Source organism: Cyprinus carpio, chromosome A25, assembly GCF_018340385.1.
Source record: "Cyprinus carpio isolate SPL01 chromosome A25, ASM1834038v1, whole genome shotgun sequence".
NCBI classification, from domain to species: domain Eukaryota; kingdom Metazoa; phylum Chordata; class Actinopteri; order Cypriniformes; family Cyprinidae; genus Cyprinus; species Cyprinus carpio.
Window position 1 is genome coordinate 2,670,933 of NC_056596.1, and position 144,179 is coordinate 2,815,111.

The following is a 144,179-nucleotide window of genomic DNA, read 5'->3' on the forward strand; positions in this document are numbered from 1 at the left end:
ATTGTAGGAAAGAGCCAAGAGGGCTTCCATGGAGCACAGTGGCAAATGGAGAAATCGCATAATGACTGAAGAATAAAACCTGACGTCTGAATGTCTCTAAACACATCTTTAGTGCAGTTGTAATGTTTTGATTAGTTTCTTTTTGTTTGTTGGTTGTGTTGTTGTGTTGTTGTGTAACGTACTAAAACGAACAGCGGTTGATCCTACAGTCAAACTACGAGAGATTTCCTTCACTTCAGTTTGCCTTTGAAACGACAAGTGGAATTTGGTCTGAGGAATTGTGTATTTTTTAAAAATAATGTGCCCATTTTTTAAACATTTGTTTGTAATATTTCCATAAACATCCTCCAGCTGACACACGTTGGGCATATTTTCAGTAAATTATCGATGGAGCATCAACAAAGTGCCTCACTGTTCACCCAACACTACACAAAGTGAGTAAACAGCACTTGTTATGCTGTAAGAGAGATCGTACTCTTCTGATGTTGTGCTAATAAACATTTTCCATTGGCCTGATTCGTGTCTCTGATGCTTGAAAATGTACTCTGAGTTTGTCTCTTCATCAGAACACATTTGAAGAAATTTGTGTGGAAACAGTCCAAACAGCTGATAAAAACATAATCCCGTGATGCTTGTGAAGCGTGCATGTTTGTTAGAAATAAATCCATCATCAAGGCGTTTTATCCGTCGTGTTCAGCTAAAATAGTAATTTATCCATAATAATACTTTCTGCAGTGAAAAAGTCGTCTCATCTGAATCAGGAGAGAAATATTGAGCGCTGGTTACAAGAGAAAACGGTCCAAAACATTTTAAAACAAATATGTGGGTGGATTTTGATGTGAGAGAACAACAAGAGCTGGATTTTATCACTGGAGGAATCGTTATTATGGACACATATTTTGGCCAGAAGCAATGGTTTAAAGTTAAAACATCCCAAAGATGGATTGTATTGTTTACATTATGATATTAACTGATGGACTGGAGTGGTGTGGATTATTGTGATGTTTTTATCAGCTGTTTGGACTCTCATTCTGACGGCACCCATTCACTGCAGAGCATCCACTGCTGAGCAAGTGATGCAATGCTACATTTCTCTAAGTGTGAACTCTTTCTTTCATTCGTCACGGCACATGGCTGTAGTGGCTTTATCTCAGACAGACCGTTCTATTCTGATCAGTCGGATTAAGCTTGGATTGGGGTTTTACGCTCCATAAACAGCCTGCAGGACACAAATAGCGTGCTATGTTTTCAAATACTCACATCGTGTGAGGATGAACATAAGGGACATACTGTTGTTAATTAGGAAACAGAACAAAAGGAATAGTTCACTCAAAAATGAAAATTGTAATATTTACTAATTGATGTTTTTGTGTTTGTTTATTCTCAGGTCATAGAGAAATTCAGCATTATATCACTTATTTACTGATGGATGCTCTGCAGTGAATGGGTGCCGTCAGAATGAGAGTCCAAACAGCTGATAAAAACATCACAATAATCCACACCACTCCAGTCCATCAGTTAATGTCTTGAGAAGTGAAAAGCTGCGTGTTTGTAAGAAACTTAATCAAATCAAGCACTGTTTGTTGGTGAAGCTCTGTTTGAGATAATTCTGTGTCAAGACATAATGACTGAAATATATTGATTGTATTATATTTTTCTATGCTTACTATTAATATAAATATTTTAATTACATAATATTCTATTGTTTAGGTTTAAAAAAGCAAGGAATAATTGAATGTGAACGGAACATACAGTTATTTATTTAGCAGATACTTTTATACAATGTGACTTCAAATGAGGTTAAACATTAAAATGTCTAAATATAGAGATTTAAATAAAGAAAATAATCCTCGAGAATGAAAACGTCTCTAACAGTGGACACATCAAATAAAAACCAAGAATAATTTTTGATTTTTCTAAGAAAAACTATTTTTATTTGTGAAATATTAACCCACAATCCCACCCATCATGCCAGTGCAAACTCCCAGCGCTTCTGTGCTGAAGCCTGACGTCCCAGAAAAACTGTTCGGATCATCTTGGAATGTTTTCCTGTTCATGTCATTCCACAACCTGACAAACACAAATACAACAGAGAGAATAAATATAATTCATGTCCAGTCTGGAAAATTCAGGGACTGTAAATACAGTCATTTCAAGGATAATATAGAAACCGATCAAGACCAGCGTTGTCATAGTAAACTAAAACCATAAAAAACTTGAAATATGTTACTTGGGGAAATGTTTTTTTTTTTTTTTTTTTTTTTAATTAAACAAAATAATACAAAAAACCTTGAACATATCTCATTCCAAAGCAACATTTCTCATTTTCATTTTGGATTTTAAACTGATGCACTAAACTAAAATGGAAATACAAATGAATAAAAATTACATATAAATGAAAAATAATGGCAAAACAACACAACTAGAAAAACTTTACCTAAAATTAAAATTATTAATAAAAACTACTGTATGGAAGCCTGTTTTCACCACAAAATAAAAAATATAAAGGTAATTACAACCTTTTTTCTTGTAGTTTTGAGTTTTTGTCTTAAAACTAAAAACCATTAAAAAACAACTTTTGCTACTTGAAATAAAATATTATTAACTTAAATAATACACACACACACACATACATACATACACACACACATATATATATAAATATATATATATATATAAACTTATTTTATTCCAAGGCAACATTTCTCATTTTTCATTTTGCTTAACTTCATGTACTTAAATAAACAAAAAAAAAAAAGATACTATATAGACATATAGCTTAAAAATAACAACTTTAACTAAAACTGAAAAATAAAAACATTTGAGTTTTTGTCTTAAAACTAAAACTAAAAACCATTAAAAAAAAACAACTTTTGCTACTTGAAATAAAATAATATTAACTCAAAAACTCAAATAATAATAATAATAATAATAATAATAATATAATATATATATATATATATATATATATATATATATATATATATATATATATATATATACACACACACACACATAACTTATTTTATTCCAAGGCAACATTTCTCATTTTCATTATGCTTCATGTACTAAAATAAACAAAACCGAAAAAAAAAAAACCTTTAACTAAAACTGAAAAATAAAAAAATTCAAAAAATGAATAAAAACTGTAATATAATGGAATCCTAAAATAAATAAATACAGCTAATTTTTTCTTGTAGTTTTGAGTGCTTTTCTTAAAATTCTGTTTAAGTCTCACAATTCATTTGTTTGTTTGTTTCTGCCACAAAAAAAAAAATACTGGAATTTTTCAAAGATGGGTTATTTATAGGTGAAATATTAAGTTTTATTTTTTTTTTTTATTTTATTTTTTTGTTTCATAGAGATGATGATTAGAGACTCACTTTCAGACATAAATGCCGACCCACAGTAAGAGGAACAGAACGCCGAAGCCCATGAAGAGCGAAGCCACCAGAGAAATCAGCAGCTCTTTGTACAGATCTCGCGTGTACTTCGTGGACGTCACTTCATATCTGAGAGAGAGTCAAGGATGCAAATATGAGTTTACAATCATATTTCTGATGACAGAGACGCAGGTCTGTGGATAGTGAAGGATACACAAAGAACCAGGCGGTGAAGAACATGCCGATGGCCATCAGCACCACGGTGAGGTGAGGAAACACGGCCGGGTTCACCGGACTGGTGTATCTCGTCATGGCCTCCAGCTCCTGCACAGAGAACCAGTCATTTACACATCAGTGGACATCAGACACCTGGAGATGTCCAGCACTATGCTCAAAAACAAATAACAGCTAGAAAACAACAATAACCATGACATCAAGAGCTGGACAGAACAGCTGTGTAAAAGTGCTGAACTGAAATTGATTTTCCTTTAGAGGAGACATCATTTATAAACAGAAACACTTATTAAATGAATGGTGCAACACTTCTCAATGCATAACATCTATTATATGTTCAGATCAAGCTTATATACATACATATTTACGTCTAAAAACATGCATATTATAAGTGTTTGTAATGCAAAAAAGGCTTTAGCTCACTGTAGCTAACAGCTAAAGCTACCAAACTGCTGCAGTTTAACAAGACAGGAGCGATTAGAGAAAATACTACACGCGTTATTTACAGCTTCGAGTTATTTCTGGACTCTCTGGCGTTTAAGAAATATAATAATTTGCTGTAAAAGCATGCGTTATTTACCATCTTGTGACAGGTAGCAATCTGTGCGACAGAAAGAAGTGCGAGAACAGCCACGTAAGTGAAGAGTGACCGGAAGAGGAGTGACTCACGGCATAATACAAAATAAAAGTCCCAACGCTCTATAGAGCGATGTTTTTCTATTTGTCTTTACATTATGGCTCTCACACAAAGACTAATTTAAATTTAGTATCCAGAATTTTTATTCATTTATGCATCATGCTTGCATGCATTTGTATTATGACATCAGTACACATACATTTTACAAATTATGCAGACGAACTAAAAATAAAGATTATGTCTCAATATACAACAGAGGCTTTCAGAAAGCTCAGATAAAGCAATGGAAATGAGAAAATGCATCTTAAACACAATCAACAGTTTTTAATATTTTAGTTCTTACAGGGCTTAAAGCCATGAAGATAAACATAAGACAGACAACTGAGAAAATATTTTTGTGTTTGTGTGTGTAATTTTTTACCAGTCAGTGATAAACAGGGAATGTTTCACCCCACTTAAAACAAGTTATTTAAAAAAATAAAAAAGTAATGTTTTTAATCAAATATGTTATGATTAAGAGAACAAACGTAGAACAATTATGCTATAAAACTAATCTAATGAAGAGTAAAAAGAAGAGAAATAAAGGATACTGTTGTACATAATGAAATATATGAGTTATAACAAATAAAAAAACCAAACTGAATTCTCACAAGAACATTTAAAAGACGTTTCATATATTACAGAGTTTTAAATGCTACAGAAAACATTAGAAAAACAATATTTACAGTGCATAGTTTGGAAGTGCTTCCACAAGAGGCTGGTTTATTCATGACAGAATATGTGATTTAAAAAAAAATATCCATATATTAGATTTCAGAAGATCATCCCAAATGTTTTAGACTCAGAATCAGTATCATGCTTTAGTACGGCATTATGGAAATTGTAATTTTAGTGCACAAAATTGTCAGTCAACGCTCCTGGTTCTCTTCATGATCCGACCTCGACTAACACGATCACATATCACCCAGCCGTACAAAGACTACATTATGGCTTTCCTTATTGCTTTAAAATATTCAAACAATATCTAGTACATCAAAATGTTACGTGTACAAGGATAAGAGACGAACAAAGACAAAAACACTCTCAATATGGTGTTGAAATGTACACAGTGTTGGATTACATGAAAGACACAAATCTGGTCATTTTCTTCTTGACAAAAAAAAACAGGAGGGGGGATGGGGGGTTTAAAGACAATAGAATTAGAATAAATCTGCTAAGTTTTGATTAGTAACACTGAAGGTTTAGGACATTGTCTGACAAATTCTCTGAGAAACCACCGAGATCCACAATCATTGGTTACGGCTTGAAGTGTAGTATGCAGAGCAGCATACTAAATTCAGAACAATGCATTCAAAAAATGAAAGAATATACATCATAAAAGAAGGAAAAGGAAAGAATAAAATAAAGAAAGTACCGTAGTAAAAACTCAATTTGCAGTGTTTCCTGACAGGTGTTTAATATCCAGTTTAATGATCCAGTGTTTGACCCGCGATTGCTGTTGGTTCCAGTGAGAAGTCGATCCAGTTTAAAAGAAATCCAGTGACTCTAATTTAGACAAATCCAGTAGTTGCTGTTATGGCTCCTGCTTTACTTTCTTAACTGCTTTCTTTATATCGGTATCTTAACTGTTTCTCTCCAGTGAATGCGACAGCAGAACTGAGGCTGTGTTACGTAAAGACTTGCTGCTAAAATCCTTCACAAGCAGTTATGAGAAGTTTAACAAAAAATGAGGTAAATAATCCAGTTTGTGTCTCATTAATAATGAGCTGGTGCAGTTAAAGCCATTTCCAGTGTTTAAATAGTCAGTGAGCAAGAAAAATAAAGACTTGCATGCAGATGGGTCATTATAAAGACTTGCGTTAAGATTGCAAATGAATGCTTCTAGCTAAGCAAAAAGCAGATTTGAGAAATTTAGCAATAACCATCAGAATGAGAGTCTAAACAGCTGATAAAAACATCATAATAATCCACACCACACCACTCCAGTACATCAATTAACAACTTGTGAAGTGAAAAGCTGTGTGTTTGTAAGAAACAAATCTATCATTAAGATGTTTTAACTTTAAACCATTGCTACTGGCCAAAATATGAGTCCATAAAGTCCATCTCCTGTTGTTGTCTCACATCAAAATCCACAGAGATATTTGTTTAGAACTGTTTTCGATTGTAAACGGTACTTGATAGGTGCATATTTCTCTCCTGATTCAGGCGAGATGACTTTTTAACTGAAGAAAGCATTATTATGAATTATGGACTCATATTTTAGCTGGAAGCGACGGTTTGACATTAAAAGGATGTATTTGTTACATTAATTGATGGACTGGAGTGGTGTGTTTTGTTGTGAAAAGTTTTTAAGTGGATTTTTTTGGTGTTTGTTTCTGATGGCACCCATTCACTGCAGAGGATCCATTGGTGAGCAAGTGATGCAATGCTACATTTCTCCAAATCTGTTCTGATGAAGAAAAAACTCATCTGTATTTTGGATACAGGGTGAGTACATTTTCAGCAAATTTAAATTTGGGTGAACTCATTAAAATGTTGACATGTTAACACGTCCAATTTAATGGCATTTAAAGGAAATGTGAATAATGTGCACTGATGCCTTTGGAATAATGTGCACAGATAAATCATGCACAAAAACATGTTTTAAGAGGTTAAATTTGGCTTTTTGATTTCATGTTGACTGCAAGCGCAATTTATGATGTAACAGTCAATTTTATATAAAGACAGAGAAGCAGAGAGAAAAGACTGCAGAGCGTGAGCTCCACCCAACAGTCACTAACTGGTACCTGTTCATATTATATCCTGGCAAATCAAAAGACATTTAATATATAAATGTTTGTGTGTATGTGTGCAAGTGTGTATATAAGCAGTAATATATAATCGAGGTTAAGGCTAAGTGATATTTTTTTTTAAAAAACACTCATTTTCTTTTCATCTTGTACAAATATGCGTAGAACAAACACAGATTAGATCTGTCTGCTCGCCCAGATAAAACAGTCTGTGAATCTCTGGCGGCGATACGAGTGGACACAGGAGAAGTTGAAGCTGAATAGCATGAATCTTGATGCTGCTTAGCATGTGCTTTGAATGAGGAAACTGTAATCAGAACACCGCGAGGACACGTCGTCATCTTCATTGCTACATGCCGCATGACTCTGTGAACAGAGAGGATGAATGGTTAACTTATCCACAACAATGAAACACAGAGTCTTAACCGTGCACAATAAAAATGCATCACAGATTTTTTTTCAGATAAAACTGGGAAGTCTGATTCATTTTTGTGAACTGATTCTTTTGCACAGTTCATGTGAATCAAGCAGTTTAAAAGAATCATTTCTGGTTGTGTCTGGTTAGGACACATTGAAAGAGTAAGAGATGAACCATCATGTTTGAAGTTCACTCACTGAATGTGACACTCGAAAATGGTAGGTGACCTCTTGAAAAGGCATGAAAGGAAGTGACCACAGGTGGCTGGTCCCCTGTTAGAAAAGTGGTTTGCATGTGAAAACCAAAGCATATTTAAGGAGTGACGATCTCAGTTACTACAGGTGCAACACCATAATAAACAGGGACCAGTAATCTCACCGCTGTATAAGTGCTCCGCTCTAGTGAGAAAGAAGCTTCTGGTTGATTTGGACAAAGTCGCCCCCTGGTGGCTCCACACTGCCGCACCCACACCTCCTCAGAGGAGCTTAAAGGACAACAAGAGATCTAGGTGAGTCAGAAGTGCATCAGGGGTGATTCCAGGCTCAGAGGATATTCAGGATTATCCCAGACATCTGTGATGTGTCTGAGGACATCCACTGATAAAATACTGAAATATGACACACTGCAAAACACTTTAATGAACATTTTATCACCCTCAGGCCATCTTAGATGTAGAGGAGTTTGTTTCTTCATCAGAACAGGTTTGGAGAATTTAGCATTACATCACTTGCTCATCAGTGGATCCTCTGCAGTGAATGGGTGCCGTCAGAATTAGGAAGTGGAAGTGAGGAGGAAGCGTTATTATGGAGTCGTATTTTGGCCAGTTAAAATGTCTTGATGGATTTGTTTCTTACAAACAGCTTTTGCTTCACAAGACATTAACTGATGGACTGGAGTGGTGTGGATTATTGTGATGTTTTTATCAGCTGTTTGGACTCTCATTCTGACGGCACCCATTCACTGCAGAGGATCCATCGAGGAGCAAGTGATGTTACATTTCTCCAAATCTGATGTAGAAACAAACTCATTTACATGTGATGTTTTTATCAGCTGTTTGGTTTTTGAACTCTTCCTTTTAGTGAGGCCTCATTTCTTTATTTTATTTTTTTTATTTTAGTGGAGAGAAAGAAAATGTGTGTTTGTTTTTACTTAATTTGTGTGGTGATTTATGTATTAGATGAGTTTCTGTCTCCATTTAGAAACACAGTAAAGCTGCAACGAATAAAACACATCAGATCAGAAGCCTGAAAACATCAGTGTAATATCAGTGAGACAGACAATCTGAACACACACCTGCAGCTCTCAGACGAGGAACAATCAAGCGTTCTGATCTCCTGATCCATCTCGAGAATGTGAAGTTTGCGTAGGCATGCAGGTGGATTTACGCCTGTGTTTAAAACAAACATCAAAAATTCAGTTTATTTGTGCTGATTTTGATGGAAATATAATATTAATCAATGTTATGGTGATATATTATTAAGCTTTTTTTTGATAAGTTTTCTTCTTGAGAAAATTTAAGATTAAAAATGAAGTAATTTCTAGTATTAGAGTTAGTAAATTTAATTTCTTTGAATCTTTTCAATGAATCAAATGATAACTGAATCAATGAGTTGTTTCATATCACTTAAACATATTTAATCCGGTCTATGTGAGGCATGTTTCATATATTAAAATGTTTTTGTAAAAAAAAATCTATGTTGGTAAATATTGCTATTTATTATCATGCATTGTTATGTTGATAAATGTAAATGGCTAGATTCGTACTGTATTTCTCTTATTGATTTTAACAGCTGCTTTGATTAAAAATAAAAAAATCACCAATATTGCAGAGAAAATACACATATTAACTATTGTCAAAGGCAGGTATTATAAATGTTATTAAATATAAAAATTAAACAATTTAAAATACAGTAAATTAATATTTTCAAAATTTAAATAAAATGATAAACATAATGTTTATTTTTAAGAGTAAAATGATTTTAAAAGCTACTCTGAAAAAAAAAAAATCACCCATTTAAAACATTGCAGAGTAAATACATATATAAACTTTATAATTAATTATAAAAAGCAATTAAATATAATTGAAAATTATTTTCAAAAATTAAATTAAATTTAATGTATAGTTTTACTTATTTATACGTGTCTCTACCCTGTGTGTTGATACTGCGCTGTCTCCGGGACGGTGGCTGTTGTCCACCAGGCAAGCGTTTGGTTGCTCCGCTCAGCTCTGGAGGCTGAGGCGGCCGTTTGCTTTTACTGAGGAACAGAGGAGACGACGTGTGACTCAGACGGTTCTTGTTCCGGCTGTCTTTGTCCAGCGGCCGAGACTTTGCCTTCTTGTTAATAGTGGCCTGGGTGGGAACACCAGTGCTGGAGTCTGAGAGAGAGTGAGATACAGTGAGAGAGAAACGATACTGTATATGAAAAGAAGGTCTGAATGAGTCCTTTTTCTATTCAATCCAACAAAAAAAGCAGCACAGAGAAGCTTTGATAAGATAATATGACAAGATATCATTGATGTGTCAGTTCACTGATTCATTAATTCAATCATTCATCAAACTGATTTATTGATTCAGCCTGAATAGAATTCGCAACTCATTTTACTTCCATAATGTGATGCATTTTTCTGAGTCTTTTTGACCAGACAAAAATGTAGAGTAAGACATGTATTAAAAAGTAGATACATTTTAATTTCACGTTAACATTTAAGGGGGCATTGATAACACTTTACTTGAATGCATTATAAAAGTATTCATAATGTGCATGAAAATGCATTGTATATTTTTAGAAATAATAATAACAAGTTATTATATGCATTATAATTTTTGCAGATTTATTGTTACATCGAAATTGGCTGTTTGTCATGTGATTTAATGAATAATACTTTCTAAAGGTGTAGCAATTAATAGATAAATATTATAATGTATAACAATTATTGTTGAGATCATACAGTGCATTATAAGGTGTATTACAAGGCATAATAATGCATTAAAATACTTCTTTAATGCATTACATATAAAAGCTTCAAATAAAGTGTTACCAAGTCATTTGTTTGAAACTGCTCTGATGGCTATCAATTCACAAACTTTCAGTTTGCCAAAAGTTGTCATTTGTCTGGTGACATTGTTGTCATACCAGGAGTGGATTGGTTGTTGCCTGGCAACAGACTGATAGTGGCTGATTGGTTGGTTGTGGCAGGTGTTGAAGGACAGCAGGGCGGATGACTGGACAACGATGGCGAGGTGGAGTCTGTAAACAGATAATGAATGTCTATCAAACTAATAATCAGAATACGCATTTTGGAAAAATACAATGTGCATTGTTTAAGTGTGTTTTCTGGCACCTGGGGAGAGAGTGGATGTGGTCACTTTGACAGAGGAGAAAGAAGCCTGATGAGCTGGACCCACAGCAGAACGAGACCTGCCGAGACAAAGAGAAAAATAATCATATCAGAAAAAAAAAAAAAAAAAAAAAAATTCAAATAAAGTCTCTTAATTATCTCAGTTGTTTCTTCCAGAATGAGATTAAGCTGACAATTAATGGCTCAATTTTTGCTTAGATTTGCCAAGATACCAGTCAGAGATCTCAATATGAACCCAAACATTTCTTATCAATCCTTGTTTGTCTCCTAAAGAATACTTTTGAACATCTTCCAAGCAACACTGCTTTTCAAAAGTTTGCAGCCATTAAACATTTTTTTTTAAAATAAATGTTACAAAGATTAAAAATGCTGTTATAAATAAAATAAATGCTGTTCTTTTGAACTTTCTTTCATCAGAGGATCCTAAAAAAAAATGTCACGGTTTCCAAAATATACTGTTTTCAACATTGATAATAATAATAAACATTCCTTCAGCAGTAAATCAGCATATTAGAATGATTTCTGAAGGATCATGTGACACTAAAGATTGGATTAATTATGCTGAAAATTCAGCTTTGATCGCAGGGATACATTACATTTTTAAATATATTCAAATAGAAAACAGCTCCTTTAAATTGTAATAATATTTCAGAATATTACAGTTTTTACTCTATTCTGATCAAACTAATGCAACCTTGGTGAACATAAGAGATGTCATCTCAAAAAGTAATACAATTTTCCTAAAAAGTTTTTTTTTTTGGAAATGTAGGACTGGAAATCTTTCAGTGCTGTATGGGAAGATGAAGTGATAGAGAAACAGAGAGAAAGGAAGTGGACAGCATACCACAGACAGAAGGATGGACAGAATGTGACGGTTGCAGTGAGGAAGGGCGTCCAAGAGACGAAGAGAAGGCAGCGGGATGCAGAGCTACAAACGACACTGAGAGAAATGAGCAGCAGGAGATCAAACGGGAGCGTACAGAAATAAAGAGAAAGACCTCCGAGCATGACGTGGTGATGTTTACGTGTGTGTGTGTGTGTGAACATGTACATACCCCTCAACATCACTTATGCTTCCACGGCGTTGAAGATTGAGCACATAGAGGATGGACATGGAGATGACACTACAGAACAGATGATAATGAGCATGAAACAGAGACTCAGAATATTCATTTTAATGTTTGGGGTGAATGATTCCCTCCCTCACCTGAAGGCCATTATGATGACCAGCGCCAGGATGGTGCCCTGCATGAATCTGTGACTCAGGCAGCTCTGCTCTGGGTCAGACCGCTGCAAAAACAACAACAATAATCTCATCCCATCCCATCCAATTCTATTCCATCCCAGTCTAAATTATTCTATTCTATTACATCATATACCAATGATTCTGTGCAGTCCTATTCTTTATGTTTGAATCATATCCTATTCTATTAATCTATCCCAATCCATATGATTCTATTTGATCCTATATGATTCGATTCTATTCCATGAAATTCTATCCCATCCAATATGATTCTACTCCATTCCCAATAATTTATATCCTATCCTATATGATTCTATTCTAGTCCATGAAATTCTATCCCATCCAATGTGATTCTACTCCATTCCATAGGATTCTATCCCATTCAATATGATTCTATTCCATTCTATTTGATTATATACCAACTAATATGATTCTACTCCATTCCATAGGATTCTATCCCATTCAGTATGATTCTACTCCATTCTATAGGATTCTATCCCATTCAGTATGATCCTACTCCATTCCATAGAATTCTATCCCATTCGATATTATTCTACTCCATTCCATAGAATTCTATCCCATTGAATATGATTCTTCTCCATTCCATAGGATTCTATCCCATTCAATATGATTCTACTCCATTCCATAGAATTCTATCCCATTCAGTATGATTCTACACCATTACCTGTGATTTATATCCTATCCAATATGATTCTACACCATTACCTGTGATTTATATCCTATCCAATATGATTCTACACCATTACCTGTGATTTATATCCTATCCAATATGATTCTACTCCATTCCATAGAATTCTATCCCATTCAATATGATTCTACTCCATTCCATAGGATTCTATCCCATTCAGTATGATTCTACTCCATTCAATAGGATTCTATTCCATTCAATATGATTCTACTCCATTCCATAGGATTCTATCCTATTCAGTGTGATTTTACTCCATTACCTATGATTTATATCCTATCCTATATGATTCTATTCTATGAGATTCTATCCCATCCAATATGATTCTACTCCATTCCATAGGATTCTATCCCATTCAGTATGATTCTACTACTCCATTCCATATGATTCTATCCCATTCAGTATGATTCTACTCCATTACCTATGATTTATATCCTATCCTATATGATTCCATTCTATGAGATTCTATCCCATCCAATATGATTCTACTCCATTCCATAGAATTCTATCCCATTCAATATGATTCTACTCCATTCCATAGGATTCTATCCCATTCAGTATGATTCTACTCCATTCAATAGGATTCTATTCCATTCAATATGATTCTACTCCATTCCATAGGATTCTATCCTATTCAGTGTGATTCTACTCCATTACCTATGATTTTATATCCTATCCTATATGATTCTATTCTATGAGATTCTATCCCATCCAATATGATTCTACTCCATTCCATAGGATTCTATCCCATTCAGTATGATTCTACTCCATTCCATAGGATTCTATCCCATTCAGTGTGATTCTACTCCATTACCTATGATTTATATCCTATCCTATATGATTCTATTCTATGAGATTCTATCCCACCCAATATGATTTTACTTCATTCCATAGGATTCTATCCCATTCAATATGATTCTACTCCATTCACCATGATTTATATCCTATATGATTCTATTCTATTCCATGAAATTCTATCCCATCCAATATGATTCTACTCCATTACCTATGATTTATATCCTATCCAATATGATTCTACTCCATTCCATAGGATTCTATCTCATCTTACATGATTCAATTGCATTCCATATGATTCTTTCATATCCATTATGATTATATTGCATCACATTTGTGGAATTTAGTCACACAATAAACATCCTATTATTCATTGAAGTATAATGTTATTAACTGTTTTTTTGAAAACCAACAATCTCAACACCGATGTTGTTTTTTCACCTGCAGTGAGACTCTAACATCACATCTCATTCCATTCCATTATTGTTTTTAACATATGAATATTTTTTTAAAGCGGAAGTCTGTTTTAAATCATACCTTGCTTCCTGGCTTAGCTGTTTTTTTCTTGAGTGGTCCACTTCCTGTTCTGCTAAAATAGCTTCCTGATTGGCTAAAAAAAAGAGCATATTTCTTCAGACATCCTCACTTGGAATGTTCTCAAACTGATGCACGTGTGAATGCAGAGCTTCATAAACACACACCTGACGGTGCCCCCGCTGACAGTGCTCTTCATGCTGTCTAGTCGGCGCAGCTTGGCGAGCTTTCGGCTCCAGCGTTCAAGTTCGTCAATGCGAGTCTCCAGATTATCAGTGAGTTTGCAGAGTTCCTTCACTGCTCCCACGTTCTCCATAAAGATCCGCTCCTACAAAATCAAACACACACATGAGAGAGAGGCAGAGAGACTGTGTGGGCATCTGTAAGAATGTGTTTGTGTGCTCATACTTTATTGACCATCAGCAGATTAGGGATGGTCTCTCCGTTAGCACACACCACGTCTCCTCCCTCCTTCACAGCCTCCGGCAGAATCTGCTGGACCTCCTGAGCGATGACCCCTGATAACACACACACACACACAACCTGTTAACTGGACACACTAAGTTTCTGTTAAGCGCTAGTTTTACAGTCCTAACTACTAAATAGTGACTGTAATGGAATGATCCTTAATGAAAAAATCTGTACGGGTCACATTTCACCCCATATTCAAAAGGAGAAAATAAGGAATTATTTTAATCAATTTGATCAATTTGTTTCTTTTAATTTAGGGGTGAAATATGACCCCAGTTGGGAATTTCCACTGGGATTGATCTGTGTGGACAGTACCAGTCTCAGAAGTGGCATCAATGCCCACTGTGGCTGCAAACTCAGGCTTATACTGATAATGCACCAGCCTCATTTGGGAAATCCGCCTCAGGTTATCAGTGGTGTCCACCTGGAGAAAGAGAGAAAAAGTATCAGAGATACCTGTGGACTGTAAATAAATAAATGAAGACAGCTAAATTATTACAATGATGGAAATAGTTCCGGGGCCATTAAAAATGTTTGTATGGTTGTTAAATGTTCTTAATTGTCAAAACGGTAAGACCTTTAGCATGTTTTAGGAGAGATATAAAAATGTACCTCCTTTACATTCTCCTTGGCTCTAATATCAGAAGGGTGCACAAGGGAACCCATGACCTTCACATTGCCGTGGACAACCAGAGCCTCATCCGGCCGGTCCGTATTGATGCCCACCCGGCCGTGATGGTACACCGAGTCCTGCATCTGCCCTCTCTGCCACAACACTTCACTGTCACTCTCAAATTGACCCGGGTTAGACGCCTGAGAGACAGAGAAAGAAAGAAAGATAAAGAAAGAAAGCACTAAGTAACAGAACAACAATTTAAGTAACTGGCTGAGAAAGGAAGGTGTTACTGCAAATTCAATTGACTTTTAAATAGATTTACATATAAAACTTCAAATACATATTTTACACATAATTAGGTTTATGATATTTTCAGAATTTTTATTTCTCAGTAAGAATAAAAAGTCAAAAATGGCATTGCAATAACTAATACTAAGCAAAGAAATCAAAAATAAATGCAAACAAATTCAGCAGCATAATCATTAGACTGTAACAGTAATAGTGATTGGTCAGAGGTGGATCACTGACACACAGAAACAGGTTGTGATTGGAGGAGGTCGATCAGATAGATACGACCAGACTGACAGCGGTTACCCTGACGATGATCCTCTCGGAGACTTGAGCCGCCACTGTGAAGCTCTGACTGTGACAATGAGCTTGAAGAGCAACTACCAGCATGAAGTACCTACACAAAATACAAATTTTAAATGAAAAATCATAAGAGGATTAGAGGAATATTCTGTGCTATTCTGATCTTGTGGAATATTAGTATTGACAATATTTGGAGAAACGTAGCATTGCATCAATTGCTCCCCAGTGGATCCTCTGCAGTGAATGGGTGCCGTCAGAATGAGAGTCCAAACAGCTGATAAAAACATCACAATAATCCACACCACTCCAGTCCATTAGTTAACATCTTGTGAAGCAAGTAGCTGTGTGTTTGTAAGAAACAAATCCATCATTAAGATGTTTTAACATCAAAATACACTGACATATTTGTTTAGATGTCTTTTTTGTTTATTTTTGTTTTTGAATTTTTTTTGATGTGTGCTTTTTTTTGTTGTGTTTATGTTTATATGATTTTTTCACTGGAGAAAGCAATAATATGGATAGAGGATGATATGGATTTCACTTCACAAGTCGTTAATTGATGGACTGGAGTGGTGTGGATTACTTGTGGATTATTGTGATGTTTTTATCAACTGTTTGGACTCTCATTCTGACGGCACCCATTTACTTCTTAAATTTTTCAAAATCTCCAAACTCATTTACATCTTGGATGGCCTGAGGGGGCAGTAAAAAAGTTGTAAATAAGCCTAGTTAGGATTACTTTGTCATGGTTATATTTCATACCTCTGGTCGGGATTCGGCTTGCCTTTCTTTCTCATGTTATTAGCTGTGGTCTCACTGAAATGGAGACGTCCCACCGTTACTTTGGTCACCTGCTCTGGTGGCAATGTCACTCTATAAAACAAATAGTTAACATTTATGTCACAGGCCACCTCAAATCCACACTCTTAACACATAAATGTAGTAAATATGGTGTAAAACTTACAACACTGGTTTAAAGGGTCTTTTGCTCCGGTCAGACTGTGACTGTTCCACATTAATGGACTGATTCATCGCTTCCAACTGGAAGACACACAGATAAAACATGCTAGAACAGGCAAGAGTTCATAGACAGTAGTGAAATGTTTTCTGGTTGTTTGGCTCACCTTGACCCCATTGAGTTTCAGGTAAAAGCATTCAATGGGCTGTAGCCCCTCACTGGTCTTGACATATTTGGGATCTCCTGGCATCCCGATGTACACGGTCACTTGGAAGTGGTTCTTCTTCTGACACACAAATGCATCATCAGCCAAGGAGAAGTTGTTACCATTATCTTTATCTGCATTCTATGTATGTATTGGGCTTGGGAGTGGGGAGGAGGAAAGAGAAACTGCATGAATGAGGGAGGGTGGTTTGTTGTCTTTGTTGAAATTATAAGAGGATTCTAGGGAAAAATACCTAAATTAAAGTAAATTATGATTTTTTTTAAAGTAAATTTATATTATTTAGGTGATTTTTTAGATTATTTTTAGGATTTTTTGTAAGTTACTGTATAAATCTATATATATATTTCTTATTGTCTTTTTTTAAAAGTATTATATGTTATATATTAAATTATATAATAATTATTATAACTAATAATGATTAATTATCTAGTTTATTTTTAGAATTAAATCAATGTATGTGATTAAATTAACTCAATTTACTACAAAATTGTAGTGGTGTACATACATACATACATATTTTTGTGATTAAATTAATTTATTTGATTAAATTTATTTTACATGATCTGTTGACATTAAAAATATTTAATATTTAGGTTTAGTAATGAATATTGATGTCACTGATTTTCTGTTAACTAAAATAAAAAATGTAATCGTATATATATCACTATCAATGTTTTTAAAATAACTTTAAAATGAACTGTTATATTTATATTTATATGTAGACTATTATATATATATATATATATATATATATATATATATATATATATATATACACATACACACACACACACACACATTCAATTATGTAAACTATAATACATAAAATCTGTTATTTAATCAATAATTATTAACAAATTATAATTATTTTAATTATAAGTTTGATAATTTTTAAAAAATCCTTTTTTGTATGTAAATGTATAAAAATATATGTAGAAATGAATTTTCGTATGAAATCATTTCTATTCATCACAACAATTACAGAATAACCCATGTTCTAAGTTACACTAAAAAGTACATCATGGAACAAAACTTAAAGTCATGCCACTTGTGCCTGATCTTTCTCTCTCTGTTCATCCTCATTCCTCTGTCTTGTAAGCCAGATCTCTGCTCTTGCTCTCACTCCTACACGCTGCTCACCTCATAGGAATTCCCTGGCCTCTGCCATCTCTCTCTCTTCTGTCTCTTTTAGTACAGCCTGATACCTCCTCCCTATACCCCATTAAATCCCAAACACACACTCTCGCCCTCAATGCATTTCTCATTGCTCTGTCATAAATCTAAATGCAGAGGTGTGTAAGACCAGAGCAGCACCCACAGTTCTTTTCCACTGGAGTCGTATAATGAAGTCCATTTGTTCTGCTGGTGCGGCTGCCACTTTATGCACTGGTAGTTTGGATCCAGGTATGAGTTTTCTGCATCCTGCATCAAACCTGTGAAAGCACGAACGCACTTACATCATGTAGTGCTGAAAATGCAGTTGTGTTGAGGTACCTGTGTGTGTGTATGTGTACCTGGCTCTTGTTTGATGATGCCTGTGAGGATCTGAGAGTTGATAGTGCTGTTGGGAGAGTCTGAATGTTTTCTCTTCTTTGCTGGATGCACGGGAATCCCACTGGAGAAACACAGAGCATTTATTTGTTGATGTGGAAAATTTTGACCTTTGACACTACTTTATTTAATCTATTTAATAACCTAACTCTAAATAAAAAAAAAAACACAAAATAAATACTGAAATCATATTTCTTCACATGGAATTCACAAAACGCCGGGGGTTTTTAAGATTGTAAAAGTACTGCTGAACATTAAAACAAAACAAAACAAAATAAAACAAAATAAAAACAGGTGCCTGGGGACCACTAAGGGTACTCAGCAAATTCGCAAGCAGGCAGCAGGACGAATTAGAGGTAAAAAATAAAATAAAAATAAATAAACGATTAATATATTTCAATAATCTAAACTAAAATTCTAAAACTAAACTAAAATAAAATAAATGAATAATAAATAATGTTTTATTTGTTTTAATTATTTGGAATAACATCACACAAAAAATGTTGTATATAATATATATATAAAATGTGTTAAAAGATTCACCTTACTTAAAATTTCAAAGGGTCCTTCAGATAAATGATTTAGGTCATATTCTTATAAGTCTCCTGAGCTATGAAACAGCAACCTCTAAGCAAAAAAATGTTCCTCTGGTTTCTCTCTTACTCTGGTCCTTGTGGATGTTGCAGGAGTTGATGTAGCATCTGACTCTGTTGCATGTCTCCGCCCCCGCCGCTGGCTGGACCAATCGGATACTGTGAGATCATGGGCTCTGGCTTAAGGTACATGTCCCGGTGCATGCTGGGATAGTGGGGGTGTGTAGGGAGAGGAGGAGGACTGGTCATGTGACACATGTTCTCAGGCGTCATTGTCCTGAGCATGTGTGGATCTAATGTGGGAAATTAATAAGCAGGCATTCAGTTACATTTAATATGTCCTTCAATTTTGATTTCTACATTTATGCATAATAAGTTTTAATTCTTCACCTTCTGCCCGTGAATCATTTTTCATGTACATATTTATTGAAAATTCTGAAAAAGTAACTAAACAACTTTCTGTGTATGTTCTTGGTTGGTGGACTGAACTAACCGTTGGCTTGCTGGGGTGAATATGGCTCTGAGCTGGAGTCAGGAGGGGACTCGGGTAGCGTTCTGCAACAACAAAAACATTAAATACATTTTATATACTTTAAACACATGACAACACGATTGATTGTCAGGGTTGCTCTGGTTGCCCTGCAACTGCAAGGTACTCTGAGTGGGTTTTAATGTAATGCTTTGTTTATTTGATCACAGTTCTCCTCAACAAGACTCATGTTTTAATTAGAAACCAATCAGAAAGCTCACTAACAACATATCTGCTGCCTCCTTTTGGGCAACTTTATATAACAGCATTAGAGATTGCTAGGGGTGTAAAGGTGAATTTGGTACGGTTCTTTCTGTTCGGATCCACATGTGTACTGAACAAATACAGTGTAGTTTTAACCACTGCATGTGCTTAACTTCATTGGAAACTTCCAGTTTTACATATTGTTACTTTTGATTCAAATTGATTTTCAGAAAATTCAAACAATGAATGCCGCTTTGATGCTCTTTTCACCAACAAATAGAAATTTTATAATTTAGAAGTTAATTTAAAACTGCATTATGTGCAATTTACATGTTTGCATCTTTTTTTTTTAAGTCGAGTGTTGATTATTTTGTTTAAAAATAAATAGTAATTAAATTTAAATTTGGGCTCTGTTGTTAATTGTAACCTTATAGTAATGTAAAAGAGCTCCCTAGTTTAGATCAGAATCTGAGGTCATATCATTATAATTATAATAGTTTAGATCAGAATCTGAGGTCATATCATTATAATTATAAATATAAAAAAGCAATTTTATGTTTAGTTTTTCCCCCTGCTGTACCGAAACCATACCGAACCATGATGTCAAAACCGAGGCACGTACCGAACCATCATGTTTGTGTACCATTACACCCCTAGTGATCGCACAACTCCTCACAGGTTATATGGCGTGACATGTTGTGTATAAGGAGTTATTTCAAGTTTTATCATGCATGTGTCTTTGTGTGTCTTTATCTGAGCTGCGGAGGGTTATCTGAGGTCATACAAAATGAAGAGGCGGGGCATATCAAAAGGGGTGGGGCAAACTATTCAACGTACTATGATTCTAAAATTGTGATGAAACTGTGCTATTGCGTATTTTGAATGTATCAACACAAGCTCAAGATGATTCTTAACTAATTCATATGAATTTGTAGATTTTCGTACAATCTGCTAACGCCCCACAGACAGATAGGTGTAGGGGTGGACTGTCACACTTTTTTTTATTTTTTATAAATAGCATATGTTTAAGTACTGTACAAATCATATCATATGAATTCATACAAAATTACCACCTCGAAAAATAGTTACGTTTCGTATTACGTTTGTGACATGAATTTTGATGTACTATGATTCTGAATTTGCATAGAAACTGCACTATTGTCCTTACAGCAGTTTGCAACTATTTTACGTTATCGAGAATTGGTAGCCAATTTGTATGAATTTGTATCTCTTCACATGATCTGTTTATGTCCCACTGAGGGTTAGATTTAAGGGTGGATATTTTTTCTAAATATCATACACTTTAAGTACAAATCAAATTCATAGGAAATCAAAAAAAGTTGTTTTCTCATGATAAGTTTGAATCTATTCTACTCAAATTTGAAGTACTATGATTCTTGTTGTGATGAAACTGTGCTTTTGTGCCCAAGACAATTTATAACTATTTTATGTTATCGTGAATTGGTTTCTAATACATATAAATTTGTATGTTTCTGTATGACTCTGCGACCACTTTCTCTTAGAGCCTTCAGCAAACTTTCTAAGCCAGTTGAAGGATATCTTAAAATTATATAAATGAATAAATTATTATTAATATATCTAAACAATCTAATGCTAATCTAAATTGAAATGCTAAATTTAAATATATATATATAATAAATGAATAATAATAATTATTATTATTATTATAAATGTTTTACTTGTTTTAATCTTCTAAATTTGTTGTAAAATAATATATATATATAAAATTATTCTATGAATTTGTACAGTTTCGTACGTCCTGCTTATGACCCACTGACAGTTAAGTTTAGGGGTGGACCTATATGCTTGTTTTTTTTTTTCTTAAAAATCTCTGTTTCTGTACAAATAACACTGTATAAATTCATACTGAATTTTCTCATTAGAAAAATGTGGCCATAAGAGCAAAAATACAGGAAAAGGCAAAAAACAAAAAAACAGAAAATAATTTTTTTAGAAGGTGAAAAAATCCAGCTGTTGACACATTTCGCCACATTTGCTCCCTTCTGCGGTCTCTTTCTCTTACCCCGGTGCGTACTGTCCGCGGTGGTCTGGTTTGACGTGTGGCTGTTGGTGTTGGGGTGTTTGGCTCTGCTGTTGCCCCAGACAGGGGTAGTTGTGTCTGAGGTGGCCCAGCGGCGGTGGAGGTGGGTAAGGGTTTTGGCAGGGCTGGGGCAGAGACAGGACAGCGCCCTGGCGCAGGGGAATGGGGGGGCTCACGCCACACCCTACCCCCCCTGAAGAGGATGCCCCGGCCTGGGGCGAGGGATACTGGGGTCCTGGGGTGCTGTGGACCTCTGTGAAACAACTAGAGAAGAAAAAACAAATCACCAGCTGATAGCCAATATGATTTATTATCATCAAAATAAGCACATCATCAGAACAAATTTGGTTTTCTGAGTGGTACAAGCTGTTTCCAGATTCTTACATATCAGTGCTGTCGTCCTCTTTGCTGATGTATTCCTCCAAGATACTCGTGTCAATGTTTGTTGGCTCCAAAGAGCTGTTAATATCATGACCTGCAAGGAAAACAGAGGGAGAGAGAGAAACAGAAAGGTAGGAGAAGAGAGTGAGAGAGGAGGATGAGTATCGTGTTCCTACGCACTGTTTCTACAGTGATAAAATAAGTTTCACAACACCTCTTATTCAGACTCCAACAAAAAAAAGCAGACCGTTTCATGTGGCTTGCAACACTTCTGATCATTTGTTTGCTTGTTTAATAGCCAGATTGATGAGGGATCACAGATGAGGTCAATGGAAATGTCTTGGAGGTTATAGACACAATACAATTTGTAAACAACCCAAAAGGAAGTTCACTTGCGAAAAAAAAAAGTTTTCTGTTATTCTGCATTAAAGTACAGCTTTTCACTCTCCTCCCATCCATACCTCTCTATGTTTCTGCCCCCCTTCTCTACCTCTTTACCAAATCTCTCCAAATCTCCACCACATGACCCATCGCTGTAATCACTCAATTGCAACACCTGCCACAGGTCACTCTCACCCAGGCCGACTGACCCTGCACACTCAACCCAAATAAAGCACCTTTTCTTGCATAATCTCTTGCATAATCGTTCTCTTTATGCATTGTATAATAGGCTATATTTAAAAAGAGGTATGTGCATGTTTTGGGTTAAAGAATTAAAATACAACAAATATATTAGGGATGCAATGATACCATTTTTTCTGAACCGATCTGATACCACCGCAGTTTTTTTTTAAATCAATGTAGAATTTCTATACTGCTGTGGGCTGATCTGATCATCACTCTTGTGTGTGTTAAACACAATCTGCTAAATACAGACAACTTCATTTTAATGAAAAATAACAAATGAAAAAATATATAATCATAATCTATGACAAAAAAAATACTATTATAAACTAGATTATCATTCAGCAGCAGAAGTTATTCTAGAAAAATCATGGGTGCACAATAATTTTATAAAAACATTAAACTAAAATATATATATTAGGGCTTGGTATCGATTCAGATGTCCCGATTCGATTCAATTTCGATTCACAAGCTCTCGATTCGATTCGGTTCTTGGTTCGATTCTCGATTTTTTTAATTTTATTTTTTATTAATTACATTCAGTGAATATAGTTTTAATACAAATGCTATTGATATTTCTAGAAAATGAACAGTAAACATCAGTTTACAAATGGTGAATTTGTAAAAAGAAATTAAGTGCCACAGGCCTGTATTTTAAACCTTTTCTTTCTTTGTATAGGGTCCTTTTTTAAACAATAATAGGGCCATATAAAATGTTCTTCTTAATTTTTCTGGTAATTAGATTTGATCTGATTATAAATTTACTTAATTTATCATAATCAAATGAAAAACCCTTTTATTTTTTTTGGCAAACAAAGTGCTGCACAACAGAGTTTTACTGTTAAAATTTAAAAGAAACGAAATGTGATTATTCCTTTAAAAATAAAGATTTATTAATATTTATTATTAGTATTAGAAGTAGTAGTAGCATTGTTGTTACATTGAGTCCTAAGACTGCTAAATAGTAATATATTTTTAACAATTTCTTCCCGTTAAACTAAACTTTTATTTTGACATATTGCTTTGTTCTTGGTTTTTGTCAACAGTATCTCCGCCATGATAAGCACTGAATGACTGACAGGCTTTCTGTTGTAACATTAAGGCTATATTTAACACAAGGTAAATAAGAGGGTGACATCTAATGGAGATTAATTCTCATTAATCAGATCTTCTTTTAAATGTTTGCTGAAATAAATACCGGAAAAGATCGATTCGCGGCTTTTGAGAATCGATATCAACGTCATTTAAAAAAACAATTAATCGAAAAATGTATTTTTTTTTGCCCAGCCCTAATATATATATTACATTTACACCTAAGGAAAATAATACATTTTTAATTATATTTTCAGATTATATATATAAAATGTAAATGTAAATAAAATGCTATATATTTTGCAATATAATCAATGTATAATACAAATAATAAAATAATAAAAACAAACATTAAAAAAATAAATAGTAATGCATAAAGATAGACAGATATATAGATAGATATAGGGCTGCAACTAATGACTATTTTGATAATCGATTAGTTGGCCGATTATTTTTCTGTGAAAGCGACAGACAGGGCAAACCATTACGCTAATGCATCAGCTTGAAGCTTTAAATAAAGATTTCTCATGTTTTGGGCAGCCTGGATCACATTCTTGCAGGAGCTCATTCTGTTTCCTCCACTATTTTTAGATGCATTTTTGTCCATAGAAATGCGTTATTCAGTGCTGTAATTTGATGCGACCGGCTGAAGTTGGACGTGCACTGTGGACAGACCCGACTAATCGATAATGAGAATCGTTGTCGATGATTTTCATTATCGATAATAATCGATTTTATTGAAAAATTAAGATTAAAAACATAAAAACAAGATACACCACATAATATATACATATACACTTTTCCTTATACAATCATACCATTATAACCTAAAATCTTGATATTGAAATGACAAAGTGGTTTTGTTCCTCTTTTATGTTCCTCAGTTGCTTTAGATAAATTGCCCGCTAAATGCATAAATGTAAATGAGGAATGTATGCGGTCACTAAAGTGCAAGTTTCAACAAAAGGTACAGATTTACACAAAGAAAGAAAGGCAAGGCAGCAAAGGATGGAGAGAATGAGGGGAATCAGCTTCAAGGTCAGGTGGAGGTGTAGTCGAGTATGTAGAGACCCCCACTAAACCCCTCTCTTTCGCTCTCTCTCTCTTTGATAGATTAGGCCACTAATGAAGACGGAATGTGAAGAATTCCAGTGTTAGTGTTGGGAAAACTCTCTGGTCCATCATCCTCCCACAGCCGGAGAGGGTTCACATCCCGCCCCAGTGGATATCCCGACCTAGACGGCACCATTTAATCTCACAATCCTGACTCACAAAATATCCCAAAACAGTTTCCAACAACTTGTCATTGTGGCCAATTAACAGTTTTGACACCTGATCCACCCGTGAAATGTCATGGATCATTTCTGTGGATGTGAGTTTACTCGGACTGATCCATTTATAAGCCAGTATAAGCTTGTCAGTGTTTATTTACACCAGGTATAAACCAAGAGTCAAACCAATCACTTCCCATAAGCTATTTGAGTGATCACAACTGTGCTTTTTCATGAGTATAAAAATATATATTTCTGTAAAAAATGAGTGCTGAAACCTCTGCGTTGCGGGGGAAAAACAGCACTGTTTGGAGGTGCAGAGGTTGGGCTCTCTGCTCGGACAGTTTTATGAGTGTGCCAGTAGGGCAGAGAGAAACAGAGAAGGATGATTTTACTAAATAAGATCCAGATGTTTCCATCCTCCTGCGTTAAATCTGCCAGGCCATCACTGATAACGGCTTCAAGATTGACTGACGGGAACGAGAGTGAGAGAGCAATGTTGTTGGACAGAAAAAGAGAAGGAGGTGATTTTAACAAACAGAAGAGAAACTCATGCTTTTGTAAATATTTTGGTTGTTTTTTTAACACTTATGTACTCATGCTCTGTGACGCTCATATGCACGTGTAGTCACCTGCAACACCGTGAAATAATTGTTTTATCTGATCACATTTAGTTAAATCTGCAAGCTCAGAACCATTTTTCCCTGTTCAGTATTGTCAAATGTGTGTCGACAAGAGTTGATATTTGTTCAACGTAGAGAGATTAATATGCTTGTTTAAAACTTTTAAGCACCACTAAATCAACTCCTAATGCCACAGCTAAACTCATCTAAACAGAACTCAGTCAAAATGCACAATCAAAAGTGTATGAAGCTGATAGATCTAGCTCTACAATCAACTGATGTTAATATTAATGGATATTAGTATCCATATTGTTCAGAAACGTTTACACTACTGCTCAACACTTGAGGACGTTTTTACAGTAATTTTATCACAGTTAAACGGTTTACTGTTCGTCACTGACTATCAAGAAGGTTTTGTATGAAGAACTGATGATTCTGAACTAAAAGCATTTGGCATCACCGAGGGGCCAAACTAAAACCACTCCCTCGAGAGCTCATTAATCACAGTCAACAATATACCACACATCCCGTCCTCCGTCTCCATTTATCTCTCTCTCTCTATCTCTTTTTACCTCCCTGTGTACTCTACACGTACATATATGCCCTGTTTTCTACATCTTTGCCTGTGAAACTGATCATTGTATGTGAGATCTTATGCATGTTAATCATTAAGCTCTAATTCACACCAGAGTAAAGTATGATAGAGCGAAGTCCATTATATTATCAAACTGTAAACACTACCCAGAATGCCCTGGGTTCCTTAGAAAGACCAAAACACACAACATCATCACTGTGATCAATACAGCATTCATTTGAGTATCCACACAGTTACGGAGGAACACATTCACACAATCATTGACCTGATGTGAGAACTGTGAAATCAGACCAAACTTTGATAGATATTGTCACAAGGCTCAAGAGAATCTAAAAATGGAAATAAGTTTCTACTGGACATTTTACTGATTTTCTAATGACATTCTAATAGTTTTAGTTTAGTTTATTTGTTTGATTTTGTCACTTTTATCATTGTTTTTATTTTTAAATGTCTGTAAACTTTTTATTTCTTTTTATTTCAGTTTTTGTAAAGTAAAAACTAAATAAAAATAAGAAAAATTAAACTGAAAATTAGCCCAAATGAAAATAAGTTGAAGTTATTTTATATTTAATTTAATTTTAGTTAGTTTATTTCAAGTAATGACTTTTTTCTAGTTTTAGTTTTTAAAACTGTAATAAACCTGCTTTTAACTGTTCAATCATGATTTCAATGTGTTATGCCAAAACCAGTGGTGTAATGTAACGAAGTAATAATACTTTGTTACAGTACTTAAGCATTTTTTGGGAGAATCTTTACTTTACATTTCTGTCAACTTTCATTTTTGATCCACTACATTTCCTAATTAAAATGTATACTTTTACTCTGATACATTTCCATGAAGAATATCCATTACTTACTACTAAATAAAGTCAGAAGAACACCGAATGCAAGAAAGCAGATTTGACAAATCAGTGGTCTCGTTAGTGGTGGTCGTTTAGTTGGACTGCTAATGCAAGAAAGTTGATTTTTTGTATAAGTGTTCTAGTTAGTGGTGTTTGTGTGATAAACTTATACTTAGCCTCCAACTCACAAACTGGCGAGTAAAATCTGAGAATTTATTAGCCACTGGCTAATTTAAGACATAATTTAGTCACCCAGAATGAAGATTTAGTAGCATATGCAACTAAATTATTTTTCATGTTTTAAATCATTTCGAATATCAGTATTCAACGTTTTGTTTAAAACAAAGCATTATCTATGCATTTGTAACTGCAGGTTAAATGCATCCATGTCTCCTCTGAGCTACATTAAATTGTGTAAATACATCTAAATGCCATTTCAGATGGAGATTACAGAAATGTTTACTTGTGTTGGAATAAAAGAGACATGTGCCGAATGAAGTGCCTCTTATGCTAACCCAAAGATACAAAATGGAAGAAACACAACACAACCTTGGTACTCAAACGGTGTATAAACCTTTTTCCATTTTGCATTTGCTTGTACTTTTACTTTCAATACTTAAGTATGTTTAATATTTAAACATATTATTTTAAATTTTATTATTTTGATATTTATTTTACATACTTAAGTACAATAAATATCACATACTTTAAAATTTGCACTTAAGCAATATTCTAAATGCTGGCAAAGTCATTTTCTGGAAAGATATCTTTACTTTTACTTAAGTGTGGCTTTCAGGTACTTCATGCACCACTAGCCAAAACCCAACATGATATTGCTATCGAGCTGCTAAGGAGTTCTGAGTGTTTTTAACATTGATATGCTGTTGCTAGGGTGTTGTGAGTGGTTGCTAGGTGGCTGCTTACTACCTTAAAAGATCCCACCCCCAAGTCTCTATGATATAAAATGGTTTGGGTTCCTCCTTTAATCTTTCGTTGCATTTGCAAGTCAAATCAGTTAGAATAGTAACAGCAATTTTGAGAATCATTCATGCTTTTAGTGCAAGTAATGCCAGATGAGTTTTGCTAAAGCTTAACAATTAACGTTAGGAGTTTATTTTTTTAGCAAACACCACTAATAATCTTGTCCATATCAATACACCATATTATGAAAATATTACATTGGTTTCCATGTGTTCACTTAGAAATATACACAATCATTAACTACCATGCACATGTATATATTGAACAAATTCATGAGGTCTGGCAATGTGAAAGGTAAATAGCAATAATCAATAAGAAAAGGCAATAAAAATTATTCTTTACAAGAAAAACAGTGTGAGACAGAGAGACAGTACCTGCTCGAAGCCACAGCATTTTGTTTTAGGATGGAAACAAAACTGAAGATGTGTGTCTATGACCCAGTATGTCTCTCATATCCTTCTAAACAACATACACTTTTCCGTCTCGGACCTGAGTTGGTGGGTCCAGGGTTACGCGAATGTGTGTGTGTGTTGTAATGCAGGATTAGGTCTCAGTCATGAGACAGAGCTGTACCAGGCCACCACACACAGTTCTAGTCGCCCACCAGCACTGAACGCACCGGCCAACCTGAGCAGCTTACCTACCCTTCACGAACATGAGAGAGGGAATGATAGAGCGCTAAAGAGCAATGAATACTCTCATACTGTCAGCAGAGGAAGGAAAAAAGTAGAAGTCGGGTAAAAATGACGAATTCAAGGAATGACGCATTTTCAGAGGAGTGTAATATAGTAACAGTCCCACATGCTTCTCCAATGCCAATATCTCTGCCCAATTTTAACCCCAGCACCCCAGATTAATCCCTACTAACATGCCGATTCACTAGCCAGATAATCTGGTGTGGTCTGATCAACCACATGAGTTTACATGTCCTATTTTCAAAAAATGAAAAGATTGGCATATGTAACTAGCATTGTTTTAAGTGACAGAATCTATGCAGGTGAATCTCCATCGCCATGGAAAAAGAAATGAGATTTTATCCAGTCTGAATCAATACGTGAGAAAAGTAATGACAAGAAGATATTTTTTTCTGTTGAGATGTCATTGAGAACTGCATGCAAAACCAAAAAACACGACCAGTGTCATCTGGTTAACAAGCAAATGATTCTTAGAAATTGATTTTTTAAAATAATAATTTAAAAAGATTCACATAGGCACCCTAATTCTAATAAGCAGTCTGAAAAATCATTTTAAACTCAATCAATCAGTCAGGCTACTGAATCAACATTTGATTGACTTAGACTTTCAGTAATGAAACATGTTACGGGAGATAAAGTTTGTGAAACCTAAATCAGTATCATCAGTGACTAATTGTTATTTTTAATGAAGATATTTTCAATGTTTGTTTAATAAATTAAATTTATAAATGATAAAATATAATATAATAAAAAAAAACATTTTGAAGTACTGCTTACATATTCTTTGTGTATAAAACTATTAAAATAATTTTAATTAATTTAAATAAAACTAAAATCAAATAAAATATAAACATTAGATAAAAAAGATAAACAAATGAAAATTTTACTAACTGAAATTACTAAAATTAGTTTAAGTTACTAAAACTAAACTGAAATAAATCTAAATTAAAACTCAGGGTTTCCCACACATTGATTTATTTGTGGCGGGCCGCCACAATATCAAAACTGACCGCCACAAATAGATTTTCCAAAAGCCTTTGACTTCATTGAATAAACATGAGCACTGCACGTTATAAAATCAAAAACCGATGCGGGTGTTTTTATATCAATGTATTTCAGAAGGAAACCGACTGTATTTAGAAAATTTTCGATTTCATTTTCATTTCATTTTGCATGTAATACTTGATAAGGCAGCGTTTGTGAGCTCAACGCTGCTTTGCAGCCGTTACCGGAGATTCCTGTATCTCTCCCGCTCTTAAAGCGCCTCCTGCTGGCAGAAAATGAATTTGCATATATGTGTATATATGGGGGCGGGGGAGTGCCGCCACAAATAGAGTGTAAGGCTGTGGGAAACACTGAAACTAAATATTAATATAAAAAAAAAGAAGACAAAAATCAGTCAATCATGAAACAAATATCACTGCACACAAATCATAGAGTTCCAATAAAAGGAATGATGTCGGAATCGGATCATGGTCACCTGAAATGTGTAAAGTGCGTAATTTTTGATTTGTTGTAATAGAACTGGCATGTGAATGTTACAGGCCTGGCTGCTCAAACACAATGCATTCCAGTGACAGCAATACACCGTTACATAAAAGAGACCATACGCAGCGGCCAAACTATTCCCTTCATCAAACAGCAGCCCCAGGAACCGTCTGTACCTGCACACACTGTACCTGAGTGATCCATGATTTACTGACATCAGGCTAAATGTGACCTAACCTGCCCAAATCCTCTCACAAATGTCACCAAGTGCAGTAGTGTGTTTTAGGCATCATGCAAACCACTCAACTGCGTGGGGCTCTGCAGTATGGCACATGATTTCTACTGAGGGGGAAGCCCTATGATAAGCCCATTAACTGTAAATGTAAAAATTTATATAATTTCCCAAATAATCTTACACGCTTTTGAGTAGAAAAAAAACTCCTGTAAAGTAAAACGAGAGCTGGCAGGCGTCGGGGAGGGTGGTGTAGGGATGAGTTTCGATGTTATGGAGCTCACAGATGGGTTGCGGTCCAAAACATCAACTCCTACACTCACGTTTTGACCAATCAGCTCCTTAAAACACAATGCTTGTGTGCTTAATGTGTGCTGCCGTACAAAAACCCATACGTGTGTGCCTGTGCATGTTGCCGTGTGTGTGTTGTATGACCTGTGCCCTACCCTTATCTCACCCCACCCACAGCATGTATGAGAGTGTGTGTGCATCCATCTGTGTGCGTCTGTCTGTTATCTCTCTTCCTTGCCCTGTCTGCACACTGTCACACTAATGGAGTCGGAATGAGGCAGCGATAGTGAAAAAGAGACACGAGAGAGAAAGAAACATTACTCGCACCTCATTCTGATTTTTAATAGTCTTGTAGGTATGCCAGGAATGATGCGGTGCATTAGAGAGAGGGGCATGCGGACCCTCTATAAGCAGCTTATGGCTAGACTCAATCGGGCTAAAACGCTTTCTGAGCACTCTTATGTCACAGGGGGTTTCTGTGCTAGTTATCTTTAAGTAAATAGCTGAAAAATATCCACTCTATGCCTCCAGAACCGAAGGAATAGAAGCCAGTTACCGTTTCCCAGAATTCCTTTCAACACCCTCAATCACTGAGCCTTCCTTGCGAATAAAGAAAACACAGAAAGCGTTCATCAAGGCTGTTTGTTTACTCTGAGAATGTGTATCCATTCCTCTCAAATGTATTCACCAGATTGACACAAGCGAGGTGACGCAATTTATTACTAATCATTGATTATTGCTTTTTATTAATATTTTGAAGTTGTTTTTGTTTTTATATTTTCCATATTAATTTCAGTTTCAGATAAAAGTTTTAGTAAGATTATGTTTTTTTGACATTTAATTTTTTTAAATGTCTATATTTTATTCTATATATTAATTTTTATTTCCGTTTTAGTTTGTTATTTTAGTACTTCAAGTTAAACTAAAAGAAATGAGAAATTTTGCCAACTACCTGCAATAAGTTTTCCCCCTAAATATTCTTTTGTTTTAGTTAACGTTTATTGTATTTCAAGTAAAATGTACAAAACTGTAATGGTTAAAATCAGCTCCAAAGATGAAAACAACTACTTTTCATTTGGAATAAATACATAAATAAATTTTTTCTACAAGACATCAATGAAATTAAATGGAGAGCAAAAGGAGAATTTTGCTTAAGTCTCCTGCTTCTCAGATATTTCTTCTGGAGAAAAAGTCCCCAGTAACCTCCTATGTGTCTCCTCTGGATGAACAGAAGAGATCTACACAGAGTATTGAACTGTGCTCAGATTTGCTAAAACACCAGAGTCTAAAGTCAGAGATCTCAACATAAACTCAAACATTTCTCATCAGATTCTTTAATTGCATGACAACCAATATGTGTCTTTTTCTATTCCTTTCTTGTCGAAGAAACACCCAAGTTGATTTTTAAATGAAACAAGTTTTGATAGATCGACCTCTGAGCAATGAAATCTTCCTCTAAGGGTGAAATGAGTCCTACAGACAAACAGCTCAATCTGCCTCTGCTTTTGTGCTTTGTGTTGCTGTACTCCACAATGGATGTTCATTTAAGATACCCTCCCCGCACAACACACACACAAACAAACAAACAGAGCACAAACACACAGAGCATTCATTGGGAATTGTGGATGCGGAGCACAATTAAAAACTGCAACCAGCCATTAATTCAACTGCACAAATACACATAGAGAGAGTCAAAAATTAGAAAACGACAACAGAATCTGAATTTTTCCAGATTTCACATCACATGCTAACTGATTCTGGCGTATGAGAACATTTCTAGCGTGTCTCTGTGGAGAAGGCTGTCAGATCATCTCTAGGGCAGAGGCAGCAGGGTTTCGGCCGGGACCAGAGGTGCGCCGTCTGCCTCACTCCCCAACTGAAGAATGTAAACATGTGAAATTCTCATAAAAGAGCATCGCTTGGCGGCCGTGAACTCCAGAGCCCAATGAAGTCAACAGTGTTTACAGTGAAAGCCTGTCATATATACAAACAGTTACACCTGCTCTGAGAAAACACACTCATGCCTAATGATGTGCCACAAATTATGGTTGGGAAATCCCTCCAAAATAAACAGTTTGTCTTAGAATCTGCCATAAACAACTATAACTGACAGAAAGACTGACAGAAACAAATATGACCACTGAGAGAGGACAGTAAAGTTAAAACAATGGGGTGGGCCAAATCTTTCCTACGAAAAGAAAGATGAGAAAAGAGTAAAGAAAAGAAGCAGAAGACAATAAATCAACATTTTGCAGTGATTTAACCACAAGTAATACTTAAAATGATGAATCACACATGTCCAGGTCACATTTAACCCCCAAAATCAAAAGAAAAAGTAATTAAAGACATTTTCTCTTCAAATTGTCATTACCACAATGCATCTATATTCTTCTCAAAAGCAATTCTCGTTACTGTAGTTTTTTAAATTGTAAAATTGTCATCACCGCAATGTATTTAGATATTTTTTGCAATTATCATTACTCTCAATAGTGATTCTCATTACTGAAATAAAAAAAAAAATGTCATTACTGCATTATATATTTTTTGTACTCATTCTCAATAGTGATTCTAATTACTGTAATTTCTTTTAAAGAAATAAGCAAATTGTCATTACCGCAATGTAACTAGATATTTGTGTAATTCTCATTATTCTCAATAGTGATTCTCATTACTGAAATAAAAAAAAAATTAATGCATTATATATATATTTTTTGTACTCATTATTCTCAATAGCGATTCTAATTACTGTAATTACTTTAAAATAAATTGACAAATTGTCATTATCGCAATGTAACTAAATCTTTATGTAATCCTCATTATTCTTGAAAGTTATTCTCATTACCGTAATTTTTTTTAAATTGATAAATCGTCTTTACTGCAATGCATCTAGACATTTTTTGTAATCCTCATTATTCTCAGTATTTATTCTTATTACTGTAGTTTAAAAAGGGTCAAATTGTATTTTTCTTGTCCTTGCCCAACACTCCCAGCTATCTTTTCATTAATCCATCTCTCTCTTTAATTCTCCTATTCTCAGTGTCTCTGTCTTAACCATTACAAACACACCATTTATCACATTCCTCCGTACTTCCCAGTGTTTCTTCTCAAACCCCTCCTCCTCCCTCCTCTGGATTCCATCCTTCGCTCCCCGCATCCGTACATCATCATCTCTCTCTATGCGATCCCCTCCACCTTTCTGCCCTTCCCCAACATTCCTACACTGATTTCTGCCCATCTGACCCCTGCGATGCCCTGATGTGGCCTCTTGTGTCTCTCTCTCCCAAAAAATCCAGCAAGACACATGTAATCCTGCTAAATCGTGCACCAATAATGTTTGAGACATAAACATGGTGGTAAAATACATACCAACGCATATCAGCAAACAACGGACGTTGGCAAGTTAAAGGAGTTACTTCCGCAATTAAATTCTGTCATCATTTACTCGCCCTCCACTCGTTCCAAACCTGTATATGTTTCTTTCTTCTGTTGAACACAAAAGAAGATATTTTGGAAAATGTTAGTAACCGAACAGGTTGATGGGCAACGTTGACTTCCACAGTTTTTTGTTTTTTCCTACTATGGAAGTCAATGGTTCCCATCAACTGTTTGGATACCAATATCTTAATTTGTGTTCAACTGAAGAAAGAACTCATACAGGTTTGGAGCAAGTGGAGGATGAGTAAATTTGAGAAAGAAGGTGCTAAATTTTAATTCTGTAAGTGAACTACTCCTTTAACTGGAATATGTGTTGATATTGAGTTGTAGGAGAGTAGGTTATTGAGAAATAAGCGTAGAACATCATCAGTAACGAGGGTTTTTTTCTGTATGTTTTCAAGTGAAAATGTTTTGATATTGTGTATGTAATGCATACGTGAAAATACAGATTAGCCTATATAATCAAATTTTAATTTCATGCCAGACAAAAAGCAACAAAAAGTACCAAAACAATACCAATTTTTTTAACGCATGTTTTTGGACGTACACCATGGTATTTTTTTAAGTAGTGTGACCCTCGCATGCTTTTATTAGTGTAACCTAATGTATTCAAGTTGACTCAGACATATAAAATCAGCTTTTTAGATCACCTAAAAACTTGAATATGGAATATGTACCGTGTTATTACCATCTGATGCATCACTGTAACGTCATTAGGGAAGAATCCAGCAAACTATTCTTGAACTGTCACATCAACAGGTGATCAATGCACTGTCTTACCTTCGAAGAATCTCTGTAAGGCCTCCGTTTCATCAATCACGGTTTCCATTCTAGTGGCTCCCGTTTATAAACTCCATGAACATGAACGGACGGATCCTCCGCGGCGCGCGGGAGCGGCGGGAGTCGCGTGCGCTTTAAACTCTCATCATCCCGACGCACAATTATCTTATAAGTTACTAAACAAGCTACTGAGTTCCCCGGAGCGAGTTTGGTATCAATATCTCCTCTGGATTATTAATATATATAATAATAAAAAAATAACAGTTTAGTTGTTACGGTTTCTTGCGTAAAACACAAATTCCTTTTCTGAGGAGATTTTACCTTTGAATGTCAGGTGGAGGCATATTCCAAGTTTCCTCTGATGATTTCGTTTATTTATAAGCACGATGCATAACTACAGCTTTATTTCATGCGAAATAGTCATTTGAAGTTAGATAACATATTTTATTCGGTTAAAATGAGCCTGTGAGCGGGTTTTGCGCACGGAGCTGCGCTCGAGTCACTTTCAGTCAAGCGCGCTCACCGTCCTTCTCTGCGCGCTCTCACTCTACTCGCGCCGTGCGCGCGCGCTCACTTGCTAGGAAAGATAAATGTCCCCCCAAAAAACCAAAAACTAGTTAGGCAATTTATTACGTACGAAAGTGATTTTTCAGGCCAACTAAAGAGACATGTCTCAAATTTCCTGTTCAATTTAAACTGCAAAACGCGACCCACAAGCACAGAAACAACAACTAAACACCAGTGTTGGGTGTAATGCATTAATTAGTAGTTATTTTTTTTGTTAATTTTTGATACTTTAATTTTTTAATTGTTGGGGATTTATATTATTTAATATTGAAAATTTAAAAGTATAGATGTATAGATGTTATAACATTTAAATATAAAGCAATAGTGGATTTAGCATCCAAGTTTAATATATAATGTTAAAATGCGTTTTGAATGTCTTATTGAATTACTTTGGTTAACAATTTACTCAATTTTATTTGTATTTGAAAGAATTAAAAGAGCAATTCATGCCTATCTTTGTAAATTAAGGCTGGTATAAGGTTTAGAAACTAATTATTAGTTTTAGAGAAAGTAATCGAATTGCACTGTTAAATTTCACAAACAATAGCAAAGAAATGTAAATACCATGGTATTTGTATTTTTTAAGTGCATGTAATCATTTAGTGTGGTATATATCAAACTATTAGGTATATATACCACACTACTGATATTACTGATAATACAGCTATTATTTTATTTATGAAACTTTTTCTTATAAAACTACATGGTATTATTGCGATTTTGTGTCATCTTGTACCTTTTTTTAATACAGTTTTTCATGATTCAGTTTTAAAAGAATTGTAGCATCACATTGGTCGTGTTATTGGTTGAGGGACTGTGAATGAATGAGGTGTAACGCCATCATTTATCACTGCATGAGCTGAGGGATCTGTTTCTCTCGTCTCTTTATCCGCGACCTCTTTACAAACAATGACCCTGTGTCCATCCAACCCCCCTCCCAATCAAATGCAGTTTTGTTGTTTTTACTCACAGCTGGAGCATCTTTCTCTCTCTCTCTCTCTTTCTCTCGCTCTCCTTTTTCCTCTGTTTGACCTGAACAACACGCCCGTTCTTCCCACGACACACTGTGTGGATTGTTTGGGAGGACGCAGGCGAGAAAAAGAGAGCTTGAGGCTGCAGAGACAAAGAAACATCTGGCTGCGTTAATGTACTTCATCTAAATGTGAGCGTAGCTGTGTGGCCGCACACATGTGACCATCCACAATGAATGTGTGTGTGTGTGTGTGTGTTTACATGTGAGTGTGTGTATGTGAAGTTACAGCATGTCTTACTCCGGCTGTGTATGGCTATTGTTGACTAAAGTCATTGAGACCATGTCATTCAGTAAAGCTAATCTATCCAAATGATGACAGACACTGTGGTTTGTAGAAATTTTGACCTTGCGCTGTGCTTTTTTACTGCTAAAATAAGTTGTTAGCAAAATAAAACCCCAAACCATTACCCTCTAAAACATTATCAGATAATATTTCACACAAAAACCTTCGAATTTCATCTCTCTCTCTCTCAGCAGGTGTGTTTACATTCTGACTAATGTGTCTTATCATCCATTCCAGTAAATTATGAAGTGTGTGTGTGTTACATACAGTAAATGTGCATGTGTTTATATGTGTGTGTGATTACCTTTTGCAGGTATTTTTAAAACCAAATGTCTCCATATGTACATTGAATTGTATTTTTTAGTTGCATGTATCAAACAATGCAAATCTGAGAATTAATTTAGGAAAAATTTCAATTCAATTGAAAATCAAAACCCAGTCACAGAATCATTTGTACTGATTAGCAAGTTTTAAAACTTTCAAACAAAAAGTTTTTGTCATGCCAATATTCGAAGTTTGTCTTTACAAACTTTGTTTTTCTATTTAGAAATTACGAAAAAAAAAAAAAAAATTATTTCAGTTAATATTGATTTTATATCCTCACACTGAAATTTGATTTGCAATTCTGCATCCTGTTTGCTACCTCAATTCATTTTCATAATAATTGATTTATAATTTACATTATACCATATGAGCCTGATTAACTGGCATATTCATATACACATAAGGTATTAGAGCACTTGTACTGATTAAAAACATTCTCCGACCTCGAGCCAGTGCTTTCTGAAATAATTTTAAAAACACAAATAAACAAAACTGTGGAAAATGACATTCATTTTAAGAAAAACTGTATTTATTTTTTCTTTTCTATTTGGCAGTGTAACAATAATAAATATAAAGAGTACAAAAAAGAAAGAGAAACTTTTACGGTTGCTGAGCAAATTTACACCAAAATCCAAATTGTTTGATCGTCAAGCAGTAGCCTTCAAAACCTTTTAAAATTCTTACACTTTAATAGCTTGCTTTCTTATAATTTTTAAGTATTGGTATTATTATGTATAATATATTATTAATGCATTTTGTGTAATTGCCTACCAATGATTTAGAAACGTCTATTTAAATATTGTATTGCATTCTCGTCACTCCCGTTCACTAGGGGGCGCGAGAGTCCATCGCCCGGTTTTCCCGCGGAAACGCGACTCAGCCAGTTTTGTTTTGAAAACCTGTCAACCCTTCTCGAGCAGATGGCAGTTGGACAGACAGGTAACCCGCGTCGTTGCCATATATACTGAATTTATCAGCAATAATAAACTTAGTTTTAATAATATTATACTGAAATCTTTGTTTCTCTATTATTTATTCAACGCTTTGAACTATTTCACCGTTGTTTACGCGGTTTAATAGCGTTATTTGCCTTTCGACGTTCTTATGCTGTATGGAAAAGCGGAGCGTTAAATTATATTTTAACACGAAACTCTATGAAAGATCGATATATATTTGTTATTTCATTCACGTCGCAACATATTTCATTCATATGCCTGCACTCCGCTTGAAAAGTTTTTGTCAGGTCAGTATTCAAAGCCTGTTTTGGCTAATTTAGTTTTACTAGTTGTATATAATTATTTCTAAATTACAGTTATATTATATATCACAGAATATATAAATTCTTTTCTACATTCAAATTTAAATTGCATTTCTGCATCCTGTTTGTCAACTCAGTTAAAATCCGTAATAAATAATTAAATGTACCATAATTATCCTAACGTCTAATTACAGTATTCATAAGGTATTTATAAGATACCCCAAATAATGTTTTAAGCCTTAATTGACAGCAGCTCTCATCCAGATCCTGCTGTATCTCTCAGCAGCTTAACTGTTGTTGTAGTGTTTTTCGAGGTCATTATTGGTATTTGGTTAGTCGGTCATCACTAGTACTATTGCTCATGCATGCATATGGTTAGGGATTTGAACTAACTTTATGATGTTTTTGTGACAGCTTATGTGTTGATACTGTTTCTTATGGCCAGTCTTGAGGTCCTGAGGATGTACTGGGGTAAGTTTGGCAAGATCCTGTTTTTGTTTAGGCAATCCATGAGCAGAAAAAACTACCATTGGGCTCTCTTCCTCAGGGGTCAGGGGGAACCTACAGGAGAGCGAGAGCTACACAGCTTCAGATCTGATTGCAACAGGTGCCACAGTGCTGCTGGCGCTCTATTGGCAGTCATACGTGCTGTGAGCTGACGTCATCATCGGCTCCATCCTGATCTGCTTGTATGGCCTAACTGGAATTGTGGGGCTCGGGATGCTCGCGCACTTCACCAGGTCAGAGTTCACATTGTACACTCTATATAAGCACTGATGGTTCCATGAAGAACGCTTAACTTCCAAAGAACCTTTCCATTCCACAAGACATTCAAAAATGGTTCTTTTAAGAACTGTTCGCTGAAAGGAAACAGAAAAGCCGCCTTGCTTTGTAAAGGCCCGTTCACACCAAGCACAATAACTATAAAGATAACGATATTAGCCTCCACACCAGCAAACGATATCTTCTGTTTTTTCTAAGCACATGCTCGTCTGGCACTTTAAATTCTCGAGCTCGTTACAGCAGGATGGATTCTGATTGGCTGTCAATTTTTTTATCGTTCATCAGCTGGAAAAAAATCGTTTTGAAAGTGATTCCAACAATATAGTTTTTCTTTATCGTTATAGTTGTGGTGTGGACTCTGCTGTTCTTTAATACTGAAAACGATTTTTAGAACTATATCTTTATCGTTATCTTTATAGTTATCGTCCTTGGTGTGAACGGGCCTTTGTCCTGTGTATGGAGTGAGAAGAGTTGCGTTGCTTTTCTGAGGATGATTCAAAAGTGAATTTCTTTTGGAAGAAATTATGGGAATGTCGGATTTGCAATTGATTTCACTTGAGTTTGTTTGTTAGTAAATGTTGGTGAACTAACAACAGATAATAAGCATAAAAATATGTAACACATTTATTGAAATCCAATTCTTCGTTCTTACTAATATTGAGGTGCTGGTTACAAAAATAGTGTTTTGCTTGAGCACGTTTTCTCACAAAATGTGATGTGCAGTTTCAAAACTTTTGACATTCAACCGCTTTTGTTATTTTAACAAGAGATTTAAAGCTAATACACATAAATCATTTGAAAAACTCTTCATATGTTGTGTTTTTATTTATGTTTTGGTTTTGCAAATAAGTTTTTATTCATATTTTTGAACTCCGCTTCATCAAATTAGGTAATATTACACCTTTTTTTTTTGCAGTTTTTTTTTTTCAAGATGCAGATCTGTGTTATAGCTATTATGTTAAATTATTTCCATTTCTAATACATTTTCATATATCTATAATTATTTATAAATATCACATTGATCAACACTCCATATCACATAAAGACAAAGCAAAAACCAGATTTGTGACAACTGCAATTTTATACAAAATAAAACTGAAATAATCACATGGCATAAGTATTTAAACCCTTTGCCATGACATTTGAAATTTAGTTCAGGTGTATCCTATTTCTCCGAAATATTATCTCAGAGATATTTCTACACTTTGACTGGAGTAAATTTGTGGAAAATTCAAGTCAACAGGAGAAACTATTTTAACTGGAGCTGAAGTAATTTGATTCTTTCACTCTCTGTGAAGGGTTTGAATTAGCTGAGCTTGATTAAAGCACACTGGCCTGTAGATGCCAGCATTGTGTTCACGCTGCTCAGATGACACTGACTGACTGCCAGGTTAACAATAGTGATATTGCAGCACAGACATGGAGAGTATAATTATTCTACCTTGTAAGATACACCAGATACACATATCTTTCTCATATTAATGCATTGTAACTTTTGACTATTAAATGCATATTATACTAACATTAAAAATCATTCATTAAATACTTGTCTATTACACAATATTTAATGTGAAATATTTTTATATTTGTACTTGTAGAGCATCATGTGTTTATCTCAGCAACATGCTAACAGCAAAGTCTGTGTTCATGGCTTGGCTATCCATCAGCACAATGCAGCGGCTGTAACCCAGACTGTAACGACACTGTCAGAACAAAAGATTCGTAAAATGAGCGTGGGGACAAAGCAAGATATGCAGTCAATCTGTTGGCCCACGCCGAGCCACAGATACAGTGTTCGGCCTCCTGAATGAACCACACTTTAATAATGCAAGCTTTAGACTGGCCTTAAGAAAATGAGCTGATTTTCATTCATGGCAAAAACACGGGAAACAAAAGAGACGGACAATTAGTAACATAAGGCTCTTAAAAGTCAGATGGTGTAATCTCACACCTGTATCCTGTATATCTGAGTTTCTGAAGAAATCCCAACTGTCTCAAACTGTCAGTGACAATCTAGTTTTATATTTTTTTTATTTTACTGAGAAACATTTGGTTCTGAAGTTAAACATTACCATTAAGTCTCATAACCATTATGTCTTATGGCTTGCTTTAACCTGGTTTCTTGGTGTGCTTTATACTGAGTAAGTGTAGATTGTGTCTTGTTTTCTTTTCTAGTTCTTATTCCTGACTCATTACATCTCTGTGGCTCTTTTATTGCGATGCAATCAAGTACTCTTTTCTTATCTGTAAATCAAAGTTTGATTACAATTCGTACTCTGCCATATATAATAATATTTTTTATAAATAATACTTGACAACTGGTGTTTGTAAACATTTCCCTAATGCAGAATTATGCAGCTTTTTCTAGATCACTTACATGTATAAGACTGGGATCTGCCTGTCATCATCAAAAATATTAATTTTCTCTTTTTGAAGTAGACAATGTGTATGATCCCTGTTTCTTTAATAAAAAATATTTTTATTAACTGAACACTTTTGAAACTCATTTTTAATTTTGTCCAAATTAAGAATGCATTGCATTTGTGTTCTGTTGCAGGAATCTCTGAGGCAGGGAGCTCTGGAACTGAGCTAACATTGCAAGGAGTTTGGAGACCATGGACCAGGACCGTCTTTGGCAGCTGTAACATGAACTTCTGTTACGTGCAGGGGGCAGTAACTGGCACTTCTGGGACCAGGAGGCCATGACAGATGAAGGGACCTTGGAGACCTGAGTGGTTGAGATGGGAGCTTATAAACTGAGATGCGTTGGTTTCTGGCTGTGGCTGAACCTTATCACAGGAACCTCTGAAGAAGTGACTGGAATATCTGGAACCAGGTGGCCATGACAGAAACCTCTGGGCATATGTGGGGATCGCTTGGAGCCCAGGGTGCCTGTGGACTAAGACGGCCTTTGGAGCTGGCTCTGGCCTTTACAGGAACCTCTTGAGGAGGCAACGACACCACTGGGGTGCTTATGACAGGTGTGGAGCAGCCATAGCAGGAACCTCTTTAGTAGCTGTGGCTTGCATGGTGGCAGAGAATGTGAGCGCTATCATAGTGGAGGTAGAGACAGAGAGCTCTGGTATTTGGACAGCTGTGGCAGGAACCTCAGGAATGGAGTGGCCATGATGGGAAAAACAAAAAGGGGCAACCAAAAGAATTATGGACATATATATAATATGTACTAGGGTTGTGCCGATAGACTCATTCTCCTATTAATGTATTAATTTATAATAATAATAATTCTTTTTATTTTTATTAGGCGGCCTATTATAATTCGGCTATCAAACTGCCCAGCACCGAATTTCACATACGCGCGCGCAAATGAGTTTTAGAGTCTGTAGCCGGTGAAGAAGTCTCCATCCACAAACAGACGTACATCGTCTGCAGATATAAGGTATTTCATTGCACTTTAACAAGTAATCTGAACAGCCTATATATGTGCAATATTTTAAACGAGCCCTCACTAACTGAGTTTAATGCCACAGTTATGTTAGAATGCATCTCATTCTTGTTTCTGTGGCGGTGCGTCGGGCTCGTCATGACTGATCCGGAGCACTGTATGACTGATGCATCAGTTCAGTTCAACTTTACTCCAAATATATATACTTACCTGTTTTGAATACTTTATATTTAACTTGTTCGTTTATGTCCAATATTAGTGTTAAACTGTTGGACTTTAAATTAAATCTACTATTGATTTTCACCGTTGACTGATTTTGCAGAACATTTAGACTGATAACTTCCGTGCGCAAATGTGGCAAATTTGTCACAGGACACGCGATATAATAGTTGCGTCCAACTATATATGATTATATATTATCTGTTTTAAATACAGTATTTTTATATTTAACGTTAGTTTATTAGTATGTTTGAAAGTATATTTTTTTTGATTATTGGTGATTCCATAGGCTCTCTCTCTTGCGCACCTGCACGGATTAATATTGTGTATCATCGATCTCACGGGCTGACGATATGACGATTTGAAAAATGACCATATCGCCCAACACTAATATGTACACATCCCTCCGGAAGCAGTACCGCCAGACGCAAATACTGCTTCCTCAAGCCAAGGCGCAAGACTCTACACAAGGCTTGCTCGCCCTGCAAGACGCCAACTGAAGTGGTCTTATGTTTTTAAATCTTTTTAGCTGGTCTCAGGTCCACTACCTTAATCCAGTTGTGGGACATGATTTGCCCCAGACCAAGTCACCGGCTTGGCTTTTCATGCAGGAGAGCCCTGAGGAGGTGACAGCATTCTGACGGGAAGGACATTTAAACTTAAACTTTACACCTCAAATTTTCTTAAAAATGATCTGTTTGATTATGTTATTCAAAACTAAATATATATAAGATTATGTTTTGTTTTTTTTTTGTGATGAAGATCTCACCTTTTGCCAGGCCGGGTTCAGACCAGTGCTTGTAATGCAGCAGGATCAGGTCACAGTCACTAGGGAAGTGTCCACATAACATTGTGAACATCAGAACCCCTAGTGACCAGACTGTCTCCGGCCTGCAGTAGTACTTCCCCCTGCTGTGGTACTCTGTGCCTGCAGGAGAGAGCAGTTTGTATGATGTGCAGCATGATTGTTCTGTATCTATTAGGAAGAAATGAATTATATCATACATATCATGGTATGACTTGTATTGGTCACCTCCTCAGAATGTCCCCACATCCGAAGTCAGTCAGCTGGACTTCAGATGTCTCTCTGTTTATCAGTAGGTTCTCCAGTTTGATGTCACGGTGGAGCACTCCACGGAGGCAGCACATGTTTGCAGCGGGAGCCGCCTGCCACATGATTTGTCGCTCTGTTTCTTCATCAAGGCTTCCACCGTGACGCCTCATGAACTCTACCAGATTCTCACAGAGAGAGGGACATTCGAGGACCATGATGAAGTGGTCAGGGTGGTCCTGATGATTTCTGGCACGCTGGGACCTTTATTCACCAGGATGGTGAGGGCGATTTCTTTTGGAGGAGGGTTTGGATGATGGGGCTAGAAGAGTTGAGTTATTATGATGGTTACATGGAGGTGGTTTCTCAAATAGTGATTTAGCTGAGTCTTGGACTAGTTTGTTAATTTAATTTGTTTGTGATTTATATTAATATTGTTTTTATAGTGCTTACAACGAATATACATTTTGTGTGCTGGGTCTTTGTGACATATTTCAAAGCCACCTGATGAACAAACAAAAAAATATTAAATAAGATGCACCAAGAGGGTTTTTAGAGGATAAAACATTTGTTGGCTTGGTAATGTGTTATATATTTTACTTACTTTAAGATCATCCGCCAAACGTTTCCCTTCATACACCACACCAAATCCACCTTTGCCTTGTGATGAGAGATGCTATATTTAATCTAAAAATAATTGAAACTATTTTTCATACATTATTAATTTTAATGACAATATTTTAATTAATTAATAGTGACTATATTGAATATTTATAGTTTTAACATGTATTAGTTCATAAAGATATAACAACAATGTTTTTAACTTGGAATAAGATGGGATAAGATCTAGTTATGCCTATATGTACTGTTGTGTATTTTTGATATTGTGTGTGAAGGGACTGATAGTTTAACATGATCAAAGTAGAGTTGTATTAACATGAAACATATACTTACTCATAATATGGTTGTGTACCATCACTACTTCTTCCTGCCCAGGCCACCTTCCTCTTCTCTCTCTGACCTGAGCTGCTCTCTGGAGCAACACTTCTTGCTCTTTCTTTTCTCCTTCACTCTCCCTCCTCCTCCTCCAGCACCAGCAGGGGATGAGGATGTTGAACCGCCGTGTTGGTGCTGGGTTTTGGGGGTGTAACAGGATGTTGATCGTACACCTCGCCACCCGTCATCCGACTCACTTTAGTAACTCTCTGTCCCATCGCTGTGAAAACTCACTGACCACTACAACAAACCCACAAAGAGTGTAAGAATGTCCGCGCTTCATAAAGCCCGCGAGTTCTGTTCGAACGCGCTCTATGGCGTCATAAAGCTTTGAACCTCTCAGAATAGATATTTATATAGAGTATAAAACAAACAAAAAAACACTACAAGACCAAAATCTGTCAGAATATTGTGATAAAGCAAATATGCGTCATACATTACATTAATTAAATGCTGTATCCAAATATGTTAACACATTTTTTTTTTAAATATTCAACATGTAAAACATATTTTAAACAAAACATATTAAAATATATTTTTTTGTGCTTATACGAAACCTTGTATTATTATTATTATTACAAGCTGCCATTAGTGTTTTTAACTGGATTAAAATTAAAATTGTGTGCGTGTGTGTAATATACGTATTACACACACACACACACACACATTCATTTAAACCAGTTAAAAATACTAATTTATCATATATATATTAGTCATATTTACTGTGAATATATATATATATATATATATATATATATATATATATATATATATATATATATATATATATTCTGTAAAAATATATATACAGTAAATATGACTAACATATATGATAGTTTGTCCAGTAGAGGGCGTTTATTTAACATGTAATATGTTCAGAATCATATTTGATCTAATCATTAGCAGTCTGTTGTTTTACTGTGCGAGGTTTATTGGTACATGGGTATGTATCTCTTCTCTAGCATATGAAATTATGTTTTTTACTGTATATAATCACTACTGTGTCCTACAGTCAGCTCTGTTTGGAAACTGTAAACCTCAAACAAATTTGCCTCTGAATTTATCACCAAGTCATTCTTTTGAGCAGTTTTATGAATAATGTTTAACAGAACTTGCTTCTTTCAGCAGTCAGTGTAATCCTGAGAAAGTGAGCATTTCATGTGTCATAGTTCTGTCCTCTGATGTTAATTATAAACCAAAACTCAAGGTTCCTATAAAGTCAAACACTCCATTGGTCTGTGTGCATGTACTGCAGTTCACCAACCTGTCTGCATACCAGTGGACTCAAACTTTGTGTGTGTGAAGTTTTTCTGTTTTATGTCATATGTGTATTTTCATTTTAAAGGAATAGTTCACTCAAAAATTTAAATTTGCCCTCAGGCCTTCCAAGATGTATGAGTTTGTTTCTTCATCAGAACAGATTTGTAGAAATGTAACATTGTATCACTTGCTCACCAATGGATCCCCTGCAGCGAATGGGTGCCGTCAGAATGAGAGTCCAAGCAGCTGATAAAACATCACAATAATCCACAAGTAACCGCTGACTGTTTTTGCTTGTAAACAGTGCTTGATTTGTGCATATTTCTCTCCTGACTCAGATGAGACAACTTTTTCACTGGAGAAAGCAATATCAGAGACTATGGACTGGTAGTTTGGCCAATAGCGACTTTTTAATGGTAAAACACCTTAAAGATGGATTTGTTTCTTACAAACACGCAGCGTTTCGTTTCACAAGATGTTAACTGATGGACTGAAGTGGAGTGGATAACTTGTGGATTGTTGTGATGTTTTTAACAACTTTGGTCTGTTTCTAAACTTAGATGACTTGGAATATAGAATATGAGATGCATAGACTGTGTTTAAGATGCTTTTTTGATGCTATTTGTGTCATTTTTGGAGCTTGATGGTCCACTTTTATTCCACAGAATAAAGAAAGTTATTGGAGTTTGGAGCGATGTGAGGGTGAGTAAATGGTTACATTTTTATTCTTAAATAATCAGGTAAAAAACCAATCCATCCTGATTTTATACTGATCAGGAAGAGTAAAGTGTGTTTGTAGGCCGGAGTCATGCTCCATATCCAGTGACATCCAAACCTGTCCAATGTTCCACCCCGTTGCTCTTCTTTCACTCTGTTCTTTAAAGATGCTTCTCCTTGATCATACAGGGTTACAGAACTGGATCAGGAACAGGAATTTGCTTACATCACTAAACAAACCTCACAATATGCCATACATGTTCTGATATAAATGCAGAGGTTATATTGATTTACACCAGGAATGTCCCATTTTCTGCTTTGCCAGTACATGGTGCATAAAGAATGGCAATAAAATGGTTGATAACGAAGGGATGGCTTTCAATAAACCAATAAACCAAATGTTTTCGTTCTCCAGGTATTGTAAAATCTAGAGTAGTACTGGTATTGAAATTTTTCTGGTATAGTGCACCAGGTGGAGGATACATGTGTTAGCTCTGGAGAAAAGAAAAAAAAGATTTATATTTGTTAGTGAAGATTTACATTTAAATGGTTTGCATTCATGTGCAGTGAATTACTTGTATGTTGAGGAAATGCATAAATGCATTGTGTGAAAGTGAAATTGATATAAATATGCTATAGTAGCTATACAGGAGCAGCACCTTAAAATAATATTTGAGTTTTTTTGAGTTTTTAATTGTTTTTTAATTATTTTTTACATTTTTTTTAGTTTTTTATTTGTTTCATTTTTTTTTTTTTTTTTTTGTTTTTATTTTTTTTTTTGCTTTTATATCTAAATAATGGATAGTCATTCAGTCTTAACGTAAAATGAATAAATTGCTTAAATGCATTGTGTGACATTGAAATAGCTATGAATAAAGTGGTTACGGATGCAGCACCTTTAGAAAATATTGCAATTATTCAATGTTAGTTTAATTCAGTTTAAGTATTAGCAATATTATATTCAATATTAAATATTTTTAATTCCGTGTTTAATATTTTGAACCTTTTTTCTTAATGTTTACTTTTACTTAATATTGTTTTGTTTATGTATTTTGACATTTTTTTCATTTTAATATCAGTAAATAATGTGGCATGCGATTGCAATGCAATAAATGAATAAATAGCATTTTTTTTTTTTTTTTGGAAGAGAAGTCAGTTAATTTTATTTAAACATTCCTTTCATAAAACAATAAGAAGTTATTAAAAGTTATTCATGTTCTTCTTTTAAGCTACATGGCGAAGCCCTTTAAATATTCCATTGACTAAAATGTTTTGTATATGTTCCAGAAACACTGCATTAAAAGTGCATGCGTTCATATGCAGGCTCCGCCCCCTCTCGCGCGGCAGGTAGAGTTACGAGCGCGAATCACCTGTCACTCTCGCTCAAGCGCACCTGTTGCATCGTTCTAGACTTTTTGTCCTCAGCTTTACTTTTTGGTTTGACATTAGTCTGTATCAAGCAAACTCGCCTTGGCTACCCGAAACCCTCCGTGTTTGGATCAAAGTTCATCTCTGTGAGAAAACATATTGAGATGGAGCCTTGAAGAAGAGTTTACCGCAAGAATTTCTGTAAACGGGAGGAATTATCGGCGAACTGAAGAACGGGATTCTCTCTGCTGAGGGTAAGAGCGCGTTTCTATACGCTATCAACACAAGGTCACGCGTCAGAACGAGAACGCGTCCGTTATAAGGCTCGCTTGCTTGCGATGTTTTCCTTCTGAAGCGTGACGTCCGCTCTTATTTGCGTTTCTGTGCAAATAAGAACGGAACGCAAATTCTTGAAAATTTGTTTTGGTCAGTCGTGCGATTGCAGCATCTGTGAGACTCAACGTATCTAGCCTATAAATAGATAAATAGAATAAAATGATTTTGAAGTTATAAACAAACATTACTGGAGTATGTTTTACAAGAAAATAGTATTGCAGTCTTTAGTTAAAAGGTTCATGTTTAATTAAGCTTTATTTGCTTTCTTTATAATTAATTATAACAATTTCTTTGGTGAAAATGTTTTTCCCCCCGACTTTTTTCAGACTACTGTATGACATTTACAAATGTCATTTCATTTTATTTTATGTCTGGCGTGGTTTATTAAAACATTCTATGATGTATGAATAGCTAGAACCGCCTTTACAAGTTTATAGTGACGTTTTAAACTTTCAGTACTAATTTATTAGCAAACATAATATCGCTGGTTCTTGAGACATGCAGCTAAAAATGTAAAAATTTCACCTGCCAATATATAAACAAGTCTGACTTAGGTAACATTCTATAGATGGAGCTAAAAATCAATCTCAATTAATTAATTTATTGAACAAGTATATCGCATGCAAACTTAAGCGAATATCTCTAAACAACACAAAATAATAAATAATGTTTCTTGAGAACTTAATGTCCTGGAACTCAAAAATCAGTGATGCATTGCTTAACAAATCTAGTTTTGCAACTTATGTTTGACTGGCAGTATTTGGAATGATAATCAGATATTTGTGTACCATTCATATTCCCAGTTGTTATCTTTTGAAAAGCAATATTTGTTTGGAAAACATTTGACGTTCAGGATCCGTTCCAGGTGGACACGACCACATTTTCAGACAACAGCAATGACAACTTGACCGATTGCTTCTTCTGACATCAGACTGGCAAACAAGCACATAAACGTCCCTCTTGATCACAATACAAGACAAACACTGTCATTCACAGAAACCATCATCATCATCATCATTACGGATGGGGAATAAAAGCCTTTAGCTGACACAAGCTTTTTGCTCATGTTTATGTTCGATTCACATTATAAAGCTAATTCACCCCTGCAGGGCAAAGGTCCAGCGGACATTATCTCCGTTTGTCCATCTGTTTGAGGAGACATTACTTCATTTACTGAAGTCAATAACGGTGAGCTTAATGGTCATGGGGGCTTGACGTTTTTGTTTATAGCTTTTAAAGCTCGCACAGATCAGAGGTTTGATTCAAACTAGGTTTTGTGGTTTTATTCGGGCCTGGGATCTGATTGGCTGAGGTCACCAGGAATTGTTAATTGATTGGTCACTGTAATTCCTCCCAACTTGATGAATCAATCTACTGTGCTGATGATGCCTAAAAATGAGCACAATAGAGCAGGTGAAGTGGAGATGGCCATCAGAGGCTGATTGTTTTTGCTCGGTCACTTAAGTGAAAGCAAATTAAATTACATATCATGTTCCTCGTCAAAAGACGGCGTTGGCTCTTTCTGTGGCTTGTTGTTGCACGTTTGCTTGGAAACCGAGGCGGTCATTAACATATATGACTTCTCAGGTTTAGATATGATAGATATGTGTTATTGTGCATGTTTGATCTTGATTGGCCACTTCATGCATGTTTAAGTGACTGTCAGTTGAACTGATTTGCTTTGAATTAATACAGTAATTAGCTCACAGGATGTTAATTGTAATTACAGGAAGAGGAATTGTAGTGAATAGCACCCAGTCATACAACAGCAATTTTCTTAGTCCAAAAAACAAAAAGACAATTGCATCATTAATTGTGACTAATTTTGCTAATTTATTTCCTTATATGCATTTACAGTAAATACTATCAAAACAATTAAGTCATTTTATTTTTGTAATACAGCACCACAGAATGACAACTACATTGTTTTCAAATAACTGCTTCACATTATATTTTTAATCCACTGATTATATGCCGATTTTGAGGTAAATAAAGCATTCTAATATAGCATAAAATCACTAAAATATTATTATATGCACATTTTGCATGCACATTAATGAGTTTTGAAGTTAAAACAGCAATTTCCTGAACACAGAGCAGTACATCTGGAGAAATGCAGATCAACAAACGCAAACTCTGGCCATTAAACAAAACAGCTTGGACAAACAAAGTTAAAACCCAAATGAAAGGTGGAGTGGGTGGAACCAACAATGAGTGCTTAAGGTTAAAAACAAATCCAGGAGTGGTGGAGGCATGTGACGTGGCCTTAAATAGGCACATTGTGAGAGGACATTTTGAATCAGCCCCGAAATGCCAGTCCATTCAACCGCTCAGGTGTGTCAAATACCACAGGACGTGAGTCAATGAACCTGCAGTCTGTATAAACCTGGTATAAAGAGAGCAGCCATGATAAAACATGAGCTATGGGAAATGCCTTTGAACAGATGACACAATATACAACCAGTGCATTACATCTAATAAAATAAACAATAGCGTTACATCAATCATTTTTATGCAAAGTAATGCTAACCTGGGCAAGATTTATGTATGATGCAAGGATGAAGCAGCACAACTGTTTTCAGTGTTGATAAGAAGAATTTTTTTTGGAGCAGCAAATCAGCATATTAGAATGATTTCTGGAGGATCATGTGACACTGAAGACTGGAGTAGTGATGCTGAAAATACAGCTTTGATTGCAGGAATAAATTACGTTTTACAATATATTCAAATAGAAAACAATTATTTCAAAATGTAATAATATTTCACAATATTCCTGTTTTTACTGTGTTTCTGATCTTACTTACTCCCAAAATATACCCAAACATACAGAACCTTCACAGATTTGCATAATAAAAGAGCTAATCTTGTCTGATAATATTGTGGAAGTGAACAGTTGGTAAGGCAGGACCAGTCAGAAAGGTGATGTTTTTAGATTGGGGTCAATCACTGCTGTTTTACCTCACTGCCAGACACCCAGGTGACCTGCAGGTGTTTTTTTATTCAAAGTGGGATTGTCTTTTGCTGTGAATAAGTGTTGTAGTTTGCCTGCGGTGACTAATCATACTTCATGCAGAGTAGACAGTTTCGTTCTTCATTCAACAGTGACAATCTCTTTAGAACAGTTCTCTTTTTTTTCTTAGCCATTTTAGATTTAGGATTTTTAATGTCAGTGGTTTAATGGATGAATCAATGTGAAAAGCAATTTCTTGTAGTGGTTTAGGAAACAAATACTCAGAAGTAAATGGGTGTAGAAACTATTTTAACTCAGAAATTGCTAGTAAATATCACAAATAATTACAAATAAAAAGCAAGTTACATAGTATTTTACATACAGTAAAACATTAAGTAGAAACACTGAAATTGTATTATCTTGTAAAACATGCTCCAATAATCTTTATTGAAAACTTAAAAAAAAAAATTCTCCTTTTTTTTTTTTTGTGTCTTAACAGAATCTTCCCAGCAATTTCCTAATTTCTCCAGTTTTTAAAAGTTATGTAAATGTTATGACAACAAAAAAAAAGATTAAAATAATGTTTATGGAATGTTCTTATAACATTATTAATATTTGATATATGTTCTCAATGTTGAGAGGAAACATTCTTAAAATATAAAAAATGGGTGTTTCAAACATTCTAATGTAACATTCTCATAACGTTTTCAAAATGATGAAATGGAATGTTTCTCTAATGTTTGAATAACTAAGAAGAAATTTACTTTATACTGTACTGTAAATAAAATGGGTGTTTTATATGTTGAGAGAACCTTCAAATGTAACATTCTCAAATGATAGAATAGAATGTTCCTATAATCTTCACATAATCAAGAAGAAACGTCTTAATACAGAAAAAAAAAACCTGGACGTTTTTAATGTTTAAAAACATTTTCATATCTTAATGGGAATGTTATCAAAACATTCTCAGAACATATTTTTTGTTAGTTCATACAGTTGAATAACAAGCTATTCTGGTCGATGGATGTAGGTGTGAAACTCTTCCGTGTGGTATCAGCGCTTTGTGTTTGTATGATACTGATAAAACTTTACATAGTCAAATGCTTATGTGCAGAGCTTTCATATTGTTCTGAGAACAGCCTTTGTTTTTCACTTTGCTTAAGGTTCAGGATTTCACTGATTTAACAGCTTTCAGATCATCGCATAGTGTCCCATAGTTCTTGTGTGGCTCTAAATGGCCTGTTATGTATAGTTTTATATGTAAGTCTCTGATTGGTCAAAGCGGGTGGGTTATTGTCCAGCTAAAATGGTCCGTTGTTGTGTGTGTTTGTCTAGTTTTTTCTCTTTGAGCTGAATGGACAGGTAATGGACAGATTGCTTTCAATCATAAAGCAACAATCAACAGTAGCTGACGTTTATTGACACAAGATGATTGAAAAGTAAATCAAAGTTTATATTTGCAGTAAACCGTTGTTCTTTTTTTTCTTTTCGTGTATCTTTTGTGTGGACGACAGTGAGAACATTTGATGAGGCTCTTATCTATGTTTTACACACAGACATCTCTGCATATCGACCAGATGGCAGTGTTACCATCAATTTCACAGCAAGTTTGACATTTCTGTGCAGTTCATTATGTAAAAACAGAGGACATTTGCTTTAATGTGGTTTTAAGTAGGAACTAAAGCATTGAAAAGTGAAGCTAAAATGTATATAGCTTTACTGAGACACATCTCATTTTATTACTGTTCAAGTAAATGTTTGAAGTGAACTCATAATAGATCTTATGATTTTTTTTTTTTTTTTTTTTTTTGATTGAATGGACAGTTCATGTTACTTTTTAAGGGTTCAGTCTCAGCATCAGTTTTGTTTTCTCCAAACAGTCTCAGTGATACTGGATATCATCCAGATTAAGGCCAATGAATAAAACACCGTGATAAGAGATACACCACAGATTACAAGTTCTGGATGCACAACTATGTAATTGAGAGGCACTGCAATAAAACCAGAGCGTTGCAATCTGTCTCACAAACTCATTTACACACACGTTTGACTAGGTATCTAAATAAGGGCATACCATAGACTTTTATTGTTTTTATACTGTATAAAGTTATTTACTACAGACTAACTCAAACCCTTGACTGCAAAGAAAGCCGAGTTATCGTTAAAATGAAAGCTTCCAGCTGCAAAGCATTTTTGAGTTTTCTCAACTTCAGTAATTGTGGCAACTAATTTTTTGAAAGTTTGTTCACTCTAAACAACATTTTAAGTTACATCAACTTTCCTCAGCAAGTTTACGCATTTGTTTAAACTTAAATAAAAGATTAAAGAAAATTCTGTTTTAACTTATAAAATTAGGAAATATTCATTTTAGCAAACCAAATCAAAAGGAACACTAATCACAGTAATGACTTTTGAAAAATAGAACTATCAAAAACACTAAATAGGCATTTTATAAATGCTTTAATTCAGACACATCCTTACAATTAAGTGTAACCTACACATCCTTACAATTCTCCATGTTTTGACCAAACAAGCAAAATTAAATAATTCAAGTTTCAAAACACTTTTTGTCAAGAAAAAGTCTTTAACAGAAATAAATGTGGTGTCACATGACAGAATTAGTCTATATGCAGTGCCCGTAGTTTTGCTCCCATTAAAGCGCAGTTTCTCTGTAATTATAAGCAGCTCATACTTAATTACCTAAAAGTTGTCTTTATTTACTTTCTTGTAATTTCAACATTTTCTACATCAGATAGTTCATTCAAATTTTGAAATAGTTTGTTTTTAAAGTATATATATATATATATGTATATATATATATATAAATATATATATATATATATATATATATATATATATATTTTTTTTTTTTTTTTTTTTTTTTTTTTTTTTATAATTTAATATTTTAGTGACTTTATGGACCAAAATTTGAAAACAGAATGGTTTAATTGACATAAAAATCAGCATACAATCAATGGATTACTTAATTTTTTTTTTTTAACAGTGTTCCTTAAAAAGAGAATTTTGCATTTTAGACATTACTTATACAATACATTGTTAATTGCTTTTCCGCAGATTTAGCTCACATTTAGGGGCAATTTTAAGCATGGACATTCAATCTGACCAAAAATATGTATATCTGTTTTTCAAAACAGTATGCAAAACAGTATGCACAGTAAACATTACAAACGAGTAGCATACCGCATTTGTCACATGACCTCACTACATGTTTAATTCAGCAAGTGTAAAACAAATAAGTAAATAAAGTCATTGTATAACACACACATACTGTAAATACAGTAGATATTTATTTTGCATTTTAGTAATTTTTATGACATTTTTTGTCAGTTTAATTAATAGAGTCAAGGTATTTATGTTGAAATTTGCAGTTGATTTTGCTTTTGGTTTATTCATTGCACTGGAAATGGAAGGTTGAGCACATTGCATTGTGGGTTACATGACCTTAGGCAGTGTGCTCTGATTATATACTACACATTTTGGCAAATGTAGAAGGTCTTCTAGATGTGACATGCATTCAGAAAATTAGCATATTTTACACAGCATCCTTACTGCATACTGTAGAAATAAATAGTAGTGTAGTATGACTTGAATGATTGTTGAGATTCTGAAACCAGTGAATGTGGATTTGAGGAGGAAACATTACTGAAATGTGTCATGATCACTTCATTCATTGATTCCAGTAATGGGAAAGACAGCCCTTGGTCTCCTGTACCTCTGACACACCTTCCTCGAGGTGGACATCACAAACATGAGCTCAAAGTCCTTTTATGTTGATCCTCATCTCATTCTGGAAGTGACTTTAATATTTTATGGTTATACTGTTATGACAGCCATACTGTTATGATTGAGTGTACGTGTCTTTCGTATAATGTCCGTGTTTAGTCTATAGTCCACATCCACTCAGCTGATCATGTTGTGTTAATTATACAATGACTTTTCAGGGCCTCTGACCTTTTGTTTAGGGTGGATTAAAGCCTAATTATATATATTAGAAATACAGATTTATTTATATAGGCATCCCTCATATAAGTATTTCACATTATTGAAATATTAACACATTATTGCCACTAACATGCAAATTAAATTAAAAAGAATGTTTTTTTTTCTAGGGGTTTTAAGTGCATATTGTTTTATTAGCGAGTCTAGGTATAAACACACACACACACACACACATGCAGAGGTTCTCCGGTGATCCAGAAACACACATGCCCTCTCATCAGTTAATTGCCGAGCCGGAGAGTTTATTTTTGTGTAAAGCCTCAGAGTGTGTAATTAATTAAGCGTCTGGAAAATGTCCGCGTCCCGGGCAAAGGCAGGTCTTGTTTCAGGCTGGGCTGCCAGCCTGCTGTTGTCTGCTCCAGCATCTTTACGGGACAGCGGACAGCAGAGCATGCACTGTACAACCAAAGCAACACTGCGGTTCATCACACCCTGGTACCGTGGTAAAGTGAGGCATCTGATACACTTCATAAACTCAGATAGTGATATACAACACACGAAGACTGTCTGTGTAACAGGAAATGTTCCAAAACCTTGGGCTAACATTGTGTAAATGCTGCGTATGTGTTTTTAATTGTTCCTAAAATGTTAATGGAATGCTCGTAATGCAAGTTTTCACAATGAAATGAGAAAACATTCTTGGTACAAGTGTTTTAACTGTTAAAATTTGCTCCCAATTATTTTTTTCAGAATTTTTTGTGGATGGCATGATTTTGAAACAGTAGTTTTGGTTGTTCCAACTCTAAATTCTAAGGGTATGTAGCTGATGTAAAATGCGGGTAAATGTTATGCTAAAGTTTAAATAATGTTATTTTCTTAAATTACTTTGTTACTATGATCAACATGGAGTGATTAGAAAATGTTGTGTACCTGTAAATGTTGTGTATATGCTTTTAAATATTCCTAATGTTAATTAAATATGCTTTTGTTATTATTATTTGTTGCAAACAAATATTATTTGAGAAAACATTTGAACTGTTAAAGTTTTTTTCCCACTCACATAAAATGATCAATAATCCCTAAATTCATCATTTTTAGTTAAAAGCTGATAAATGTTATGCTGATGTTTAAATAATGTTCTACTAATATTAAGAAAACCATGGGTTAATGTTGTATAAATGTTGTGTATATGTTTTTATCATTTTGATGTTAGCATTTAATGCAAGTTCTCACTATGAAATGAGAAAACATTACTTGAAATGTTGAAGATTTTTCCTTCCCTACAAAAATGACAAATAATTCCTTAATGTATCAGTTTTTAGTTTTGAATAAGTCAAATAATGTGGATGGCATGATGCTAACGCTTAAATAGCATTCTTCTCAAATGATGAAAATTTAATGTTACTTTAATAGACATTGAGTGATTAGAAAATGTTTTTTGAACTTAAATTTGACTGTTTGAAAAATAGAATACATGCACATTGATTATTCAAGAGCTGAGCTAATTGCAGATAGGATGCAGACAGTCAGTTCATGCTCTGTTTGATGCTTTTACAGTTCTTTAAAGGAGTCATATGCCTCAAGAGTCACACAGAGATCAATTATTCACAGCGGCCAGGACTGAGCAAGAAAGAAACAATGGAAAGACCTTTGAAAGAGAGAAGGGTGGAGGCGTGGAAAACAAAAATAGCACAGTGTTTAGCGAGAGATTAAGATGAAGTAAACTGAAAGTTTGTGACTGAAATTAAAGAGGCAGTTAAAGAGTCATTAGTGCATTACTGCTGAATTCAGTCTTCAGACACACCCTGTGGGAAGTTTAGGGACATATAGTACAGAATGATGTTTAGTTTTATTGTAATTGCTGTGCTGTGTTTCATATCCTGTGGTGCAGTTTGGTGTAAATGACTTATTCTGCCTCTCTCTTTGTTGCAGGTGGATGTCGTAGAACATGAATGCTTTGGGGACCCCAACAAAACCAAGCAAGTAAGTCTCAGAGTCGAAACATACTCTTATACACAGTTGAACTTGCTCGCTTTTAACCATGCAAGCTCAACTTTTTCATAATGTGTTTATAATGCAGTGTGAGTACACCATTTTGAATAGCATCTCACTGAGTAAGCTTATTAAAGGAACAGTTCACCCAAAAATGAAAAGTGGCTGAAAATGTGCACGACCTCAGGCCATCCAAGATGTAGATGCGTTTGTTTCTTCATTAGATTTGGAGAAATGTAGCACTGCATCACTTGCTCAGCAATGGATGCTCTGCAGTGAATGGGTGCCGTCAGAACGAGAGTCCAAACAGCTGATAAAAACATCACAATAATCCACACCTCTCCAGTCCATCAGTTAAGGACTTCTCAAGTGAAAAGCTTTGTGTTTTTACTTCAAACCGTCGTTTCCAGCTCTATCTATACTATGGCTTTCTCCAGTGAAAAAGTTGTCTCGTCTGAATCAGTAGAGAAATATGCACAGATCAAACACTATTTATAGGCAAAAACAGACCAAACGTTTGCAGATTTTAATGTAAGACGACATCAGTAGATGGACTTGTTAATTGGAGGAAGCATTATTATGGATTTTGGACTCATATTTTGGCCAGCAGTGATGGTTTTGTAGTGAAAACACTGCAACTTTTCACTTCACAACACATTAACTGATGGACTGGAGTGGTGTGGATTATGATGTTTTTATCAGCTGTTTGGACTCTCATTCTGACGGTACCCATTCACTGCAGAGGATCCATTGCTGAGACAGTGATGGAATGTTAATTTTGGATTAAAAATATATATATATATATTATCTTGAATGGACAGAGGGTGAGTACAATAAATTTTAAACAGTAAATTTTCATTTTTGTGAAATTTTTCAAACTATAATTACCTTCGTAGTGAGGTGTATTACGAAACATAAGAGGACAGCGTGCTTACAGTGCAGTAGCTCAATGCATTTGTGTACTTTCAGATAGCATGTTTCTGGCATTATATGCATGTAAAAAGAATGTAGCTTTTACTAATGTTTTTTTAGTACCTTCACACGCCTAACCAAACATCCCGTAGTTAGTGATTTTTTTTTTTTTTGTGAGATTGTGTGTGTGTGTGTGTGTGTGTGTATTACAGTTAACAGAGCAGCACTGTTTTGGTTTGTTTGTGTTTGTTTTTCTTGTTGTGTTGAACCTCTCTTTCTCTCTCTCTCTCATACCCCCTTCCCTCACTCCCATATGCTCTCACAACCTGAAGGTCTTTCTAATCAGTCTTGCTCAGTCTGTGTCCAGTGTTCACATTAGACCAGGACACAGAGTGTGTACCATTTGAGTATTTTAATCAAAACTAAAGACTGTAAAGTAATGAAGAGCAGACATCGTCCTCCACCCTCCTCATCCTCCTTTGCTCTTCTTTGCAGTGGGGTGGCCAGATCGGACAGCAAGATCAGTGCCAAAACCCTGTTCGGTAAGTAAACATCACATTTATTTCAAAATTAAAGGTGCTGTGAGCAATTTCTTCCTTTTTTGCTTTGTCCATAAGTAAACAAATACAATTGTACTTTCAATACAAGTTGTACTTTCAATATATATATTGGTTTTTTGATAAATTTATTAATTTTTTTTTTGTTTATATATAAGTTGTTACATATGATATATATATTGAATATAATGTGCTAAAAGCACATTTAAAATGTTTTGTACACTTTATTTAGCAGTTGTTACAATTCGCTAAAAAATAGCATAATAAAATGAGCCTTATTAAACAAACATACAAATTTTTCAGTAAATTCTATAAAAAAATCAATAAATTCAATAAAAAATTCAATAAAATTATTTAATTTTTACTTTAAGTAGAATAAAATAAATTATTAGTTTACTTTAAATATATGAAATAAAATAGCTAAAAGCACCTTTAACATGTTATACACACTTTATTAAGATGTTAGGGAGAGAAGTTATGTGCTAAAACAAATATGATGAGCTTTATTTATGGAAAATATAACAAATACTAATTTTTAAATAAAAATAAAATTAAATATTCTACTTTAATAATATTCTAACTAATATTAATATTCTTCTACAAATAATTAAAATAAATAATTTTATTTTACTTTACATGTATAAAATTGAATAGCTACTTGAACATGCGTTTTATATACTTTATTAAATTGCTATGTTAAAACATGATCTTCTAAAGCAAATGTAATGGGCCTTTAAGAAACAAATAAAATGCTTGTTTTTAAATTCAGTCTTTCGCTAATTTTTCCACTTAAATAGGTGTAACATTTCACACAAGAAAAGTTTTATGAATAATTTACACAAATTCATTCAGCTTGTTTTTCATCAATAAGGCTCGATGTTTACCTGTGATGTAGCTGTGTATAGGATGTAGTTTATTGTGTGTATTTTTCTATGGCTCTAACCTCCTCTATGACGTCACATCCTGTTTCCTTTGAACTGACAGTCAGCACGTCACTGTACGATATGTAAACACGCTGGTCGTACAGTAGGACATTTGCATGAGCATCACACACACTCATAGACCTCGCTGCGATTCAGCTAAACCATAACAATCAGACATTTCCCTATCAAATGAGTGTGCCAGGATATTTCAGACTGACTTCACACTATTGAGACAGAGAAATCACTTATAACCATTTACTTTAGTTGCTCATATCTGGTGTATTTTACTTTAGGAAATATTATTGATATGTAGACTTATATGCTTCAGTTCATGTCTGATCACATATGACCATACGTCCTGACCGGGATTTCTGAATTGCCTAAAATGTCTGGGTTTTGGCTTCAGTCCATACCTTCAGCAAGTATGAAAACAATAGGAAGACAAGGCTAAAACCCAGACATTATGGACTTATGGTCATCCTGCAAGTTTATATCAAGCAAATGAGTTTATATCTCAAAATTCTGACTTTTCTTCTCTCACAATTCTGTGTTTTTATCTAGCAATTCTGACTTTGAAGAAGAACATCCGAACTGTGAGATAATAAGTTGCAATTATCGTTTTTATTTTATCCCGTGTTGGAAACAAGCTCCCATACTGAATAACTTTCTTCCACTATAAAGAATCTTTTGTGCAATAAAAGGGTTCTATGAATGTTAAAGGTTCTTCATGGAACCATCGATGCAAAGAACCTTTATTTTTTAGTTCATGGAGCAGATATATGCTTATATAGTCATAAACGGACTTTCTTACTGCGAATAGTGGAGACATGAGTGCTGAATTTGAATAATGCCCGCTTTAAGTAAATGCATGGAGCATGATGTTTATCATGCGGCTGTCGTCATAACGACTAGGTGTGTGTGTCTCCGGGGGTGTGCGTCTCATCCTAAATATACACACTGCCTGCTTCTGTGCCCAGCCGGGTGTGTCTGGAAAAAGGGGGCGTATGCTCAACCCGGTCTGACATGTACATAAAAGAGGCTTTTTTGATCTTTAGAGAAAACAAGAATGAAAGCAAGAGAGGGCAACATGCAGAAGACGAGAGTGATCCTTCCTGCTCTTAATCTCTGAATCATTTCTTGTTTCCCAGAAGCTCAAACACTTAAAGGGCCGTTGGTTAACGGTTTATTGTAATGAGGTTGAGAGTGAAACAGTGACAGTGTTTTGACAGTTGACTGATGGGCTTTGGAAGGTGTTCACCTACTGTACAGTAATACTGGCTGAAGCTAGAATGTCCAGTTCATATTTCACCCCAAACTCATGGAAAAATAATAAATAGTTATATTTTGCTTAAAGAAAACAAAGCCTATTCTTAAGATTTTAAAAACTATTTTCATGACACAAGCACATTTGCAGCCAAATGTTCAAAATCTCGTAACTGTAATGCAATTGGATGATTTTATTTTTGAACAATTCTCATGATTGCTCTAGGATTCTCAGACAGATTCTCAAATTATTATTATTATTTTTTTTTTACATGGAATTAACGTTAAACGTTTATTATATCAAGATGATTTGAGATTTGAGTGAATAAATAATATAGGGTAAATAATGCAAATTATTTACATAAATTATATTTTTGCATTAGAGTAATGAGAATAAAAATATTTTGCATTGATAAAAAAAGTAGCATTAAAAGTCACAAAGCAAAATATTTTAATAAACCTAATTTTCTTTATGCAAATTATAATTTCTTATGTTTTTAGAGATTGAAATGAAATATGACCAGGGCATGTTCTTTACAGGATTTGTGCAATTCACCCGTGTGTTTATGTGTGTGTGCATTTATGCACCTGAGTCTTACATCACAGACACAACATGTTTTTGTGTTCTGCACTCTGGCAATGACCCATGGGACGGTACACAGTCCTGCCAAGGGAACACAAATGCACACATGCACAGTCAAACCTGATGCTCTTGCAAAGGTTCGCATTTCTGTTTGCTCTTACGCACTGAGCCGTGCCTTAAAATCTGTTCCTGTGGTTTGGTTTTATTGTGTCATGTACTCGGTTTAAACCTTACTTCCCATCAGCCCTCTGCAAACCAATCCATGCAACAAAAAAAATCAGCAGCATCATGTTCGCAAAAAGTCCATGCAAATGATCTGGAACGCTTCAAACCCCATACACTTACTGTATCACGCAATCACAGATAAATGAGTGAAACACATTGTCTGATTGACTGGCTCAGGACAGCATTACAACTGCTGGACTTCCGTAAACAGTAATGTAGAATGTTAAATCTATGGAAGCCTGTTTCTCTAATGGGATTTTAAAAAGGGAATGAACTGCCTTTTTATTATTGTGTACTGTTCTCTATGGTCCACTTATAATGTTATCGAAATTCTTAAAATTTAGGAGTAATAGGCTATTTTCTGTTCTGTTTTGACCCTTCATCAGAACGCTCTGTTTGAATAGGTGTGGTGGATTGTAGACTCAGAAGTAAACGCCCACTGCTGTGATTGGCTAACAGTTGTGTATGTTTGACAGCCTACAGCCTTCACAGATGGACGCTGCTGTGATTTAGTTCAAAATCGCATTAATACTCAGCACATATCAAATGATCTGTAATAACAGACAAAGCAGTCTGTGACCACGTAATAAAAACAGTTCCTCACACTTGTGTGTTGTGACATTACTATTGATCCAATATATTCAGCACGGCATCGTCTTTTAGTTTCAATCTTTCTGAAAATCCTGCGTCTAATTGTGCCTTGTTTGTAAACGAATCCACGGTAAAATGAAGTGAACAAAAGAACAAAAGTTCAAGTCTTGTTGTTTTCGGAGCATCTTTATCGTTTGGTTTCAGTGTAGACCTGCGTTTGCCTCTCTCGTTATTTGCAATACATGTGTGAATCAGTGGGTGGAGCTAAACAGACAGTGATGTAGCAGCAGACATTGATCTTCTTCTGCAGAGGTGGGCTTTAGCCACACCATTACATCATAAAGTGTCAAATTCCACAACCTGTCATTTTGGCAGATTGGCTTCAACATAAGCTGTTTTTAGACCAACAAGAAAGTGTTTTGAAACTTACAGGATGTTTTTATAGTACAATGACCTCTTATATGTCAAAAGATCAAGGGAATTTTGATTTCTCAGTTCATGATCCTTTTAAATAAATGAAAAAACTTACATTACAATTTGGATGCTTTATCTCGTAATTCTGGAAAAAATGTACAATGTTAAATCACAAATAGGAGATGCAAACTTGAAATTCTGAGAAGAACAGTTGGAATTCTGAGATTTTAAAAAAGTAATTTCCTTTATTTTTGTTCTGTGGTGGAAACAAAGAAAACAGAATTGCGAGATGTAAATTTAGAATTGAATTATTTTAAATTTGGAATTGCGAGATGTAACCTCAGAATTGTGTAAATTGCGTACACTCTTAAAAATAAAGGTGCTTCACGGTGCCATAGAAGAACCTTTAACATCTCAAGAACCTTTCTGTTTCATAAAAGGTTCTTTGTGGCGAAAAAAGGTTCTTCAGATTACAAAAAAGTAAGAAAGAGATGGTTTCTTTAAAGAACCTTTGACTGAATAGTTCTTTGTGGAACCAGAAATGGTTCTTCTATGGCATCGCTGTGAAGAACCTTTAAAGCACCTTATTTTTAAAAATGTTAAAGTTTCAATGGTGAGATATAAATTAAGAGTTGTGAGATGTAAACTTTTAAATGTGAGCTGCAAACTTACAATTGTGAGACGTAAACTTAGAATTGCAAAATGCAAATTCAGAATTTTGAGTTTATATCTCACAGTTCTGACTTTTTTTTTTTTATCAGAATTGCAAGATAAAAAAAAAGTCAATCACTTTTCACAATTTTTTATCCTGTGGCAGAAAAGGACTTCCATAGCCTTCTGCTGCTTCTCTCATTGCTTTCAACTTCTGTGCATTTTCCTTTCTATTGGAGTTTCTGATTGGTCAGGATCTGTGCTTATGATGGTAAGAGGTCACTCACCCCATACGACAAAAATTTCCATACTGCCTAAATTATTTTCCATACCAAGGCAAGGCATAGCAACCACACAATAATGCAACGCCCATGTGGTTTAATATATAAACTGTTGACTCTGCAAGTAAGAATGGTGCTTTGAAACTGTGAGCACAGAGGATGCTGTGTGTGTTTGTAGGTGTGGTTGTTGTGGCCCATGTGTAACAGATGGCGTTCCCTGAATTGTTTCCAGATGGGACACTCTAGCCGTTTGGCATGGCAGCATCTCGACAGGTGATGCTTGTACCTGCTGAGGGGATTGAGAGTGAGACAGGTTTTGTCTTGATGGCAACTGTTTATTTAGATTGTTGCGGTGTGTGACATGAGACCATATTCACAACCTATTTTACCTCCGAGATGTAATTATGAAGGAAAAAGAATATGAAAATATTAAAAAATGTCAACCGGGACCATCAGTAAAAGGTGAAAACTGTTTTTAGTTGACAGCTGGTTGAAAAAATAGGTTGACGTTTGGAAAACTTTAAATACACACTATAGTCCGTAAGATTTTTTAAAATAAATGAATGCTTTTATTCAGCAAGAAGGCATTACACAGATCAAAAGTGACAGTAAAGACTAAAAAATATCATGATTTCCATAAAAACATTAAGCAGCATAACCCTTTTCAATATTTACAATGATAATAAATGTTTCTTGAGCAGCAAATTGTCATATCAGAATAATTTCTGAAGGATTGTGCGACACTGAAGACTGAAGTATTGATGCTGAAAATTCAGCTTTACGTCACAGGAAGAAATTACCTTTTTAAAGTATATTGAAATATAAAAGTTATTTTAAATAAATGCAACCTTTGTGAGTAAAGAGTCTTCTTTCAAAAACATTTTAAAATCTTACTGACCCCATTTAAATTAAATTAAATTAATTTTTTTTTTTGGAGTTTTAAACAGTAATTACAATAATTATTGCAATGAAAATGAAGGGGGGAAAGACCCCTTACATTTTGAACAGTATTGTAATATAAAACAAATTAGTGTTTCAAACTTCTGTTGAAGAAAGTTCACATATCTTTTATTGACCTTCATGTCATACCAAACTTTTTTTGCAGAATAAACGAAGATATTTCAAAACGTCTCTGTGTGTAATTTTGTCTATAAAATAAAATTTAAGTAGTTTGGACCCCAACATTCTTCAAAATTATTATTAAATTTTAGTTGTTTTGGACCCAAACATTCTTCAAAACGTCATCTTTTGTGTTCCACAGAAGAAAGAAAGGCTGAGTGACAGAGAGGTGAGACAGATTGTGTTACTGGACCTCCAGCAGTCACGTTAGGACAGCGCTTGCCTGACGCTGTGTGTGCAAATATGCATGTGTTTGAGGGTCAAAGGTTTCTGGCAGAGAGATTTTCTACCAAAGGCCATCTTTTATTCTTGTTTAAATTGAAGTTCATGTGCGATAAAGTGCCATCAGGTTGCAAACTGAAGCTGGAAAGCATAAATATTGTGAGGAGAAGAAATGTGCTTGTGTCATACTAAAATCTAAAGGAAACAGCAACACTGAAAGAAAAATAAAATCTGGTGTCTACTCAGTATTTTTGTTTTTCAGTAAAACATCCAAACCTTCTTAAATCAAGATATATTTCCTAAAATGATTTTTTTTTTCAGAAAACAAGACATTAAAATGAAGTGACTTTGTGCTTAAAACAAGAATGAATATCTGCCAGAAAATTTAACTTGAGAGAAGCAATGTGCTCAGTACTTATTTATTTTTATTTATTTTTTTCCATTGAAACATCTAAATATTCTTAAATCAAGGTACATTTACTTGAGAAGCAACAATGTTTCAGAAAACAAGAATTTATATTTGATCAAAATTACAAGACTTAAAAACGCTTAAAACCCTTTCAGTTACGGTTATTTTTCTGACCTCATTGGAGGTTATTTTTTTCTTGTTTCAAGTGTAAACTCACTTATTTTTTTTAAGTGACCAGAAATACTTGACATCCTTTTGCAAGTAAAACTATCTTGATTTAAGAATGTTTAGATATTTTTACTGGAAAACAAGACAAAAATACTAAAAAGTGTTTTTAAAAATATTTTTTGCATTGAATTACCTAGTGAAAATATTCCTTTTAATGCTAAGATGCTGATCTTTCATAGCTTGGTTTTTTGTTATCATTATTTTTTTTTAAATTACATTTCATTTAAGTAACTTTGTCTCAAATGTTTCTTTTATATCTCCTTAAGAGAAATAAAACAAACAAACAAACAAACAAAAAAGTCACAAATTAATTGATTTATTTTTACAGAAAGAGTAAAGCTATAAAATGAATGTGAATAATTTCATGAGAAATATTTGAGTTCACTTTGAGACACTTTTGAGATCTTTTCTAAACTGCTGGGATCTTTTCCTCACGTTATAAATGAGAATACTAAACCTCCATTTACACTCATTGCTATCTAGGAGAAACAAATGAGATAATAAAGAGATGAAATTGGTGGAGCTCCAGTTACTAGAAAAGCAGGTTGAGGTTCTTCTGAGTGTGAGTTTAATTGCTAGCGTTGAATTGGCATTACAATTATTGTCAACCCAGAATTGTGAGAAGCTGGAGTTCGTCCCGTGCGATGTCTAAATCTCCCTCGTTGCGAGCTGTCGACAAGCTGCGAAGCGTTTGGAGTAAATGTCAGACATGAATAACTCATGCACGCAGCTCGACTTTCACAAAGACTCTCTCCATCCAGCAGGAAGAGAGAAAAGAGTGTGACGAAGACTTCCTGGAGAGATGGAGAGAGAGATAAAGGGAGGATGTGCTGGAGGAGGGGTGTGAAAGAATGTAGCTCTGAAATGTGATCCCGTAAAGCAGCTGATAAGAACGCGTGCTCATTTAGAGGTAATGATTAGCTCTGGTCACTTAACCCCAGAGATCCACACGGGCCGATGACCCCTCTCCTGCTATCTCTCTCTCTCAATTCAGTTTAATGTACTTTATTCAGTTTAATGTACTTAAATGTGACATTAAAGACATCTACAATACAATTACAAAAAAAAATCTATTTCAAATAATTGCTGTTCTTTTGAACTTTCTATTAAAACATACTGTTTTCAACATTGATAAAAATAAGAAATATTTGTTGAGCAGCAAATCAGCATATTACAATGATTTCTGAAGGATAATGTGACACTGAAGACTGGAGTAATGATGCTGAAAATTCAACTTTGCGTCACAGGAATAAATTACAATTTAAAGCATATTAGAATAGAAAACAGTTATTTTAAATTGTAATAATATTTCACAATTTTACTGTATTTTTGATCAAATAAATGCAGCCTTGCTAAGCAGGTAACTCATTAAAACATTAAAGAAATATCAATACCCCCAAACTAAATTAAATTAAATTAACTAAATTAAATTAAATTTAAAATAAAATAAAATAAAATAAAATAAAAAATATTAAATATTAAATTATTATTGTTAAATATTACATTTAATAAATATTATTCATGATTAAATAATAATTTAATTAGGTCACACACACACACACACACACACACACACACACACACACACACACATAGTGATTCATGTATCACATTCAGTCACCATGACAACATGCCACCGGTCCATACCTGGTTTATGTAACTATTTAAAACATAACCTTGTTATCAGCAGTCTTACGGTGAGCCGTAATCTGACCTCAAAAGAACACCATAAACATACTGTAGTTCAATGCTAAAACAAGTTTTCAAGAGAGAATCACCTTTGATTCTGCTCTTTAACCTTGAACTAAACTTAAAACGTCTGTTAAATGGCTTTTAAACCTTAAATGAGCCATTGGCTGTAGTCCTGCAGTGTTTGCCTAAGAGAGACTTCTCATGTTTTTCCTCACAAAAAGACTCATTTCTTTTCTAGAGATCAGATGAGCTCTCAAGAATGGCTCAGACTTGCTCAGAATTGCTGAAGTTTGCAATTAAAACTCTCCTGAGAATAAATGAGCAACATATGAACACTCCAACTGGTTTGAGTTGATCCGTCTTACCGAGCTAAAAACGTGATGTTGAGTGTTTTGTAAAACACACTGCCCTGAGCTGATTTATAGGACCGCTGATAAACAAACAACGATATGATATTGAAGTCGTAGATTGGGGGGGGGGGTTACATGTGTTACACAGTTTGACCTTTGACCTCGAATAAAAGAGGCAGGTGAAACACGATTCCCAGCCTGTCAGAACGTTTCCTCTCCGTAAGTCCATCAGTTCATAGCATTACCGGTGGAAGGCAACAAATTTTTACGCAAGTGAAACCATGCAGATTTTTAACACAGATTTGTAGACAGGAAGTTGAATTTTAATTAATTGGTTTGAAAGGTAGGACTGAGAATTTTTATTCTTGTTATGAGTTGAAGGTTTTTTAATAATCTTCTCGTTTTGTTGATAAACAACAGTGAACAAGCATTGTATCGCTAACTGTATTGATGTGTGTTGGTGTTTCATGTTCATAATGCAAATGTTGACTGGTGTTTTATCAGTTTCTCTGTTCGTGTACATGAAACATCTCTTTTAAGTGGTCTAGACGGTCTTCTTACGCCAAAATGTGGCACTATTCAGGTTAGTTTGTGTGTTGTCTGGACATTCAACTTGAGTATTTATATCCGTTGCATGAATCTCTCTCTCTCAAAAAAAAGGACTTTACATAAGAGGAAACAGTCAAAACACAGATAGTGTCTTTTTCCTCTAGCAAGTCTGTGAATAGTGTCTCATATGTCTGTGTTCGTGTCTCAATTTCTTTCAGAGCAACGCAAGAAGTACTCAAACTCGAACGTCATCATGCAAGAGACGTCGCAATATCATGTGCAGGTGAGCGAGACTCTAAACTTTCTTTGTCTTGAGCCTTTTACTTCTGTTTCTTAATTCTCTCTAAGCTTGTTGTTTAGCTGAACCTCACCACAGTGTTTGGTTTAATATTTAACACGATCCAACCGATGACTTGATATTGTAAAAAAGCAGTCAGGTCACTTGATAACTGCAGAGATTTGTCAGGGCAGAGTTAACCTCCATCTGAACTGATTAAGCAATCTGTGTTCTGAAAACTGCATTATACAACGGATAGTCACAGTCCTCAGATTTGATTGGCGGAAATATAGCAATGCATTTTATGCAATGCAACCTGAAAGAACCCAGCAGAACGAGTGAATTAGCCATGCACAAGTACGTTATCATCGTGCTAATCAGCCGACACTTTGATCCAGGCCTGACTCTGTTGAACTTTGTTCTGATCTGGATTCATCATTTTGCTCGGTCTATTTTTCCACACTTTCACCCTTCACTTATTGTAAAGACTATATCGTCTCTCTTATCTCCTTTTCTCGCCCTCAAACACAGATAAAGTTGATAAACGCCCTTGCCAGCAGCAGTCATATCAGGTCTTGAATGCTTATACACTTGAGATATCAGAAGCATCATGCCACAGAAATCTAATAGTCTAATATTTTTGGCTTAATAATTAATGTGAATATTATTCTGAGAACTGGCCAAAGGAGCATAAAGATCTGTAGAAGGTCTTAAAGTTGTGTTCATTATTCGATTTTTACATTTTCCGTAGAAAATATCTTGTAGAACTCACTGCAAAGAGGCTGAGGTCGCTTGGGTTGTTTTTAAGGGTATTTCTAGGAGGTTGCTACACTTTCAGAAAAAAAGGTACGAAATCTGTCACTGGGGTGGTACCTTTTCAAAAGGCACACCTTTGTACCTAAACAGTCCATATTGGTACCTTAAAGGTACATATTAATACCTAAAAGGTACAAAAGTGTACCTTTTGAAAAGGTACTGCCCCAGTGACAGCTTTTGTATCTTTTTTCTGAGAGTGTAGGGTGTTGATAGATGGTTTGATAAGGTATTTGAGTGGTTTTAGGCCATTGCTAGGCTGTTTGAGTGGTTTTAGGGCAATACTAGGTGTTTTCTAGGATGTTAGGGTGGTTTTAGGACAATTTCCAGTGTTTGGGTGGTTTTAGTGAAGTGAGTGAGTGAAGTGACGTGTGGCCAAGTATGGTAACCCATACTCTGAATTTGTGCTCTGTATTTAACCCAACCAAGTGAACACACCCGGAGCAGTGGGCAACTGGGGGTTCTGTGCCTTGCTCAAGGGTCTCGACCTCAGTCTGGTATTGAGGGCGGAAGAGAGCGCTGTACATTCACTCCCCCCACCGACAATCCCTCCTGGACCTGAGACTCGAACCCAACCTTTGGGTTACAAGTCAGACTCTCTAACCATTAAGCCACAACTGCCCCAATTTAGGGCATTGCTAGGTGTTTGCTAGGGTGTTTGGGTGGTTTAAGGCCAATTCTAGGTGGTTTCTGGGGGGTTTGAGTGGTTTTAGAGCAATTTTGAGTAGTTGCTAGGGTGTTTGAGTGGTTTTAGGGCATTGCTAGCGTGTTTGGGTGCTAAATCTAAAACCCACTGAAGAACCTTGTATATATTGTTTATACTGGTGTGTTTTGAAATCCATCACCTCAGACCAACGATCTGAAGTGATTCCCATTAGCTTGAGTATAAACAGCTCCATGGAAACCACTGACCTACTCTCTCGCAAACGTATTGTACTGTATGTGTGCAAACATTGATGACCATCCCAACACAAGCAAAGTTTAACTTTCTTTTTGTGCTGTTGAAAGTTGGTTGACTACATCCTGTTGAAGTCTTTCCACCTTCCGGGTAGAGTCTGATCAAGACGTGTCAAACGTGTTTGTGGTTGTATTGTCTGGTTAATCCACGGCAGCCATGCTGAGATCTCCATCCCTTACATAACTAGTAACAAAACTTAATCTGCTTGTAGTTAATGATTGATGATTTTTTTAATTTTTTGTTTTTTTTGGGGTGATTTTTTTTTGTATAGTTTTTTTTGTTTTAATCATGCATGATGCTTTGAATAATTTGCACACACACACACACACACACACACACACACACACACACACACACACACACACACACACACACAGGTGTGGTTAAAGTGCTGAAGTGGATATAAAAATATTATAAGGAGGCTTATGCTAACATTACTCACTCAAAATGTCAACTCTCTCAATTGTCAAAATGACAATTAATTCCTTTAAGAGCAACACCCAATGACTTTCAGAAAGAGAAAATATGTAGGTTTATTTTAGACCATAGGGATATTTACCTGATTATCTACTACTGAGAAATCACAAGTAATATCTCTTTAATATTTCAGCCTTTTCTCCTAGAATGCAATGATATTAAATGGAGAGAAACTCAAATCTGTTTAGTTTTTGTAGTCGGCACAGAAAAAAAAACAACAAAAAAAAAAACACATCGTTTACACAAGCCCAATCCAAACAAACCACAATTAAAATCCGATGTTTTGGAATGAGCCTAAATGGTCGTTTGGGATGGAAAACATATTTAAAAGAGTCCCATATTATCTGGAACTGTCTAAATGCACTCATTTTTGCTTTATCTTTCCACATAGTGAATTGTGAGACATTTACTGTATAGAGAATATTGAATAACTGAGCAAGTCAACAGTTTTGCACATTTTATGCAGGTATATGCATGAATGCTTAAAAAAAAAAAAAGTTTACTTATGTTCCCTCAAGTTCCTCAAAATTTCCATTTTCCTTTATTTTTCAGTTGTTGTACATGAAACTCTCTGAAATCATTATTATAGGACTAATAAATATTATTTAATGCACATGCAAATGACTGAAGATGTGAAAACCGAATCGTATTTATTTGCATTGCTCTAGCAATGACCTTACGCACTTGTTTGTGTGTTTGCAGCACCTGTCTACGTTCATCATGGATAAATCTGAGTCCATTGCTACAGTAGAAGACGCAATTAAGAAGCTGAAGCTGCTGGACTCCAAAGACAAAATCTGGACACAGGAAATGCTGCTGCAGGTGACGGACAAATCCATCAAACTCCTGGACTCCGAAACCAAGGTGAGCAGGATCTTTCCTTGTGTACACACAGGGAAAAAAAATCAATAGTCAATTCAAAATTGACATTGTTTACTTTCTTAATCCATGGTCCTTGTGTTTTTGTGAATGATTCATTGGTGTTTGTTATTGCAAAGAAAATATATTTTGTCTTTGTTATCATTCATCATAGGCCACGTTCACACAGAAGCAGAAAACAGGTCATCAGTCATGCATTTGAGTATTTAATAAAGTTGCATTCACACACAGTATAGTAATTTATAGGCGTTACAACCGCATTCTCGGAAAACACACGCTGTGTGAAAGGAACAGGACTGGACATCATAGTGCGAGAGAGAGCCGCTCGAGAGTCTCGGTAACTTACAGTGACTGAGAAATGAGCTGTGTGTCATCTGAAAGTTTTCAATCCATTTAGCGCACGACTCAAATGTTTGTGTCATCTGAAAGTTTTCGATCTAGTCAGTTTTTTTAAGATTTGGCAGGTGTAGTCACGGCTCGATTGCTCTCTTGTAGTGTCAGAAAGTGATAAGACTTTCAGTTTTAAGGACGTTGCCATCTTTGATATTACTTTGGTCACTGTTGCTATGATTACTGGTAAGGAATACTGACTCCTGTTGCACGTTCATACAGACAGTATCTGAGAAGCTACTGTAAGCTGCTGTGTGAATGGGACATTTCGAGACCTGCTTACACCTGTAAGTAAAATGCGGTTGTCAGTCCCAAAAACTGACAGTGTGAACATAACCACTTTTTCCACTGATGTCATCAAGGCCATGTCTCTTCAAGCAATTTCTGGCCCATTTGTTTTACATTGAAAATCCTGTGTGATACTGGATTTGCATGTTTTTACTAATTCAAAACTAGTTTGCATCTTAAATGTTCAGTAAAAAAAAATAAACACACTTGAGATCATGGAAATGAGAACCGATTGAATACATTAGCATGCTCCACACCTGTTCGTTTAACAAAGCCTCCTCTAACCCTATGGCCTAGTGAAATCTGATCTGATCTGGAATAACTGGATAGGGAGCGTTTCGTCCGTGCGAATCGTGATTGTGCTGCCATTACTCTGGTAATATGTGACCATAAATGCCAACATTACTAGATCTTTGACCTCATTAATGATTATGATCATAGTTTTCAGGGTCGAAGGTTGTGAGCGTCTTTTGTTTTTTCATATTTACAGAAATTATTACATTTTAAAATGATTTAATTTTATTTTATTTGTTGAGTTTCATTCAAATAAAATAAAAAAAAAATAAAAATAAAAACCTTTCTGAGAAACATTAACATTTCCAAGTAAATTCATTTATGGTTTGGAAATCAGGTTTATGTACTTCATGTGTTTATATACTATATTAATCTCTTTTTTTTACATTTAAAATTTCACATTTAATATACTGTATACATTTACTTGAACTACATTTTGATCTTTTTTTGTTTATTTTTAAACAAGCATTTTAGGGTGAGGTGATACTGAAGTTCAGTCTAATTCTCCTTTCTTTATCTCAGGAAGAGCTTGAAAACTTTCCTCTGGCCACAGTCCATCACTGTCAGACGCTGTTGAACCAGACCAGATATCCTTCCATCCTTCTGCTCGTCTGTCAGGACAATGAACAACACAAACCAGACATTCACTTCTTCTACTGCGACGAAGTGGAGGTTAGACCACTTCATCAACCTGTGTAAACTTCATCTCTATAATCTCCCAGAAATAGCTGAATGATGAACAAAAAGGTTAAAAAATGGACCTTTACACCCCTGCAGGATAAACACTATCGAGAGCGGCTTTCACTGGAACTGTGTGTGGTTGTGTTTTAGGCCGAGATGGTGCACGCTGACATTGATAGCGCTCTGGGAGACAACGCACGCGGCAAGAAGATGCGACCGCAGACACTAAAGTGAGTCCCAGCTCTCATAGACACCAACAAATGCTACCGGAGTGGTTTTTAAATAACTAATTACTAGCCAGAATGACTGACACTTCTATCCACTGAACAGACTGTATGTCTACTGACATCCGTAACAGGATCAGCAGAGCCACATTTACTTTAAGGCTGCTGTGTGTAATAGTTGTTCATTTATTTAGGGATGCTACAGTGTCAGCACTGGGCTTTGGTCACATGCACACTTGTGTTTTGGAACCGGTGTGATTTTCTTCCTGAAAAGATGGTTTCAGGGTCATCAGAGATAGTAGACTGTACAGCTATTCACACACACACACACACACACACACACACACACACACACACTTGCTCCATTCCATTTCAACCCCTAGTCATCTGCCTTGCTCTCTACTTAGGCAGCTTAACTGAAAACCAATGCAACCTTGTGACTAATGAGAAGCGCACAGGAGAGGTTATTCACAATTTCACAATTGATTTCAATAGTTTGAGTTAGAATGTTGCTAAGCCAACAAAGCAATTCACATAAAATAGGCAAATATTGAGAATTAAAATAGTACATTTTTAATTAGATCAAACAATTTTGATACATTTCAGCATTGATTTAGCTCTATATAATCAACATTGCCCACATTCTCCACCACCTGAGCTCATCACAATGCATTAAGGGTTTGTTTCTGTTTCAAATTATACGTGCTGGAAAGACAAAGCCTATAATTTGGCCAAAATGAGCTATCATTAAAGGTTGGGGTGTTTAGGTAGTTTAAGGCCATTGCTAAGTGGTTCCTCTGATGTTTAACCCCATAAGCCTACTGTATCATATTTGATACACACATTTCTAACGCCTCTAAATTATCAATATGGCCAAAACCTTGCTGAAAAACCTATTTTACACAAACACTACATGCCTTCTATTGTCTGATTGATAGTTTATACTTTTCTAGCAAGTAAATTGCCTTTTAGTATAATTGTGAAAACATCCTCCTTAAGGTTGTAATACACGTGTCTTTTTACTGATTTTTATTAAGCAAGCTTGAGAATAACTTTAATATTGATACTGAACAGTTACTGGACTGAAGTAACCTGATGAGTTACTTTGATCATCCATACCTTATCTTTTAGAAAAATACAATCCATCAGGCTTTTGATGAATGTTCATCTCTCAATTGTCATTGCATTGCATTGTTTTACACATATAAACAAAAACTACAGAGTTTTGAGCATTGAACTAAGCATTTAACTATCATCTTACCAAGACATTTTTGGGAGATCTAGTGTGACAACTGATATTTATAAGCATTTTATATAAGTAGTCTGCTATACTCTTATAAAAATTGAATTGATTTACATTACAAGCTCTTAGAATTTGATCTTTTTGGGCATAAAAATAAAAACTGCACCAAATTCCATATTTTTGCTCAGTTTGAGTCTCTGAATAAAATCAGTGTCTTAGTTTTTTTTCTTTTATGAGTTTGATATTGTAACTGTATGTTGTGTTTTTGATGTATGAGTTTGCATATACAGTCTTCTTTTCGATTATTTTATATTTGGTCTAAAGATTCAATAAACTGTTCCATTTCTAAAACGTGGACTATTATTTCAAATGTCAGGCTTTACAGGGTTAAGGGCACTTCTAGGGGGTTGCTGGGGTGTTTGAGTGGTTTTAGGGTGTTGCTAATCAGTTTTTAGTTAGATTAAACCAACTTGGATGCTTTTTAGTGTTGAATGAACTCTGATTTTAATCAAAATTGCCCGCATTCTCTGCCATCTGAGCTCATTACAATTTTCATTACAAAAAGATTGTGGCCAAAACTACCCATCTTTAAAGTTGCTGACTGATATAAGTAGACTGCTAATTAGGTTTTGGAGCACATGAATTCTCTCTTTCTCATTTCTCCATCAGAATGAACCAAGAAAAGATGAAACACCACCGGGAGAGCATCATCCCGGCCTCTGAGCCTAGGAGTCCTGGCCCTGGGGTCAAAGGTCGCGTTGCAGCTACAGACATGAAAGGTGCCAAACACACAAATACAAAACACTTCTGTACTTACATTTACAATAAATGCATTGATCTTAAATGCTCTGCTTGCTTGTCTCAGATGAATTGTCGATGCAGGACCCCGAGTCCAATATGAAACTGGCCCAGCGGATCGAGAAGGACGTGGTGAGTGCCTGAATAACACTGGATATCTGCACACACACACACACACACACACACACACACACACACTCTCAAGCACTGAGTGCATCAGATTTGTGGTTACATCAGACCAGGCGTAACGCTGTAACTCAGGCCGTGTGTTTTCACTCTGTTTTTGTCATTCAGCAAATCCTGAACTGCGCTCTAGACGACATCGAGATCTTCGTTGCACGTCTTCATAAAGTGGCAGAGGCTTTTGCGCAACTTAGCCAGCGCAACAGGAGCAAAAAAAACAAGAAGAGAGGCCCTGCAGGTACATATGCATTTGATTTAACACATCATTCATTTACTCCTTTGATAAATCACTTATTAGCTAATTCATACTTAGGAAAACAAACATGCTTCGCTAAAAACAAACATGATTTTCGTGTGTGTTTCAGAGGGAATGCTAACGCTACGAGCTAAACCTCCATTAGAAGGCGAGTTTATCGACTGTCTTCAGAAGCTGAAACTCTCTTTCAATCTGTTGGTGGGTTTCACTCTCTCGTTGTTTCTAAACTGAAAACACCCTTAAACATAAATACACACTGCTTTAACTCATGCAGACCTGCTGTGGTTTAAGATCAGCTGGTATGTGTGCACTCGAATTCAAAATGTTGTTTTTAGTTCAAATTAACATTTATTTAAGAATTGGTTTTATGAATAGAATACACAAATTAATTCTGCTCCCTTTCATGAGAGAGACTGTGAGTGAGTGAAGTGTTGATGGTCTGTGTGCGCCCTCCACAGGCCAAACTGAAGAAACACATTCAGAACCCCAGCGCTGCAGAGCTCGTGCACTTCCTGTTCGGACCTCTGGAACTGGTGAGGAACTGAACACGTGCACAAAGGAAAAAAACACGCCATAAATCTCTGTTGGTTAATTACAGGACAGAAATAAAGGAATAGAGTTTCAGCAGACTAAATAAATGCTAATATCACCACTAAAAGACAGCTTTTTGGATTTAATAAAAAAGTAAAAGGTAATTTAAAATGCAAATAGATGTATAAATAACCCTAAATTTTTTTTTTGATTGGTTTGTTTAATAAAGTAAGATTTGAGGTATTAGATTAAGTTTTTTTTTTTTTTTTTTGACTGGAATGAATAGAAAAAAAAGAAAAAAGGAATTAAATCACATAAAAAATCTATTTAACTGAGAACTCAGTTTAAAATGCTTTCAATTAAATTTTTTATTTTTTTTTTTTACAGAAAACGGAAGCTATGAAAAATATTCAAATAAAATAAAAAGAATGTATTTACTGAGAATACATCAAGCATTCTAAACTATAAAGATTTATTAAAATAAAAAAATATATATTTTTACTTAGAACTCATTAAGCCTTAACTATGTAAAATGCAATTTTACTGAAAACTCATTAAGGCTTCTAAACTATGAAAAAAAATGTATTTTTACTGAAAACTCAATCCTAAATGATAAAAAAAAAAACATTAAAAACATTTAGCATTTATTTATAATGAGAACTCAAAGTCTTTTAAAATATAAAGAAATTATTTAATTAAAATTAATTCTAAATAAGTAAAATAAATATAAATAATATGAAACTATGAAAAATTTACTAAAATTTTATTAGTAATTGTTTTTTAATATATTAAAATAATTAAAAAATATTTATTTTTTTTTTTTGTTTTTTCTTTGAGCTTTTTAAGCTTTGTAAAATATTATTAAAATTATTTGTTTATAATTACTAAGAGCTCATTAAAGCTTCTAAACTTAGAAACTTAAACGATAATAAACAAAACGGAATAATCAAAAAAAGACCCCATGATGCGCATCAGGTGCAGCTTTTTTAATTTCTCATTTCTGATTGAAATCAGAAGTTGCATTGGTACATATTGACTATAAATAACCCTAAAAGATAAATAAATAAACATTGGCAACAAAATGCACGTTTAAATTATAGTAGCACAATCATTTGTTCCACCAAGAAATAAATTAGTAGTAGAAGTAATAATAATAATAATGTTAATAATCATCATCATCATCAGTATGCTGTTTGGTATAATAACAGAATGCAATGGTGTAAAACAGTTATTTTCAATGGCTCATTCAGGCCTCATCCAGTCATAATGTGTACACTGTACACAGCTCTCGATTATAAAAACACTTGTGTGTGTGAATTCAGATTCTGCAGAGTTGTGGCAGTCCTGAGCTGCCGCGTGTGGTCATCTCTCCTCACCTGTCCCGGGACACAGTGGACTTCCTGAAAGGACACCTGACTCCCAAAGAGATGACCATCTTTGAGCTGCTGGGAGACGGCTGGACACGGCCCAGGTGATGACTCAACCGCTGTGGATGTGTTACAGGATACACTGATACATCGAGCTAAACCAGCCAATGTTTGCTTATTTTATTTATTTTTTATTTTTTTTGAGATGGTCAGTATCAGATGATGGTAGTTCCCTCTCGTGAATCCCAAAATTCTCTTTTCAATGGTATCATAAACAGGATTACATGTGTTATTAGAAAGGTTTTTATTTTAACAGTTTTGACTAATGAACAACCAATGTGAGTCTTTTAATGGCTGATATTATCATTATTACTATTATATGAAGTATTATGGGATATATTTAATGTTATCTCTGTAGAATGAATGAATGAATAAATAAATTCTCTTAATTAGCATCAGTCATGGACAAATGCATGCATGTTTTACCATGTTGTTTAATTCGGTGCATGTCTTTGTGTATCTTAGAGCTGATTGGCCGAAAGATCAGTGCGCTCCTCTGTACGTCCCAAAGTTCCGGAACGGCTGGGAGCCTCCGGTGGAACTGTTCCGCTCGTCACCGTGGGAGACGGAGAGCGCCGGTGCACCGGTGCAGACAGAATACAGACCCAAAGAGGTGAGAGAGATGAGTCTCGATCTCCTGCGTGTGAAAATCTCTTCTCTGTATTAAATGCATTTCATATTTTCCATCTCAGTTCTTTGGATCCCAGTCATCGCTCTCTTCAAACGGGTGAGTGAGCTGTCAGATCTGTATCTCAGTAACTTTGAGGTTTTGAATTATAGTAAACATTAGAAAAAAGGCACTTCTTGTGTTCAAAAGGTTAAAATCCTTTATTTTTTGGCTGATCATGTTTTTTTCAGGTCTTTCTCGACAACTCCTGCTTCTCGCAAGTATGCAAAGATCCGATACCACTTTGTGGCACGTAATGCAAACGAGCTGTCGGTGCTTCAGGATGAAGTTCTGGAGGTATGAAAAAAAAAAAAAAAATAATCACATTAAACATCTCAAGTGCTTCTCAAAGACAGCAATGAGATTAAATTGAGCTCTCATGGAGTTTTCACTCAAGTCTTCTGTGAAAATAGTAATTTCATGCCTCCTCTAGAGTTTCTCAAACTGTGCCAACAAACCAAAGTCTCAAAAGTCAGCGATCTCATTTTGAACATTTCTCATCAAATTCCCAAAAGATAAACTGATCTGAGCTGCCACACACATTCATTTTATAGCTTTATACTCTTACTTTGACAAAAAGCACTTGCAAAATTTAGTGCAATACAAGTTGTGTTGAGTTGTTATGAAAGAAAGAACTAACCACTGTGTGTTTTAGTGTTGGAGGATGATAAGCAGTGGTGGAAGTTGAGGAACCGAAGTGGACAGGCGGGATATGTGCCCTATAATATCCTGGATGTGGTAAAACTGGAGGATCCTCATGCTTCTATTGACCCGTCATACAGTCCAGGAGCACCTTATAGTCCGGTAAACACATGTACACACTAAAGCAGCAGAAAAACAAGATTTTTGATCATTAAAAATACTAATTCTTCATGATTTTGTCTTGCTCTCACTCTCATGCAGTCATACCGAGGACAGTCGCCCTCCGGCTCACTGGGCAGTGACAAAGACGGTGAGTTTTGAGACAAATATGAGCAGAAGGTTCTGGATCAGAAAACACCTGGAAGTGTGTATTTGATGTGTTTCTCCATCACTGTTCTCAGGTCACTCTCAACAGATGGACAAAGTGAACGATGAGCTGCTCATGTTGATCACCAGTAATAAGGTTCAACAGCCTGCGAGGAACTTTAAAGTGGTGCGTCAGTCTGCTGTCCCGCTGACCTTTAACTCCAACCCGGCTGAGGTCACCAACTGGCTCAATGCCAAGGGCTTCTCCAAACCGTGAGTCAAATAAATTGCTTTTACAGAGAACTCCTTGAGTCTTCTAAATTGTGTGTAAAAAAAAATAATATATTTTTTTTTTATATATATATATAGATATATATATATAAAAAAAATTTATATAAATATTATATTATTAAAATATAATATTTATAAATATAAATATTTTTATATATTTTTATATCTATTTCTGCGAACTCAATCCTAAACTATGAATAAATATTAAAATAAGAAATGTATTTTAGTTAAAATGCTTTCAAATTAAGAGATTTTTTTTTGTTTTACTGAAAACGTAAGCTATGGAAAATTCAAATAAAAAAAAAAATATATATACTGGGAACTCAAGCCTTCTAAACTATAAAGAATTTATTAAAATAAAAATATGTATATTTTTACTTAGAGCTATGACTATGAAAAAATGCAATTTTACTGAAAGCTCATTAAGGCTTCTGAACTATGAAAAAAAATGTGTTTTTTTTGTGAAATCTATATTATATGTTATAAAAAACATTTAGCATTTATTCATACTGAGAACTCAAAGCCTTTTAAAATATAAAGAAATTATTCAATTAAAAATAATTCTAAACTGATATATATACTGTATATAAAATAAATATACAAAACATGAAACTAAAAACTATAAAACTATTTACTAAAAATATAATATTTTTACTGGAATTCATTAATCCTAAACTGAAAACATTAATATAAAATAAAAAAAAAAATTCTGAGAAGTCATTAAGCCTTCTAAACTATGAAAAAAATATTAAAATAAAATGTTCATATTTACTAAGAGTTCATTAAAGCTTCTAAACTTAGCAACTTAAACGATAGTAAACAAAACGGAATAATCAAAAAAAGACCCCATGATGCACATCAGGTTGCACATTTTAACATTTCTCATTGAAATCAGAAGTTGCATCGGGACATATTGACATTTTTTTTTTTTTATTGTAGCCAATAGCCTTTAGTTTGTCACAACCTGGAAAAAACACATTCGACAGCTTTACTTTGCTGTTGCTAGGTGAAGGCAGTTTGATTTCATGGGGTCTTTAAAAAAGTAACATAATTAAGAAGTATAAAGTTGAGAAATAATGTGTCTGTCTGTCTGTCAGGACGGTGGAGCGTCTGGGAATCCTGACCGGCTCTCAGCTCTTCTCTCTGAATAAAGAGAACCTGAAGGCCGTGTGTGGAGACGAGGGATCTCGCGTCTACAGCCAGATCACCGTCCAGAAAGCACAACTAGAGGTCAGAAACACTTCATCCACAATATGATACATGTAGAGAGATAGATGTACTGCTAAACACCTTCTCATTTGTCTCTTTTCCCTCCATCAGAAGAGTCGAGGAGATACAGAACTGCAGGAGATTCTGAATAAACAGCAAGAGAAAATTGCATCTGCCTAAATGCTCACATGGACTGTCAATCAAACGGTCACCTGGCAACAGTAACCATCAACCAAACCCACCGATGAAGTTAGAAGACGTAGATTCTGCCACATCGTCAACCAAATGTCTAATCCAATATGTTTTCTAATTGTATATTTATTGTCGGTGCTTTTTATTATTAGTGTATGTACGGAGCTTATTGTAATTTATCTACACACATTATCTTGTTCATGCTGGAAAATAGTTGTAAGCTTATACGGCTCTCTATTGCATGGAAACAATATATCGGTGGGTCTTATGAAAACATGTACAGGTCATGCTTCAAAATTCTAAGATAAATTTAACTATGTTAAAAATAGACTATTTTAGGACCTTTAACATTTTTTGTTGTTTTTGAATATCATTTTAACCACCATTGCTCAAAGTAATATTTTTACGTAATTTTCAATGATGATTAATAAAAAAAATAAATAAAAAACAAGTAGGAAAAAAATAAAATCAGCATAAATGAAAATCAGTACAATGGCTTTTCACCGCAAAAACAAAAGGTTTATTATAGAAATAGACTATTTTAGGGTCAATTTCTCAAAGTACTGCAGACATTTTGAGTTTTTGTAATTCTCGATTCATTTAAAAATACATAATATCAGTATAAGTTAAAAGCAATAAAACAATTTCTATCCTGTATTTATATTTTGCAATTCAAAAATCATATTACAGTAATTCAAAAATGTTTTAAAATTACGGTGAAATTCAAAATACGTAATTTGAGCAAAATATACATATTTCTTGTGATCCTGTGGTTAAATGTGACCCGTACATGTTGACAGGCGAGATTCACCCGTGTCCATAAGATTGAGCGGAGCGAATGTTTTCTGGGGTTTGATGTATGATTGCATCTGTGACGTTGGTTCTTGAAAGAAACGAAAATGTAAATGTGCTAAATTCAGTCTCGTCACACGTTCTGATGCTGATCGTTATGACGAATGAATGACGCGAGAACAGTAGATTTATCAGCTGGATTTCATGCACTCTTTCCTTTGTCAACACGCAACAAGTGTTTTCATTTGTATAAAGGGCATTTAGAGATTTTGATCCTTCAATATGTGGTTCAATCATAATAGAGACACTTTAAAAAGACACACAGATGAGGTTTAATCAGTTTAATTGGTTACCAGTAGTAGGAAATCATGTCATATAAAACCAGAAGTACAGCCTCTTAGTATTATCCAGCTAGTTTCTCCAAATGTTATTTATAAAAACAAAATTACTGTATTGTAAATTTAAGAAATAAAGTGACTGCTAAAAGATTGTGCCTCAGAAATTATCCTCAAAATATTCAATGCCTCTAGCAACTATGCAAATCTAAATTTCAGCGATTGTAATCCAGCAATCACACGACTTTCAGGCACGATCATGCACATTCATGTACCTTCAGATACTTTTTTTTTTTATTAGGAGAAAGACCCACATCTCTCTGATCAGTCTCTTTCAAACACATTCAAAGTGCCACAATTACCCTTTAAATATCAAAAACAAAAGTGCTACGTGTCATTTTAGCAATCTGATTGACTGGTCTTTTAGTTAAGAGACTTTTTTTAATGTCTAGTCTGCGACATGCTCTCTCTGATTGGTGGATTCTGCTCAGCTTTTTATTTTTTTAAATGCAAACAGTAGAGAGGTTTTATTTGTTGAGGTACGCATCCAGCCAGAGTTCTCCAGATTTTTCCAAAGACCTGAGAGGAGAGTAATGGTACAGTTAGTGCTGAAGCATCTGGCAGTATATGCACACAAAATATGAATAGGTATGAGTCCTTCATATATAGACACTTCACAATCCAATCAATTCCCAAATGGATAAAATCAACTCCCACTCTACATTTTTCCTTGTTTCTCACAGCAAATGTCTTGTTAACCCTCCTGTTGTGTGTAAAAAAAATGTTAACCCTCCTGTTGTGTGTAAAAAAAAAAAACTGAAAAAAAAACTGATTTGTAAATAAAGAAGGGCTGCCACGAGTCCTCGATTAAATTAGAGTACATTATAAAAAAAAAAAAAAGCTTCGATTGCATTTTGCCCGTGTCAATTAACCAGCAAAATACCAAAAGTGGTGCATTCCATGGATGAGAGTCCACGAAAAGCATTATTAGACTGTTTTACAAGGCTGCACAAAATATTAAAACCATTTAAAAATCACAAAGCATAGTCATAATCTGTTCACAGTAAATGCCGCTCCACACAAACAGTTATCATTTACATGCGGAACGTCTAAAACTCCATCTTTGCATCTGCTGTGAGTCTGAGTTGCTTATAATGTTCATCTGTGAAGAATGTGCACATTTCTATCAGAATTATTCGGTAAATCACTTATAAACCTACGCCAACACAGGAGAATACAGAATTATCTTTCTAAATATGCTAAATGTTCATCGAAACTTCAAACCCTCGCTCTGAGTTTGCATGTTTTGATGTCCACGTGTTCTTCAAATATCAAAAAGGCATTTGAATTAAATGTTTAGTCAATATTAAACAAGAATTAGATCGCACTGTAAAAAGGCCACTGGCGCCTTCTGCAAGAATTTCTGTTGATGCAATATGTAGGTTTTTTTTGATTATATTGTTTTATTACGTTATGTATTTTAGCTGTTTTGTTCAATAAAACATATGATTAATTGCTTTTGATATTTTATTTGAACCAGTTATTATTGCTTCAGTGGGGGTCAATGGGGGTGTCAGTAAGACCCAGACACAAAGTCAGAAAAAAATTTGTGCAGCCTTTCCAAAATACGTCTGTTGAAACTTTGCATGCACGTTCATGACCCTAAATTTTCAAGAAAAAAATAAACCTGTTAAGCGGGATTTCAAGCAGTTTGAAAAATCAAGTGTGGGCCAAATTGACCCCAACCACAACAGACGATTAAATTGGTTGTCAATGTTGTTTCATGTTATATAGGAATAGTTCAGAGCAAAAGCTTTTTTTGAAGGTGAAACCGTGAGATTTCAGGTGTGTGTTATACCTAATGATGTCCGCAAAGGCCCCGTACAAGGTCTTCTCTTGGTACTTGACTCCGTATTTGTCACACAACGCTCGCACGTGTGGAGCGGCGCGCCAGTAATTGTGCCGAGGCATTGTGGGAAAGAGACTGGGACAAGAACAAAGCACAGTTGTGAAATGCCGAAGATAAACTGAAGCCATTTTCACACTTTTGTTTTTCTTACTGGTGCTCGATCTGAAAGTTGAGGTGTCCGCTGAACCAGTCGTTGAAGGCGGATTGCTCAATGTTACAGGTTGCAACCAGCTAAATGACAGAAATGCATAGAATTGGTATGGTAGAATGACTTAAACCCAGTGCGGCTGTGACAGCTCAGAATGTACCTGCATGCTCAGCCAGTCTTGGTGTTTCTCGTAGTCGATGTTCATGGGGATGTGGCTCATCTGGGTCACCCACACAAACCAGTGACTCTCCATGAACCTGCGGCCCACAGGAACACCACAATCATGTGACTTTACCCTAACCAGGATCTCACAATTACATTGTGTTACACAGAAATACAATATTAACTATAAATCACCTAAAGCATTTGTTGGTCATTTGGTGGTTAGATATGTTTTAGTTTTGTTTAATTTTATTGTATTGACGTTTGATTGAGGGTTAAATGAGTTTTTGAAGACTTCTTGATAAATCCTAGTTAGATTGAACTGAATGTAAAATGATATGATTTTGAGGGGGGTGTACACCTGTACTAATTCAGTTAACAGGAAAGAACTAAATACTTGAATTTGAATATCTGAATATATATCAGATTCAGAACTACTTGGACACATACTGTACGCAGTTCTGTGATGCGTATGTTTACATATATTTTGTCATATTTTCGTCTTTTGAGCTGGTTAGTGGAGGAGACTGAGATTAACATGGTGTTTTTGTTGGCGATACAAGTAATGCACATGTAAATGAATATGTGACTTGGATTGCAGTGTTAAGGGGTTCATATAAACAACTTTCAGAATCTGAAATCAGATTGAATTCATTCCCATTGACAAAAAAAAATTAGCAGAGCATGTAAACATACCTACTATTTGAAAGCACTTCACATGATACTTCTCTTATACAAATCAATCAACATTCTCTCTCTCTTTTTTATTTTCTGAGCATCTGGTGGTAATACCATGGTACTTTGATATATGGGTAGCTTTTACCCATTGCACGCATTTATTTAAAACAGGAGGAAAACTGCAGAACATTTAAAGAAAATGTAATGTGGAAATTAGTGATGCACCAAAATTTTGGGTTACCAAAATTATTCAGTTGTGGCTGAAAGAGTTTTGGAGAGTGGAGACATTTGATGTTGCATTTGGATAATGTCTATTTCGTGCACGCAAAGTGGATAAACTACAACAGTTAAAGATGTCAACTGTGCAAGCACTGAGGCTGTGCTGACAACATCGATTTCTTATTTTTTAGCAAATCTTTTATTGTGATGAAATTTTGGTAAGTGCTGTTTTCAGTCGATGAGCATTTCAACTGCAAAAAGATGTCAATAAACCAGCTTGTAAACAGTGTGACAGAACCTCAGGAAAGCCTTTCATGTTCAAAGCTCGATAGTCAGCTAGAAAAAAATAACACTAGCGTGGAGCATTTTGATATAGATATGCACTGGATTACACATGCTTTATCAGCTAGTTAGTTTACGTCTCCATTAATGTCTGTTTAAATAAATGTGTCACAGAAACTTTTGGTTTACTGTATGTGTTACAAAAACAAAAAGCCACCACACAGCTTTATGACCTTTTACACACCAGCAGCTGTGAGCAATCAGTGCTCCAGTGTTCTGATTGGTGCAGGAGGAGTGGGCGGAGACTAGAGCAATCAGACAATGAGAGAGCGATCAGTGAAGGACACGCCCACTCACCTCTCTCTCTCTCTGTCTGGCACAAACAAAGCAGTGTGTAAAAATAAAACCGTAGTGCTTTGACTTATATCGTATATTCATATATCAAGGCATTTCCACAAATACTATGGTACTACTGTGGTAAATGTCCAAATAACTAATATATACCAATACCATGGTATTTTTTTATTTTTTTTTATAAGTGATTGTATTTTGCTTCTCAGCCAGTGTGAATGCATTTGGAATATTACATTGAAAAGAAATTTATTTTAAGCAGAAGTTGTAGATGAAATTATTTTTTTACCTTACGAAATTAAAGAGAATCACCGCCCAAAACAAACCGTAGAACTGCGTGTAACACAGGAAGTATCGAACGTAGTAACTTATACACCACACGAGGTCCTAAAAGAGATATGACGAGAAGAGATAAGATAAGGACAGAGAAAGTGCTGTAAAATCACAATCAGCTGCATGAACATGGAAAGAGCCAAAGTGATCATGGGAACCTACCACCCAAAGACCATGTGAGACCATATTGTGAAAGATCTGGAACTGGAAAAAAACTGGAATGAGCAAAGGCGGTCCAACTGAGAAACAACGACAGGAAAAGGTGTTAAACATCAAGCCTGGTTGGTGGTTTATAACATGCCCACAGGATGGAGATATTTTTAGTGAAAATCATAATTGGCACATAAACAGACATTTTGTGCTAATTTAAAGAAGAAATTTGCAAAAAAGACATGATAAAATGTGCTAAATGGGACTCTTAATGATAACACATTGCCAAATTTTTTATATATGGCAAAATATTTAATAAACATTTCAAGTTTGTGAATATGTTTAAAATGATATTATATATATTTTACATTCTTATTGTGTGTGTATATATATATATATATATATATATATATATATAAAATACAGTATATATGTAATAAAATGTTATGTACAGCTCTGTTGGGTCACAGTGAATTATATATATATATATATATATATATATATATATATATGTGGATGTGTGTGTGTGTATCTGATTTAATATTATTATGATATATTAATATTTTTAAATTACATTATAATATATAAATAAAATACCACTTATATAAACATTTATATTATATTATGTGAATTCGACATAAATAAATGAAACTTTCTATTTATAAATGCTACATTTCTATTAATATAAATTATATGAAAATTAAGCACTATTTGTTTAATAGAGGATTAAGCAAACAAGAAATACCTTCAAAACAAACTGTACAAAAGCGTACCGTGTCAGACAAACTTCAGTTTATCAAGTAGGATCTTATTTGATTGTTACTTATTTTCATTACGATCCTTTACAATCCAAATTATGATATAAATTCCAGTAGGAATCTGGTAAACATCCCTGTAGCCACAAACCGACTTACCGAAGAAGAAGTACTTGTGCTGATGGTTGTAAGGCAGATGCTTAACCTTTTTAACGCCGTACTGTAGACAGAAAGAGTCAAGTCAGATCCGATCAAGTATTTTCTTCATGCATGTATCATGCAGATGGTGTGTTTGTACCTCCACAGGCTGCACTTTTCCCACCACAAACATGTTGAGCATGTTGACATCCGGGTCCTTCTTGAACACGTTGGGTTTAGCGTGATGCTGGAAGTGGCGGTGGTTCCACCAGCCCGCAGACGCTCCCTGAGGAACACAAAAACATCAGACACACTAGCAGACCAAAACAGGTTTCCAACTGAAACTCTGACAAATTTAGATGTTTTATCTGTAGCAACTTTCATGACCATACAAACAGCACTCCTCATGCGAAAGCACACTTAGGTTTCTCGTTAGCATGATGCTAAGCTAACAATGTGACAAACTGTATCAAAATGAAGAGCATTTTAATTTTTTTGGTTTTGAGCGAATCATATTTACGTATATTTATATTATTGAACATAATATAGAATATATTTGTTTGCATGTGCAGTTGTAATCAAGCTAATGCGCGGTTTTGCGTAATCAAGCTACAGCATATCTCTGTTGAAAAATACAAGGCACAGTGTGTAATCGAGTGGAATAATACATGTCGCACAACACCTCTTTTATTACAGCTTTCAAACAGGTCAGCTGATTGATGTTTATACATAGTGGACGAAGTCAAGCTACTATGACATTACCTAGGACGACTTCGCAAAAAAAAACAAAAAAAACAAACAAAAAAACAAACTAAAGCCTTAACTGAAACTGCACTTTTAAAGTGGTCCACACAGAATGTGTTTTTGCTTTGTTTTCACTGCGCTGCATTTTTAACTTTTTCAACTTATAAAAACTTAAAAGTGTCTTGAAACGCCACCTTCTTGTCCAGGTGGATACTAATGTTTGGCTTGACGTGTTTCTGCTTTTAAAAACTGGGAAAAGTCGTTATGAACGGATGTGATTGGCTCATCTTTTTCAGTGTCTCCCTTGTGAAATTCGACTTTCATAAACTGCATCTCAAAACCCTGCCTTCTTTTCCAGGTGGATACTAACTGTTCAGCATTTTGCAGTTTTGATTTTACAAATGCGAAACACACCGTAATGACTGGATGTCATTGACATCGTTTAAAAAAAAAACTTGCACCAAGTTTTTAAGTTGCAGTTTTAAGTTAAACTTTTAAAAGGCATCTAAAAATTTTGCCTTCTTTTCCAAGTGGTTAATATTGTTTGATGTTTCGAGATTTTGCTTATAAAAACGGCATTATAATCAAATGTCTTTGTTTCGCGGCTCTTTTAGTGTTTTGTACCAAGGTTTCGAAACATTGTGTGAAGTTCGACTTTTAAAACCATGGCTGAAAACCCTGCATTCTTTTCCAGGTGGACATTATTGTTTGACATTTAGCTTTTTAACTTAACAAAAAAAAAAAAAAAAACACAGCCATTAATGAATATCATTGGTTTTTCAGTGCCTCGCGCTACAGGTTTAAGATGCTGTGGTAAGTTTTGACTTTTAAAACCATGTCTTGAAATCCTGCCTTCTTTTCCAGTTGGATACTATTGATCAACATTTCACGGTTTTGCTTTTAAAAAATGCAAAACATCATTATGAAATGGATGTCTTAGACCCACAGATTTTTCAGTGTCTTGCACCACATTTTTAAGATGCTGTGTGACGTTCAACTTTAAAAGCCGTGTCTCAAAATCCAGCTTTCTTTTTCAGTTGAATACTATTGTTCAGTATTTCACGTTTTTGTGTTTAATAGATGTAAAAGAGTCGTTATGAACAGATGTCTGGTTTCAAAGTCAGTGCTTAGATTAAGCCAGGATTAGGCCATATTTCAATTAGGACATTTAAGTAGTTATATAATCGTGCCTTGGAAAAAAACACTACTGATGTGCATCTTGAGACAAAACAATGGAACTGATATATTTTAAGATCAGTCAATCAAAACAGTTAAAACAGCCAAGACATGCATTTTAGTCTAGGACTAAGCTTAAGTGACTGAGAGATCATTTTTTTAGTGAAGACTGGGCAGGATATGTTAGTACCTTCAGGTGTCCGATGACAAATTTGTGCACTAAGTGATTCCATCGAGAGGATTTACAGACAGACAGATGACCGAAGTCATGCTGCAGCCATCCAGCCTGCGACTATAGACAAAAAACAAACCAAAAACATGATCATTCACACTGTAGATTTTTGCATCAAGATGAAGTTCCCAGTTATGCTCTTTGCAAGAAAACTCCTCTTTGACCAGCTACTGTTACGTTAAGCACACCAGCATCCAAAAAGCAGCAGATTTTGGTTACCAATTCTGCTGCTCTTTTTAAACATTGTCACGATTATATGAAACATGTCCATTATACCTGTGCGGTAGCCATTAAAACAGCAACGATGGCCGTGTTGATCCAGCCGGTTCCAAAGTACCACACCAGCATCAGGGCGATGACCTCCAGGAGCAGGATGTGACCCAGATGCAGGAGGAAAAACAGGGGCTGGGTTTTGAAACACCCCTCAGCTTCCAGACGCTCACGAAGGGCTCGGAAATCCTCCACAAGAGCAGCCTGAGAAAAAACAAAGGTAAAATCATAACAAATACAGTCCTCTATGGTCACATCCACACTGTGAAGGAAGTGATAATCGCATTTAAATGCAGAAGTGACCTGAATTTTTAAAGCGTGAATGTAGTTGAAGAGGAGTGAAAGCTGAATTGGAGTGTGTGACTCGTGTCTTCGGCCAAAGGTTAATCTGAGCGGTGCATTGCTTTTTGTGCTTTAATGTTACACTTTAGTCAACAAGCTGTTATTTGGGTGTCTGGGAAGAGGAATTACAGCCTGACAGTCATTCTGTGATGGGAAGGTCACGATCCAGAGCTCATAAAATACACAGTAGCTGTTTTTGTGCAGCACTTATATGTGAAATAGATGTAGACTTTGAATTAAAAGAAGTATAATTAAAATAGAAAATTAAATACATTAACATTTATTCACTCAGCAGACACTTTTAGAAATGATATATAGAGATTGTTTCTGCCACAAAATGAAAAAAGTAATTAAAAGTTTTTAACTCATAATTCTTATTTTTTTGCTGTAATTCTCAGTTTTATCTCACAATTCTGACATTGTTTTTCTCAATTCTGAGATAAAAAACATCAGAATTCAAGATATAATCTATGAATACATACTGTACAAATATATATATCTGCCATAAATATGTCATTTAACAGCAAAAAAATTAACAGCAAAAAAGAGGCAATTTTAGAAAAGGGAAGTTCATTAGTTGAACTAAGATTGACTGTTTGACAGACTTATTTAAAGGTGTTAAAAGAGCTAAAAATGTCTTGGCATTTGAAGGTTTTTTAAGCCTTCCAGGAACACAGATGCAATCCTTTCCCAGAATCATTTCCCTGATAAGTTTCTTTGAACTTTAATTCAGTAAATTCCTGTCATCCCAATTTGAATTTCAACTCAACTTCCTGTGATTCAATTTCACGCTCGTTAACTGAATTCTGAATTTGATAAGTGCATCCTAACCAGAAGGGCAACAGATTCATGGAAATTCAAATAGCTGTCTGTAGTGACGCACAGAAAACTCAGAACTGCTCTTTAAATTAGATGCACATTATCCAGTTTTGAAAAACTAAATACTATATTTACTATAAATACTATATTTTAAAAATGTTAAATTTTAGATTATTCCTTTTTACTCAAAATTCACTTCATATATCTCTTTGTCTTTTTCTAGTAATTCATCATACTTATTCATATACATCATCCAGATTTATTTAGAGAATCCATATTCAGTTGACTGAAGTGTCAGCAAAATTCTATATCCACAACAAGGTTTTAATCATCTATTCTGTGTAGGTAATGTCTGGAGACTCACGTTTTTCTGGCGGTCTTGACTGGGTTCAGACGCCTCCAGCTCCCCGATTAACAGCGGCTTCATGTATTTCCTCACCAGCGGAAGGTCTGGATGAAACGCAGTAAACGCCTCCTGTCACACCAGATCAAAGAAATTCCACACTGATAATCATTATTTTATTCATATCTGAATCGATCACAACAACGATGAAGCAAACAGCTGCTTTAATAAGCCTCCTACCAAGACAGCATTAGATACACATGCCTAAAATACTCCAGAATACTGCCTAGTTTGTAACATTTGTTATATTTGAATGTCAATGCATATTAATTTTCGCATGATTAATTATTCACATAGCATTTTTTGCATGATGCCTACCAATTTTGGTTTTGACTATGTAAAACTTACTTTCTAAATTAGGTTTGGCCATAATCTACAGAAGCCCATTTCCGCCACAGAATGATTGCTTGGGAATTTCAACTTTTTATCCCATAATTTGGACTTTGTTTCTTGAAATTCAGGAAAATTCTGACTTTTTTCCTCACAGATCTGAGTTTGTATCTCACAATTCTGACTTTTTTCTCTAAATTCTGAGTTTTTCTGTTTGTTTCTATTTTTCTTGCCACAAAACAAAAAATAAAAAAGGTAATCACAACATTTTGTATTTCACAATTCTGACCTTTTTCTCGCAGTTTCAAGTTAATACCTCACAACTGCATATTATACATTCCCACTAGTTAATTAACATTTAATCTCAATTGTGAGTTATTAAGTATATCTCACAATTCAGATTTTTTTCCCCAGAATTGTGAGAAAGAATTCAGAATTGTGAGATAAAAATTCGCAATTACTTTTTTATTTTTTCATTCCATGGCGGAAAAGGGCATTTTATTTAACATTTTAACCAAAGGTCTAGACAGCTCAGTAGGGTATGAGCCTTTGTTTTACAATAATGAAGTGTAAAAATGTATACATTAAATAGCATTTTTGGTCATGATGCACAAAATGTTATCTCAGTCGATTTTAAGCCTGTTTTGCAGTAATATGGTCGATACTTAGATATTATAGAATGAATTTAGCACAATTTTTTTTAACTATAAAGGAAAAAAAGGGTGTCTAGGTAGGTAGCTCACTAGGTTAACAGACACATTGTTTTGCAGTAATGTGATGTACAGTATATAAAATTCTTCTGTGTTAACTGTACAGTAAATGTATTGATGTTGAGTGTTTTACCGTGGCATCTTCTCCAGCATAGTGTCCGATGATCCTTAGTCCTCCGGGGTGTCTCTTCACCCACTGGCTCACATTATACACCTTCCTTTCCACCACGATCCACTGATCTCCAGACTTAGTGTGTTTCTGTACCTCCTCCCAGGTGTAAGTGCTGAACCTCGCGTTGGTCCCGGTGATCCGGTCCGTCTGCTGTCCTCCGCCGCCCATAACTGATCAAACTCTGACTCACTGCTGCTTATTTTGCACTGTAAGACCAAGTAACTCAATTAAATATATCATATTTTTTTTTATGAAAGTGTCTAAGAACAGTTTGACTCACTTGAAAAAACATGCAACAAATTGCATTTGATGTCCACTTCTGCCATTAATTATGCACAATTTAATGTAAAAATCCACACTGTGGAAGTCTACATTGTGAAAAAAAAAAAAAAAAAAATCCCAAACATGATGCCCAAAAAGCTGACTAGTTAGGGAGCTCTCAGAGATTATGAGACACAGCCCAATGTTCAGGCATGATGACAGGTTGATATCCGTAGGTATCCTAAATTGAATTTTGTTCCAGTAAAAATAAAATTAACTAATGTATTACAGAATCAACCTGACACCATTAGGTTACACCAATGAAAGTCGTTTTAGGATCAGGCCAGGCTGAAATAACACAATTTTCACTTTTTATAGGGCACTGAAATACAACCCTTGTCTTTGTTTAGGAATGAGACAATGAATGCTCACATAACCTCATTAATTATGCAAAGAAAACCAGAAGGCTCGTGCTGAAATACACGTTCCGAGAGATTTTGCTTGCTTCCTTATTTTATAGTCACACCTGTTAATCTTTTTTATTTTCTTTTTTTCCAATTTGCATGACAAACCAACATGCAAAACCAAGCAGGAATAAAAGCATCGCAAAAATCAACTCTAAAATCTTCAGAACTGCGTATTTGAACATTTCAAATGAATAAACTGTTAAATATTACATTGAAAATGAAAAAGCATCTTTTCTTTTCATTAAGGAAAACGAAAGTATGATGTCAATGCATGCAAGCATCCATTATGTTACATAACATGAGAAGAAAGAAAGAAAGAAAATGCACTGAGGTTAAACTTTCAGTAATTCACTCACCCTCTCTGCGACACTTTGATCACACACTCTTTTGGTTAGTGTGTGATGAGAAAGAGAAGCGTCACTCTTCATCACTTGTACTTCTGCAGAATTCCGAACAGATCATTCGAGTGCCACCGGCCAATCAGCGCGCGTCTCTGCGCCAGTCTCGCGAACGATCAGCCAATAGGAAGAGAGAGAGAACTTTGGAAGGGAGGGGAGAGCGCGAGATAAAGAGGAGTTACTTGGGTTCGAGTCTCACATCCTGCCTGCAAAGTGCCGTCATACTAAACCAACATCACTGATTTCAACTGAAATATAATGTCAGAATGCTACATTAAAACCTCTTATTGTTTATAAGAAATGTACCTCACCATACTTCATCGTACCTTACTTCATATTGAAAATGAGTAACAATACAGTGACATGAGTTTAATTGAAGGAGACAATGCATGTTACATCTTGCTCTAGAATACTGCCAAATATGTGTTTGGCAATAAAAAGTACGAGTTTCCTTATAATTTTTAGTGAAAATCTATATTCTGCTGTTTTTAAAAACACAGCTTGGATAGGATTTTGACTTTATATTTAAAGAATATTTCATATGTTGGCATCAAGATGATATAATTTATGAACATCAGTTATAAACTGATACATGCAGTCACCGTATGCCATACTGTAATGCCCAAAACGTTGCTACTATACTAAATTTGATCGGTTCCTTCCAATTCAGTTGTTCCAATGAATTCAGAATCAGAATCAGAATGAGAAAGAGTTTTTTGCCGAGTATGTTTGCACATACAAGGTATTTGTTCTGGTGACAGAAGCTACGCAGAGACAGCAACAACAACACAGATAATAAGAAATATAAATTTATAAATATAAACAGAAATTGACAAAATTTGTATGTACAGTTGTGGTGTATAGAATAGAATTTACAAGGGATGGAATTAGATTTAGGGTAGCATTGAGTAAATAAAAGGGGTATTGCACAGAAGGGGAAATATTTAACTATTTATTATGTTGCCTGGGGAAGAAACTTTTGCATACAAGAAAATTCTCAATGCTTATAGGACACGTGATATCGGCACATATTCGTGACTGATCTGACTGTTAAACATTTCAAATGAAAAAAAGAAGAACTTTGGACTTTTCCATGCAAAAGAAAACACTGACTTATTCTGAACCTGTTTATTTTCTACAGCTGCATTTTACCATCCATCACAATTTATATTCACAAGTTATATTAACATCTGTGAATCATTTTTTCTCTGATAAAGCCTATAATAAAATAAGATAAGATGATTAGGCCTACATGCTCATAAATGCTAATTTGCAGGGACAGAGATGCATAAAAGTACATTTTGCGGCTGCAGCATTACTTTCCCTTTAGCTCACAGTTCTTTTACCTAATTTTTAGCAGACGTAATTTTCAGCTAAACTTAAGAATGAAAAATAAAAAAACTCTCTATACTTGTAAAATAATTAAAGGTATATCTGGATAGGCTTACATCTGTAGATTTCAATAGAAATAACATTCTTTTCCCATCAATTCAATAAACCTGTATATCATATGTAAGCAATGCATAAATGTCATATTGACCTAAAATGTTTTAAAAGCACTGCAAAACCGTCAAAGCAGGGACACATTATAAAAATCATCAGCTTGGCTCATTAATTTTAGCTAGGTTAGTAATACTAATCAATTGAGGACTTCTTTCTGATTTCTGAAAGTGATTCAGACATTGCTTTTATTGGTTCTAAATGCATCCATCATAAAACAGTTGTACAACAGCCCTGACCTTCATAAATTCATAAAATCATGCAGGCAGAAGATGGAAGATATTTAGTACAACTGATCACATTTAGGAAGAGTTTATCCACTTCAAACACCACAAAAATCACTTTTTAATATTGAGTCAAAAGTTTTAACTAGTTTAAATCGCAATGTCTGCGAAGAAACCTACTACCAATGGATTGAACTCCCAGTTTTTAGCTCCAGTGAGTGTTCATGGAGATCACTGCTGTCCAAAACTTATATTGCCCTCCAGTGAAAAACCTTTTTGAGCCCTAAAACATGAAATGGTTATAAAATGAATAAACTTTACCAAAACCTCATCGAAACCAACTTTGTGAGTTGCCACTGTTTGATAATGGACGACATCGTAAAACAAGACTTTAAAATATGTTTGTGCATAAGTTAGAAAATTAAAATGACGATTTCAAATGAGAAATATCATCTCCTAATGAATGAAAATCTTAAAGGCATCTGGAGTAGCCTGATTTCTGACCCGAATCTCAGCACTTGCTCACTTAGCATCAGGTTCAGAGGTCTATGAAGTGAGCTGACCACTGGGGGGTTTGTGCTGCTCTGACACCGTGGAACATCAAGGCTGAACTTTGATGCATTACAACAACACTTCAGCAGAAAAACACCTATATAGGGCAGAGTAATTTAGACACTTATCAGTATGTGCAACACCACAAATCATAATAAGAAGACGCATCTCTATATGACATAAATCTATTCTGACTTCATAATAAAAAAAAATCAATAACAAACATTATATAATGCTTCACATAAATAGTTCATAGTATAGTATATTAAATTTTGAACAGGCCATGTATGACTTGGAAGCCTGCCCATGAGTGGACTTCATTCAGATTTAGTTTTGAATGTTATTTTCATAGCAGAACAACTGAGTGTGAATAATCTCACCAAAATTAGTAGTTTGTTCAGCCTTCGTCTGTCTGTCCTCACTGTGCCACCGTTAAAATACTGTACATATTTTTATTTATTTTGTGTAGATATTATGCAATTATGCGCATCCTGAGCAGCACAGAAAGTTGTGTTGCAGTTGATTTGCTGACATGCACCAACATTTTTACTTCGGATTTTGTGCCTACAGTTTATTTATCGCACCAAATAGCTTTTCTTTGTCTCTTATCTGTTTTGCTTTTCATAATAATATATCTCCTTTATATAAAGAATGAAATTTATGCTTTTAATATTAAATATATATATATATATATATATATATATATATATATATATATATATATATATATATATATATATATATATATATATATAATTATGTGTACATGTAAATAAATGTAAACAATACAATGTACATGTAAATAAATAAAAAAACTGTATTTTAATATATTAAAGTAGTTATTTAAAACCCTTATGAATTATAAAAACAAATAAAAATGAAAAGTTCACCATCATGTTTTTAAAGAATGTTTAATGTTGATAAATATAAATAATAAATATTTCATACACCTTATTTAACAATAATATAATTTAACAATAACAAATACGTTTGCATTGCATAACGTGAACTTGGAATAGAGGAATTTGACCGCCTCTCTCCACCCGGGCCACGTGACATTCGTGTGTAACTCTCACGTCCCTGTTTCGGTTGCTAGGGAAGAGAGACGGTCCATGGCAACGCTTTAAGCAAACTCCACACCGAGAGAGAGAGAGAGAGAGAACCGCGAGACGGCTTTAAACGCACAACGTTGGAAAGAAATACAGACATCTAATCGTGCGATTCTGGAACCTTCAACCTGACATCTCAGAGGATTTTTGTCTGATTTAGGACCACGCAACCCGGAGTTACAGTTCGGTATCATCGGCTCGGTTCACATTGCCGCCGGCCAGGTCAAAGCGAGAGCGCGAGACCGGGATCCGCAGACAGGGCGGCCGGGACAAGAGCTGTGTGTGTCGGCAGAGAGACGCTCAGCACCAGCGTTCACACAATCAAACCCGACAGACTACTGAAACGCGCTGTGAAAGTTTGTGACTGTAATGTGAGTCAATTAATGCTTATTATACACTTAAAAATTACTAAATAAATAACTAATGACCTATGAAAACGGTACGTAATTAATATGCAAATATTGGCAGCTACTTTGACAATCATCTGTTAACTGAGTTTACATTACGGAGACAAAATTAAGCATTCTTCCTGTAACAGTTATACTTATTTTTACAACTACTACTATTACTACTACTACTATTACTATTATTATAATCTCTTCTAATGCACATAATTTTATAAAGAGTGCATGAAGCAATCGACACAAACGCCCAGAATGGCTCCTTGCTGGTATTGCTGCCTTGTTTGCTGACGTTGGACCTCGTTGTACTCGGATTGAGGGGAAGGCGCCTGTAGTCAGAGCACCATGTGTCGCTGTGCTGGCTCTGTCACTGACGGGTCAATCCTACTGAGTGAAACTGACACGGGGAGGGGGGGCCAGCCCCACAGACCGCCTCACCCTCTTACCCCGTCCTGAAAGACACTCTTACGACACACACAGATAAGTGCCGGGATAGCCGGCCGAGGGTATGGGCAACTCGTCCCGAAAAGAGGCCCAAGATAAAGCAGGAGAAAAAAAGGAAAAGAAGGGAGATAAAGGAGAGGAGGAGGAGGAGAAAACGGCTGAAAAAGAAGAAGGAGGTCATGGAGGATGTGGAGCTTCCGCTTGGAGTCGACAAGCTCTTGAAGAGCGGAGATCCAGTGTTGGACCTGAGCTACTACAAGTTCCGTCGCCTTCCTCGTCAAGTCCTGAATTTGGAGTACCTGGAGAAGCTCTACGTCTGTGGAAACCGTCTCCGCAATGTCCCTAAGGGTATCGCGCGGCTGCAGGGTTTGCGTACCCTGGCGCTCGACTTCAATAAGCTCGATGACATTCCTCTGTCGGTGTGCCAGCTGACTAATCTCACGTGTCTTTACCTGGGAAGCAACCGGCTGATGAGCCTCCCACCAGAAGTGAGGAACCTGCAGAACTTGCGTTGCCTCTGGGTGGAGAGCAACTTCTTCCAGCGATTCCCCAAGCAGTTGTGCGACCTTCCCAATTTACGCTCACTGCAGATTGGGGACAACCGTCTGCGCATGCTTCCCTCGGACCTATGGCGCATGGAGTCCCTGAGAGGACTCTGGCTGTATGGAAACCGCTTTCAGGAGTTTCCGCGAGTGCTCCTCAAGATGGAGCAGCTGGAGATTCTGGACATGGACCGCAATCGGATATCAGAGTTCCCAAACTTGCATCATCTACCGGCGCTGCGACTCTTCTCCTACGACCACAACCCTGTGAAGGAGCCACCACGTGTAGGGGAGGAGGTGCTTATAGTCGGGGAGGGGGCTGAGGAGGTGTTGCAGGCTAGAGGGAGAAGGAGAGAGGCAAAAGAACATGCAGAAAAGGAAGCAGAGGAGGCGGCAGCCGTGGCGGCAGCGGCAGCCAGTCCGGTCATTCATGGAATACTCAAGAAACTCAGAATAAACTCCGCCCTTAACCTGGCAGCTGCTAAGAAAAAGGTAACAAATGAGTCGGTTCCATCAACAACCCCAACTGGGGATGAGAACGGACCACAAAATAATGACGGAGGTGCTGAGTTTGAGAGACAAGGTGTGGCCTTTTTCGAGGAGGCGGGGCTTGGTTATGACGATGACAGTCTGGAGTATGAAAGGGAGGAGCTAATCTGCGAGGGGGAGGGGTATGAAAGCTACGAGGGGGCGGAGTTAGAGTATGAGAGAGAAGAAATGGACTATGAATATGAAGGGGAAGAGTGAGAACAACCTTGATCCTTGCACCTGTGGGTCATGATATTCTACTTACTTAATCTGAAGTGTGTAGTTTCTGCAAACAGAGTTGCTGTTTGTTTTAATCAATTTTGCAATTCTTTGGTGCGGACGCTACACACTTCCACTTTAAGCATCTGAGGTGTTACTGCAAGGGTTGCAGGTTCAATCCCAAGGATGAACTGGAGAGTAACAATGAATTATTGGGTCCCAAAAAAGGCTCTTAAGTAACCCCAGGATGCTTTATGGGGCAATGAAAATGACTGCAAGTCGCTCTAATAAAAAGCATCTGCTAACATTAATATTAAATTATGTCTGATTGGAAAGTTGAATAAAAGGTCAAGTTTAAAAACAATATCCAGAATGTATACTCTGCTATCATTTGCTCACTCTCATGTTGATATTTTGATAAACAATTTTTTTTTCTCCATATAATGAAAGTCAATGGGGTCCAGAACTATATTGTTCCCTATTTGTTTTCATTTTATAGACAAAAAAAAAAAAAAACACTGCAAGGTTTTTCAAAATATTTTCATTTACACTCTGCATAAAGGAATAGAGGTTTGGAATGACTTTAGGGTGAGTAAATGATGGCTCAGGAAACATGAAAATCTTTAACACAACTTATAAAATACAGCTTAAGTATAAGTGAGTGTTGCTATTATTAGAAGGCATTTATTGTTGGCCAGACCATTACTGCAATCCTCAAACACAGGACTCTCTTCAATAATTACAGGGTTTAATGATTTTAAGACTTGTCATTTGTAACAATCAACTGTGAAGACCTTTTTTATGCGTCAAAACTACGTATTTTTAATTAAGAGCAGGGCTCAGGCATTTTTGTTGGTGAGTGTGTGTAAGTGATGTGTGTCTGGAACTCTACCCTGACACGAGTGTACTGTTTATAAGACACTTGATGCTGCAATTACAGCGATGTGTGTTGGTGAAACCAAATATTATCTTATTAAATAACCAATGAGTTTGCTAAATATGTTTTAATGATTCATGTCTTGTCGGACTCGGAGAATCCTATTTGTCTGGCTGTGGAACAACGCTGACGTGATCTGAGACAGATGGGAAGAGCTAGCCAAGTTAGCACTAATAGAAGTAAATGTTCTCTCTCGTCTGAAGCTTGAAGGACTCAATGTGCGAAAGTCAGAGTGGAGGCGTGCGGACAGAAGAGAAACATCAGAGAAAGAATAGTTGGGGGTACAATCCATAAAAGGCCCGGGTACTTAGTCAGTGATGTTTTGGGAGAAAGACTGAGAGAGAGCAGCGCTTAATGTGTAAATTATTAGGTCCCAGAGCAAAGACTGTAATGGATCCAGCAGGTTTGTGGGTTGGGTGACGGTATAAAAATGAAAATAGTGTTTAACACCCAATTAACACCACAGGCGAGCCATGCGACACAATGCAAAGCAAACTAGATCACACCAACCATAATCAAAGAAGGTGTCTCCACTGCAAGAAGTTTAGACGACTTTATTGATTATGATGGGAAATCTAGGAAAAGTTTTTCAGGGAATAACAATTTGGCTTCAGACTTGCAATATAACAATCATATGGACCACTTTTCTGATAATTTAAAGGTGCTTTTTTATTTTTGTAGCTTGATGAATACAAGTTCTTATTCACATTCTTAAGAAAAAAAAAAGAAAAATCTTGAAAATTCACCATTTGTGTTCTACGGAAGAAAGTCATATTACTTCTCAAAACTCTTTGTTCCCAAATGCATAATTCAAGAATAAAAATAATTGTTTTGAATTATAGAGTTCATCTGGAGAAACCACTGCCATCTAATTCAACTCTCTCATTCTAGTCAAGAAGTGTGTTTTCATTGCCCTTTCCTCCTCCTTCCTCTTTTCTTCCTTCATCCATCATTATGCTGTTTAAACTCTCTCTCCATCTCCTGTCACTTCTCATCTCTCCCCGAAAGAGTGTCAAAACCCATCTGTTAAAATATTTACATAAAGCTATGAGTCTGTCATTAGTGCTGCGAAGAATCTGAAACAAGTGTTTTGGCACAACCTTTGACAGGAAGCATGTCTCCGCCCAGATCTTCACGCCAGAATCAACACAAACCCATCACGCATACGCAAATGTGCACGGATCAGGTGTCTTTAAAAAAGCTAGTTTTCAATTCCTAAATAGATTTTTCATTCACATCTGCAAACAGCCAAATACTTAGACATCTCAGATGGCGTGCATACTTTGAGCAAAGCAAAAGAACTTACGGTCGGCAGATGAGAAAAAATGAACGCTTTGTATAGTGAAACTTTGCTGTTTCAAAGACACCTGAGCCCTGCACATTTGCGTATGGTGGGATGAGTTGTGTTGACTCTGGCAGGTAGAGCTATGATTTCAGCTAAGACATTGAACAGTTGATCAAAAAAGTGGTTTGATGGTTGCTGAAGTGTTGCTATTTTGAGGTAAACAGACTCTCCCTTTTATTAAAACGTACTATTTGTGGTGTTACTAAAACAAGCATTACCATTACAATTGCTCATACTTTGGATTGGGATTCGAACAAACACCTAACAACATATTAAACTTTGGTGCATAACAATGTTTGTGTTATGGACATGAAAAACAATTCAAATTGGCCTGACAGACAATAAAACAATAAAAAAAGGACAAGTAAAAACAGCACAGAACATGTCTAATAATCTCTCTAATAGTCCTTTTCAGAGATTGTGGCATAGCCATTAGCCCTGGATCCTCAGGCAGCAAGTATCTGCGGAGTGGTTGAGCGCTCTGACACAGTCCAGGCCTGAAGAGGAGAACATAGTCTCTGTGCTTAATCATTTAGCAGCTTACTGCTAGTTTATGTTAATGCCATTGTGCCAAGGTCAGCCACATAGCAAGCCGTGAATGAGCACTGGACCGCCTCTGCGGCGCTTGATACTTCATATCCGTGTTACTGGCGCTCACAGTAATATCTCTGTCACTGCCAGATCTCAGCAGAAGTCATCTGGTGTCAGAAATGTAATCCGAGCCATTGTGACAGTGTGTCAGCATGAGAGGAGGGGCCATCATGGTCCAGCGGGTATGATTTTGCTCAGAAGTAGGGCATGTTTGCATGGTGAATATGCCAGTCGGTTGGTTTTACTCTGTAAGCCATTAAAAGTGTAATCGCAAGGCTAGAAAACCGCACTGTGAGAACTAGATTTTCAGATTCACTTAAGAATATGGCATGAATGTCAGAATATGCCTCTCTCTCTCTCTCTCTCTCTCTCTCTATATATATATATATATATATATATATATATATATCAGAATATGCCTACTTCCAAGCTATATACAAGGAGAAAAACAGTGTGCGCCAAGTAGTGTCTGAATTCATAGTATTCATAAAAAAGTAGGTGAAAATTCTCTGGTGAGATTCTTAAGTGTGCACAGAACGGACACAGAATGTCTGAATTTCATATACTATATACTATAAACATACATAATTTAACGGTTGCGAAGCAGGTTTCAACTAAATGTACAATCTACAGTATTGGATTTCTGACACATGCATTTGTGTGCTAAAATGTTGCCAGGGTGTTGCTAAGTGGTTGCTGGTGCATTGCTAGGGTGTTCTAAATGGTTGCTTATTGGCTCTCTGATATTTTGAACACATTTATTTTTAATATTAATGCTTGATTGCTCAATTTACCGTAAAATAGCAACACCTCTGCAGCCATCAAACCACTTAGAGACAAGCTCTTGAGTCACTTTTTCAGTGTTAAGCACTGGCTAAAAAGAACAGTGTTCCTTTATTTAATCAATCCTTATTCTCTTTCTCACAAGGATTATTAAGGATAATGAATGATCTGCTTGTTTGGGAGAGTGAACACTGGCCCTGAGATGAGAGAGAAAAGCTTACACACACCAACCTAAGCAGGCATCATAACTGTGACCATATGCCAGCCAACTGAGCTTTCATTTGGTGCCACTCCTTTCTCGGCATGGCTTGGAACTTGTGTACATAAGTTGTGCATATCTGTGTGTATCGGTTTATGCATTACAATGTGTATACGAGCGTGAATATGTCTTATACACAATGTGTTGTTTAAAGGGGTCATATGATGCGATTTCAAGTTTTCATTTCTCTTTGGAGTGTTACAAGCTGTTCGTGTATAGATAAGATCCCTAAAGTTGCAAAGACTAAAGTCTTAAACCCAAAGAGATATTGTTTATAAAAGTTAAGACTGTTCCACGGCCCCACATGTCTACGTCACGATGTGGGAAGATTTGCATAACTCCAGATAGAAGGCGTAACTTTATTGTTGCTGCCACCACAGCTGCCATGTTGTGAAGATGCTATGTGTTACATTGTGAAAGCGAAAATACTTTGTTTGGCCTTCCAAAAGAGGAGACGACTAGAAATGAGGGGTTAAGTTGTATTTACAACACTGTTCCAGAAGAGTTCAACCCAAATATTTAGATGTGTACAGCACATTTTATGGAGGACTGTTTCCTGATCCTGGGAGAGAAGACTAAAATGCAGACTGTTCTGACTCACGTTTACATATTTAAAGGATTTGCCACTGATGATTCAAACGCTAGTTTTGAGCAGTGTAGAGTAGCGCTTGTTGTTTGTCATTTTTCCAATCACAAATGCAGACATGGTTTTATGTTTATGCGGCGCGATGCAACGCAACGCGTAAAAAGACAGTATAAGTAATTACAATCCGTAATTATGTCCCCACTGGATGCAACAAATGCCTCTTTTATAATGGGTTTTAATGTTTTTGTCTCGTCGCTCCAGCCAGTGTTCTGTCGATTTGTCCTACCCTGTCAGACTTCCCATTAGAACAGTGGGTAGTACAGTTGTACAACGAAAAATACTACATGTAATATTATGGTTTATGAACGTCTACACCTACCACAACTCTAAACCTACCCTTACAGTAATGCAAATATAGTGATTATGTGTTATATTCACGGTTGTAGCTAGAAGGGATACGGCTACAGGATACTAACAATAAATAATTTTTTTCTACCTATTAGATTGTGTTTTATTAAAGTCTACACCTACACCAACCCTAAACCAACCCTTACAGTAATGCAGATATATTAAATATTGTTGTTCAGCATGAGACAAAGGACTCAATGTAGATGTGCGCATGCGCAGTAAATCTGAAGGGTAGGATAAAATGTCAGGACACTGGGACACGGTGTTCTGACGATTTGTGCTACCCTGTCAAATTTTGCTACCTCCCATTAAAACAGATAGTAGCATAATTTGAGAGCAAAAAATGCTACCTATGAAATTTTGTTTCCAGCATGATATTAATTTGGTGTAAGGCTTTATTAACGTGTACACCTACCCCAACCCCAAATCTACCCTTACAGTATTAAAAATACAGTGTTGGTAGCATAATCTGATAGGTAGCATTATTTGTTAGAACAACAGCATCACAGTATGGTAAGGGGTGTAACATTTCTGTCACACGCTTGAGGTATTCGGCCAATCACAACGCACTGGATAGCTGGCCAATCAGAGCACACCTCGCTTTTCAGACCGATTAGCTTTTTAAAAATCAACATTTCATTACACCAAATGCACAAAATATTGTTCTTTTTAGCAACATCATATGACCTCTTTAAACAACCATATTTAAGCAACACTTCCTGATCTTGCATTCAGTCTAACATCAATAATTATGTTGCTCATCAGGTTTTAGACAACCTGCTCAAAAATATTAAAATTATTGCAGATGTTATCAGCTCAATGCATTCTACAACGGTTTGTATCCAATTAGAATTTCTACACTTTTTGAAGAAAATGTGAATGGTGTTTGCCTGAGCTAGCAATAGCAAGCTAGCTTTGAAAGCATAAGATCCCACCCTCCCTGCAAATCTCTCTCCAAAGCCACGCCTCCTCCAAACCACATGAACGCACACAGGCAGACTAGGGGCTAACCAACATTTTATAGTCCTACGACTTCCACAGATGATATAAATACATAAAAATACATGTGGATTGCTTAACTTAGTGATTGCTAAAATCACTTTTAAAAATTTTAAAATCACTAACCCTATAAGATCCATAATATTTTTTTGATGCTTAGCAAACACCTCTAAACACATACAAATTTGTCTGCAAAAGGCCAAGACAGTGATGATCAAGCTAAATTGGACAGTATTAGGTTTAAATGAATATTTCAGATTTATTGTGAAGCCAGGACATTAGATCCACTAAGATTAAACCTGTGTGAAAGAGAGAGACAAACAGTGGATGTTATTAAAAAGTATTCAGGTGTACAAGAATACATGTATATGATGTGTTTATGTGTGTACCCATCCGTGTCTCGTCCACTGTACCCACTCTCTCTGTGTCTCTGTATGCCTCCTCTCACCCACTCTGATCTCTGATGATTTGTCACAAAACCTGCAACAATTATAAGGATGAAAACCTCATTTTAACCAATCAGGATACACTCATCTCTCAAGCAACCAATCAGAACACACTCATCCACCCAGCAACCAATCAGAACACATTCGTCCCTCCAGCAGCCAATCAGAACTCACTGAATCCCCAAGTTCCAAACAATGTAATGCAGTAGTTGCCCATGTCTACAGGGCACAGACAGTCAGATTAAATAAATGAGCAATCAGCTTTGCCAGTCAAGTACCAGGATGAGACACAGAGACAGTCAGACATGACTCACTTGCTTTTGTAGTGTGTGAGGAAGTGTTGCGGGTCGGCTGGTGTATGTGAGAGGCTTGTGATGTTGGGGGCGTTCAGGACGAATCCTGATGAGCCCTGTAGAATACAGAACAGCCACAACACCATTCCAGAAATCCCTCTTAAAGCAGCAGCAGCACAGCAAAATATATCAGATATCCAATCATCTCTTGAGTGGATGACTGTTCAAAGTGTTGTTGAGGTGAGTCGTGTCATCTTTGAGTGCTTTTGTGACATTAAATCGGAACTGGCACAGAACGGATTTTCTTCCAAATGGCTTTTCTGGGAAGGAGAGCACATTTTGCTCATTTTTTATTGCTTAATATATAAAAATAATTGACAGTCTTATATGAAGGATCATATACAGATTTAGTTCACCTTCTTGTCATTCCAAACCTACACTATTAGAATAAAAGGTACAAAAGCTGTCACTGGGACAGTACTCTTTCAAAACCTACTAATATGTACCATTTAGGCAGTAATGTGTGACTTTAAAGGGATGGTTCACCCATTAATATGCACCGTTTAGGGGTAAATAAGGTACAAAAGAAGTAACTTTAGAAAGGGGACAGAGTGTATATGACTTTCTCTCTATTAGCAGCATGCTTAACATTCCCACACTTTTTAACCGATAAATTTCTCCATGATATTTCTAGTAGTTAAACTGAACATATCTAGGAATGTTTATTTGCTATAGAACTTTCCCTGTTATTTCCAGGTTCCGGAGCCCTGGATATTCCAAGTCTTTTGTTTTTGTTTTGTTGATGTGTGTTGTATTTTTGTGTTTTTTTTGATTTTGATTGGATTTGGATGAGATTGTGGAAAAAAGATTGACAGAAAGTCTTATGGGTTTGAAACAAGAGTGAATAAATGATGGTGGAATTTACATTTTTGGGTGAACTATTCCTTTTAATTGTCTAATCTAATCAAAAGGGTCTGGCTGCAGACTTGCACTTGCACTCTCAGACTTGCACTCTCATACTTGCATTCTCAGACTTGCACTCTCAGACACTTGCACTCCCGGTAGTTACATTACTTGCAGTCTTTATTTTATATTTTGTTCTATTATTTTTTGTTTGAATCCTCTCAGCATTTTACAACAGTAGCCAGGTGTTGAAGACAAGAAAAAAGAAAACAAAATTACGAAGTCACTTGCAATCGCCACTTGCACTCTCAGCTACCTGTGACGTCACTTGCAACCAACACAAATCGTGCATGTTGCCAATGGAGACAAGACACTGTGGTGATTAAACGATTAAAACTAAATTAGTAACATCACGTACAGGGGTCCGGCAAGAAAAAAAAAAGACCCGCAAATCCGTGGCCACAAAACAGCAGAATATGAATGCAATGCGCAAAGTCTCTCATTAAGCGTTTTCCTCCCGTAGAAAACATAAACACTTAATATGGCTTAATGTATTAAGATGCTATTCAAATATCAAATTCAATATAGTTTCTTAATATAACGAATAATGTATAAAACATGGCAAAACAGGCGCAAAACATGACATAATGTGGCATAATAATAGACTAAGAAGATAAAGAAGAAACTCAATATGCTCCTCTTCATGATTAAAATATACATAATATGTACAGACAACCAGGTGAGCCCAGAATAAATGCAACATGCAAAGTTTCGCGTTAAGCGTTTTTCCATATAGAATAACTGTCTACAGCTCTTTTATTTCTTTGTCTTTGTCCATTAAGCTATGTGTTTTATTTATAATGATTTTCTACGGGAGGAAATGAAACGCGTAACGAGAGACTTTGTGCTTTGCATTCATATTCTGCTGTTCTGTGGCCGTGGATTTGCGGGTCTTGTCTTTTTCTTGCAGGACCCTGTACGTTACGGTACTAAATTAGTTTTAATCGTTTAATCACCACAGCGTCTTGTCTCCACTGGCAACACATACGATTTGTGTGGATTGCAAGTGACGTCGCAGGTAGCTGAGAGTGCAAGTGACTTCGTCATTTTGTTTATTTTTTCTTGTCTTCACCACCTGGCTGCTGTTGTAAAATGATGAGAGATTCAAATAAAAAGTAATCAATAAATAGAACTAAATAAAAAAGACGGATGTCACTAGCGGAAGCGCAAGTGTCTGAGAGTGCAAGTCTGAGAATGCAAGTCTGAGAATGCAAGTGCAAGTCTGCAGCCAGACCCTTCTCAATCTAATCTTCCATATGTGCAATTCAATGAAATGTATATTGGTTGTTTGTTTCAATCTATTTGAGCAGTCACAGCCAAACAAAAATATTGCAGTTTTCAACTTTCACAAACCTAGGGGGCAAAATATATTGGTTTTATTTACCATCGGCCCAATGGTCGGTCTAGATGGAGCATCTTGCTGGTGTTGTTCTGGTGTTCTGACTAACACCACCCTGTAGTGAGGCCTGTGGGCAGAACATCCAATAAACCAAGATCCCTGGTCAGAAACCTTGTTGTAGTCTTATTTGTAGAATTTATCTAGTGAGAGAGATACTCACTGAACTGTTCGGAGGCCTCTGGGTTTCTCTTGTAAATCCAGTTTCTCGAAGTGCACGGGAGGCAAGTTTTGGTAATGCTTCACTGCCCTGACACACACACACACACACACACACACACACACACACACACACACACACACACACATTAAAAAGTCTACAGACCTCATCCGGCTGACGCACACTATAAAAAAAAGTGTTGAGATGTTGATGGACAGAGCAATAGCAGAGAACGAGAGAGACAGAAGACCACCTGTAGGAAACATCCCGGAAGGAAGTCAGTCCTCATCACACTTTCCTGTTTCCTGCGAGCATCGTCCTGACAACCATCATTACCCAATCAGAGCAGAGAGTCAGCATGACATCAGAAAAAGGATTTCTCATCATGAATACAACATTAATCAATGCTGTTAAAAAACATCTTGACAATGACTTTGCCGACAGATTAAAATGATGGGCTGACCCACACCCACACACCACACACACACACACACACACACACACACCCACACACACACACACACACACACACACACCCACACACACACACACACACACACACACACACACACACACACACCACACACACACACACACACACACACACACACACACACACACACACCATGTTAATATTTTGAGGGAGGAAGGTGTTCAGCTGTAGATTGGCTTCCTTAGTGTATCCACTACCTTCTATGGGTCCAACTAAAACACAAACACACTGATCTGAAACACCTAGAATGCAACATCAAGAACTTTTTAATCTACAAAGAACCATTACTTTAAAACCACACTACTTGCCCAAAACTCTGAGGCGGTGAGGAATGTAAGTGCCTTTATATTCAGTCTGACAGGACGCTGCTCTCTAAGAGACGGAGAGACAGAGAAAGTAAAAGCACAATGAGGCCAGGGTGAAGTGACACGGCACGGTGCCCTTGAAACCTGCTGCGTTTCTATGTGTGTGTCTTTGGCTCTCACATGTCTTGGCTGAGCTTGGAGCTGCAAATATCCGCTCTCTCTGCTTCTGGACCCCGAGCAGGCCAAAGGCTCCGTCCCGTCAGGCAGAACCAGATGCTGGTAATGACGCTTCGATTGAGACTCAAAACTATCTAACAGTGAGAGACTAAGAGAAAAGAAGAAGTATAGCCTATGTGTCTAGAATGATTTAGTGAGGTGCAAAAAGGTTTTGGAGTGTACGTGTGATTTCACACACACACACACACACACACACACACACACACACACACACACACACACACACACACACACACACACACACACACACACACACACACACACACACACACACACACACACACACACACACACACACACACACACACACACACACACACACACACACACAGACACAGACACAGACACACACACACACACAAACACACACACACAGAATTTGGGTCTTACCCAAACTGAGGATTATCATAGCGGTCCAGGCTGGAGCTGTAGTACAGAACAGGACGGTGGTTGGCAGAGTAACCTGTCCCAAAATGATGGCCTAGACATGGTTGGAATAACTCCTTACCTGGATAAAAGAGGACACAACTCATGACAGATTCAACATCCTGTATTCCACAACAGAAATAAATCTTTACAGGACATCTACAGTTGAAATAAGGATGTACCAATATAGACATTTTTGGACAATAATTATATATATATATATATATATATATATATATATATATATATATATATATATATATATATATATATATATATTATGTGTGTGTGTGTGTGTGTGTGTGTGTGTGTGTGTGTGTGTGTGTGCATTTTATTTATTGAGTTGTTACACACACACACACACACACATGTATAGTGCTTTATAGTGACCACCAGTAGTGAAGTACAAATACATTTTATATAGTAAATATTTAATAAAACTTTTTAAAATAATAAAGTATCATATATGCATTATAATACATGAGAGATATATATAGGGTATATTCAATGAAAAAATTATTCATTTAGGCCAGGTTAGATGTTTATTACTTCAATTCATCTAAAAGGAGTTGCATGAAGATTCTTCAAAAAGTCTGTTTCTGTGTTCCACAAAATCAAGTCTGAAACAAGTCAAAAGTAAGGAAAATAATAAAGAAAAAATATGTTTGCTCCGATCTAGAGTTTCAATTGTTTCAAGTAAAATAAAGACTCAAAACATTATAATGTGCAAGGATGGATGATTGTTTACAGTATATTTAAAGTTTTTTTAAAGATGTGGGATGTTGTGTAGTGTGGAATGGTTATGTTTTGAATGGTTTTTTATGGCTACAGTATCAGTCTAATCATGTCCATAATCATAAAAAAAAAAAAAAAAAAAACTAGTTTGATGAAAAGTTAGACTGAATCTGTTACTCACCATAAGATTGTCTGTAGGAGGTGCAGTATTGGTCAAGGCTGATGTTAGTCGGACGCCCCAATGGTCTGGCCGTTCCAACCGAAGGTTTGACTGCACCCAAGGGTCCAACCATCTCTGACTGTGACTAACCTAACAAAATACAGAACCATAACAACTGTACACAAACACACTATGACAAATGAATGGTTGAGGTGATGTTTTATTTCAAGTACAATATACAATGGAAAAATTACAGTTTGATATAAATATAAACAAACAGTTTCCAATACAGTCTCTGACTGAGGTCATATTAACACTAACCCACATTACTGTAACGTCAGTCTTAATCGCACAAATGCATTTTAAAGTATGCCCTAAAGAAGTTTTGGATAGGAGTCTAGTTCACTATACACACACACACACACACACACACACACACACACACACACACACACACACACACACACACACACACACACACACACACACACATATATATATATATAGTGAAGTTTTGGATAGGAGTCTAGTTCTAGTTCACTATATGTATATATATATATATATAAAACAATAAAAATATATTAACAATAATCATCTAATCTCCATCAGAAACTTCATGATGAGTTGATGAGTTGAGTTGAAACATATTAAAAACATGACTCACTTTATACACTCAGCAGATTAAATAACTGCTTGAATCTGTTTCACTCATCTTGAGAATTTACCTGAGATGCTGAACGTCACCAGGTATTATCCAGCGTCACTTTGACGTCACTTTAACAGATATAGGACTTTTAAATTAAAAAAATTCAGTCGCACAGCTCTTGGTGACTGTGGATGAATGTGTCCACGGCGTGGCGCTGTTGTGCTGTTCAATCGAAACACTGGCCTGGTGTCTGCAGCCTTGTCACTTCACGCCCTTTGTTTCACATCATCATCATCTTGTTCAATGTCCTATGATGCACATATGTCTTTATGAAATATTTACAGTGTTGAGAGTGTGCTTATATATTATTATCAGATCCCAGATGTATTTAACACCTCTATACAGTCTGTGTGGCCTTGTCTGTGTCACAGCTGAAGTCTTTTGCATAATCACCATGGCCTCCGCCGTGAGTACAGCAATAACATGTCACGGCATTAACATTATTCTCCGCTCTGGAAAGATAAAGTCAAATCCATCATTACAGCGGCTATCTACCTGTCTCCCACATTAATTCTGTCTCACCTTCAGTGACAGGGCATCGTCGCTCCTATCTACCAGCGAATAAATGTGAAATATTGCTCCTGCAGGGTGGCCTGTTGCTCTCATGGGAGCCGGGTGCGGGCGTTTATTGAGCGGTGCGTGTAGGCTTGACTGCCCTTGCGAATAACGGCACCATTGGGTTTGCTCAAGCGGCACGGTGATATGTCCGTGACCAAAAAACTCTGCCTTTTCTGCAGTCATCTCCTCAGATGGACTAATCTTTGTGGCATGTAAGAGGATATGGAACGGTGCGCTACACTGGGGGCTGGCGCTGGGTTTTATCAGTGCAGGTAAGGTGAGGTAGGTTCAGGTAAGTTATAGAGCTTTTTTACAGTTCCTAGGTAAGTGTTCACCAGCCGGAGCTGTGCTATGGATCTAATCTACACATTTAAACGCTCATAAATTTCTGGGTTGATGGACAAACTTGTGCACCCTCAGGATGGCGACCAGCCTAAACACCTCAAAAACAGCTTTGAAAAACATTTCTGGCTGTTTGTCAGGGTTAAATGTGACTTCCCCTGCAAGCTGAGAGTTGGGTACTTGGCATGAAATGCCGTGAAAAAATGTCAAAACGATGTAAACTTGACATGAAAGGTGTTCCCAACTCATTTTAGGTCCGTAATATGACTTATAAGTAATGTGATATCAAAGTAAAACATGTAGAAAAAAACATGGGCATTCCATACTGGAGTTGCAATTTGTTAAAATTGTAAAATAGCTGTTTGGTTACTGGTTAACATAAAAAAATGAAAATCTGTTTTTGTTTTATTACAGATTGCAAAGTGCACAAGACTAGTATTAGGAAAGCAAATGGGGTACATTTTGATTTCATGTTGAATCCAAACCTTTTCTAATTCTTGCATAATTATTATGCATGAATAATTACTAATGTGATCTAATATCAATTTAGAGACTATATAAATGTACTTTTAAGAATTAATTTATATTATAAATTAATATATTGTAGGACCATTTAGATGCAAAAAAGCTAAAATGTGATCAAAGTGGCAAAAAAAATAAAACCTAAAATAATGTTTTCCCCTTATACATTCACATGACTTTTGACCTAAAAATGCTCCTGGACATGTTATTTGTCATCTGCCCAGCTGTATTTACTGACAAGGCCAGTGGTTTGAATTTGCAGCCTTAAAACTGACTGCAGACACAGTGTCACACTCAGTCCTGGACAGAAACATTGTGTTCCAATCACTGACCCAGAAGCCATTTACCTTTAACTCGACGTGGCTGATCTTTTTAGTAAAGACTGGCACGGGTGATTGACATCTGCCACAAGTGACCATGGCAACAATCTATCTTTGACATTTTCAACAAAGAAGAAAAACTACTTGGGATATAAAAACAGCACCTCAGGTGCAGCAAAATTATTTTCCCTCCTCAGGCACAACACACTCCCTCCGTTCCAAAACCTACTGAGCTGCCTAAGGAGTCAGCATTTTAAGGCGTCATAGGTACGAAAAAGTGCCTAATTTTAGCCAAAGGCAGCATCGCATTTATCCTTCACAGAGAAGACAATCCCAGGATGAACTGTAACTGCATTATATTGCAATTTAATACTGAAAGAAACTGCTAAAAGTTCAGCATAATTTTATCCAATATTTGAATTCAGAATTATTTGCATGTATTTTAATCTTTGCACCATTATCTTAACAACAACTACTGTAATCAATGACGTCAAATCTCCTATGTGGACTACATTTGTGACACACAGAGTTGCTGCATAAGAAGAGCATTCTAAACCAAACACTTCAGTGCTGCACTAGGATTTGGATTACTGCGTCAAAATTTCATCCTCATTTTCCCAGCTGCAACCACAGATGGTGACTAAAGGTTTGGTTTCGTGATTACAGCTGACAGTCGACTCTAAACTTTTACCCAGAAGCTACATCTCTAATGGAACCGTTCCGTCTTTCACAAAATCCCAGAAACTGACACCACTTATCTCACAGCTGGCAGTCTAGAAAAGAGATGCCCTTTCCAACACCACGTCTCTGTCTGCAACCCTTTAGGCAACACCAAATGAGGTCAAGTGTAGCCCCTCTTGAAGGAAAAGAGATCTGCATCTTTTACAAAGGAACACCTGAGTCTGCACCTGTGGAATTACACAGAATGATGAAGAATTGGGATCATTTACATCGCTCAGTCCTTTTGGCTGAATTTGACTATATGCTGTATTTGACTCCAAGGCCCATTTAATGCTTTTTGCTATGTTAAAACCCGTTCCACAGATTTCACCCTTGAATCAGCACAGAAGAAAGTCTGTATATTCCTCCTGAGCTGAACCTTGAGCATGAAATAACACCAATTTTAAGGATGAAAGAAATAATTGATGGCAGCAAATTATCATGAGGACTCAAAAGTAATACTTTCATACCTTTAGCAGTAAATGTGTGCTCTGATCTCTTAATTTCGGATGCATTTTTGTTCTCTGTCGGTGTGTTCCAGTAATCTCTAGCTTATATGCAGCTCTGTCATGGTAGATCAGTCATATTTTGGTGTGTTTTTTGTGCTCAGCGTGCTTCAGAAACAGTTCCTCCGGCTTTATAGCATCTCTCCTTCTCACATATGCTTTGTACCTGCACCAGACCTTTCTTACTGTACAGTATATGTTAAGAACACATTTTCAGCAGTTGACATGAAACATCTAGGAGAGACCTGCAGTGCGACATGCTATACTAATTACGAGTACATTCTATATATAATTTTATGACCTCATATTAAATGAGATGATATATTTGTACTTAACCGCAGGACTACTGTTAAGCTCCAAAAGTGCAACATTAAAAACCATAAAAAGCAGCTATTTCAGAAATTGCACACTTATATTCAGACTTATGGTTTGGTGCTTGATCATGTGACACATGAGAACAAATGACATCACTAAAAATTAGCATGGCATGTCATCATCATTCTGAACTGTTCATTTAAGAAAATATGGCTATTCAAATTAATATATACAGCAGAAAATAATATATAATTAGTATTTTTATGTCCTTGTTTGACAGGAATTCATTTCTTCCTTTGTTTCTCATCCATTTCTTTAATCCTTTCTCTTGTCTGTCAAATGTAGATATTTCAGCACCTCTTTCTCCTCTCAAATGCTTCACATTTTCACATTCACTTCCCATCCCTCTTTTATTTTCTCACCCTGTCTCCCCCTTTTCTTTCTCTGTCAGTTCTCTCTCTCTCCATCTGTCCTGGGGCTGCTGGTACATTCAGTGTGTCTGGATTCCCTTTTTCCAGGAAATATCATGTCAGAGCAGAGAATGCTTGTGTCCTTCCTGGCATATAAGAGAGATGGAGAGAGGAAGCAAGACAGAGAGAAACACTGAGAGGTTTGGCTGTGGCATTCAAAAGATGCCTCCATTCAGAAGCCACATAGCAAAAGATAAAAAGAGGAAAAGGATGCTTAGAGCTACGTTCACACGTGTACAGCAGACAGAGTGGGTTTAACACTCAAAATGCAGACACGTAAACAAAGTCAAGTCCCTGTTCACTTCTTTTAATAGCCCTGATTATTATGCCACTCAATAGAAAACTTGATTCTGATTGGTAAATCACAGCATTCTGCAGCCATATATTTGTGTATAATGACGCTAAACTGTTTTTAACCATCTTAGACATGGCCACAACATTTGGTATAGGTCAAATTGGTATTTTATATCTATTCATATAAGCAGTTGTATATAATTAATGGTATAATGTACAGTCAGCCATTCATTATTGTTAAATAAACACCTTTGGAGCACAGTGTCATCATTAGCTAAAACTATTAAAAAGAATTATATATAGCCGAAATAAAACAAAATATAAATATTTGATGAAAAACTTAACTGAAAATTAGAAACATTGCCTTAGCAAGTAACTGAAATAAAGTAAGTTTAAGTACTAAAATGACTGAAACTAAACCTTAAATAAAAATAAATTGCAGTTAAATAGAAAATTGTAAAAAATTACAAAAGCACATAAAAATGCTAAAACTTTTAGATTTGTTATAAATACCAATGTTACTTATAACTGAACAAGCAAAGTCATGAGTTTACTTTCTTTGTTAGCAAAGCACTTAATGAAATTTAAACAATCAAAAAAATTAATAAATAAAAGTGTTATTTTTTTAAATACAGTATAGATATATAGATATATTTTATATCTTTCAATATAAAATGAAATATATATATTATGATAATTAAAAATTACAGAAATAATGGACAGATTACATTAATAAGTAGGGATGCAATGATTAACTGCGAGCTCGTTGAAAATCGTTTCAAATACGTGACGATTCAAATCAGTTGAGCTATTCATTTAGGGGTAGGAGTTTATATAAATGTATGTCTGAGGGGAACTTACTGTCTTTAGAAAAGTTTAGATGGTATTTTTTCTTTTCATCTTGCCTCTGTATAATGCATATTAAAGTTCATAAGTGCAGTGCTGCTTTGTTTACAGCGGTGTTCATGGGAACGCTGTAAGCTCCACCTGCTGGCAGAGAGTAAATCTGCGTCTCGTTCAGCTCCTCCGTTGTTTCTGTTTCATGCTGATATTTTTTATGTATAGTGTTTCATGCTGATATTTTTTATGTATAGTATTTTTGGTTCAAATTTATAAGTTTTTAGGTCTTTTTTAGATTAAAAAGTTGTTTTGTTGTGTGTGTGTTGAATATTTTTTTGGGTATTGATTAAAAGGCAGTGGTTGCTTCTAATTTTAAATGGAAAGAGCACAGACAAAACCTTATTTTGTTTATATGAAGATCTTTCTTTTATTTGTGTTACTTTTTTATTTGATTTAGGGCTTGTTTTACAATTTCAACTTAGTTTTTTTATTTACATTTACATTATATTAAAATTTGTAATTTAGCAGATGCTTTTAACCAAAGCGACTTACAAATGAGGACAACAGAAGCAATCAAAACAAACAAAAGAGCAATAATATGCAAGTGCTATATTAGTATATTATTATAGTGGTATATTTCAATTTCACAATAATAATACAATGACACATTAAATTAATAATTTGTCTTCAATCTCATTTTGTTAAAAAAATCAAAATCCTGAATCGAATCGTGAGTTGAGTGAATCGTTTCATCCCTATCGTGAATTGAATCGTGAGTTGAGTGAATCGTTTCATCCCTATACGACCATATTTACTGTAGCATGCCAATATACATGGTTTTGTGAACGTGGCCAGAGAAAACAGTCAGTAGAAACAGCAGAGAGGGAACTGTAGAGACAGAAGGAACGAGAGTGAGGTGTGGGATAAAGGTGTAGATGGAGTGTGTCTAATATTAGACCGCAGTGATGTCATAATGGAGCTCCAGCCGTGTCGGGTGGGTTTGGGAGTGTGCTGTGATTTAAAGAGAGTCGAGAGCTCAGCGTCTAGTCCGCAGGATCCCGGAACACTGTGTTTGTGCAGATTCTTTATTCACTCCAGGATGTTTTTTAGCCTCCCGTTCTATTTTTAAACCCTTCTCCGACTCTTCTGTCCCGGTTCTTTATCTTGCAGCCTGCTCTTACTCTGTGCTTTTCCCCACACGGACTATCATTCAGCTGTTTTGACAGGCCTCGGCTTGATAATTACACTACCAACTGTTCAGCTGTGCATCGCCTGACTTCACCCAACTGAACACACCTCAGAATTAAGAACTGGATCTTATTCAAAAGACCGGAACAGAACAGTTTTCATGACATTTGTTTCCATTAACAGTTCTGAAAAGTGTCTGCAACCTTCTGATGCTAAAATCATGCTGACATCAGAATTTAACTGTGATAGTTTGACTTGCTAATACTCTAGATAACAATAAGTTATGCTTGCGTGAATACAATATTGACATCATTAGCCGTGTCACTTTCTGTTGGCTGTTTGAGCTTGTTCTTGAGATTAAAGTCTGTGGAAACCAGTGTTTCCCAACCTCACAACAGCAGCACATTTTCAAACTACTTCTAATCAAACACACCTGATTCAGCTTGTTAGTAGAGATCTAAAACGAATTGGTCAGATAATAAGAGAGACATCTTAAATATGTACTGTTGATGTGGCAAATCCAAATCCGTATGGGTTTAGGAGAGATTACAAACACATTAAGTTTGTATATGCAATAAATGTGAATGACTAAAATGTTATATTTTTCTAAGAACTGTTTACAATTTATATTGCATATGCTATCACTATTCTTCTGAAATTATCATATCTGGCAACATGTTTTCGAGGGCAGTATGGTAAATGCAATGACAATTGTTTTCCCATACATTGTCTATTCATTTCACCATAAAGTAATAATAAAAAAAAAAACATTAAGGATGCCATTAAAGGGGTAGTTCAACCTAAATGAACATTGTCATCATTTACTTACCCACATGTTGTTCCAAACCAGACTTTCTTTCCTCCATGAAACAGAAAAAGTCCATTTCTGGAAAATGTCCAGAGGCTTGTGAAGAATCGTTAAGTGGAATCCAAACTAGAATTTATTATTTCCTTACGATTCCTATTCTTAGTAAAACTACAATTACAGAAATATACGACATGCACTCAGAGTGCAATCAAACTGTGGCAAATGGATATGCCATACCAAAATTAATAACACACTCAGACTCAATATTATTTGAGCATGACAAATGCATTACCTTGTGTGGTGATAAATTCAGTCGTACTGACTTGCAAATGATTCATTGTTGTTTCTATTTATAGACAATTACATTATATTAAGATTACAAAAAAACAAAAACATTATTTACCACCAAACTATGAATGAATAGTTTAATATGCATATTGTCATATGTGATCCTGGACCACAAAACCAGTCTTAAGTCTCTGGGGTATATTTGTAGCAATAGCCAAAAATACATTGTATGGGTCAAAATGATCGATTTTTCTTTTATGCCAAAAATCATTAGGATATTAAGTAAAAATCATGTTTCATGAAGATATTTTGTAAATTTCCTACCGTAAATATATTAAAACTTTATTTTTGATTAGTAATATGCATTGCTAAGAACTTCATTTGGACAACTTTAAAGATGATTTTCTCAATATTTAGATTTTTTTTTCAATATTTGTATCTCAAATATTATCCTAACCTAACAAACCATACATACAAGGAAAGCTTATTTATTCAGCTTTCAGGTGATTTATAAATCTAAATTTTGAATAATTGACACATAAGACTAGTTTTGTGGTCCTGGGTCACGTATTTTCTTGACAAAAAGCTTGAAGCAGTGATAATGTAACGGAATTACCTTGAATAAAGACTCCACGCCAGCTGATGTACAAATGATTTAGTCTATTTTATTATGGAACATAGTAAGAACTGTGCTCCTTAGCTCCGCCCACCCTCACATCCAGTCACATGGAAGGGTTTAGGTGGGACAGGAAAACGAAAAAGAAAAATTCAACCAATAAGATCACAGTCCGCTCGGCCAAAAAAAACAGGAGAGGCTCAAAATTGGGAACGCTTTACTGTCACATTGCTGGACGAATGTCACAGACGCCTCAAGCTCAAGCCACGGCCCCCCAGAAAAGGAACTCTCTACCGCCCACTACAGGAATAAATTCTCAAAAATTCTCCAGCTCTGGGAAAATGCACAATGAGTTACAAACTTCCTTTTATACCCTGGGTGTAGGCAACATCAGGAGCATTTTCAGGAGTAGTGATCATTGTATGATGAATAAACCTGACCTGTGCGCTACACTTTTAAAAATACCGTTTCCAAAACGTTTTTTTTTTTTTTTTTTGCAGTGATGCCATTTTATTTTGATTTTTTTTTATTGGAGAACAATTTTTGTTTCCCCAATATTATTTGAGTATTTTTTCTTAGTGTGAGGAACATTTTAAAAATCTAAGAAGCGTTTTTTTTACCATAAAGAGCCTTTTGTGGAATCATGGAAACATTAACACCAATAAAGAACCTTTATTTTTAAGAGTGTACATTTTTAAAACTTGACTTTCTGTCCAAGCGTTCATGGAATGTTTGAAGTTTTTTGATAAGTATGAGATCAACGAGGCGTCTGAAACACTAGCCCAGCTTCAACACTTCATTGCACAAGCGTATATAGCATCTCATGAATAAACAAACACTGAAGACAAGCACAGATTACACCTAAACACTGTAAAAAACAATAGGACCGATTGCTAGTCAACTTAACGTTATCATTACCTCAGGTCGTGAAGTGTGAAAATTAAGGGGAAGGGGAAGGAAAACTTGAAACATGTAGTCATAAAACAATGTAGAAAAAAAAATGTAGCATTGAACTAGATTAGTGCTTTAACATCTAGACATCATCGTTCGATCCGATGCTAAGTTCTGACACACTAATGTACGACTTGTGATCACACGGAGAAGACGGATGCAAATCCATGGCCAACCGTTCTGCGTTCCCAAGCACTCTCCCGGGCGCCCGAACCTTGCTGTGTTCATCAACAAGCAACATACGAACAAACAAACAACCAATAGAAAGGAAACAACACAGCTGTATGATGCCACTAAGTCATTTTCAAAAACATTGAAAGAAATGAATGACAACGAGGAAAGAAAGCAAGGATATAAATATAAAAACGTGGAATCTCTCTGCATTTACAGAAAGCATATTTAACTGGCTTAGATCGCTTCTATGCTGTTAACCTCTATCGGCACTATTCTGTGAGTCGCTCACAGACAGCTAATCTATACAGTACTGCTATTCTTTATAGATTTATAGGTTGCTTTTTTTACACTGTACAAAGTTGGCAAAAAAATCATGAATAAATACATTGAGTCAGATTGTACACATCAAGCGTGTGTTGAGACTTTAAGCGTTCTTCGCCAGAGAGGTGTATCGGGGGAACGAGAGCGAGCAAGAAGGACGTAAGCCCTCCAGATGGGCTAAAATCATATTCTCAGTCCATTCAGAACAAAGGCTTGTTTTATTGGAGTCTGTGAGAGTTTCATTACTAGAGTCGTCTTTTATCGGTCAGTACTCCTCAATGTAACGTAATCAACATGCGGTTAAACCTCATAATTAAATATGTGTGTTGTGTAACAGAAGTGGCTTGAAGGCTGCGATGCACATTAAACTCAAAGTGCTGAGTGTGAGTGAAACAGATATTATTGGCTGTAGATTATTAGAATGTTGTAACTGGATTTCTCACGCTCGTCGAAAAACTTGGAGATGGCCTGACAGTTTTAACAATTTCTAACATCTCTAGGATATTGTGGTATCAAAATATGGTCACGGACCTTATTTGTGACCCTGGACAACAAAACCAGTCATAAGGGTCAATTTCTCGAAATTGAGAGTTATACATCATTTGGGGTATTTTTTTTTAATTTTTGATTTGATGTATGGTTTGTTAGGACAATATTTGGTCGAGATACAACTATTTGTAAATCTGGAATCTGAGGGTGCAAAAAATTACTTTAAAATTTTTCAAAATAAAGTTCTTATCAATGCATATTACTAATTAAAAATTAGGTTTTGATATATTTCATTTACAAAGTATCTTCATGGAACATGAGCTTTACTTAATATCCTAATTATTTTTGGCATAAAAGAAAAATCTATCATTTTGACCCATACAATGTTTTTTTTGGCTATTGCTACAAATATACCCCAGAGACTTAACACTGCTTTTGTGCTCCATGGTCACATTTGGATTATTTGAAGAAAAAAAAATCAGGAGCACTTAAGTTTTTTGAGTTAAGATTTGAGGATCTACTAATGAAGTTATTTATTTTTTGTTGAGAAGCTCACGACAAGCTAAAATTGCACCATGTGTGCTCTTCCTTTAAATTAGAGGTTTGTTCAAATAACCAACCATAAGTTTGAGCAAAAGTGATGATACTTGCCTTAGCAAGTACCATACGATCAGCTCATCAGGACTTGGATTGGAAGTGTGGCCAGAGGGCTTTGGTTTTTAGGGTTTTGGCTGTAATTTTCTGTGTAGAGAGAGATGGGGTGGAAGATATCGGCAAGCCCTGCCAAACACACCAGGCAGCAGCATATGGGACGCAGACAGGCTGTGTGTGCTTGTTCTACACATGCTGGACCGCAGTGAGCGTGGATCTGTCTCAGCTGGCCGTCGTCATGCCGTTTTGATGCAGCTCTGAGCGCTAGCTGTGCTAATATTGGAAAACAGATGCAACCCGCATCAAACTAAAACAATGTGGTGCCGTTATGAAACTCAACAGAGACTGTATGCATACATTTGTGTGTTATACAAGTTTTTAAAGCTTATTTTTAAAACTAACTTTTTAAACTATGATTTTCACCAGTGTTTGGACAACCAGATCTATATTTCGTCTGTCACTTGGTTTCTATTATTATTGCGTTGCACCATCTATAGTACTTATTTTCTTATTAAACATCAAATATGTTCTGATTGGCTGTGATTTAGCCTGTTTGGAGAGAAAAATCACATCTGATTAGGTCTGGAGGGTGGAATTGTGGGTAAATTATGTGCTGGGTTTGGCGGTGTGATATCATAGATGACTGGCAGTTGCTTTCTTGCTCCTTCGTTCCCCCTAAACCCCAGCAAAAATATGACAGACGTGAAAATCCCTCATTCAAGAAGGGCGATCAGCCTCGTCATCAACACAAGGTTCATCAGGAATATCTGTTTTCAGTACAAGTGATGAACAGAAACATACAATAATTTTCTTCCATTTTTGCTCAGTTATTTACAAAAAAAGTTTTTCAAAACATGAAATCAGGAGACTTCTCCTGTTTATCATCAACATTTATGATCAAGAAATTGGAAAAAACACAGAGCACGCACACACATACAGATGCACAGAGTCGAACAGAAACAGAAAGAGAAGAATTATTACTTGTCGCGTCATTTTTAACGTCATTCAGAAGAAGTCTCACTAAAACCCTGACAGGGAGGAGTCACGCTTCGTGACAGACAGCATTTCAAATCAATCAAGAGATGTGCACGGGGAGCTGGAGCTGGAAAGACAGAACTGAAGTGAGAGAGACAGATAAAAAGAGAGAGATCCAGAAACTGACAGACACAATTTGGACAGCAATCTGTCAGAAGAGCCGGAATATGTCACAATCATCCTATGATTGACCATCACACACCACAGAACCAAACCCGCTTTAGTAAAGCTCTTTAGTCACCAGAGAGAGACACAGAAAGTTTCACAGATCAGAAGAGAGCATTTAGATCTCTACTAAACATCTTTTCTGGAGCTACAATCCAAAAATGGTCAAAAAACAACATGAAGCCTGCTGGACAGAAATGAGCTAACAAATGGTAAAATACTCTTATGTGAAGCCTGATTTGTGTTTATTTTTATCCAAATTAATTTTAAGGAGAAACATACTTAAAAAAAAAAAACATGGCCAACAATTGAGAACTGAGCAATGTGCAACCGCTGAGCAATAAAATGTGCAGTTTAACAGCTGCTCAGTTGAACACCTCCGACAGAGACCTGCATGATGCAACCCACTGCAAACATGCGCTAAACTCATTTTTAATTCTTTTTTCTTTCTCACTCCCATTTCTGAGGAGGAGGAGTGAATGATGTACGGCATCAGCTTGTGAATTTGTCTTTCTGATAAAGTTTGTGTGTGTGTGTGTGTGTGTAGGAGTGAACACAGAAACTGCCGCTGTGTGTGTGTGGGAGACGCATGACGTGTTCAGTCATGTGGAAAAATAGTTTTTAAAATCAGTAATTCAGTAAAATGAAGAACTGAAATGATTGTTGCTGGTTAATGAGCTGTAAAACAATTGCATATGTTTGTGATGCCTTGGACAAGTGTGTGTGTGTGTGTGGGGGGGGGAATGTGAGTGTGTGAGATAGATCGACTTTAGCTCAGTTTTCCCCCAAAAGGTCCAAGCAGAAAATAATTGACATTGGCACTGATGCCAAAACAATCATACTAGTCTATAACACACACACACACACACACACACACACACACACACACACACACACACACACACACTTCAGACTGCTGACTGAGTCTTATGATAACTGTGCCACATAAACATGTTCTTCCCGCAGCATGTACAAGATATATTCTGGAATTATTAAACAAACGGTGAGTTTTAAATTTTAAAACAGATAATGTTTCATTTGTGTACCGCTAACAGCACCAAACAAAACTGCTCGAGTTTTAAATTTTTACATGCACAAAACTTTCTGCCATGATGTCAGGTAGTCCTGGGTGATTGAGTCACTTTGCTTTGGTGTTCTGGATTTGTTAGGTGGATGTTAGACTGTTTTGGGTGATTTTTAGGGTGTTCTGATTGGCTGTTATGACGTTTTGAATGGTTGCTAGGGTGTTAAGGATGGTTGTTAGGGTATTTTGAATGGTTTCAAGGTGGATAGTTGGCTGTTCTGGAAGGTTGTTAGGATGTTCTGAGTGGTTGGTTGCTAGGGTGTTTGTGTATGGTTGTTAGGGTGCTTTGGATGGTTTCTAGGTGGATGCTAGGGTGTTCTGAGTTGTTGCTAGTTGGATTCTAGACTGGCCCTTGTTAGGGTGTTTAGGGTGGTTGTTTCAGCATGTTCTGGGTTGCTTTCTTAGTGGATGTTAGGCTGTTCTGGACAGTTGCTATGGTGTTTTGAGTAGTTGCTAGGGTGATCCGGGTCATTTAAGGTTGATGATAGGCTGTTCTGGGCCATTGTTAAGATGCAGAGGGGTGCTAGGTGGGTGATAGATTGTATTCTTCAGTTCTTAAAGGGATAGTTCACCCAAAAAATTATATTTTGTCACTAATTACTTGCCTTCATGTTGTTCCAAACCAGTAAGACCTTCGTTTGTCTTCGGAACACAAATGGAAATATTTTTGATGAATTCCGAGAGCTTTCTGACCCTGCTCCCACAACAGACTCACAATGTACAGGAAGTCAAACTACTAATGGCTTCCTTAAAAATTGACTCTGAACATTAAACCTCACCTTTAAGTTAACATATGATTGTAAAAGAGTGTGTCTGGACGTGGTTTGTTGTCTGACACACATCACAGAGGTTAAAACTGTCCAGAACTCAAACACTGACCCTGATTCACTGACTCAATATTTATTTTCTTCAGTCAGCAGCGGCGTAAGTGACAGCAACACAGCTATGACACGTGTGCATGCACAAACACACACGTACATCGGTCAACCAGCTTCGATTGGCAAAGCAAAAAACAAGGTGACCCCGACAGCACCTGCTTGCGTGTAACTGCACACGCTGAAAATGTGCTCAAGTTTGGCCCAAACGCGTGCACACTCAGCAGATGTTGCATCACAACGTTTGTGTACACTGAAGGCGAAGGATATGGAGAATGAACACAAACACACACAGTTTAAGCTGTACTATTATCTGATTACATCGAGCACATTAGAGCGCTCTATTAAACGCTCCACTGATCTGAGATGGCTTTTGGCTGAAAGCAGATGTACTGCGGACCCTTAAATACAGTCTGGAAGAAGTGCTGCATCACTGCCTCCGATCTGCCAAAGATCCGCCTCGGCATGGACAGTCTATTAGGACGCCAGGATCGAGTTGCTGAAAATCATTTCAAGGCCTTCTGGTGATTTTATTCAGCTTGCAGTTAATCATTTAACACCAATGATAAAACTTTAACACCTAAAAAAAAGAAAAAGTACACAAATATCATCTGAACATTCTCGTACACCTTTGGTTGGGGAATTAATTATTAATGGGTGACAAATCTGCATGTGATTCGAATATTTTGACAATGGTATCTGAAATGCTACATCCACACCAGTAGGTGTCAATATACAATCAAAGATAACTGTAAAACATTAGATAGCAGTAAAAAGTTCCAGTGAATTTGTTTCTCATGATGCTTTTGGTCCGAAAGCTTCTGCTTATAGGTTTTGTAGACAAATATAAATGGTGCTAAAATACAAATTTATGTACAAAAGTTATAATCGTAATAATGAAAGAAGAAGCTCAAATCCAAGAGTGTTCATTTATGTCATATATTTTGGTAACTACATATTCCTATATTTGTATCTGTGTTATTCAATACTTCGATGACAATAATAAAAAAGACACAATAAAAAATAAATAAAAACAAGTACATGATAGAAAGATAAATAAATACACGTCCAAACTGGTATTGCACATAAAAAAGTAGCATGCAACTACAGATAAGTGTTAGTAAAATACAGTACATCAATATGTTATTATTGAAACTAATATTAGAAATATGTATTCAACAGATTAAATGCATTAAGTATGCTAAATAAATTTAATGTTAAACGTATTCATCTCAAATCCAATTTGGCAGCCATAAATGGAGATATTGCTATTGGCTAGCAAGTATTTTCGGCTGTTCTGGATCATACCTTGCTATTGCTATTGTTACAGAGTGCTAAAAACTTTTTATAGCTCCTGACATTTAGGTGTAAAATAGTCTGTCCTGTTCAAGGTCTCAGCCCAGAATAACTAGTTGTTCTTGAGCAGGAGTGAGAAATCGGACAGCTTGTGTGTCTCTACACAACTGCACACTCACTCCTTCCTCATAGTGACCCCATGGCACCGGCACCCTCCATGGAAACACCACACCTCACGCTAACACATGCCTCGTCATGCCACGAGCAGCCGGTCTGCATAAATGACTCGATCATGACAAGCACGCACACACACCAATCTCATAAACAGAAAAACAAAGCTATTGATAGAGAGACAAAGACAGAGTTCGTCTGTCCAGCCCAGTCCAGCCTCCCCGAATGCATCATTTGCTCTTTAAAATCCTCCTCCCTTAAAATACAAAAACTATTTATTATTGTATTAACAATTACTATTATATTTCTCAGTGTTACATCATTAAAAAGTGCAGCTCACATTTTTCCAACTCTTTTCAGAGGAGAAAAGAGAAAAAGAGTCTCATTATAAGACGGAAGGAAGCCATGAGAAAATAGAGCAGCATATTCACACACTTTGATTATTTTTAACATCAATGAAGATACACATTACTGCTGTAATACACACACAGGTGAATCTCACAAAAATCTGTCAAGAACATGTCTGGGTCATATTTCACATCATAATCAAAAGAAAGAAATGATATATATATATATTGTTTTTTTCCATAAAGAAAATAAAGCCTGTTTTTCAGACCATTAACATTTTATGCAATTGTGACATTATACCTGAACATTTAAACCCCATTACCATTACATATTTAAATTGTAAAATATTTAGACATTGTGTGCAGTAATATTGATTGCACAACTTTAATGTAGGCAGAAAAAAAAGTATTACAGTAATCAGAATCACCATTTAGAATAGTGAGAATTACAGAAAAATTATATAATTTAATGAAAATTTGGGTGAAAATGTGTGTAATACCAATTATTTTATTTAAAAAATTACTGTCATGTTTTATATATATATATAAAATACGTATATGTTTGTATTATACTTATTGTAGCAAATTCAATTTTATTTTTAATTTAATTTAATTTCAATAATTTTAATTAGGGTTGTATATATATATATATATATATATATATATATAAATTAATTATAAAATCATGGTAGCAAGTTACAGCCTTTAACTGATACTTGTTTAAATTTTATATAAATTATTATTTATTTATGGTAATAAGCATTTGGGGGTAAATGTGTTTTTCATGAAAATAATATCACAATAAAAAAATTTAATTGTGCTTAAAACCAGTCTTCATTTTCTTTATTCAAAATATCATTTCGTATTTTTTTCTTTTGATGTTTGTGACCAGGTCATGTTTCGGTGAGATTCATCCCCATCTACCTCCTGAAACAGTGTCATACGCACACATACGCGGGTAAAGGCAGGTTTTTTTCCCGTTAACTGGAGGGTTTCTGTAAAGGATGAGCCCCTATCAGCACACACACACACACACACAAAGAAACACGTCACTAGAGCAAAGTGTGGCGAGAACTATCCGGCGCACGCAACGCAAAATCAACCTTTTGCTTCTATATTCCACAGCAAATCTGGAAGAACAATTCTGATTGGTTTCTTCAAAGGTCCATTTGATGAAAAAAAGCTGACATCAAGTTTTTTTTTTTTTTTTTTGTATGTGTGTACTTTTTTTTTCTTCCATCAGATTCCATCCCAGAAGACCTGGAACGATCCTTTGAGAAAGTCGTTTTCTTTTTCCGGCCTGGTGGTTAATGTTTTTTAACAATATTTCGGTTGGATCTACGACACGTCACTCACAGCACACGGACGACAAGGGATCCCGAGAAAAAGAGGGACTTCACTACTATTGTGCCAGCGATAAAGAGAAACCACAGAGAAAAAAAGCAAAAAGGACGAAGATGAAGTCCATTTGCTGTCTGTAAGTCTCCAGATGGCGTAAGGTTTTCAATGTCTACGGCTTTCAGCAGAACCAATCGGAGCTGTTTACTCAGAAGAAGAAGAAAGATAGAAGAGAGAGAGAAAGAAGGAACAAAGATACGGAAAATCAGGTCAAGTGGGATAGATGTGGAAAAAGGCTTGGAGAGGTCAGGGACTTCGAGAAGAACAACTATAAATGGAGACTAAAAGAAACGAGAGACTGCTAATGGAAAGAGGGCGTCTCTTTCCCCTCATGGCTTTAATTACCGCGGCCCTCCGGGGCTGTAGGACTCGCATGGGACGTCTGAGACCTGGAAAAATACAACTCCCAGAGTTTCAGCAGTGGCCAATTTAAAGGTTGCCAAATGAGCTCCCATGAGCCTCTGGGTCTAGACGCAGGGTTGGTGGAATGAGACGAGGGACGGGGTCGAGGTGAAGCCTTCACACATCCCAAAGATGTCAGACCTCTCCAGCCTGAGGAACACAGGGGGATAGGGCAAGAAAATCTAAACAGGAAGGAAACGACATCCTGGTAACGTTTAGTTGCAGCGCGAATGCTTTCAGAGCATCTTTAAATGGCTTTGTTGGATTCCGCGACTATCCCAGAGTCCAGAACGGATGCTAATGCGCAAAAGAACCGTTGGCGTAATTAGCGAACAAGCAGGCATTTGTACTACATGTTACCAGAGTAAAGACCAAAGTGGAGGAGAGAGACGCTCATAGGTTAAAGGTTACAAGAGTGGATGGCTAAAAGTACCCGTGTTGTGCCGCCTGGCAGCAAGTTAGTCTTGTGCATAAGGACGGGGTTTCGGGTCAAAGGTCAAATGGGGTTCAGGGGGCAAAAATTGGAAATGGAGAGGGCGAATCAGGCTTTGAGGGCGTGCCACTGCGCCACGTTTGTGCGTGGCCTGCTCAGCATGTCCTTCCAGTGTTTGACCTCGGCAGGACCGCTCTTCCATGACAAGTAGATCTAAGAGAGAGAACGAAAGAGAAGAGATGATGGTAAACAAGAAGGACACAGCAGGGTTCCCGCTCTTTTCTAAACCAGGTAGGGAATCATAAGGGAATTAACGACCCGTTTCCAATTCCACTAAATGATTCCGGTTTCTAAACAATTCCATTAACGATTCTTTTAGTACTTTTGAAGAACCCTGTTTTGGGTCTTCGTGCCACTTTTGAATCAGTACGACCGCTGTATCGTGGTGTGAAAACATGGTTGAAGGACTTTAGCGTAACGTTCTGTAACAGTGGACAAATGCAGATATTGCAGATATAATGTCAAGAAAATAATTTAATTCTAGTAATTAAAACTGGACTTATTCCCAACCCTATTGTAACCAAAGAATATATATTTAATTTAAACAATATATTTAATCAATGATATATTTTAGTTATAAATATTATATATTAATATATTTTAGTATTATTATTATTACATACAAATTATAATTTTAATAATTAAATTATATGTATATATTATTTAATATACAATATATATGATTTATTTACTAAAATATATTATAGTCATAGTATCTCAAGTTTCTCCAAAAAATTTAAATCAAACTATAAATATCTTCAATAATCTGTTCCAAAAGGCACTGGGATGTCTGATTCATTTAAGTCATATTATTTTTTTATTATGGATTATTTTTTTTGAATGGATTGATTGATTGATTTGTTTAATTCACTGCATTTTACGTCATCTTTTTGTAGCAAAGAATGAAGTTTAATACTGCCATTTATGACTAGGTTTCTAATGAAGTTATATAATTTAATATTACATAGTTTTATTAACTGTATTAATTCACTGCATTTTACGTATCTTGCATATTTATTAACTGTATTTAGTGTAAATTTATCTGTTCACTTTTAATACTATAAATCAGAGTATTTTATTTATTTTGTTTATATTTAATTTATTTTTTAACTTAATATATTTTATACTATAAATAAATATATTTAATATATGAACAAACATAACATATTTTTCTGAAATATATACATGTATTTTTTTGTATTTATATATACATTTTATTTTGGATGCGATTAATCATTTGACAGCACTAATTTTAATATTATTTATATATATATATATACCTTTCCAATGACATCGTTGCGGCTCAGTCGATCCTTATCCATGACGGTGATGATGATGGTTGTCTCTCGGAGAACATGTGCGGGCACGTCAAAAGGGAAGGATTCATTAAAAATGGGGTTCAGGCAGCGTTTGATGGTCACCGTCTTCTTCTTCTCCACTCGCTTGTCTTTGTGCATTAGCCATACTTTTACATAGGGGTCTACAGCCAATCAGAGAACGAGAGACTGTGAGTTATGCAAATGAGACATGTATTCATTGATAACAACATCTCAGCCCGTGTGTCTGTTATTATACGTGTACCTGAGGTGCCCCCGATGTCCATGGCTTTGAGGTTGCGAGCTTTTATGATGTTAACAGTGATGGTGTTGGCGGTGGGGTTATAACATAGAGACAATAGCAGATCTCCACGACTTCCCTACAACACACATGCAAACAGACACAAGCTCGGATGAGATTTGAAATCAGTTTCAATCTGTTATTATAAAGACTTGTAATATAGTGCACTAGTCCTTTTGCTTTCCTCGTATGGAAAAGTGACTCACGCTGCCATCACTGCAGGGTTTGAGATCCTTCCAGAACGTCTTCAGCTGTCCGAGCTCCACTTTATTCAGAGGAATCGAGACTTCTCCGATCGGGTCGTTACGACTGAACCGATCATAATCCAGCACCTGGAGATACAGCGTTCTCTCCCGCACCTTCTCATAGGGGAATCCTGAAGACACGTGAGATTAGATTCATCCAGAATGATGAAAACTTCATCCCAAATCCAAAAGAAAATGTTTTGCATAATAAAACCAGAACATTTATGTATTGCGACATTGTTTTCCTGACAATTAAGCATACTTCCTCCTCAAATTCTCATTACTGTCATGGAAACAACATCAACAACAAATTATTAACGAGAATTGTTTTAACTAAAATCTGACCTTCAAACAGGAAGGTTTCGTTCCAGTGAGGGTTGAGATTTTTCCTCTTTATTTTGGTCTCGAGTTTGTGCTTTCTGTCGGGCAGTAGGTAGATTTTGACGAAGGGGTCGGATGTCCCAGAGAAGTCTTTAGCGGGCAGGTCTTGTCCTTTGAGTATCTTCACCGTCAGAGTCGTGTCTTGGAAGCTGTAGCCCAAGCTGAACTGAATCCTGCCCAGTTTCTCGCTCACTGGACCTTCGTAGTCGTCTTCTGACCCTGGAGACAACTAAAGAGAGCGTGAGAGAGAAAGACGAACGTGAAGAACACTCAGCCTAATTCAGAGACGCCTGCTGTTATTATTGATCGAGAAACACAAACACACACACACACAGACACGTCTTTAGATATCTAGGGCAAGACACCACAGGTGAATAAGTGAGCTAACATATCACTATACTTCCCCAGTTGATTGACTGAACTAAGAATTGCACAAATCTTTTGTATGATAAGTTTTCTGAAATGTTAGTTTTAAATATGTTAATGAATGCATTATCTTATTAAATATGCACTAATCTGCATACATTTCCAGAACAGAAATCTGAACACCGGATACAGCCAGATTCAAAATTCTTCTTTCATTTTTTTTTCATATATTGGAGATAGAGGTTTTTACAGAGGTGATCTGCATATCTATTTTTATCATTCAATCAATCAGAAAATACTGTCAACAGACAGAAAAAATATGTAATTGAATGTTTTTAGGAATAAAATGTTATTTAAAATCAACAACAAAAATGTGAAATTCTAAAAAAATTAAAATAAATAAAAAATTAGAATTCTGAGTTATAAACTTAGAATTAAGACTTTTTTTCTTAGCATTCTGAATTTACATCTCACAATTGTTTTTTTCACTTAGGAAAAAAATAAAAATAAAAAAGGTAATTACGACTTTTTAACTTTTTAAAAGGTAATACGACTTTATAACTTTTTTTCTTGCAATTGCGAGTTTATAAACGTCAGAATCTAAACTTAGAATTATGAGACAAAAACTTGCAATTTTCAGAAAAAAAAGAATTATGAGATTTAAATTCTTAAAGACTTTTTTCACCTCACAATTCTGAGTTTAAATCTCGTAATTCAGATTTTTTTCTCGTAATTGAGAGTTTACATCTCAATTTTTTATTTATTTATTGTTTGTTTGTTTGTTTCCACCACAGAATAAAAAATATAGGTACTTTCAAATTTTTTAAATCACAGTTCTGACTTTTCTTCTCAGAACTGCGAGATACAGTATAAACTCACAACTTTCCTTTTTTTCTGTTTTATCCTCTGGTGTAAACAGACTTCCATACAAAACTGACCAGTGCATTAAAAAGCATTTTTTGCCTGTAGTGTCTTGCCTTGAGAGTTTTGAGACACTCAGCAAGTATTTAAAGGCTAAAAAAAGCACCTATTTATCAGTGTCTGCCCTTCAGTAAATCGGTTAGCATTTTCACCTATTTAATATCCCCCTGGTTACTTTACATGTCGTTCAGACTACTTCTCCCTGTCTAAGGGGGCCGAATGAACTGCAGTGTGATTCAGACGTTATGTAAGTAACACAGTAAGAAAGACTATTCAGGACCAGGATGCTACATGCAAACACACTGTCCTACCATCACCATGTCTCCAGTGAGCGAGTTGGCAAGGTCAGACACTGAGGAATGGCCATCGGCGTCTGGCGGCTGACCCTTAGGACTGTTAGCTGGCTTATTCCCCATATTCCTACTGCAGGGTGAGAGACAGACAGAGACAAACAGAGGTCACTAAACATCCCAGTCATGTGTGACTTGCCCTGTTTCTTTTTCTTTGCAACAGAATCAAACCTTCAAACCCAGATGACCTTTTGAACTATAAGAGCGCCGACTCGTATTATTCTGACCGGCTTCGTCACAAAGTTTAGAAACAGACAAGAATATGAAGAAGACAAATTAATAACAAGCATGAGAATGCGTATTATTTTCAATCGCTCGAACACAATAAAATAAAGCCACAACAGAGAAATAGAAAATAAAAATCACATAGTTCAAACTTTTACACATTTCCTGTTACAAAACATAAAAACATTGTGGGACAAAATGTAACTTCAGTTTATTCTGTAGCACAGCCAAAAATAAAAACAAAAAATATAAAATACACCATTAACTGCCAAATATTCAGGGTTATTAATGTCTCAGCAAACATAAATCGCTGTAAATTCATCACGTCACGATGTGGTCCGTTGTGTTTTCCAAGGGCTGGTGTCCGAAGTCGGATTGGGACGGATGGCCTGGGCTGGAAAATCTACATAAAGGAATCCTATGGGTTCAGGACAAGCTAAGACGGTTGATAGGCATTTGTGATTTAATGTTTATTACCACAGAAAATAATTATCTCATTAACTCATGTATCCGTTATAAATAATGTTTACTGTTACACAAAAAAGTTTTACTTTGTTAAAGGAATAAATGAAATAAATGTGTATTGCCACAAAAAAAATATTTTGACCCACCACTCCAATAAACAAACAAACAAACAAGCAAATAATTTTTGGGGATTGCTACAGTAATAATTGTGATTAATTGATCTATTAAAAAAAAAAAAAAAAAAAAAAACTGATTCATTGCTCAGTTAGTTAAAAATAAATTTAAACAAAATAAATAAATAAATAAATAAATAAATAAAGGTTTAATGCCACTGAAAATAATTTTGACTCATCACTTAAAATAAAATAAAATAAAATAAAATAAAATAAATAAAATAAAATAAAATAAAATAAAATAAAATAAAATAAAATAAAATAAAATAAAATAACTCACTCACTCATAAATAAATAAATAAATGTGTAATTACAAAAAGATATTTGGACTCTTAAATATTCTGACATAACATGGCACAACATGACTTTGGCTTATTGGTCCATTAAAAAAAAAAAAAAATGTATACTGGAACAGAAAATATTTTGACTCACTCACTCAGCCATACATACATACATACAAAAATAAATAAATGTGAATTGACAAAATATTTTGGCTCTTAAATATTCCGGCTTAAAAAAAAGAGAAAAAAAAATACAATAAAAATAAAATAAAACGGTGGGTTTAAAAGTAGAATGTAAGGTCATAGAGTATTTTTACCAATAACTTTTGTAGACAGATAACTTGCAGTCATGGCAGTGAATTTAAAGTCTTTTTTTGTGGTAAGTAACATTTTTCCACAAATGCTGCCAATCGAGCGTAACCTGTCCTGAACCCCTACACATTTCTTTAATGTTTGACTAAACTACTGAACTAGTTAACAGGACCAAACTAAACCAGAGCAGGGGCCAAAAGAGCACAGAGAGAGAGGAGAGACAGACAGAGAAAGTGAAAAGGACAAATGCTGACATCTGAATGAAACTGAGTGATCAGACACAGTTCATAAACAAACAGAAAGACTGAGAGAGAGACAAGACGACTACAGGATGAACATAGAAAAGCGATGAAGGCGGCACATGGATACAGACGAAACGGAGACAGAGTAACAGCTGGAGGGAGAAAGAGAGACAAAAGACAGCGTAAGAAGAAGAGAGACGCTTTTTCTGTGATGGAAAGGCAGAAGATTATCAAACAAAACCATGAGAGAGACGTCAACCAAACCAGCACAGCTGCAGGAGAGAGAGAGAGAGCGAGAGAGAGACGTCTGGAAAGACAAGAAACCCTGCAGTCAGTCAGTCAGAGAGAAAGAGAGAAAGGAGAGTTAAACGAAAGTACATACAGAGCCAGAAACGCTGGACATTAGTTCTACAGAAAGTAAAAAAACGACGGAAAAGAAAGACAAAGAGACCAGGAAGGAAGCGTTTGGTTTCCAGAGAGGTGAAGCTTTGAAGAGAAAGAGAGAAAATGGGCACTGGAAAGACAAAAGAGAGAGAAGGAGTAAACAAATAGTGTAAAAGAGCACAGCAAATGGCACATACAGTCGAACACAGAGAGCAGGAGGGAAAAGAGAGACATTCAGGAGGATCGGACTGTCTTTAGACTGGCAGGGACAGCCAATGTCATGCTTTTTTCTTCATTTGAAGAGATAGTTCACTTAAAAATGGCAAACGACTCGCCCTCATGTCATTCAAAACTTAAAAGAAGATAATTTGAAGAATGTTCCCTTTCCATGATGGTTTGTATAATGAGAGTGGATGATGACCACTGCTGTCAAGCTCCAAAAAGGACATGAAAACACCAAAATGTAGTTTATATAACCTATGTGCTATGTTCAAAGAGCTCAGAAGACAAACGATAGCTTTTTGAGAAAAAGTCTGAAATTTAAATCACTGTTCACTGAGACATTTTGTGCATAAAGCCAGAACTGAACCACAAAAATAAAATAAAATAAAATGTAATTAAATCAAATAATTTTTCACATAAAGCCAGAAGTGGACCAAGAAAATAAAATAAAACAATGACATTTAAATCAATATTCACTATTAAACTTTTTACATATCGCCAGGCATGAATAAATAAATAAATATAAAAACTGAAATTTAAATATTTTGTGCATAAAGCCAGAAGTGAACCACAAAAATAAAATTGAATTAGAAATAAATAAATTAAATACTTTTTCACATAAAGCCAGAAGTGAACCATACAAATAAGATAAAACAATGATTTAAATCAATATTTACTATTAAACTTTTACATATCACCAGGCATGAATAAATAAATAAATATAGAAACTGAAATTTAAATCACCATTCACTGAAAAACTTCTCACATACAGTACAGCTAAAAGTGCACCATTAAATTAAATATAAAATAAACGCTAAAATAAAAACACTGAAATTTAAAGTGATTTTTACTGAAAATAATTGTGCATTAACAGCCAGATGGACTAAAATTTCATTTAAATAAAATAAAAAAGAAAAGAAAAAATTTAAATAATCTTGCATATAGCGAGACATGAAACATAAAAATAAAATAAATACAACACAAACTGTGAAATTCACTATTCAAAGACTCTCTTACAGCCAGAAGTAGATCTAAATAACTCTGTGTCCAACAGAAAACAACACAAGGGTGAGTCGTTCAGGACAGAAGTGTTATTTTTGGGTGAACTGTGCCTTTAAATAAATCATATTCCAAGCTGGATCCCCACCAGTCTAAGGAGAGCGGCTGAGGCCCGGGGGGACGGCGCTGAGTCGGGCGGGAGCTTTACGCACAAACCATGAAGTGTCTGTCTGTCAACACATCTGTTTCAGGAAAACATCCTCTCAATGGTGTCACTTTTGTTCTTGGTTCATTTTCTGCGGAAACATTGTGGCCGTGTTGTTGAAGACACACAGACTTAGCCGGAGCGGAGACAAGAAAACACTGAGCAGGCAAAGCACGACAGACAGACAGACAGACAGACAGACAGACACGAGGTCAGCTCGGGAGGGGAGAGAGACAGGGGCTATAAATCTTCAGAAACTGATCCTCATTAATATTCATGAGCGGTGTCAGTAATTGGTTAATTGTAAACTGAATGCAGCACTGATTGGCTGAATCTGTTAATGAGTTAGTGTCTTTGTTAGTTCGATCTTATTGAACTCACACACATTCAGCTGCCATGAAGATGGTGTGAACGGTGAAGAAATGAGAACAGATGGAGAAATGATAATGACAGAAAGCAGGGAGTGTATTTAAGTGTCTGAAAGCTCATTTAAGGTTTGAACCCTTTTAAGGGTAATTAATAGTTCACCCAGAAATGAAAATTTGCAAAGTGTAGATTTGTTTGTTTCTTCATCAGAGCAGATTTGAAGAAATGTGGCATTGCATCATTTGCTCACTAATGGATGTGAATGGGTGCCGTCAGAATGAGAGTCCAAACAGCTGATAAAAACATCACAATAATCCACAAGTAATTCACACCACTCCAGTACATCAATTTTCAGCAAATTTTCATTTTTGGGTGAACTATTCATCTAAAGATTCTTAAAAAGTAAAAACTCAAAACAGCCCAACATTTCTCATAAGAAACATTTCAATAGCCGTTTCAAACAGTACAAGTTTGACACTAACAGCACATATTTCAGGAGGTAACCATAGCAGCAGCTGACCTCTAGTGCTTTCCATATTGGATAAGGATCAATAAAACATAGTACTGACTTTATTTATCACACTGATATTTACACATCATAAACATACTAATTACCATAAATGTTTGAATACAAAGTGCCCAAGCTGATATTAAAAAGAAATAGAATTCCCAAAGCAGCAACTGACCACTTGAAGACTCAGCATCAGAATCCGTATTGGATGAACACTGACGAAATATTAATACTGTCATTATTTATTCACTGCATCGTAGATTTACACATGACAAGTGGCCTAAATGAATGAAATGAAAAGTCTCTGACTTTTGACTACAGACAATTTCTTAACTCTTGAGATCTTTATACGTATGTGACCCTGGAGCACAAAACCAGTCATAAGGGTAAATTTTTCGAAATTGAGATTTATACATAATCTGAGAGCTGAATAAATAATATTTCCATTGATGTATGGTTTGTTAGGATCAGACAATATTTGGCTGAGATGCAACTATTTGAAAATCTGGAATCTGAGGGTGCAAAAAAAATCTAAATATTGAGAAAATCACCTTTAAAGTTGTCCAAATGAATTCTTAACAATGCATATTACTAATCAAAAATTAAGCTTTGATATATTTACAGTAGGAAATTTACAAACTATCTTCATGGAACATGATCACTTATGTATTTTTGGATTTTCGCTATAAAATATAAATCCCAGAATTTTAAGACATACTTTTTGTGCTCCAGGCTACACACCACACACACACACACACACACACACACACACACACACACACACACACACACACACACACACACACACACACACATACATATATATATGTATGTATATATATATAGGCAACACAGGACAAGTGTCAAGTTAAAAATAGATTTAAATATTATAAATATTTTTAAAAACATTTGTCTGACACTACCATTCAAAAGTTTGGAGTCGGTAAGATTTATTTAATGTTTCTGAAAGAAGTCTCTTTCAGGTTGCATTTATTTGATCAAAAATATTATAAAATATAAAAATTTAAAATAACTGTTTTCTATTTGAATATATTTTAAAATGTAATTTATTCTTGTGATGCGCAGCTGAATTTTCCGCATCTTTACGCCAGTCTTCAGTGTCACATGATCTTCAGAAATCATTCTGATATGCTGATTTACTGCTCAAGAAACAGTTATTATTATCAGTGTTGATAATTCATAACAATATAAATTTCTTTACTGCCACTTTTGATCAATTTAATGCATCACTGCTGAATCAAAGTATTAATTTCTTTCAAAAAACAAAGAAACAAACAGTATATGTGTTGACTCTTGTATAATTCACACACTGAAGAGAAGGAGCAGAACTCCAGTGGATGGTGGATGACAGGGTTTTCAAGTCATAATAACTCAATACAATTCTATGTTTTATAGATAATCTTCTCCACAGACCCTACAGCACTTTTATGACCCCTGAGGTGCATGAGAACGAGGCGACCGTCAGTGGTGAGAGAGAACAGGTGAAATGAGGACAGAGAAAAGAGAAAGAGCACAATCTGGTTCTGTATCTCTCTGTCTGTCTCTGCCTTCATGTCCTTGGCTATCGATCGAGGGCAGATAAAGGACATGCAGACGCTTCCCTGAGGCCTGAATAATTCATTCACTGTAAACGTGTGACTCACCTGCAGGTTATTCCAAAGTTTGCCTCAGGAACCTGTTTAACTTTAGCTGTCATGTACTTGCCAACATAAATATCCTCTTCATAAAACTTTTAACAGTACAGGATGCAAATCTGTTTTATAAAATGCAGAATTTTGCCTCTTTAATCTTATCCACTTATGAAGTCATTGTATGTTTTATGAAATGATTTGTTTTGATTATTTAAATTTTATATGAATGAGCCTTTAATGTCTATAATCTAATGGACTATATTAAATTGTTTTTTTTTTATATGATTGAGTATTTGTTGTTATTGAACACTTTTGTCTTATATCATGTTGATATTGTTGCCGTTTTATAAAAGCAGTAAGCCAATGTTTATTTTAGTGGCTAAAATTAAATATTTAATTAAAAAAATGTTTTAATTTGTAATTTTATTTAAAATAATTGAACACTAATTAATATTTATACAAATTAAATAATGAACAATTAATACTTATACAAATCAAAAGATGAATTAAATAAAATATTTATTTTTACTAAAAGCTAAAATTAAATTATATTTAATAAAAATATTATTTTTAATTTGTAATGTTATTTAAAATAATTTAATATTAATTTTAAAAAATGATATATACATATTCATTATTTATATGAATTAAATAATTAATTAAATAAAACAATACTTTATACTTAAGATAAATTATAAATATTAATTAATTAAAATATCTATTTTATATATGTACTAAAACCATTGAACACTTTTGTATCATGTTGATGTTATTACCATTTATAAAAGTTGCTAAAATTAAACAATTAAAAAATACAATCAAGTATTATTTTAAATAATTAAATATGAATTAATATTTATAGATATTCCATACAATGTTATTAAAAATGTTGAATATGATATTTACTAAAATAATTAGAAAATAATAAAAAATTAAACCAGTTAAAAAAATAAACTAGTTGTACAGCTTCCCTTAATCTTTCTTTTTGTGTGTGTGTGTGTGTGTGTGTGTGTGTGTGTGTGTGTGTAATTATATATGCTGATTCACTTGAAAATACATCACATTACATTCACATCTGTGCACTTCAGTATTTTCAGCCCTTAACGTGCGACTTTAGTGTCACATGGCTGTATTTGAATACTCCTCTTTCATAAACCAGCATGCGAGGAGAAACAAGACAGAGAGAAACAGAAGATTTCTCTTGAGCTGAGGTGTATAAACATCTGCCGCCATGGAGTAGATGTTATATATTCATGATGAATGCATATATGATTATCAATGCATGTAACGGCAGCCTGCAGGTGTGTGGAGTGGCCAGTAAGGGGCGCACAGAGCCCGAATTCCCCCCCGACATCTGGAATGTGCTCTTCCAAGCGCTCTCGCCTCGAAAGTGGGCTGTTGGCATGGCAACCGAGGGGAGGTGAGAGTGTGTGTGAGGGATGGAGGGGCAGCAAACAGAAGACCATAGTGCACAAACAGCAGACGAGGAGAAGGATATATGACAGGTACAGGTGAGCGCCTCGCTGACACACACACACACACACACACATTGAGAGGCGGGCTGGAGGCGGGCCGCTTTGGGGTTCACCGTGACCTGTTATACTATCCTGCATTTACCTGGCCCGGGAAGCAACGCACGCATCTCGACGCGTCCAGGCTGGAGAGAGATTGCCCTCCCCTCTATACAGATTCCCATTAGAAACACACAACACAAAATCATGCTGATCGCACATCCACACAACGTACTAGAGATGCTTACATAACCAACCCACAATGCACAGCGGCATAAGAGCGACCACAATAACTCATTACTTCATGCGTGTGTGAGATGCAACGGGCCTTTTGAGACAAAAGTCAAAGCCTGTCCAGTACAACACACACACACACACACACACACACACACACACACACACACACACACACACACACACATTTCGAGACAAAAGTCAAAGCCTGTCCAGTACAACACACATACACACACACACACGCACACACTGCTGTTAGCTCATTCACTTCATTCAAAGCGTGTCGTAATTTCTCGGATCTAATATGTGCTTGAGCACAGCAGAACAGCTCAATTAAAAATCTGATGCTCCTGGGCAAGACAGACCAAGTTTGCCATAAAAATCCTTTAAGGAATTGTTCATCTACCAATAAAAATCATCTACTCATAATCGTTGTTCCAAACCCTTTTGATGTACTGTGGGGGAAAAAAAGAAGATGTTTAGCAGAATGTCCAAGCTGCTCTTTTTCTCCTTTGGATTTTCACAGAAGGATGTACATTTTATTCCTATATTCCTAATATTATTATATTAAAAACTATTTAATGCGAAATATATATACATAGTTAAAGTTAAAACAGCTTATCTATTCAGTTAAGCATCACTAGTATTGCTCATATAGCATTAGTGATGCTAACAAACCCCTTGCAGGACGTATTAAAGAGATCATGAACTGAGAAATCAAAATTGAACGAGGGCCGCGAGGCATATGTAGAGATGCTACACATCTGAGATGCACACATTGTCCCCTCACAACACCTGCATTGGCAAACAGTGAGAAAGTCGTCAGACTAACTCTACCATTGAAGGCCAGAGCATGACTGCAGGCAATGTGAATCATGAAATTGTACAAGTCTTTTTGCAAAGTCAGCCTGTTAGATCCTGCTGTGTCCAAACGAAGCCTGTTCCTTTCGCTTCAACCACTTGTTCCCTCTCATTAATACACCTGCTTTTAAACACACACTGCGCTCTCTCTTTATCTACAGCTAATTACAGAAGATTATCTACTCGAGTGAAGTGCTAGTTTGTGCGCTAGAGTACTGACTGACACACACACACTCGGACAGCTCCATTATTCTGCAGGAGTTTGACCGGGGCGCAGGGGCTCGTCTCAAGAGCTCTCACTGACAGCACTAGTAGTTGTTTCTACAAGTCACATTGATGCTAGAGACTGCTAACTAGTAGTTGTTTCTACAAGTCATGTAAAAAATCTCGTCTCAAGATTTTTCTGAAAATACTGAATAGCACTAGTAGTTGTTTCTACAATTTATTAATTTGATGCTAGATTTTGCTCATTCTATGCTAGAGACTGCTATCTATATTATTCTGTATATGCATAAACAGTACATATTAACATTTTTATTTATATATTATTTACATGTATCTTTATTATAACAGAGAATATTTTATTTATGTATATTTATGTGTGTGTGTGTGTGCATATATACAAAAATATATAATTTGATATATAATATTTATATAAAACATGAAAACAAAAAATATAATATATAAATTATATAGAGAAATTTGTAATATACAATTATATTATATATTGTAAAACAATACATTTGTCACACACATAGACTTTATCATTAAATATTTAATGTATTATTTTATACATGCATATATATAGAATTTTTTATATTGAAGTAAAATATTATTTTTATTAATATTTTATTATATATTTCAACTAAGAATATTATGCTGTGTGTGTATATACACACACATACACAACAAACGTAATACATTTTGTATAATATATAATATCTAAATATATTCATATTCTATCCCTCCATCCATCTATCTTCACACATCCAGTGTTGGAAGAAAGTGTCAGCTAAATTAATAAATGTAAATATATCACTTCATACCTATAATATATTACAGGTGTTAAGTTATGTACTTACATTTATTAATTTAGAAATGAGAAGCTTCACTTATTTCCAGTTTGCAGCTTTGAAGGCATTAAAACCTACAGACTTTATCTTTATCTTCTCAGTTTTGAACATGCGAAGAGTTCAGCCAATCACAACAGAGATCATACATACAGACATCTTAAAGGTACAGCAGCAAAAGCAGCCTGTTTAATTCTAAAGGTCAGAGAGGCTGGAAAATGATCTCGCAAGAAGCTTTGACTAACTTTATAAGCAGCTCCAGGGAAAAACCTTTGTACGAATCGAATATATGCTGCTATATAAGTTTAAGCCTTTAAACCACATTCAAATGCAGAATTGTTGTGTGTGGGTTGCGACAGAGTTGCATAAATAACCACATTATATAATCATTTAAATGATATGCATTTTTATGCAAATACATGGTCGCAACAATATGTGTATTCACTGCCACAAATCACAGCGTCCCTTTATCAGCTTAACACTAGACGTTTCTAACACAAGCCGCCCACATGCTGAGAGTGTGTGTGTGTGTGTGTGTAAGGCCATGAGTGTGTAAATTTGAACACAGTCAATAAAGAAACAAGCTTTTGTCACTGGGGTTTTAATTCCTTTTCCTTTTGTTATTATAATATAGTTCAGATCAAATGAGATAATTAACAACATGCAGCACAGCAGTGTGTGTGTGTGTGTGTGTGTGTGTGTGTGTAGGGATGTGCTCTGAACAACATACTACTACTATACTACAAATACTACCTTAGCAGTATGCATCATATATATACCACTGCACCGCGATATGCCAATAATCGGTATCGGTTGATAAAAGCAATCATCAGGGCCAATTGTATCCTGTCAATCAAAGGGGAGTCAGACAGCAACTTGCATGAATAAAATGTTC

General features: G+C 35.6%; 8 protein-coding genes, 1 long non-coding RNA gene and 2 pseudogenes across 17 annotated transcripts in view; 4 read left to right on the forward strand and 7 right to left on the reverse strand.

Annotated features, from left to right (window-relative positions):
- LOC109051054 (transmembrane protein 138) overlaps window positions 1–126 on the forward strand; it is a 6,438-nt gene extending 6,312 nt beyond the window's left edge. For both annotated transcript variants that reach the window (XM_042715035.1, XM_042715034.1), the window contains one exon: window positions 1–126. This exon is cut by the window's left edge and continues 237 nt beyond it. The gene's annotated coding sequence lies outside the window, so the exon portion shown is untranslated.
- Window positions 127–1,904: 1,778 nt separating this feature from the next.
- Window positions 1,905–4,330, reverse strand: LOC109051058 (transmembrane protein 258-like). The gene is made up of 4 exons (XM_019068586.2): window positions 4,198–4,330; window positions 3,598–3,707; window positions 3,384–3,512; window positions 1,905–2,070 (listed from the first exon to the last, which is right to left on the reverse strand). The coding sequence occupies exons 1-3, from the start codon at window positions 4,198–4,200 to the stop codon at window positions 3,386–3,388; spliced, it is 240 nt and encodes a 79-aa protein (XP_018924131.1). The 5' UTR covers window positions 4,201–4,330; the 3' UTR covers window positions 1,905–2,070; window positions 3,384–3,385.
- Window positions 4,331–7,169: 2,839 nt separating this feature from the next.
- On the reverse strand, window positions 7,170–35,776 carry LOC109051060 (myelin regulatory factor-like). Its single transcript, XM_042715037.1, is given in 27 exon segments — window positions 7,170–7,412; window positions 7,662–7,736; window positions 7,843–7,948; window positions 8,614–8,676; window positions 8,758–8,851; window positions 9,614–9,841; window positions 10,600–10,713; window positions 10,808–10,884; window positions 11,670–11,753; window positions 11,881–11,949; window positions 12,033–12,115; window positions 14,107–14,179; window positions 14,271–14,431; window positions 14,512–14,621; window positions 14,890–14,998; window positions 15,187–15,387; window positions 15,776–15,875; window positions 16,544–16,654; window positions 16,746–16,822; window positions 16,906–17,101; window positions 18,284–18,398; window positions 18,480–18,580; window positions 19,180–19,402; window positions 19,603–19,664; window positions 21,887–22,168; window positions 22,289–22,379; window positions 35,235–35,776. Coding segments are annotated over 27 exon segments (3,138 nt in total). The 5' UTR covers window positions 35,284–35,776; the 3' UTR covers window positions 7,170–7,328.
- Window positions 35,777–38,317: 2,541 nt separating this feature from the next.
- LOC109051234 lies at window positions 38,318–43,745 on the forward strand (annotated as a pseudogene).
- Window positions 43,746–43,756: 11 nt separating this feature from the next.
- Window positions 43,757–45,339, reverse strand: LOC122135667 (annotated as a pseudogene).
- Window positions 45,340–48,500: 3,161 nt separating this feature from the next.
- On the forward strand, window positions 48,501–83,167 carry LOC109079314 (epidermal growth factor receptor kinase substrate 8-like protein 2). Of its 5 annotated transcripts, XM_042715039.1 has the most exons (21): window positions 48,501–48,750; window positions 57,675–57,725; window positions 59,142–59,188; window positions 68,922–68,986; window positions 71,931–72,092; window positions 73,602–73,751; window positions 73,911–73,990; window positions 75,897–76,006; window positions 76,093–76,157; window positions 76,320–76,446; window positions 76,574–76,662; window positions 76,923–76,997; window positions 78,318–78,466; window positions 78,888–79,035; window positions 79,115–79,149; window positions 79,281–79,386; window positions 79,744–79,893; window positions 79,993–80,041; window positions 80,133–80,310; window positions 81,426–81,558; window positions 81,649–83,167. In XM_042715039.1, exons 2-21 carry the CDS (start codon window positions 57,691–57,693, stop codon window positions 81,715–81,717), a joined length of 2,022 nt encoding a protein of 673 aa, XP_042570973.1. In that variant the 5' UTR covers window positions 48,501–48,750; window positions 57,675–57,690; the 3' UTR covers window positions 81,718–83,167. The 5 variants fall into 5 exon arrangements, with proteins under 5 accessions (XP_042570973.1, XP_042570972.1, XP_042570976.1 ...); XM_042715042.1 differs by lacking the exons at window positions 48,501–48,750; window positions 57,675–57,725 and adding an exon at window positions 59,021–59,038; XM_042715041.1 differs by lacking the exons at window positions 48,501–48,750; window positions 57,675–57,725; window positions 59,142–59,188 and adding exons at window positions 68,355–68,373; window positions 68,659–68,737.
- Window positions 82,850–94,420, reverse strand: LOC109079315 (acyl-CoA 6-desaturase). Its single transcript, XM_042715043.1, has 13 exons — window positions 94,264–94,420; window positions 93,141–93,385; window positions 91,929–92,039; window positions 90,410–90,607; window positions 90,092–90,193; window positions 88,142–88,267; window positions 88,003–88,063; window positions 87,101–87,177; window positions 86,895–86,992; window positions 85,074–85,170; window positions 84,917–84,996; window positions 84,715–84,840; window positions 82,850–83,435 (listed from the first exon to the last, which is right to left on the reverse strand). Exons 2-13 carry the CDS (start codon window positions 93,345–93,347, stop codon window positions 83,384–83,386), a joined length of 1,335 nt encoding a protein of 444 aa, XP_042570977.1. The 5' UTR covers window positions 93,348–93,385; window positions 94,264–94,420; the 3' UTR covers window positions 82,850–83,383.
- Window positions 94,421–97,595: 3,175 nt separating this feature from the next.
- LOC122135532 (leucine-rich repeat-containing protein 10B-like) lies at window positions 97,596–101,597 on the forward strand. The gene is given in 3 exon segments (XM_042715044.1): window positions 97,596–98,061; window positions 98,315–98,706; window positions 98,708–101,597. Coding segments are annotated over 2 exon segments (1,224 nt in total). The 5' UTR covers window positions 97,596–98,061; window positions 98,315–98,599; the 3' UTR covers window positions 99,825–101,597.
- Window positions 101,598–108,854: 7,257 nt separating this feature from the next.
- LOC122135533 (protein phosphatase 1 regulatory subunit 32-like) lies at window positions 108,855–113,498 on the reverse strand. 2 transcript variants are annotated; one of them, XM_042715045.1, is made up of 7 exons: window positions 112,388–113,498; window positions 112,072–112,300; window positions 111,368–111,496; window positions 110,416–110,533; window positions 109,969–110,113; window positions 108,994–109,855; window positions 108,855–108,900 (listed from the first exon to the last, which is right to left on the reverse strand). In XM_042715045.1, exons 3-6 carry the CDS (start codon window positions 111,477–111,479, stop codon window positions 109,784–109,786), a joined length of 447 nt encoding a protein of 148 aa, XP_042570979.1. In that variant the 5' UTR covers window positions 111,480–111,496; window positions 112,072–112,300; window positions 112,388–113,498; the 3' UTR covers window positions 108,855–108,900; window positions 108,994–109,783. The 2 variants fall into 2 exon arrangements, with proteins under 2 accessions (XP_042570979.1, XP_042570980.1); XM_042715046.1 differs by lacking the exons at window positions 112,072–112,300; window positions 112,388–113,498 and having other exon boundaries at window positions 111,368–111,758.
- A 1,933-nt stretch (window positions 113,499–115,431) lies between these two features.
- On the reverse strand, window positions 115,432–120,346 carry LOC122135534. The gene is made up of 4 exons (XR_006153577.1): window positions 119,840–120,346; window positions 119,228–119,281; window positions 118,957–119,013; window positions 115,432–115,891 (listed from the first exon to the last, which is right to left on the reverse strand). It is a non-coding gene; the product is annotated as an uncharacterized LOC122135534 (long non-coding RNA).
- A 7,723-nt stretch (window positions 120,347–128,069) lies between these two features.
- LOC109058754 (synaptotagmin-7-like) overlaps window positions 128,070–144,179 on the reverse strand; it is a 115,377-nt gene continuing 99,267 nt past the window's right edge. For 2 of the 3 annotated variants that reach the window (XM_042715049.1, XM_042715048.1), the window contains 6 exons: window positions 133,533–133,644; window positions 131,899–132,163; window positions 131,515–131,684; window positions 131,273–131,387; window positions 130,972–131,171; window positions 128,072–129,844 (listed from right to left, as the gene is read on the reverse strand). In XM_042715049.1, coding sequence (XP_042570983.1) covers window positions 129,740–129,844; window positions 130,972–131,171; window positions 131,273–131,387; window positions 131,515–131,684; window positions 131,899–132,163; window positions 133,533–133,644 — 967 coding nt within the window. In that variant the 3' untranslated portion in view covers window positions 128,072–129,739. Of the gene's footprint in view, window positions 129,845–130,971; window positions 131,172–131,272; window positions 131,388–131,514; window positions 131,685–131,898; window positions 132,164–133,532; window positions 133,645–144,179 lie in introns of all 3 variants that reach the window. The other variant, XM_042715047.1, reaches the window with a different exon arrangement.

Bases quoted from the DNA above. Each gene is read 5' to 3' on its own strand.
- LOC109079314 (XM_042715038.1), top strand. From the start codon at position 59,086: ATGAAGAGCAGACATCGTCCTCCACCCTCCTCATCCTCCTTTGCTCTT. The intron at 59,189-68,921 runs GTAAGTAAACAT...AATTTCTTTCAG, and splicing joins CAGTGCCAAAACCCTGTTCG to AGCAACGCAAGAAGTACTCA. The intron at 73,991-75,896 runs GTGAGTCCCAGC...TTTCTCCATCAG, and splicing joins ATGCGACCGCAGACACTAAA to AATGAACCAAGAAAAGATGA.
- LOC109051058 (XM_019068586.2), bottom strand. The intron at 3,513-3,597 runs GTATCCTTCACT...ACTCTCTCTCAG, and splicing joins TTCACCGCCTGGTTCTTTGT to ATATGAAGTGACGTCCACGA.
- LOC109079315 (XM_042715043.1), bottom strand. From the start codon at position 93,347: ATGGGCGGCGGAGGACAGCAGACGGACCGGATCACCGGGACCAACGCG. The intron at 88,064-88,141 runs GTACAAACACAC...TTCTGTCTACAG, and splicing joins GAAAAGTGCAGCCTGTGGAG to TACGGCGTTAAAAAGGTTAA. The intron at 84,997-85,073 runs GTACATTCTGAG...TCTGTCATTTAG, and splicing joins AAGACTGGCTGAGCATGCAG to CTGGTTGCAACCTGTAACAT.
- LOC122135533 (XM_042715045.1), bottom strand. From the start codon at position 111,479: ATGGTTGGACCCTTGGGTGCAGTCAAACCTTCGGTTGGAACGGCCAGA. The intron at 110,534-111,367 runs GTGAGTAACAGA...TCTTTTATCCAG, and splicing joins CTCCTACAGACAATCTTATG to GTAAGGAGTTATTCCAACCA. The intron at 109,856-109,968 runs GTGAGAGCCAAA...TCCGTCTCTTAG, and splicing joins TCCAAGCTCAGCCAAGACAT to AGAGCAGCGTCCTGTCAGAC.